Source organism: Gracilinanus agilis, chromosome 4 (assembly GCF_016433145.1).
Source record: "Gracilinanus agilis isolate LMUSP501 chromosome 4, AgileGrace, whole genome shotgun sequence".
NCBI lineage: Eukaryota > Metazoa > Chordata > Mammalia > Didelphimorphia > Didelphidae > Gracilinanus > Gracilinanus agilis.
Genome location: NC_058133.1, coordinates 67,672,359 through 67,809,738, shown reverse-complemented (window position 1 = coordinate 67,809,738; position 137,380 = coordinate 67,672,359). Strand labels below are relative to the sequence as shown.

General features: G+C 37.9%; 4 protein-coding genes, 1 long non-coding RNA gene, 11 other non-coding genes and 1 pseudogene across 18 annotated transcripts in view; 13 read left to right on the top strand and 4 right to left on the bottom strand.

Annotated features, from left to right (window-relative positions):
- Positions 1–247: 247 nt before the first annotated feature.
- Positions 248–5,409, top strand: LOC123243651. Of its 3 annotated transcripts, XR_006506051.1 has the most exons (12): positions 248–282; positions 1,113–1,159; positions 1,586–1,618; positions 1,890–1,923; positions 2,126–2,157; positions 2,798–2,839; positions 3,257–3,297; positions 3,896–3,974; positions 4,496–4,528; positions 4,864–4,897; positions 5,084–5,140; positions 5,319–5,409. It is a non-coding gene; the product is annotated as an uncharacterized LOC123243651 (long non-coding RNA). The 3 variants fall into 3 exon arrangements; XR_006506050.1 differs by lacking the exon at positions 2,798–2,839 and having other exon boundaries at positions 249–282; XR_006506052.1 differs by lacking the exons at positions 248–282; positions 2,798–2,839 and adding an exon at positions 371–607.
- LOC123248222 lies at positions 514–593 on the top strand. The gene has a single exon (XR_006506293.1). It is a non-coding gene; the product is annotated as a small nucleolar RNA SNORD74 (small nucleolar RNA).
- Positions 1,455–1,515, top strand: LOC123248266. The gene has a single exon (XR_006506333.1). It is a non-coding gene; the product is annotated as a small nucleolar RNA SNORD75 (small nucleolar RNA).
- Positions 1,981–2,048, top strand: LOC123248258. Its single transcript, XR_006506326.1, has one exon. It is a non-coding gene; the product is annotated as a small nucleolar RNA SNORD77 (small nucleolar RNA).
- LOC123248223 lies at positions 2,663–2,725 on the top strand. Its single transcript, XR_006506294.1, has one exon. It is a non-coding gene; the product is annotated as a small nucleolar RNA SNORD44 (small nucleolar RNA).
- Positions 3,118–3,182, top strand: LOC123248260. Its single transcript, XR_006506328.1, has one exon. It is a non-coding gene; the product is annotated as a small nucleolar RNA SNORD78 (small nucleolar RNA).
- Positions 3,731–3,811, top strand: LOC123248194. The gene has a single exon (XR_006506269.1). It is a non-coding gene; the product is annotated as a small nucleolar RNA SNORD79 (small nucleolar RNA).
- Positions 4,032–4,116, top strand: LOC123248226. The gene has a single exon (XR_006506297.1). It is a non-coding gene; the product is annotated as a small nucleolar RNA snR60/Z15/Z230/Z193/J17 (small nucleolar RNA).
- On the top strand, positions 4,587–4,665 carry LOC123248219. The gene has a single exon (XR_006506291.1). It is a non-coding gene; the product is annotated as a small nucleolar RNA SNORD47 (small nucleolar RNA).
- On the top strand, positions 4,940–5,018 carry LOC123248218. The gene has a single exon (XR_006506290.1). It is a non-coding gene; the product is annotated as a small nucleolar RNA SNORD47 (small nucleolar RNA).
- Positions 5,177–5,253, top strand: LOC123248189. The gene has a single exon (XR_006506264.1). It is a non-coding gene; the product is annotated as a small nucleolar RNA SNORD81 (small nucleolar RNA).
- Positions 5,410–5,488: 79 nt separating the features above from the next.
- Positions 5,489–8,439, bottom strand: LOC123243650 (heme-binding protein 2-like). The gene is made up of 5 exons (XM_044671674.1): positions 8,000–8,439; positions 7,326–7,461; positions 6,471–6,636; positions 6,134–6,326; positions 5,489–5,832 (listed from the first exon to the last, which is right to left on the bottom strand). The coding sequence occupies exons 1-5, from the start codon at positions 8,072–8,074 to the stop codon at positions 5,788–5,790; spliced, it is 615 nt and encodes a 204-aa protein (XP_044527609.1). The 5' UTR covers positions 8,075–8,439; the 3' UTR covers positions 5,489–5,787.
- Positions 8,440–17,186: 8,747 nt separating this feature from the next.
- Positions 17,187–51,774, bottom strand: DARS2 (aspartyl-tRNA synthetase 2, mitochondrial). Its single transcript, XM_044671907.1, has 17 exons — positions 51,453–51,774; positions 49,355–49,454; positions 47,627–47,693; positions 46,908–47,009; positions 45,182–45,277; positions 41,108–41,231; positions 40,090–40,136; positions 38,127–38,233; positions 35,804–35,873; positions 34,839–35,018; positions 33,182–33,289; positions 24,993–25,055; positions 23,548–23,700; positions 20,071–20,289; positions 19,704–19,814; positions 19,016–19,091; positions 17,187–18,513 (listed from the first exon to the last, which is right to left on the bottom strand). Exons 1-17 carry the CDS (start codon positions 51,580–51,582, stop codon positions 18,182–18,184), a joined length of 2,085 nt encoding a protein of 694 aa, XP_044527842.1. The 5' UTR covers positions 51,583–51,774; the 3' UTR covers positions 17,187–18,181.
- Positions 41,876–41,983, top strand: LOC123248094. Its single transcript, XR_006506199.1, has one exon. It is a non-coding gene; the product is annotated as a U6 spliceosomal RNA (small nuclear RNA).
- Positions 51,775–52,821: 1,047 nt separating the features above from the next.
- Positions 52,822–84,075, top strand: CENPL (centromere protein L). The gene is made up of 5 exons (XM_044674477.1): positions 52,822–52,894; positions 61,230–61,405; positions 64,440–64,691; positions 76,068–76,610; positions 84,004–84,075. Exons 2-5 carry the CDS (start codon positions 61,232–61,234, stop codon positions 84,073–84,075), a joined length of 1,041 nt encoding a protein of 346 aa, XP_044530412.1. The 5' UTR covers positions 52,822–52,894; positions 61,230–61,231.
- Positions 84,076–96,929: 12,854 nt separating this feature from the next.
- The window catches only part of KLHL20 (kelch like family member 20), a 62,861-nt gene continuing 22,410 nt past the window's right edge, over positions 96,930–137,380 (bottom strand). The window contains exons 3-11 of the mRNA XM_044677051.1: positions 126,493–126,651; positions 125,316–125,410; positions 121,949–122,064; positions 113,807–113,990; positions 108,078–108,221; positions 107,048–107,181; positions 105,556–105,764; positions 102,612–102,718; positions 96,930–98,750 (exon numbers count right to left, since the gene is read on the bottom strand). Coding sequence (XP_044532986.1) covers positions 98,666–98,750; positions 102,612–102,718; positions 105,556–105,764; positions 107,048–107,181; positions 108,078–108,221; positions 113,807–113,990; positions 121,949–122,064; positions 125,316–125,410; positions 126,493–126,651 — 1,233 coding nt within the window. The 3' untranslated portion in view covers positions 96,930–98,665. The remainder of the gene's footprint in view (positions 98,751–102,611; positions 102,719–105,555; positions 105,765–107,047; positions 107,182–108,077; positions 108,222–113,806; positions 113,991–121,948; positions 122,065–125,315; positions 125,411–126,492; positions 126,652–137,380) is intronic.
- The window catches only part of LOC123244497, an 11,261-nt pseudogene continuing 3,923 nt past the window's right edge, over positions 130,043–137,380 (bottom strand).

Genomic DNA, 137,380 nt, shown 5'->3' with positions numbered 1-137,380 from the left:
GCCGCTGCCTAACGTCACGTGCTCCCCGCGAGTCCAACCCCCCGCCGCAGGCGGTAGGAGGGGCCACCGACTAGGGGACGAACCGAAGCTGGGGGAGGGAGGAGCTGGTGGAGAATACCAGAGGGAAGACGAAGAAGAGTCTGGGCCTCCAGTTCCCGCTCTTTGGCAGGGGCGGGGCGGGACAGACGCTGGCGGGGCGTCATGACGTCACGCCGCCTTTATATAAAGGGCTTCGCTGCGGCTCTTTCGTTCTCTTTGAGGAAGAAACGCTCCTTATCTTAGGTAAGTTTTTCCCCTCGACGCGGCTCCGGCTCTGTATCTTCCCGGGATGCGTGGTGGTAGGCCCGCCATTCTCTCTCCGGGAGTAGAGCACATTCTCATCCGCACCTTGAACAGTCGTCGGATGGCATTGGATTCTGTTTGGGACTTCCCTAGGGAGGGAGACCAGGTCCTTGAGGCCTCCGACTTAAGCCTGTATCCTGGACCCGCCGCGGGGTGGGAATATGGTTTTCAGGCCATGCTGTGTGATGAAAGTAACGTTGGTAGGGACATCTGAGATTGCTGATGAATGCCAACGTCTCTGATGCGGGGCCTGAGCCGAGCAAAGGTGGGTGGCGGTGTGAGGGTGAGGGATTGCAGAGGGCCTTAGAAAGGAACGTGGCATCCCACAGTTCCAGCGAGGGCGGCCATTCCCTACCTGTGCCCACGGGATCTTAAAAACATCCCAAAATGAACAAATAACCCTAGGGCCCCTGCGGGGGGGGGGGGAACGGAGCGATCCACGTGCTGACTCTGCACGTGTTTGGGCCCCAAAACCGGGCCTTTGATTTGGAGTCCAGAGGGAGCTTGGCTCCCATGCATAATTATAATCCCCCTTAACCCCCCCCCTTTCCCGTCTGCAACATTTGGAGGTTAGATTGTAAAGACGAATAAGGCTGGGCACAAGAAAAAGTTTTGATTTAATGCATGGGGGGCGGAATAAAACAAATGAGTTATTAGCGTTTCATAGTGTGCTAATCTCAAATGGCAACCAGTAGAGTTTCATAGTAACATGAGGTTTAGAATATTTGCATCCCTTGGTTTCCACAAAACTTGGCTTTTGTTTTTATTAGATATGGAACTCGAGAAAGCAGGAGCATGTTATTGGCTGACCTTAAAGGTAAGCTATATTTGAAAGACAGGGCTTTTAAGGGGTAGAGTTGGGACTCATCAAGAGCCTGTTAGTTGTGACCCTGGGCAAATTGTTTCCTCATCTATAAGATGGAAGACCTCCCAAGGTTATTGTTGAAAGCTAACTATAAATATTAGCTATTACGATTATGTTTTAAGGTTTTTGGCATATCTAACAAATAACTCAAAATGTTTTACAATAAACTCAAACTATTACATGATTTGATCTAGCTACTAAAGCAGTAGTGTTAAATAATGGGATTTGGTATTTTTCCTAGCTGTTCAGCCTATGATGTTCTAAGAGTAGTGGACAGAAATGATTTCTGACAATAATTTGCTGAGGCTTTGATAGTGAGAGAGAGTCTCATTCAACTTGGCTTTTTAGAATGTTGAATCTGTTTTCTGTACTTTTCAGTTATACATCATGGATGAAGTTGCTGTTTCTGAGGTAAGTTGAATATATCTGAGTGAAAATGCAGCTTTGGAAGGTAAGCAGTGCCTTGCCACTTAGCATGCTTAGGATCTGGCCCAACCTCAAAGCTGTATTTAAAGAATTGAACAATTGTGCTTTAATGATGAACTTTTATTTGCTACTCTTGATCATGGGTATGATGAGAAATATTACCACCTTTCTCTTAAACTGAAGCACTCAAATGGTACTGTTTAGAGATAAACACAAGAAGATAAGTTACTTAGTGCTGTGTGTTTTCTCTCTTTAGGCTCCAAGGAATTGCAAGCATTACAGGCAAACAGGTAATATACTTTTTTCCCCCAATGGTCATGTCCCACTTAATGATAATAGTAAAACAGATACTATGATGGTTGCATAGTTCAGCAGATATTAATGAAGAATACTTACCTTATTGTCTGATGTATCTGACTTGTAAGAAAACAATTTGCTTAAATTTCTGCGATAAAAGAGAATAAATAAATTTTTTTCCTTCCCCTTTTTTAGCTCTAGGGACTTGACAACTGGAAGTAGAAATGGTAAGTGAGGCCTTAACATTTGAAGTAGAACATGGAGGAACTGGGCAACCAAAAATATCTTTAGGAATCTGTCAGATTACAGTTATTTGCCAGGTGCCTTGAAAAAGTAAAAACTATTTAGGTTTTGTTAGATATAAAACTTAGGGCCATATTAACACTGGAAGCATCAAGAGTACCTAGTTTTTAAAATTAGAAGTAAACTTGGATTTTCAAAGTTAAATAAGGATATGATAAACATGAAATTGGTTGTACCCCTTTTTGTCAGAAGTTTTATGTAGTTGAGTTTGTAAAAGTAACTGAGAAGCAAGAAGTGGTGATACTTGTTTTGCTGTTGATTGGGAGGTTTTTATTGTGTCAAAGGTTAGTTCAATAGTCTGGGAACAACTATTTTGCTGATATTGCTCTGCTTAATTACAATGAAAAAATGTCTGCACTTTGGTTTCCTTTGTCTAGGAAATGATTATCCTAGTTGAGTTCTCATAGGAGAGTTGTCTGGTAATCTCAGCCTGAATGATGAAAAGCCAATAGACTGACTTAATCATGGAGGTCTAATTAGCTCTACCTGATTTCAGGCGTTGCTTTTAAACTTTTGATAATTACTACTAGTAGGCTTATTTAACCTAAAGTTGGTCTCTTTTAGGCTATAGCTGAGATCTTGAAGTTGTTGCAGTTGGATTATTTTGTAAGTGAATATTTATCATTTTAGGCATTTGAATTGATACCAAGTGCTAGCTAGTTCAGGAAGAGTAGGTTTTGAATTTAACTTGATTAACTTTGAGTCACTGAATAACCCTGCTCAGGGATTTATTTGTAAAATGGGAATAATAGCTGCTACTACTGTGGATCAGTTGCCATATGAAGAATGGTGTTTGTTTGTTTTTTCTAAAGCAATATATTCATTTTGGATTTGGCAAGGATCTTTGGAAATGAATATTGTTTCCTAAAGCTATTTAACAGGGTTTATAATGATGTCTTCAAATGTCTGACCTGAAATCAGCATGTAGATAAATCATAGCACTGAAGTGCCCTGTAACAAATTGAGTGCAACTTTGGTTTCTCTGTGACTAAGTTACATTTCATGTAAACTGTATCTGTATAGGTTTCTCAAGTCCAGATGCCGTGGTGATCACTTAAAATTGGGTAAGGAGACCAAATGCTGCTTGTGTTATCTGGGGGACTTGGAGGAAATATATCCAGGGTTTGATCATATCCAGATTCTTCTGACAGCTTTTGTTTCTCAATGTGGGGGGGGGAATAAAACTTTTTAAGAAATACTTTGCTTTGATTTAGCCTTTTCCTTGGTGTGCAATCTAATCTAAGCTGTGGTTAACCTATTTGTAAAATAGGGTACCTAGAGTTTGTTTATTTGACAGGGAGGAAATACTTTTTGTATATGTAAAATTCTGGATAACTTCAAAGATTTCTAGAAAGCAAGTAGAGAAGACTTGAAATGTATAAATGGCCAAGACTAGTCTAAGCAATTGGCTTGTCAGTTGTATATAAATGTTAAAGGAAAAGAATATAAAGATTAAGCCAATATGTAAATATTAAAGGGCTGTAAAGTTGTCTCATGTACTGTTGGTGATGATTTATACATTAAAACAATGGGAATCTCTCTGAAAGAGAATGAGGATTTTCTTTTTCTGAAACAGTACAATTTTCTGAAAATGGAAAAATGGACAATCTGGCAAGAAAAGTTAACTCTCCTCCCCCCTCCCCCCCCCTTTTTTTCTACCAGATTAAAATGCATTGATCTATGGTTACTACTGAATAATGCCATCTATGCTGAGCCAAAGATGAATGAAGAAGCTGAAAAGGTGACTATAATTACATTTTGAGAAATTTGCAAGCAGGTCACAAAGGGAGTCTCAAAGCTTATACAATGATGATAACATAGTTCAGCAGATGTATGGTGGTGAACAACACTATTTTGTCTTTCGCTCCTATCTGATGTATCTGCTATTGGAGACTCCAGGATTATATGTATAAGTATATTAACTATATCATTTTTTAAAACCCTTACCTTTCATCTTAAAATCAATACTGTGTACTGTGTGAAGTATAGGCAATGAGATTTAAAAGTGACTTGCTCAGGGTCACACAGCTAGGAAGTCTGAGGCCAGATTGGAACTTGGGACCTTCCACTCTAGGCCTGACTCAATCTACTGAGCTACCTACTTCTCTTTTCCCCCTCCCCCTGTAATTTGTAAGTTTATGGGGTTTTTTTATCTTGGCAATTGTTCCTTTTGCACCCTCTGATAAATGTTAGATTAAGTTAAAGGTTCTTTTGCTGTTTTTTTCTAACCTTTCCCTGATGGCAATGTTTTTTATTTTTCAGCATAAAATGTCAAAGGGATTGGAGAAAAGACAAGTAAGTGAAATAATTCCATTTTAGTTAACCCATTTTGAACATTTGAGTATTTAATTGTAACCAGTGATGTAAAAGATTCTGCCAAATGAAAGAACATGATTTTACTCCTAAACCGTTCCATATTTTACCCTGAGGTTACAATTGGAAACTTGAATACAATGACATCTTATTAAATTACATGGGATTATGGGTAGAATATGGCCAAGGTAATGGAAATGATCAAATGGGTTATAGCAAGGCATGTATAAGAGAAATTACAAAATTGGGAGTGTTTTGTAAGATCAGGCCAAATGTTCAAGTTGTAACTTTTCTAAAGTTTTATTATCCTTTCATAGATTGAACAAAAATCTGAGGAACCTACCATGGAAGGTAAGACCCAGATTTTTGTTGATCTTTTGAGTGGGAATTTCTAACCAGTGATGTTAATGATTCTGCCAAATGAAATGGCAATGATTTCACCCATATACCGTTCCACTTTTATTCTGAGGTTATCATCAAAAATGAATGTTGTTGCAAGCTTTCAAAATACTTGGCTAATTTTACTGTTTGTTCTAGGAACACTTTGGATGAATCATCCGAAATGAAAGTGCCTGGCTTAATATTCCCAGTAAGGTAAGGGGGGAAGCAAAAGAAATCCCTACCCTACCCTTCAGAACATGATGACATCATCCTTTACTTGAACTCTCTCACTGATAAGTGATGAGAAACTAAGGTCTGATTTTGACAAATTTGGGGGAGAAAGTATTTTACTGATTTTCTTTGTAACTAAAGGTAATGTTTTGCATTGCAGGTTAGGAACTTCTGGAATCTGAGAAGCTTGAAACAAATGACCAATATGCTGTTAAGGTGTTCCCAACAGAATTTTAATAAAGTGATATACATTAATTGGTTGTGATGAGCTATCTTTCAACAAAACTGAATTTCAGATAGGCCTTATGTTTTCATTTGTATAAAGCTTGGCTCACTTAGCACCATTAAAGGGAAGGATGATATGGCATCCCTTCAGAAGATTATGAGGTATATTTTAAAAAGGAAAGAATATTTAAGTGACATTAGTCAATTTGAGTAACTGGAAAAATTTTAACTACAAAACTTTTAATAAGGAAAAGTACAGTTTTAAAGTTTGCAAACCATTGTACATAATTCATTTGACAAGAAAATAAAGAAAAAAAGAAATGGCAGGTACATACAGATATTCACAAACTGCAAGCCAGTGGCAGTTGAGATAGTTGCCCAGGTTTCCTTCACTATAGTGTCCATTAGATCAGAAGTTTGCCAATTTTTCCAAGGAAGTTCTTTGCCATCTGTAACTCATAAAAATATTTTCCACAAAATGACTAATCTGGGCTTTTAACTTGTCCTCCCCATTTCCCATGACTAATTGTACCATTGTACTAGATGTTCCTACATTTGAAAGATGAGTTCATATGGAACTGGATAATCTAGAACTTCATCATTGCTTAAACTAGTGGATCTAGCTCTAGTAAACAAGCCATTAATGGCTTCCTCCCCCCAAAAGTGTATAAACTGGTCTGTTATTAAAAGGAGTGATTACCTATGGATTTAAGGCTATGATTTAAATTGTCAGAAAGATTAAGCCCTTACCCACAACCCTTCCACCTCTTCCTTCTTGAAGTACCATACTTCATTATGTCTGTTGAAGAGTGTAAAAGGTCTATTATAGCCAGCAGTATAGTAGAAATCAGAATGAAAGGATTGACCCTCCTTTTCCAAAGTATCTGCCAGAGCTTTTGCCTCTTTGCTGAATTTTTCCACAGAAGCAAATCCTCCAAATGACCTGTAATAAGATGAAAAGAATTTTATTATCCTGGTTGTAGCACCTTAAGTTGAAGGTCTATAGAGAAACAATGTAGTACTGTTCACACATTGTACTTCTATGCCAAGGGTTCCTCTCCTCACTGAAGTGGAAGCAAATAGCTACCTGACAAAAATGGCTGCTCCTTTCCTCTGCTCAAGGAACACATCCGGGTCTGTGGGCTCTGGTGGAGAATTCTGATGCTTAGTTGGTACAAAGAAGGAAACCTTGTATTCAGTGGTGCCAGGCTGTACCAAGCAGGTCACTGGCACTGTCATCTCAATCTTAGTCTCTGGTAAGAAAAAACTTGATAGTGACCTACATGTATCCTAAAACCACCAAAGGATGATAGTTGAGATGTTTGATCAATGACCTACATTGATGGTCCTCACAAGAAAGTGGGGGGAGGTGAGTCATCCTATATTTGGATAATCTCTTGTAAATTGCAGTTATGTTAGTGTTCATTCAAGAAATTAGCCCAAGCCAGTTACTAACTTATGTAATATAAACTTTTACTCACTAACAAAATTTTCATGGAAAATTGCAGAAGCACCATCCTCAACTATCTGGGTCAGTTATCAGAAGCTCAAGTTTGGTGTGTAGACTAGAGAGTGAGCCAACAAAGCTTAGTACAATACAAAGGCTAGTCACTGAAGGCCTAAAGGAAATGATCATAATGGCTCACCCTCTACTTGGGATTTAACTCCGGTCTCGCACAGGGCTGTCTGCAGCTCTAGCTCCTTGTGAGCAGGAAAAGTAGAAGAACCAAACTAGGATGAGACTAAGGAGCAGCTACCTGCAATCACCTGGCCTGCAAGGCCTCCCCTCTGGTAGCTGGAGCAAGAAAGTCAAAACCTAAGGTGATGCCACTTGGTTCTGTAATCCAAATGGAGACCCACTCAGCCGTGGAACCCAACCCTTGGCTTAATGCCTACAGAGTGGAGAAAGGTTATTCTGGGCAGAGGTTGAAGGGCTGGATACCTGGCTCATTCTCCCCCTGCATGTAGTGGAAGAGTTTCCTGAACCCTTGACGAAGTGCCTCCTTCTGCCCGCCACCTTTGATCACGGTGCTGGCCCATATGCCAGCCTCATAATGCCGGAGTTCACATCCGGGCACCTGGGAATACAACCGTCTCTCAGCATGTGCTCTGCTTACAACTAATTTGTTAGAAGCATCCTTGTCCCTCCTGACTATCCACTGCAGGTTCTCAAAGCTGGAACTTAGCTGTCAAACCTAGACCTAATGCATCCCCATGGACAACACCCTCAAAGCCACCTGAGCCCACACACGCTGGCTAACCCTTTGTTGGGGGCTCCTGTTTCTCCTTTTGTTGCCCATAAATCCCGTCTTCAGAAGCGGGTGGTGGTGAGGTAGAGCATTTCTGCTCTGGCCAAGACTGAGGGACAGGACTGGAGAATACATCCCATCCCAGATCTTTAGACCTCAGCCATCACTTCGCCAAAGAGGGTGCCTACCATGGTGGTGCGCTCAGTATAAATACCCACAAGGATCACAACCCAAGGAAAACCTTGAGGCGGCAAGCCCAGGGTCCTTTCTCAGTTGGCTCCATTTCTCCAGAAACCCCCTGGGGTAGCTCCATTTCACTTTTTCCACTTCCACAATTATCTCTACCCAGAATTCTGGCAGTATTTACCAAAACCTCCGCGGAGCTCCATTTTGGTGACTCCAAGTTCTGGGACAGCAAAGTCTGTTTTAGGGATCTGATCATGGCGTCCACACTGAGTCAGCTGGAAGAACAGGCACAGGAAAAGGTCTGACATCCAGGAACTGGCAAAGGGGCACCTTTCCTAGAATTCTGCTTTTCCCATTTCTATCTACTTTAATCATTTAAACTGGACCAAAGAGAGCATCAAGAGAGAAAAGAGCTCCCATTTAAATGAGTCTCCAGACAGACCCACAGGAGCTGCAGTCCAGGGCACTGAAAGCACTGGTAGTTGTGGTCATGGAACTACTCTTGGTAGTCTAAGAAAGCATAAGAAAAAGGTCTTTAAAAAGTTATGGAGGCAGGAAGTCCTAGGTTCAAATCTGACCTCAGACACTTCACAGCTGTGTGACCCTGGGCAAGTCACTTAACCCCTGTTGCCTAGCCCTTACCTCTCTTCTGCCTTGGAGACAATACACAGTATTGACTCCAAGATGGAAGGTAAGGGTTTAAAATAAAATAAAATAAAAATTAAAAATAAAAAGTTATGGAGGGGGCAGCTGGGCAGCTCAGTGGAATAAGAGTCAGGCCTAGAGACGGGAGGTCCCTAGGCTCAAATCTGGCCTCCAACACTTCTCAGCTGTGTGACCCTGGGCAAGTCACTTGACCCCCATTGTCCACCCTTACCACTCTTCTGCCTTGGAGCCAATAAACAGTATTGACTCCAAGATGGAAGGTAAGGGTTTAAAAAAAAAAAGTTATGGAGGTGGGGGCAGTTGGGTGGCTCAGTAGATTGAGAGCCAGGCCTAGAGACAGGAGGTCCTATGTTCAAATCTGGCTTCAGACACTTCTCAGCTGTGCGTGACCCTGGGCAAGTCACTTGACCCCCATTGCCTAGCCCTTACCAGACAGAAGGTAAGGGTTCAAAAAAAAAAAGAATTAAAAAAAGTTATGGAGGGGTAGCTGGGTAGCTCAGTGGATTGAAAGCCAGGCCTAGAGACAAGAGGTCCTAGGTTCAAATCTGGCCTCAGACACTTCCCAGCTGTGTGACCCTGGGCAAGTCACTTGACCCCCATTGCTTACCCTTAGCACTCTTCTGTCTAGGAGCCAATACACAGTACTGACTCCAAAATGGAAGGTAAGGGTTTAAAAAAAAAGAAAAAGTTATGGAGATGGTGGCAGCTAGTTAGCCTAGTGGATAGAGCACCTGGTCTTGGAGTCGAGGGGACCTGGCTCCAGTTTTGGCCTCATTCACTTCCTGTCTGTGTGACCCTGGGCAAGTCATTGAAATGCCAACTGCTTAGTCCTTGCCACTCTTTGATTTGATACTAAGACAGAAGGGTTTAAAAAAATTAAAACAATAGAGATGAATGGAAGTCAGATTTTTGCCATGAGAAAATGTGGATTCTAGAAACTAGAGGTTGGGAGATCTCATAGAAATCTTCGGCAAAATTCTAAAGTGGATTATTAAACATGATTTCTGATCACCTGGAAAAGAATGGTGACTGCTAGGAGCCAGAATGTGTTTAAGAAAAATCATCCCCAATGTATTCACATTTAATAACTGCTGTATTTCTAGGTAGACATTTGACAATACATTTGGAAACCCTTCAAGATTTCCTTGAACGAGATGAAGAAGTGTTTGAAGGATAATAGTGGTGAGTAGATCAGTAAAAGTCATCGAAGACCTCTGACATTTAGAAGCCATATGGCCAGGCAAATCTCTTAATCTGTCTCAGTTTCCTCATCTCCAAAATGGGGATAACAACACCTCCTCCCAGGATTGTGGTGAGGATAAAATGAGATGTTTGTAAAGCATATAATAAATGCTATAAATAAATATAATATTATTAACTAGTCAAATGATTTTAGGCTGACAATAAATAGCCCCGGGTAGAAAGGTATGTTAATAAGTCACTGTGTCTTTTCAATAGAGCTTGAGTTTTTAGGTTTAAAAAAAAATTGTTGAGGCTGTTTCCTGTTTTAGAGGCAAGGCAACAGCTGCAGAAGTGATTTGACAGCCATAAACTACCACTACTAGTACTATTACTACCACCATACTAGCATTTATACATCACTTTAAGATTTGCAAAGCACTTTGCCAATATCTCATTTGATTTGATCACAACCATCCTGAAAGGTAGGTATGATCCTCCTCATTTTATTTATAAGGAAAAGGAGACAGGCACAAGTTAAATAACTTGCCCAGAGTCCCCCTCAGTTTCCTGACTCCAAGGCCAGTTTCCTTTCTGTTACACTTCATTGATTGCCACAATATCTGGAATTAGGTGAGGTTTAGCAGGTATGTTTATCAAATTTGCAGACATACCAAAGCTTGGAGAAGCAGCAAAATTTTGGGCAATTAAATTTTTTGAATAGGTTAGGCCTGTGGGCTAAAACTAATAGATTATAAATCCACTAAGTCTTTTGGTACTATCTGTAAAATGTCAGATCTGCATCTCAAAGAGGTTTGCTAAATGAAGAGCATAAATGCAGGACAGAAAAATTAAGCCTGGTAGAGTTCATGTGAAAAAGACACAAGAAAGGTCTATGAGGATGGACTGTGGCATATAATAGATGGGTCACTAGCCTGATGGTTTGACTCAACTTTTTCTTTTTTACAATGGAGGGTTCAGCTATAAGATGACATGGGGGGAGGGAGAGCTTTGTGTCCAGAAATGATGTATAAGTGAAAAGAATCTATTAAAAAAAATTTAAACTAAAGACTCATACTCATAGTTAGAAAAAACCTTAGAGATACTGATTATTTTAGCCAGCCATGAGATCAGTACTAGCCAGAAGTGTGATGCAGCTGCTGCAGAAAGGAAACTGCTTAAAACAATCAACAAAACCTTATTTTGTAAGAACCTGCCTCCCTGCTCTTGCATATGTACATTCGTGTTCTAATCTGCACATAGAAATACTGAGTCAAGTCCTGCTTGGCAGCCAGTGTTCCTGGTTCATGAATTCCAATAGACTGGAGAATTCTGAAAAGTTTCACTTCTGGTTGAATATCTCAGGGACAATAGGTAGAAAGACTTTTTGATTGCTCCTCCAATAGAAGCTTATTGTCTTGATGACAGCCAGTTTAAAGGAGAAGAGACAGAGGAATCACCAACACTGGAGAGAAGATGATGTAGGAGTTCTGGAAAGATTTCCACCAGTATGTCTTTCCCAGTACTCTAGATTTGATGAGATCTAGTATCAAGTATCACAAAGCTATTGTGAAAATCAAAGGACAAAGTAAAAGAGGTGAAAATTCATGGGATAAAAGGTCTAGGGACAGAAAAGGGTCCTTAGAGGTCATCTAGTCCAATTTCTTTTTATAAATGAAAAACTCTAGCTCACATAAAAGTTGAAAATGATACTAGACACAAGTTTATTGCTATTATTTTTAACCTATAGCCAAAAGGTCACTGCTCTTCAGAAATGAACAAGATAGCTGATTAGGCAATAAACTTTTCATTCTTACAGTCCCAAAACTATTACTTCTTTCAAATAACTTTCCACAGCTATTAGGACAGATGGAAAATGATTGGCAGTTTAATTGATTTGGGCAGTTTTATAATATTTGACTTACTAACCAACAGTTTGGTAACTGTTTTAAAATAATTTCTGGAAGAAATCTTTCTAAAATTAAAAAAAAAAGTCTTCTATTGTACCATGATTATATGAGGTCTTTTCTTTCCTCCCCCACCCGTACTTTTCCCCAATTTCTAGACCTGGAATGAGATTAAAGAATTGTAAATACTTACATCTGAAAACAGAAGCTGTCCCGGCCCCGGTTCCCAAAGTGCAAACACATACCCAGATGTATGTGTTTGAGTATGGGTAAGAACATTTATGTCACTGTTCTAAGCCTAGGACACTCCTTCCATTTTTCTATTGGTGCAAAATGTTATAAGAACCACAGCATTTCAAGCACCAACACCCACATATGGCCACTCTGGGCTGGTATGCCATCTGTTTAATTAATGGAGCTTGAAACAAAGCCTATTGCCATGGACATTAAGAAGAGCACAAAGAGAGGATTTATGTGTTGCTGTTCTCAAGCATCAAGATTCAGAATGCTAACATTACATGATAAGACACCTTCTATTTGCCTCCAAGTAATATTTTCTCTTTAGGATATAGGACAAGGCCTTTAAAAAGGACCAACCATTTGTTTTCATCTTTTCACGGTGCCCCAGGCTTCTAAGACTAAATTTCAGAATAGTTGGTGTTTCCCCCCTAGGTGTTCCCATACCAATGCAATCACAGATCTGGATTAATAAGGGCTTACTTTAGGTTAACCTAAAAAATAAAAATAAGTAAAAAAAAGATGAGACAGGAATCTTGATTAAGAATTCTTCAGCCCAATTGGCTCTTTGGGAGCCACTTTACTTTAAAAGGGGAAAAGAGGGGAAAGGCATAAACATTTATATTGTCCCAACTAAATGCCAGGCTCTGGGTTAAGTGTCATTCAGTAGTTTCAGTAATTTGTCCAACTCTTAAAGACCCCATTTTGGGCTTTATTGGAAAAGATATTGGAGTGGTTTGCCATTTCCTTCTCCAGTTCATTTTACAGATGAGAAACTGAGGCAAAGGAGGAAGTGTCTTGACCAGGGTCATACAGCTAATAAGTGTGTAAGGCAGGATTTGAATAATCTCTACTTATTAAGACTCAGCTGAAGATGAAGAATAAGTTATCACAGAGTAAAAGACCAGCACAGTCAGATTATAATATAAGAGAATTTAGCTTTGCTTGAGAGGAAGAGATTTTGATGCCATGGTTTAGGAAATCTGAGAAGACGAATAAATTCGGAGGGAAGTGGACAAAACCAAGAAAACAATTTATATGACAATTACAATAATGAAAATAACTTCAGGACTGACCAATGCAATTAACTATGATTTAAGAAAACTAATGATGTAGCACACTCCCCTCTTGGCAGAGAGCTAATGGCTATTAGTGCAGAAAGCTGCATAACTTTAAAAACCTAGCCAGTTTGTGGATCATTTGGCTTTTATACTTGTACTGGTGAAGGGGAAGGCTTCTGTTTGGGGAAGAAGAGTGGCAAAAGTGATGCCAAAAAATAGCAGAGAAATTGAAAAGATATGTAGAAGAGGGCAAAAGGAGAGTGTTGTTAAAGTCATGTCATATTTTATAATCACTTAAACAAAAGCTTAGTTTCCTATGCAATCCTCTCATTTTGTTCTTAGGCTGAAATATCTGTTATATTCACATAGTAATAAAAAATTCAGAGGAAAATTCCAAGGGTTACGATTGGCATGGGAGAGAAAGGTTACTGGCTGTGTTTTATTGAAACTAAAGATGTTAAATATATAGTAAACCTATTTTGAAGATGGTTGTTAGGGGGTTAAACTATTGTGCAGCCGGTTGATAAAAGGCAAGAAGCAGATTGATACAACCCTTATTTATTATCAGGAGAGGTGGGATAGGAACAGGAGTTAGGAATAGGATAGGAAATCTCTTAACCCTATACTAAAATATCTAAATAAAACCCACCAAATCTAACTGCTTTCTTTGCAGCTTCTTCTTGCCTGCAAGTAGGCCTCCTTAAACTATTCTCACTAAACTAAGATTAAATTCTACCTAACTATACCTATGCTAAATGATGAACCTTAAATTGATAATTAACTTCTTACAGTAACATATAAATCAAACTGTCAAATATAACTGTCAGAATCTCTTGGCAGAGGGACTCTGGCACAGGCCCTGCTCTCAAGTCAGAGAGAGTGGACAGAGCTCCTCTGACAGTTCCTTCCCCCTTGAGAAGAAAAGTTCTCCAGAATCAGACTTTAACTCTACTTTGTAGGTGTATCTCCAACTCTCAAAAGTAATTCTCTCAAAAGTCACTAGCTGATCTTCTTTGTCTGAGAGAATGATCCAGCAACTCTGCTCCTAAGGAAGTCAGAGCAATATGGAACCTAGAACTAACTCTTTTTCTCTTTTATGAAGGTCCTCTTAAAGAGACGGAGGACGAGCGCTATCTGCTCTGTCTCTTAAAGCAAAAGAGCAAGATGAACTTCCTCTAAACCTAGAAATTCTGCTTCTAAGGAGACAGAGCAAACATTAAATAGATTCCTTATAACAGCTATTTATATTGTAATAATTTGAGCGCTGCCTAGAAAAAAATCCTGGCATTTGTGTCTGAGAACAACAGGAGAACCAGCAGTGTAGGTGACATTAAGGAGAGCTCACCTCGTTCAAATCCTGTTTCTGACACTGTGTGACTGTTGGGAAGTCACTTAACTCCTCTCAGCCCATTTCCTAATCTGTAAAATGTGGTTTTACAAATACTTTTAGTATCTGCACTTTATAGGGTTGTTGTAAGGCTCATGTGAGATGAAATTTAAAGTGCTATATAAATATCATTAATATAAACTATTATTATAGGTATTAATAGCTAGACTGCCTCTAGCTAGAGGAAGTGATAAGTTCTCTTTTTAGCTCTGCAAGTCTTCATGGAGGATACAGGTTTTCTGCTCATCTACTCTAACTGTCTGTTACATATGACATTCAGTTTCTATAGAGAAATATCAAATACCACATATTTATGGTCACAAGTGTTAATCCCTTTCCTTGGAGTAAGGAAAATGTATAGGTTCAACCTTAAAATGACCCATACTTTTAAAAGGTAGGTAGAAAAGACTCTTATTATTAACTAGAATAGAAAGACCTAAACATTTAAAAGAAGGGAAGGGAAATTCTTGTAGTAAACAAACCAGTTGCATAGGACCATTGTTTCTAAAGCAGAAAATGAATCTATCAGACATGGGAATAGAAGTATCAGATGACAACAAGGAGAAATTGTTCAACAGGACAAGAATCACTGCAGGACAATGGCTACTACTGTTCTCCCAAGATGTAGTGGGCAATCCCTCACCATCCCTCCTAACCCCCCTTTTTAGCATGTATGTTACACAGTTATTTCTCAGGATGTGTATGGGCTTGAATTGAAATTTTTGGCTTCTAATTGGAAATTAATATAAGAATCCTCAAATTGCTTGGAACTATGTCCCCCAAACTATTAAATTGTGCATGCCCTTGACCCAGGGATACTGCTGTTAGATTTATGCTCTAAAGAGGTTAAAAAAAAAAAGAGCAAAATAAGGACCCATATATTCAAAAATATTTATGGCAGCTCTTTTTTTGTGGTGGCCAAGAATTGGAAACTGAGAGTCCATCAACAGGGGGAAAAGCTAAACAAGGTATGGGCATCTGAATATGATGGAATACTATTTATTGTGCATGATGAAGGGGTTGGTTTCTAAAAAACCTGGGAAGAATTGATGCAAAGTGAAGTGCGCAGAACCAGAAAACTAATTCACATGATAACAATGACACTGGAAAAGTAATCAACTTTGAAAGATTCTGTAACTCTAATCAACACAGTGACCAACCACCTCCAGATAGAAAATTGATGGAGCGAGAATGGCAACTGAGGTATATTTTCTTCTCTCTTTTTTGGACATGGCTAATACAGGAATGTGTTATATTTGTAATGGGTTTTATTTTTCTTGCCTTCTCAATGGGTAAGGAGGAAATGAAAGAATCTAAAACGAATAACCAAATAAAACTGGAATTTAAAAAATTCTTCAAACTGAGCTATTCCTAAATTATCCTAGGATATCTCAAAAGTTAAATTGTAAGTGGATATTTAGCTTTAAACTAATAAAGAGAGACAGCTTAGTGGGATAGGTAAAAAGACAGAAAGAGTTGCTGGGATAAAGTCTTGTCTTTATAACTTTGGACAAGTTATATCACTTTTCACTACTTCCAGGCAAACTGTCTTCTGGGCTAAGTTTTGGAGCAGCCCAGCTGTGTGTGTGTGCGCGCGCGCGCGTGTGTGTGTGCGTGCATACGTGTGCGTGTGCGTGTGCGTGTGTGTGTGTGTGTGTGTGTGTTAGGGCAGGGGGAGGGCAGGGCAGGGCAGCTGGGGGTGGGGCGGGGTTTGAAGGATTTTCCATTTCTGCAGAATCACAGTTCTAGTTTAAAAAAAAAAAACCCTGAGGAAATTAAGATTGATTTTACATCCATTTCTTATTGATCTTATTTACAAATTGAATTTGTCCTGTAACTGCTTAAGATATGGTTCCTTATCTCTGAACTTAGTTCAGAATTCAGCTGTTTTGTAATGGGTTAAGTTAAAAAATCCAGCTCTCCTGCCTCAAGGAATTTAACTGAGCTTGGTGAATGCATGTGAATGAAAAAGGAATTTCAACTTGATATCTTTGTACTGCCAAGCTATCCTTTGAGGATGTCTGGTTAGCGGTCCAAAAGTCTGGGCTGCTGTCTTGCACCTGGCTCCAACAGTGAGCACTTCTTAATCTCATGAGGAGGGAGGATCCCTGCTAGCTCCCATTAACCAAACTGTCAACCAATCATGTTGTTCCCTGTGCCTCAGCTTTATAGCTATGTATTTTGTATTCAATCCCTAGGGGGTTACCTACCCTATTTTGCTCTTTGTTCTGTACATCCCTAAAATGTACATGAGGGGAAATATTCTTTTGTTTGGAGTCCTTGGCATAATTTGAGGCAAGCTACTGATTCATTTATTGACAGGTAGGATGCCCCTGCTAATAAATGTTATCTTGCTCAGAGATCTACCTCAGTTTAACCTTTTATTCAAATTCAGTTAAAATACAACATTTAAAAAGTGGTAGAAGTTTACTGAGTTTCAGAATAAGTATTTTTGGTAGGTGTGAAAACAATTTAGGTAATGTAACTAAATTCTCTGAAATCTAATGTTGAACTCTGAGATTTTGAGCCTCTAGTAGCATAAGGATTTTTTTATGGTGCCAAGAAGAATTCTTGGTCGGGTTTGAGTATTATGTCAGTGTGTAGCAGGGACAGTGAATATATTTAACAATATTATGAAAGGGTGACTAGATGTTGATGAAAGTGAGGTAGCTGAAAAAATGGGACTGCTTTGCCTAATGGAGGTATTCAGTTCACTTCAAAAAAACTTTCAGTTGGTACAGAACAGGAAAATGCAAGTACCTTTCATCAAAGTCCTCCCATTAAACATTTTCTGGCCATTAAATGTCCACCAAAGTAAGGTGAGACACTTATTGCAAGATAAAGTTGAGGGAAAAGCACCATCTACTGGTTAGCTAGTTTTTTTATAGTGTATATCCCCATCCATGTTACATGAAGAACTCAAAACAGGATTGAAGACAACTTTTATTTACAAAAAAAATTTTTTTGCTCACTAGATCATAGGGCCCAGAATTTATTTATCTCACCTGTAACCTAAGGAACAGCCAGCTACATCAAACTATTTTAAAATTCTGGATCAAATATATATAACCCATTATAAATCAGGGAAGTATAATTAATCAGATTCCTGTTTGTATGTCTATTGTCAACTCTCATCATTGACTAATTGAACTAACCTTCTGTTTCACTAGTATCATTTATATAGTTCTTTATAGGTCATAAGATATTCCTTCCAACATTCTGCTGAAATGGGTAATTGAGGAATTATAACTGAGTGTCAGAGGGGTTAAATGATTTACTCAAGATCACACAGGCAATGTGGCAGTCAGAATTTGAAACTCATGCTCTTTTCACTATGCCAAACATATCTTAGTTAGTATTATCATATACTAGTGCTTCTAATGAGGGAAAAGGGTCACCTTTATGTATTAAATTATTCTTTAAAATCATGTAAATAGCTCATTTCTAAAACACTTGACATTAGTCTTTGCTTGGGCTTTCGCCATAATACACAACTTATTAGCTGCCTCTCTGTTTATGGTTTGTAGTTAATAAAAGCACCTAACAGATGCATAGCCAATGAAGCCAAGGCTGGGACTTAGAGCTGGCATTCAGTCTCCTTCCAGACAACGGAAGTTAAAGAGCTACAATTTAGTTGGTTCTCCCCCGGTGATAAGAAGACTAAACTGTTCTGACCCTATAATCACACAGGATGTTTGCAGACTAGCACTCCCCCTGACACAATTTTGATCATTTCTACTCCAAGAGACGCACTAGTGGACAGTCCCTGGTGCCCTGGTGAGTGTGAAGCGATGCTCGATCTCAGAGAAGAGCCTGTCTCACCCATCCTTGCCATCCAAGAAGCTCGGGATCTTTCAGTCTGTGATATCAGATGTGTTCTGTTACGGAGAGAAAATGAGATGCCTTCCCTCTGTTCCATTTCTTCATCATTTGTTCTCTGGGTTTTTGCTAGATTTCCTTCTATCCAAAAGCTCAGGAGTTTGGTCTAAGGCCAGGTTCTCGAAGGGATTCTCAGTCTTTGTGAGGCTTGGAAGGATCAATCGTTGTGAAGACTGGGCTTCACAAACGACAGATTGGACATCTGTTCTGCCTGTGTCTTCTGCCCTCTTGACCTGGATATGGTAGGGCTCTATGTCTTCAGGAGACAAGTAATCTGGGGCATTGCTCATAAGGTCATGTCCCCGGAAGGTCTTTGGAAAAGCAATGACATCTCTTATACTTGGAGACCCAGTGATGAGGCACACAAGCCTGTCTAGTCCTGTAAGTGAAACCTCAAGTTACTTAATAAAAAGTACTAATGATAGTCAGCTTTCTATCTGAATACTAGATAATTTTCTATGAGGAGTCTTGAAGGAGTCAAATATAATTTATTGGATACTTTAAGGGTTTTATCTGATTCATGAATCCAATTTCTAGAAATATTTTTTTTCTTTCTGAGAATATATACTCTGCCAAAAAATTTTTACATGTACTTGGGAGAAAATAAAAAATAAATGTTAGTATAATGAATAGCAACATCCAAACAAGGTTTTGCTGAGAATTTACTGATGGTTCATTGCAAACTGGGTAATAGATATTATTTCAAAACATATGAGTAAAGGAAAACAGAAGTCTTGTTGGGATATTTACAATTTGGCTGGGCTGCCTGAAATTCATTCCAATTCTTGCTTGATAAAGTAAGAGGGACAAGTAGCCATTGCAAAGAGAAGGTAACTAGCATATTGTTTTTTAGGTGAAATGAATGATTTTTATGCACTTACCTAAAGCAATTCCTCCATGGGGGGGTGCTCCAAAATCTAAAGCTTGGAGTAGGTGAGAAAGCAGTTTAACATCCTCCTATAATGCCAAAAAGACAACAATCTTAAAGCTACACAGACTTCCCCTTTCTATTCCTGGGGAATCTAGTATCAGAAATTCCACTCATCTTATATTCACATCTCCCTCAACCATTGATAAAATTCACCTTTTTCCAGGATATAATTCTAGATCTCTTCAAATCTTTCTTCCTTAAACCTACCCTAGATCTTTTAATAAGTCTAATTTCTAGGATACTAGGCCTGTATTTTGGATACCAGGTTGGATTTTTATTTCGTATGTTTTAAATACTAGAAAATGAATAATGTCTCTTCTTTCACCAAGGTTTACCATATTTCAAATTCAAATTAAAGCTATATAATGAATGATATTAAAATCCTTTTGATTTTTCTCCTTTCTAGGTCTTTTCACATTTTCAGATTCACATTCTAAATGCTCTGCATCAATGTCTCAAGCTCATATAGACTATAAAAGCAGAGTGCTACTATAACAGCAGACTCTAAAACTAACTTTGTGATGCAAAATGACATTGGTTTATTTAGATTATAAAACATCCTTGATTAAAATAAAAAATTCATTAAATGCCAGAGCATTGCATGGAAGGTAGCAGAGGAACCCATGAGGGTAGGTTACCTTTAACACTGCCTCCAGGACATACTGCTGCTGCTCTGCCTTGTGAATTCGGATAGAGCCACCTCCTATCTCACTGCCATTCAGCACCAAGTCATAGTGCTGGCTTCGAACCTGAGAAGGAAGTGAGATTTTCATATAATAAAAGATTGTTGCCCTGCTTTAATTCAGTTCTATAAGGAGAAAGTATTCTAAGGACTGAATGAGCACCAGTTTGCTAATTACTGATTCAAAACAGGCAATGTTTGGAACAGTTTAATATATTTCTCGGATTGCTAACAGTGAAAATCAGTACTGAAGACTGATGCAGAATTTTAACATTTTTGCCTTGACTTCTGTTTCCCTCTTTATTTGGAAGGACTGATGGTACCTTTTCTGGCTCAGTGTAGAGGAGGTGGACATCGCTGGGGTGAGGAGCAGTAAATGGATGGTGGGCTGACTCTAGTTCTCTGGGGTCCTCCTCCTTAGGAAGGAAGAGTGGAAATTCCACCACCCAAAGGAAGTGGAATGCAGCTGGGTCACGAAGCACTACTCCTCTGGCTTCTAGAAGGTCAGCACATTCCAGGCGTAATTTTCCCAATACAGAACACTGTGAATGACAGACAGAATAAGGAGGGGGAAATCCAGCTACCTGGCACTCAGATTAAATGCAGGGGCTCAGCACGTAGTGATGATCTGCCGATCACTAACGTCCTTTGGATTTGTAGAGCATTGTCTGACAAATTACAGGCTATTAGTTAATGAGTGTTGTTTTCTTGGATGAAAAGTATGTGAAGGGAGGCAATAAGCTGGTAATACCTATTTTCCCACTAATCTCCAGGGTTGAGCTAGCTGTGTTCTTTCCTGAGGCTTTATGCTCAGATGAAACAACAATATTTCCCAGTGGAGAAAGTTAAAGGTATTAGATAAATTCTTTTGTTCTGCAAGGGACTGATGCTGGCATTACATGTTCACTCCTTTCCCCTCAACTGATATGTTTTGATGTTGCTGTCACCACATTATTCTAAATATACCTGCTGCCAAGGGCTTGAGAGATCTGAAATCGCTAATAGGTGATAAGCACTCAGTGACATTTTGGCAGATGAGAGCTACATCAAAGGCTATGTATCATTACAGCCTGACATGGCACTGTGAAGCAGTGTCAGGCCCTTCACTTGACTTATCCCATGTTCTCTATTGGTGAACCACATTAAACCTTATAAGGAATAAAAAGCAAACTTGCCAGGAGTTAACAAGGCTTTGAGCAAGTATGGTTCTACTAATGTGGAAAGTACCCCAGTAAAAGGAGGTCCAGATAGGAAAGATGACACTGATTCTCTTTGGATGTGATAAAGGGAAAAGTGAGGAAGTAAATATACCAAGAAAAAGAACTTCAGAGTACAAATCAAAGAAAATTTAAAAGCCAAAAATTGTTGCTAGGTTTTCCATTTTACTGGAGGTAAAATCTTAGGGTGATGAGACCAATATGGCAAATGAGAAGAGACTATTTGGTGACCTTCTCAACAAGTTTCAGGGTGATATAATATTCAGGAACTTCATATATTTGGTGCAGATGAAGACAATCACATCGGAATGGATATATACAAGGAAAGAATGAAAAAAGCATGTATCTTAATACATACCCTGTGCTAGGAGGTACAAAATAAGCACACAAGCCACATCAAGTCCTCAGGAAGCTTACACTCTTAACAGGGGGAAGCTGTTCAGGATGGAGTGTTTTAGGCAAGGAGGTTGGAGGAAATGATATTAAATGACTTGCCCAGGAACTGTGGTGTTGCTCTGGTTGTGGTTCCCAGAGCTAGTGTTGGAAGGGAAGGAGAGGATGGGAGCCAGAAGCCTGCTATGTGAATGCATAGTGAGGTGAGCATGGGACCAGGCAAGATGGTGAATGCTCGCCCCCAAGCTCAGAGTTCTGGGGTTCCCATGCTGAGTCAACTGAAGAATAGGCAGGGTGGCAGGGAGATGGCTGGCTGAGCCTGGGCAATAGGAGGTGAAGGCTCACTAATCGGAGCCTAGGATCATAGGAGTGGGAGGCTTTTACTTTTTTTTTTTTTTTAAACCCTTCCCTTCCATCTTAGAATCAATACTGTATATTGGTTCCAGGGCAGAAGAGTGGTGAGAACTAAGCAATGGGGATTAAATGACCTGCCCAGGGTCATACAGTCAGGAAGTATCTGAGGCCTGGCTCTTAATCCCCCGAGATGCTTAGTTGCTCCCAAGGCTCTTACTTTCAATAAGGTCTCACACCTACTATCGTTATGCAGTACCAGATCACGGGAGGGAGGATGGTTGGTTTTGAGTTTTAAAGAGCTGATGTCTAAGAGAGATCAGATTTAGTTTGGTCTTTGTATCTGACCTCAGCAGGCAAGAGCTAAGAACAATGGATAGAAATTATAGGAGGGCAGATTCATGGATGAACTAAGGAAAAAATTCCTAGCAATATGAGGTATAAAAAAAATTGAATGACCACTCACTGCAGAGCTAAATAGCAGTTCTTGGCAATCCACAGTCTGTGTGCCATGCCGAAAGCACTGCCAGCTTTTGTATGGTTAGACTAGCTAGCTGGTTGTATATTTTAAAATAAAGTTGTTATATTTAAAAATATCAAAACCATTCTTAGCTTTCTCCTTCTCCTACCCCTTCCCTGAGAGCAAGAAATTAGAAAGAGATCATGGGGCAGCTGGGTAGCTCAGTGGATTGAGAGTCAGGCCTAGAAGCGAGAGGTCCTAGGTTCAAATCCAGCCTCAGACACTTCTCAGCTGTGTGACCCTGGGCAAGTCACTTGACCCCCATTGCCCATCCTTACCACTATTCCACCTAGGAGCCAATACACAGAAGTTAAAAAAAAAGGTTAAAAAAAAAAAAAAAAGAAAAGAAAGAAAGAGATCATACATGTGCAGTCATGCAAAACGTAAATCCATATTAAGGTATCCTATTTAAGTAGGATTTTTATACTGAAAACAAAGCAAATCTTCTAAATGAATTCACTAGCAATAAAATCTATAGTTGTTCAGTCTTTTACCCATTATTGTTATTACAGGAAAAAGAGAGTTTATGGGTTACATTTGGCTTTCAAGATGTACTTCAGAACCTCTGGTAAGAGACAATTAAAAGCAAAACCACCACAAATTGGGAGAATAAACATAAAAGTGTTGACAATTACTATAAAAGAGAGCTCTTACATATTAGCAAGAGAAATCATGTAACTAACCCCCTTTTCTCCTGCCCTTCTAGAAGCTCCCTCTCAGCTTTGTTTTCCCCTTTGCCTCTGCTCTATTTGTGGAGATCAAAGCCTGGTCATCTCCAGCTGACACAACTGTAAACCCAAGGGCCTCTGGGCCTTGCTACCTACTCTGAGGAGCTCTGGGTCTTCCTCTCTGTACTGCAGCAGAGCTTTCTTTACGTCTTTAAAACAAGGGTGGTTTTATTTTTTATAAATGTATCCTGGGTGCTTAGCACAGTTCTGTGCACATAGTAAGTTCTTAAAACTTTTTTTTATTCTTTTCATTCATTGATATTGAACCAAACAGATTTACTTTATGTGCAAAATTACAAGAGAAGGCAAAGGGTTATCTTTTGCTGATAAAGAGAATCTGAGGGAGATTTTTTATTCAGATACATTATGAAACACTTTAAAATTTGGAATGAATATATACTTCCATAGAGATGTTGGGATTAACAAAACATAGAAGAACTCACTCACAGGGTCACCACTTTGTGGAATACTACATAATTTCTAAAGTGTGCTACACAGAATGGAAGCGTAAGCCTCTGTCACAACCATATATCCTGCCATGGACCAGCTTTTGCTGGGAGCTGGTAATGCAACATGTGTATTCTTCCTTACCGCCTTGTGGTGCTCTCCAGCAGTTAACAGGACCACGTCTTCCTCCTGGACCCTCAGCAGACTGATTAGGGCTGATTTCTCCTCTTCTTTTAAGAGCTTAGTAAGTGGACACTTTCTGCTTCCACTGGTCTTCAGAAATAAGGGTGAAACTTCCTATGGTGAAGAAAAAGTTATGCTTATCTGCTAAAAATCATTCAACAAATTTGGCAAAGGGCTTTTGTTGAGCAAGAGGTAATTTTCTGTTTAATTTATGTGGGTTTTTAAATTTATTTTTTATCTTTTTTAAACCCTTAACTTCTGTGTATTGGCTCATGGGTGGAAGAGTGGTAAGGGTGAGCAATGAGAGTCAAGTGACTTGCCCAGGGTCACACAGCTGGGAAGTGTCTGAGGCCGCATTTGAACCTAGGATCTCCCATCTCTAGGCCTGACTCTCAATCCACTGAGCTACCCAGCTACCCCTATGTGGGTTTTTTAAAACCATTTTATAAATCAAATCTTTGGAGATCCTTTGCTAGGGAGGAGCTATCAAAGATGTATTGTGTTTTATTGAGTCAAAAGCTCTGAAAAAAAACCCAACAAACTATTAACAGAGCTGGATTGCTTCTCTTTATCTTTAGGTCAACTCTATGACTGTAAAGATGTGGTCTGCTAGAGAAAATGATCTTTGAAAAACACCTGTTCCAAAAAAAAAAAGAATGAAAAACACCTGTTCCCTATTCATACTCTTAATGCAGGCACAGACTAACAGAGATGAGAAAAATAGGCATAAAGGTTGGTAATTAGTGATATCTTTTCTGTGAGAAAATGTGTTCAGAATATCAATTTGGGAAAGGAAGTTGTTTGTTAAATCAAATAATTAATAGGAGCTAACACTTAAATAGTATTTTAAGTTTGCAAAAGCCTCACCAAAATACTATTCTCTTTTTAAAAATGAGGAAATTGAAGCAAACAAGGTTAAGTGGCTTATCTAAGGTCACACCGAAAGTGTCTGAGACAGGATTTCAACTCAAGCTTTGACTTTAAAGAATACACATTTTGATTTTTAAACCATTAAAAACTAAGAATGATGCAAAGGCATGAATAGCATTATACAGCAAGGTAAAAAAACCAGAAGGCTCCATTAAATAGCAAAACTTTTTAGACTAGATATGGTTTAATAATTTAAATGAATTTTAGTGATGTAATAATAAAGGCTTAGACAAATAGGCCTTATTATAAGGCAGATAGTCCAAAGAAGGGTATCCTCATCTTAGAGACATGGTGGCTTGGAGAGACTGAATGACTTGGAGCTCAAAAGCGGTAGGGCTGGCATTTGGGCCCAGCTCTGCAAATTCCAAGTTTAATGCTTCTTCCATGAGAGTTAAGATGAAACTAATTAAAATTCCCTATCATAAAAAAGAAGTTTAAAAAAAGTCTCTAATATTACAAACACATTTCCTTTTTACCTGATTAAAATGATTAACAGCAAATTCCTTAATGGTCTCAAAGTCTTTATTCTTTAAATATTTCTGAAGAAAGAAAAACATAAGAGGAGTTTTCACAAACTTATAGTTTCACAAACTTATAGCCATATATAAGATATATTAAATGGGACATGAATTCGTTGCCATTTTACAATATGGAGGAACTCTATAAAACTAGTTTCTGCTGCTGAATGATAATTATTCAGAACTTTGTTACTGTACTATTTGTTATTTCAGTTATGTATCTCACATTTGTTGATGGTTTCTCTTTGGGATGTAAGGACTCAGTAGGAAGTGCTAACTTTTTCATTTGATCTCTGTAATAATCACTAATAACATACTCTGAAAAACAGATAATAGCTCCTCAAGAACAGAATATTCATATTTTGATGATTTGGAACTTTAAAAATATTTCTCATATATATGGTGCTGTTGAATATCAAGTTTGAAGTATTCCACAAAAAGTAGAAAATGAAGAAAAGATAAAATCTGTGTCTTTGAAAAAAATATTTCTCATGTCTTCAGTTAACTGAACTTATGTTCATCTGATTAGTTTTTTCTATTAGAATCATCATAATTATCATTAAACATTTACTCAGTACCTATTGTGTCTATTTTACTAGTAGAGATACCTCCTCTTTCCCCATACTGTCACACTATGAAGGGCTTCCTCAGGGGCTGGAAATGGAGCATAATGATTAAATAACAGTTTATTAACCTTTCAGATGAGCATAAGTCTGAAGTATATATTAGCTGTGGCAGATCTAAACTTCATAAGTACAACTACTTTCCAATTTTTTAAAGTTACTTCCATATAGTGATGTACTGATAAATGTTTAACAATTGGCTTTCTGGAAAAAAAAAGTATACAAAGCATCCTTTTTCTTCCAGCTTATTATTTATTTTTTTGAACATTCATTAAAAAGATATTCAATATTTTTCCCTAATTGCCTATAAAAACACTTCATAACATGTTTTTTTTAATTATAAATTTCAAATTCTCTCCCTTCCTTGCTACCCTCTCCCTGAGAAGGCTATTTGGTATAGATTATACATGTGCAATCATGTGCAATATCTACCTTAGTCATGTCATGAAAGAAAATACAAACAAGAAAACCACAAGAAAAATAAAGTTTAAAAAGTATGCTTTCATTTGCATTCAGACTTTGTCAGTTCTTTTTCTGGAGGCAGATGGCATTTTTCATCATCACTGTATAACTGAGAAGAGAATCCCAGTTAATGATCATACAATATTGCAGTCACTGTGTACTGCAATGTTCTGCTCACTTCACTTTGCATCAGTTCATATAAGTCTCTACCTGTTTTTCTGAGAGCATCCTGTCATTTTTTTTATAGAACAATAGTATTCTATCACTATCACATAACAAAACTTGTTCAGCCATTCCCCAATTGACGAGCATCTCAATGTCTGTTTTTGCCTCTACAAAAAGAGTTGCTATAAATGTTATATTAATGAAGAATTTTCATTTCATCTATTATATTTATTTCAGTAATTTATTTAAAATAATTTTATTAATAAACAAATGTTTTTTTTTTAAACCCTTGTACTTTGGTGTATTGTCTCATAGGTGGAAGATTGGTAAGGGTGGGCAATGGGGGTCAAGTGACTTGCCCAGGGTCACACAGCTGGGAAGTGGCTGAGGCTAGGTTTGAACCTAGGACCTCCTGTCTCTAGGCCTGACTCTCACTCCACTGAGCTACCCAGCTGCCCCTATAAACAAATGTTTTTGTACAGTACTACTATATCACATTAAATCAATCCTATTATGTGTTGGGCGCTGTATTAAGTGCTGGGGATACAAAAAGAGGCAAAAGGCAGTTTCTGCCACAAGAAAAGCTTATAGTTCTGATGGTGGAGACAACATGTAAACAAATAGAGTAGGGTCCCTGTGTCTGCAGAGGATAGATCCCAAAACCTAACTTGAATGGCTGAAACTTTGGATATCCAAGTGAACTGCTGACCCCATATACATGATTTTCTCATACACACATTTAATAAAGCTTAATTGATAAATTAAACATAGTAAGCCATTATCAACATTAAAAATAGTAATAATAGAACATATTGCACATTATTCTACAATCCTGTTTTCTTGGTGTATGGGTGTTCAGCTATAGACAGCATAAAAGGAAATAACAGAGGGAAGGTGCTGGAATTAAGAGGGGTTGAGGAAGGCTTCCTGTGGAAGATAGGCTTTTAGTTGGGACTTAAAGAACTTCAGAGAAGGCAGTTGGTAGAGTTGAGGAGGGAGAATTTTCCAGGCATGGGAGACAGCCAGAGAAAATTATCTGAGATGAAGTATCTTGATTGTAGAACAGTCAAGAGGCCAGTGTTGCTGGTTTGAAGAATAAATGTCAGGGGGTAAGGTGCAAGAAGACTAGGCTATAGGCAGCTAAAGTTATTTATGAAGAGTTATGAATGTCAATCAAAGCATTTTGTCTTTGATCTTGGAGGTGATAGGGAGCCACTGCAGTTTAAGGAAGGGATGTGTGTGTGTGTGTGTGTGTGTGTGTGTGTGTGTGTGTGTGTGTGTGTGAGAGAGAGAGAGAGAGAGAGAGAGAGAGATATGATGATGATGATGATGATGATGATGATGGATCTGTACTTTAGGAAATTAACTTTGGGGTCTGAATGGAGGGGGGATTGGAGTGGCTGACCCACCCGCAGGCTATTGTAATAATCTAGGTGATTAATGATGAGAGCCTGTACTAGAGTGGTGGTGGTATCAGAGGAGAAAAGGAAGAGCATTTGAGAGATGCTTCAAAGGTGAAAGCGACAGGTCTTAGCAACAAAGTGGATACAGGAGGTGAGAAATAGCTAGGAATCCAGGATGATTCCTAGGTTGGGAGCCTGAGGGACATGGGGGATGGTGTTGTCCTCTGTAGTAATAGGGAAGGGAGGGAGAAGAGGGTCTATGGAGAAGATAATGACTTCTGTTTTGCATATATCATGTCTCCTGGACATCCAGTTTGAGATATCTGAAAGACAGATGCAAGGCTGAACATCATCAGCATAGAGATAGTAATTAAATCCATAGGAGCAGATGAGATCACCAGTGAAGCAGTATAGAGGAAGATAAGAGGCCCCAGGACAGACAGATCTCTGATGGGCATGGTCTGGAAGAGGATCCAGGAGAGGAGGCTGGGAAGGAACAATAAGACAGGCAGGAGGAAAACCAAGAGATGATGCTCTAAAAACCTAAAGGGAATAGTATTGAGGAGAGTGAGCAACAGCATCAAAGGCTATAGAAGTCAAGAGACTGACGGATGGAGAAGAGTTATTAGATTAGGCAACTAGGAGGTTCCTGGTAACTTTGGAGGGAGGGATTTTGGTGGGATAAGGCAGAAGCTGGACTGTGAGGAGGTAAGAAGAATGAGAAGGGAGAAAGTTGAGACTAATTGTAGATGGTCGCTTCAAGGAGTTCACAAAAGACAGAAGAGATATAAGACTAGAATTTACAGGCATGGAAGGATCAAATGAGGGTTTTTTCAGAATATGGGAGATGTGAGAATGTTTGTAGGCAGTAGGGAATGAGCCAGCAGGCTAGAAGAGATTGAAGATAAGTGAAAGAGTAGGAATGACAGAGTGGGTAAGCTATTGGGAGGAGACAGATTGCTGTGTGTTTCTCTTCCTGTCTCTTTCCATTCTTTTTTTTTTTTTTTTTAAGATTATTAGGATATAACAAAACCGCTCTTAGGCCACTCTGACAGAGTTCAGGAGAGCACACAGACCATCTCCTCCTATTAGAATATAACAGTTAATGCCTTTACGTAGTCTCTTATCATTTGCTCATGTTTACCTTTCTATGCTCTTTTGACTGATGTGTTTGTGAATCAAAGAATCTATGATTGCTTAGAATTCCTCTATTTGATTAAAATTTCCTTTTCCCCCTTGTAGGATTGTAGTCAAGTTGTGTTGGGTAAATGTTTCTTGGCTTTGGGCCCATATCCTTTGCTTTTCTGGATTATCATGTTTCAAGTTTTCCATTCCTTCATAGAGGTGGCTGCTGAATCATGTGTACTTCTTGTGTATTTGAATTTTAACTACTTGCATTTTTTTTTATTTGATTGGGAAGCTCTCAATTTTGGCTATGATGTTCCTGGAAGTTTTTATTTGAGAGTTTCCTTAAGGAGGTAACCAGTGGGTTTCTTCTATTTCTACTTTGTCCTCTGGTTCAGAGAGATCTGAGAAGTTTTCTTTTAAGATTCCTTGAAATAGCATGTCTAGGCTCTTGTTTTGGTCATAGTGTTCAGATAGTCTGATGATTCTTAAATTTTTTCTCCTTGATTTGTTTTCCAGGTTATTTCTTTTTGCTATAGAGACGTCATATATTTTCTTCTGTTTTTTTTTCTAGTATTTTAACTTTTGTTTTTAATATTTCTTCTTGTTTCATGGAATCACTTTTATTTGATCCATTCTAATTTTCAAAGTTTGCTGTTTGGGCAAAGTTCTATACCTCTTTTTATAAGCTAATCCCCTTTACATTCCTTTCATCCACAGCTCTTAACTTCCCTTCCCATTATTTTCCTCTGGCGATTACAATTCATTTATAAAAACATTTTAAAGTGTAAAAAATATAAACAACTTTTGCTTCCTTTCATCAAGGAATTCTACTTTAATTTTTGCATAAGCTACTTTCTTTTGAACTTGTTCCTTGCTTCATATATAATCTAGGACCTATGACTTCTTATTCTGGAATACCAACCTAGGCACATATCCCTTCCTCAGTCTGCCCTGGATCTGTGACCTGAAACTGGGTAGTGAGTGGCAGAGATGCCTGCTGGCACTTATTCCTGCACCTACACAAGTTTAAGTCCCTCCTCTGTGCTGCAGCTGGGATTTCTTTTTGCCCTAGCACACAGCTTCTTCATATGTTGGAATGGTTCACTCAGCAGACTCCTGAATAGACCCCAAACCCAATGTCTGGGGATGCTTCTCTGTTTCCTTGTGTTGTCCCAAGACAGAAAAATGACTCATTATGATTTTTTCTTGGGTTTCCTAATCAGGATTCAGTCTGATGCATTCTGTAAATTTGTCTAGAGGAATTGCTCATGGAAAAATGCATGCATGTCTCTGTGTGTATATGTGCATGTGTGTGCATACGTTGAGGGGTGAAGTGGAGCACCAGGAATTCTCTGTACTTCTTACTGCTACTCTGGCCCAAGCCCCAGTACTTGTGAGCCAGGAAATCTGAGGCCTCTTGGAGAGAAATGGGGGTGAGGTAGAATTAAGCCAAGTTGAAGAGGAGAAAAAGGAAAGAAATGAGAATCATCTGTGATTCAAGAAAAATGAATCATTTTATTCTGTGCTTAGTTACTATTTCTGAAGGTGATTCTAAAAAGAAAAGTTCCATGCCCAAAGGACGCTAAAAGACTGCCTGCCCTTTGATCCAGCCATACCACTGCTGGGTTTATACACCAAAGAGATAATAGGAAAAAGACTTGTACAAAAACATCTATATAGGCTGCGCTCTTTGTGGTGGCAAAAAATTGGAAAATGAGGGGATGTCCTTTGATTGGGGAATGGCTGAACAAATTGTGGTATCTGCTGGTAATGGAATATTATTGTACTGAAAGGAATAATGAACTGGAGGAATTCTGTGTGACCTGGAACAACCTCCAGGAATTGATGCAGAATGAAAGGAGCAGAACCAGGAGAACATTGTACACAGAGACTGATACACTGTGGTACAATCAAACATAATGGATTTCTCTACTAGCAGCAATGCAATGATCCAGATCAATTCTGAGGGGCTTATGAGAAAGAAAACTAGCCACATTCAGAGGAAGAACTGTGGGAGGAGAAACACAGAATAAAAATCTCGAGATCTATCTATCATCTCCAGATAATCTGATAAAGACAGTTTAGTTGATGGGAGATCTTTCTGTTAGCTCATAGCTGCTTCTCTGCTCTCTTACAGCATGGAGTTTATTATGTATACTTCAAGACTCATTTCACACAAAAGAACCCCCCTGAAACTTCACGTTTTTCAGAACACAAATTATGTCATATCAAAGCACAATAAAGTTATAATTTTACAAAGAATTTTCTTATGAAGATAATGCCAGATGAGAAAAAGTCTCAAGGTTAAAAATGAGCCTCACTTTATCTAAAAGTTATTTTGCCTGAGCTTGCCACTCTGTGACCTTGGGACACCTGGAGCAGTTAGAGAGATATACCCACAGCTGCAGCTTTATTCTGATGAGTGAAAAAAGGCTGTTAACTCATTAAGTGCTGGTTTACTAAGAACTTAAAGTTTTCCTAGAAGGCTACAGTAGACTCTATTTCTCTTATTGGTCTCCCACATAAAAACAATTGCCTGATCCCATGGGTTGTTGGGGATATGGTTGGGGATACTGACTCTAAATGAGCACCCTAGTGCAAATATCAAAAATATAGAAATAGGTCTTGCTCAATGACACATGTAAAACCCAGTGGAATTGCATGTCAGCTACAGAAAGGGGTTGGGGGGAGGGGAGGGAAAGAACATAAATCATGTAACCATGGAAAAATATTCTAAATTAATGAATTAAATTAAAATTTCCAAATTAAAAAAAGCAAAAATAAAAAAAAAAGAAGCATTCCCAGCTATTTTAAGCAATACAAACACAATCTATTCTCTCAAAGGGGAATATCCTGATAATTTTATAATGTTGGTTAACACAATTTTCCACAATTATTTTATAATCATGCCTAATATCTAAACTTTCAAAATGGCTGATTAAAAACAAAAGCAGTGTTCTAGTGATATAATCCGTTATTATAATGTAACATGAAAAACTTATGATTTGGAGAAAAAGATATGATTTTGTGGTTTCAGGACCAAACTCACTCACTTTGTATCTTTGGGCTTTGCCACTATATGATTCCATTTAAGCCAAAGTATCAAGGCTTTTTGCTATCGTAAAAATAATGGGATTTGGAAGGATAAAAAATACTTATCACAAATAAGCATTGCTTCAGGAGTTTTAAGGGGAGGTATGACTTGGATAGCCCCAGGATATGAAGTGAAATGTTTAACACAAATGAGAAGGCTCTAATGTAGTTTACAAATCTGCAAACAGGACCAGGATAAGGGCAGAACTCGATTTAGTGCTTAATAAACATTCAAGTTAATTTAAAAGAGCTTAAATTGGGTTCAAAATAGTGAATTTGTTTTTGAACAGTGTTATTTTCAGAAAATAAACATTCTTATTTTTTTTTTAAACCCTTACCTTCCGTCTTGGAGTCAATACTGTGTATTGGCTCCAAGGCAGAAGAGTGGTAAGGGTAGGCAATGGGGGTCAAGTGACTTGCCCAGGGTCACACAGCTGAGAAGTGTCTGAGGCCAGATTTGAACCTAGGACCTCCCATCTCTAGGCCTGACTCTCAATCCACTGAGCTACCCAGCTGCCCCCTAAACATTCTTATTTTTAAAACTCTCATATCCTGTATACTTGGTTAGTTAGGTTTTACCTATGGTCTATGACTGATTTTGTCCTTCTCATATGAGCGTTTTCTGTCTAATATACAGATGTGTACAAATAGGGGCAAAAATCAGGCATTCTGATGTTCCACAATTAAAATACTTTTGTTGGTATTCATTCATCCAAGAAACATGACTTTTTTGAGCTAGGATTTTGATAAAGTAAAGCAGCTCTACTGCTAATGTAGAGCAAATGTATACTATCAACTGAATAACAAATGTAGTTTATTATATCTAAAATAAATTTAAAATGCTCCTTAGGGGCCTTTAGCATATCAAAAAAATTCCCAACAATCAATCTTGAAAATAAAAGAATAAATTACCTTATGTTACTTTGTAAGATTTAAAAAATACTATTTTGATGTTAAAAGACTGAAAATGAAATCAGCTAAAAATACTTCAATCTCTAGTCAGCCCAGAGTGGTCAAACCTTGTTGATGGAGAATACCAGGACAGATCCTAGATTTGTAACTTTTGAGTGGTTAAAAGAACTCAATGTTTCTAACAACTGTATCAACATAAGAAGATTTTCTAGGTGCCTAATGAAGCCATGACATTTATAGATATTATTTAAATTCCAAATTAAAAGTTTTTTGATGAAATTTGTTTTTGAACCAACTTACTTATATGGCACATGTCTGTTTCCTGAATGGATTGTTTCATTAGTAGCAAAATATTACTTACTGCTCCTCCAGGAATACAGACGGTTTTGATGGCACCTTGGGGCTCCTTAAGCATATCTTGAAGAAATTCAATCTTTGTATTCCTAAATATGTCACTGACATCAACAATCTGGCAGATGAATACAAAAATGGGCAACAAAATAACACATGAGTCATAGCAAAGTTTATATTTTGTATTTTAATAATTTTGCTAATGTAATTATTGTATTTATGCTGACAATTCTCAATTCCACCTTTCCTACCCCTACCTCTTTGTTGACTTCAATCTCCAAATGCCTTTTAGACATCTTGAACTCTATACGTGAGCTCCTTGAGGACAGAAATTATCTTTTGCTCCTTTCTGAATCCCAAATGGTTAGCATCACATATAGTTGGTGGTTAAAAATATCTGCTGACTGACTGACTAAAAGTACAAACAAGGTAATTCAAATAGTCTACCAAGGCACAGAATAGCAGTATTAGATAAATTAGACTCTATGAGGAAACACTGATGACATTTAGAATAGATGTTCTACTTTAAGGATTATATTCTTTCCAATCAATTAAATTCACATTGAATTTAAATAATTTAGTGAAGATAAAAATTAGGTATTTTTCTAACAATGTGAAAATAATAACAATAATAATAATAAATAAAATTTGCACACATTTATCTTCCAAAGTATGTCTCTAGTCAAAAATTTGTGGTCAGAAAAATATTCTTAATCTCTGTGTTAATGCTAAGAATAGGATTTTTCCTTTGAAATGATGAGTACCCATTCTATTACAATTATACTAAGATTATTTTAATTAGAGGATTTAGAAAAAACAGCTATATTTGGCATCAGAATTCACTAACATCCTGCTTGAGATATCCTCAGAGTAGTGAAATAAGAAGTATATATAAGACCCCCAAAAAATTACTATTTCCCAGATTATCAGAATCCATCCATCACTAATGTTTATTACTTTCTATTTTCATATCATCAATTCTGCTGTTAAGATTGTCATTTGTATCTATGTCTGAAGTTGGAGGGGAAGGAAAGGGAATAAGCATCTATATAGCACCTACTATGTGCCAGGTACTATGCTAAGCACATTACAAATATCTCATTTGATCTTCACATCAACCCTGGGAAGCAGGTGCAAAGATTTCATTTTACAGCTGATGAAACTGTGGCAGAAAGAGGCTAAAAGACTTGCCCAGGCTGATTGTACAGGCTCAGCATTCTATCCATGGTACCACTTAGCTGTCTCTAAGCTGTCTAAGTTCCGTTTACTAAAATCACTGCCTTAAAATGTAGTACTAGAGTGAAGAGAAGGACCCAGCAGTAGTATCACAGAGTTCTAAGTCAGAGATATCAAATTCATGTGGGCCCCTTCAGACCCACAAAACTCCCATGTGCAACCCAAAGCAGATTGAAATGTAACTGGGAAATGTTTAACAAAATAAAGAAAAATAAAATGCAACATAAATAATGTGAATTTGTGGTTTGTTTTTTTAGGTAAATATGTGGCCCACAGAGATGTTTCTATTTGAATATGACACCTCTGCTCATTTCTCATTTTGGTTGGTTAGAAAGCAGTGCCACAGCACACAACTGACTGCCAACTCCAAAATGAGTTTAAGATGAAGATTGCAGGAATGCTTCAAAATACTCCACAGGAGAAAGAATTACCTTCATTCCAAAGCGAGTATCTGGTTTATCAGTCCCATAGAAGTCCAAAGCTTCAGTGTAAGTCATAGATGGGAAAGGAATAGTAAGAGGATTTTTGTCCTTAGGCCATGAATACTGAAGCAAACCTTCGACTAATTTCTGGATGCCAGCCTGGTCTACAAAAGACATCTCTATGTCAATCTGAAATCAAGATAACATCATCTGGATATTAGTTTCATTCATTCATTTATTTCATTAGTTTCATTCATTCATTCATTCATTCATTCATAATATTTAAAACCAAATTTTGTTTTTTAGAAACCAAAGGATTTTGTACACACACGGTACATAAATGACAAAAATTAGTGGACTTCTACACAGATACCATATCTCGATTGTTGTTTTTTTTATTTCCAAAACCCTTATCTTCTGTCTTTGAATCAATATGAACTATTATTTCCAAGGCAGAAGAGTAATAAGGGCTAGGCAATTGGGATTAAATGACTTGTCACACAGCTAGCTAGGAAGTGTCTGAGGCCATATTTAAACCTAGGACTTCCTGTTTCTAAGCCTGGTCATCAATCCACTGAGCCTCCTAGCTGCCCCCAAATTCATGTTTTGATAACTAAATTAAGTTGAAATAGAAGGGATTTTTCAGTATTTTATCAATAAATATGGGCATCATTAAAAGGTAAAAGAAAACTTCGATACTCCGTTGGTAACTTGGTTCAATAACAAGTTACAGTCCACCAACTGGATGGGTCAAAGATGGACAAATCTGAACTATGACTGAAATGAAGTTAGGTTGGACATATGATTAAAATTAAAGAAGAAATAAGATAAAACATAAAAGCCAGTATGGTCTTAGAAATATTTCTCACAGCACATATTAGAGTGATGATAACTTGTGCTTAATAGTACTTAACACAAATACAACATCAGTCTGGCCTGAATCTATAAAATTCAGATGAATAAACTGGTAATACCTGGGTAAATTCAGGTTGCCTTTCTGGCTTAGAACCTTCATCTCGATAACAACGGGCAACTTGGAAGTATCTGCAATTATAAGAACACCATTAATTTAAACTCTGCAAGAAAGACTTGCTCATTTCTCACCAAAGAACCATGCTATCACACCAGAAAAATACAAATGAGAATGAATGTGACATCAGGAAGATGCATTCTTCCATTCTTGCTGTTGTTCCAATCTAATCACTTAGCCTATCTGAAGCTATTCCAAACCTTCTCTTTCCTCCTCAACCTTCCCATTCCTCTCTTTTAAACTATCCACCCTCACTTTTCTGCCTTACTTTACTAAGAAAAATAAACTGAGGTCATTTGAGGTGAGTTCTCTCTCCCCATCTTAAAAAATTCCTTGACATAATCTTCCATTCTCTCTTCCTTCTCCCCAGTCTCTGACAGACAAGTGGCCCTTCTCTTTGCCAAGGCCTTTCACTTGATACTATGTGCTCCCATTTCTACAGCAGATTTCATCCTCTATCCTTTCTACTTTCAATATCTTGAACCTTTCTCTATCAGACAGATCCTTCCTTACTGCCTCAAACATGACCAACTCTCCTCTATCCTTGAAAAACTGTCCCTTGCTATTACCTTCAGCGTAAACTATTGACTGTTATCTCTCCATTCTTGCCATGATGGCACTCCTTGGAAAAGCTGTTTCCTTTTACGGCTTCATTTGTCTCCTTTCACTTATTCCTCAGCACTTTACAACTGGGCTTCTATATACTTCATATCACTCAACTGAAAATGTTCTCCTGAAAGTTACCATGGATCTCATAATTACCATATCTGGTAGTTTTTTTTTCCTCAGGCCTATCCTTCTCAACTCATCTCCTGTATTTGACACTGCTGACCATCCTTTCTCCTTCCAGACATTCTTCTATCTGGGGTTTTGTGACACAATTCTCCCCAGGTTTGCCGCCTGTCTCACACTCCTTCTCAGTCTCCTTTATTAGCTCACCATCTCTACCAAATCCTCTAACTGTAGTTTGAAACTTACTGATTATGACTTCCTACCTTTTGTATTTGCTCCCGCTCATAAAACCACCATCCAAAGTTCTGTCTTTGGTCCTTTTTTCTTCTCCCTCTAAGTAACCTTGTCAGCTCCCATGGGTTTATTCATCATCTCCTGGCAGATAACTCAGACATCTCTACTGACTAGTCCTATTCTTTCCCCCAAGCAATGATCCTATCACCACTTTTTTATTGTGCATTTTAAAATGGATGATTCAGAGAAATCTCAAACTCACTATGTATGTCTAAAACTTAACTCATCTTTTCCTGTAAATCTTTATAATTTCTGCCAAAGGCACCATTATTCTTCCAGTCTCCAAGGTTTATCATCTTGACATTGCTTTGGACTTTTCCACATACTCAAACAATTGCCAAATCTTGCCATTTTTGAACTTTACAATACCTCTGAAATCCACTTCCCACTCACATAGCTACCATTTTAGTTCAGGCCCTCCTAATCTCTCACCTAGATTATTGCAAAGGCCTCCTACTTGACCTTCCTTAAGTTTCTCCCTACTCCTATCTTCCACGCTTCTGTCAAAGTATTTTTCCTTAAGTCCAGATCTGACCATGTGATTTTTGCCATTCAATCAACTCTGGGGGCTTCTTACTGCCTATAAAATAAAATATCACCTTGCTCCTCCAACCTTTATTTCCAGCTTAGATGAACATTATTTCCCTGCCTGCCCTTTCAAATTCAGTCTTCTCTCTGTTCTGCACAGACACTGACACTATGTGGATTTCTGGGGTTGTAGTAAACATACTGTATGGCAGAAATTTAATTCCCTTCTTATTTCTGACTCTGAGAAGTCCCAAGCAAGCATCAATTTTTTGTATTAAGCCTTTCCAGATCCCTGCAACTACTTATCCCTCTGATACTACTTTGTATTTAACTACTTTGCCTTTACTAACTTTGCATTTATGCTCTATGTATTTTACATATACTTGTAATCTTCTCCATTAGAATGTAAATTCCTTGGGAAAGGAGATATTATTTCTTTATATTTGTATCTCTAGAACTTAACACTGTTTCTGGCACATAAGCAGTCTCTGAATAAATACTTCTTAATTCATTAAACCTATTTTTTACTTCTGTCCCTCACATAAAGAGTTCTTAAATCTGTAGTGGAATATTTTGGTAATCAATCTATCAGTACAGAATCTCAATTTAGTTTACAGGTTTTTGCCAAATACCTGTAAATATCCTGCCCTTCTCAGAAATCTGAATTTCTAAAATTCCTATTTTTGGTTATAATTAGATTAAAGAAATCTTACCGGTCAAAACCTCCAACCATCAAAAGCTGCTTGAATTGCTGAGGACTCTGAGGAAGAGAATAAAACTTTCCAGGTTCCCTTGATGGCACCACAAATTCTTTTGCACCCTGATATCAAAGCCAGGAAAAGAATGTGGACATTGTTGAAAATTAAATACAAAGTATAATTCTGTGGATATTACTCTTCTATATTACTAAGATCAAGCAAGTTGCAGTTAAAAAGAAATTCTGGTCTATCAGCTGGACAATCAAGATTATTTTGTATATTACTTTCTATTCATATAAACTTATTTCCTATATTTAAATGTATACTTCATGGAAATGATAAACTAATTAAAAACAGAGACTATTTTTATTTATCTTTTTTATGCCTTCTCTACTTCACTGTATTTCTTGTAAGCAGTATACACTCAATTAATGCTTTTTGAATTGCTGCTTAAATTATAGTTACTAAGCCAATAAAATTTTGTGCAAGAAATACTAAAGCTAGGTAATTCGGTACTCTTCCTAGATCTTTTGGATGAAAGATAACCAAATGTAGAGTACAAGGATTCAACGTGTACCTTTCCTAAGCCTTTATCAACTAATATCAGTTAAGTGTCTAAGAAACAGGAAAATACAACAAAAAAGTTGGACCCAGCTTGCTCTCATCTGCTGGGTATTTATCTATAAATCTATATATCTACCCATCTCTCTCTATATATATGTGTACCTGCTCTTTGCCAGGCATTGTTCCGGGCCCTGGAGCTTGAAAGAAAAAACAAAATAGTCCTTGTCCTTAGGGAGTTTACTTTCTCCTGGGGTAGTACCATATGTACTCAGATGAGTCCATATGAGGTAACTCAAGGAAGTAATGAGCACCAACAACCTGGAGACTGAAGAAAGACTTCACCAACAAAGGTGATACGTGAGCTGAACCTTGAAGGACATGAGGCTTCTGAGGAAAGAGTGCAATCCAGGCATTGGAGATGTATACAGGAGATTTACAGATCTAGTCTAATCTTTCTTGTACTTCAGTTGCATATCGCCAACTGTCTGCTACATCACCACCTCCTTTTCATAGATACTTCAAACTAAGCATGTTCTAGTGTTCTGCTCCAAATGTCTCCATTTCTGTTCAGGGCATCATATATTGACTGCTATACTGGCTGACAACCCTGGCTTCACTGACTCTTCCCTCTCCCTATCCTCTTGATACTATCAATTATTAAGCCTTATTGATTCTAGCTTAAATACCTTTTAAGATACCGCTTGCATTTTTTCCCATCACGAAGCTACCACCCTGGTTCACTATCAATTCTCACCTGCACTACTTCCTACTTTACCCTCTTTGCTTCCAGGCTTTCCCTTCTTCAGTCCATTCCCCTCACATTTGCCAAAATTACCTTCCTAATGCACAGGTCTGACGTTACTCTCAGGCTCAAAAATAATTTCCTCTGGGCACAGAAACAATTTCAGAGGTGGGCATTTAAAGCAGTTTATATTCTTGCTCCTACCCATTTTCCCTGATTTTTTCATGACAACCGACTTTTTGTTGTAGTTCAACTAGCATTCTAGCTATTCCCTGAACCTGACATACCACTTCCTGTCTCTGATGCCTGGATTACCCTTTCTTCTCAGAAGCCTTATGTCCTTTAAGGCTCAGCTCATGTGTAATCTTTGGAGGTGAAGCCTTTCTTCATTACTAAGTTGATGGTGCTCATTATCTTGCTGAGTTACCCTCTATGGACTTATCTGTGTACATGTGGTACCACTCCAGGAAAAGGTAAACTCCTTAAGAGCAAGGGCTATTTTACCTTTTTGTCTTTCAAACTCCAGGGCCTGGAAGAGCACTTGGCAAAGAGCAAGAGCTTAACCAATACTTGTTGAGTCAAACTGAAGTCAAGAGAATAACAAAATGACAGTCTTTTAGAAACAGATATTAAGGAGAAAATATTAGAAAGATGAATAAGTTTTATACACACCCCTGGAGTTTTCTTAAATAATGTTGGTGTTTCTATATCCACAAATCCTAAAAGAAGAGAAACATCATATTTATAATCAAGTCACCTAAAGAAGACCAGAATGTAGTATCTCATCTCTGAGACTGCCCTTAGAAAAGGAATTATGGCTAGCGGACACCACCTAATTTATTAATTTGTTTCCACAAATACAACCAAGAAGCAGATTTTAGGGATTTGGTAAATCCTATCTTTCTATCAAGCCTTCATCTTTGGCATTAAACAATTTATAAGCTATTTATGATTCCTTATCTCCTGTTGCTGTCTAGGTTTTCTGAATGTTATATGAGAATACCAAAGATAACAAAAAGTTTAAATGAAAACCAGAAGGCAGCCACCCAATAGTAAGCACAAAAGAATGGTCAAAGAAAATGAACCCTATATCCTACTTAGAATAGTTGAGAGGAATGATTAGCTAGGAGGGCTAGGAATTGCCTCTTTAAGATAGAGATACTCCTTCACTTGCCCAAGGTCACATAGGGAGTAAGTGGCAGAGATGGCATTCAAACTGATGGTACTCTGATGCCAAATCTGTGCCATTTTCACTGTACTATGCTGCTTTTCTGAAGGCAGCATTTTTAGTCTTGAAGCCTTAGTTTCCTCAGTTATAAAACAGGGGCAATAGTTAGCTTATAAAATTGTGATGAAAGCCTCAAAGATATTATTATCTATCATATATCATATATCATATATATCATAAACTGCCCAAGCTTGTGTCAACAGAAAATACAATAAGTATTTCTTCTGCCTCTATCATTTCACTTCAATAACTATTAATCACTTTCAAAAAAAGAAGACATTTTTGATCCTCTGACTAGACTTCTAGTTTATTTTTCTAGTAAAATTTTTCTTTAAAATAACCCATAATTGGACTGAAACTACTGTATACATTGAATGAATCATAGGTACTAGGGAGATAAGTACATTTAAGGAAACAGAAAATGCTGGAATACTTAGGGGAACACTCAGACATTGGCCTTACCATGCAGATTACAGAGGTATTCCCGCATTTTCATGACCATCTGGGATCTCAGTCTTAGATTATACTGCATTTGGGAACTACGTAAGTCTAAGTAGCGAAACTTCATTCGAAGAGCTTCTGTTTTCTAAAAAAATTTTAAAAAATGTGATGTGCATACAGTCTTAAAAAATTCCTATGTCTATAAAATATGCTTTAAACCAATATTAAAAGATACCATTTCCAGACACAAATATTTTCCTAAAATGCTTGCAGTGTCTTTCATTTTGATCATATAACTTATTAGTATATATCTAGCTCTAATATATAATTTGAGTTCTTCGTTATCCAGCAATAGTACACGGTTGCTATTAACTTTTTCATATTTATCAGCTGACAGAAGGTACAACATTAGTTCTAAAGATTTCCACTTATCAGTTTCTGATTTAAACTTCAAGTTTTTCACTCTTAAATAGAACTATTTGACTCTCATAAATGCTATTTACCATGTCACTTCTGTTTATTTAATCATGGGTCTTTAGTTTTGAAATTGTTTTAGCTCACGAACACGTCAACTAAGAATTTATTCCTTAGCAAAAGATTCTCTGAAAGGGATAAAATGTTGGGGAAGAGAATAGGAAGAGAAGAGCTATTGTGCAAACCTTCATAGAAATAAAAATAATTGATAATCAGGGGTACATCAATTATTACACTATACCACCAATGGTATGGGAGCAAGGAAGTTAATTACAAGATTATTGCAATAGTTTAGACAAGAAGTAATGAGGTCTTGTGCTTGCTTTGGCAGCACATATACTAAGATTGGAATGATCCAGAGAAAGATTAGCATGGCCCCTGTGCAAGGATGACACACAAATTCGTGAAGTGTTCCATATTTTTTATTTTTTGCCATATAAGGGTATTCTTTTGTGTATGTCTTTGTTATGTAGGCTGAGTGAAGTGAGTGGATAGGGGCAAATTCTCATTATATTAAAAATGATTTATGCAAAATGGTCCCCTTACACAAAGCAAGAACTGTTTATACTTCAATCATATTCAAAAGATTTTATAGCATGAAGTTGAAGAAGCCTTCCTATATGCTACCAAGCTCATCACAAGCCCTTGAAAGGGCTGGCTTTTGTATATACTGTTTAGGTCTACATCACTGGCATGCAAATTAATTAAAATATCAGTGAATAGATTTACAAGTTGGTGAACACAAGTAAACATATGCCATTTTAAAAATTAAGTATGAAAGGGCAGCTGGGTAGCTCAGTGGAGTGAGAGTCAGGCCTAGAGACGGGAGGTCCTAGGTTCAAACCCGGCCTCAGCCACTGCCCAGCTGTGTGACCCTGGGCAAGTCACTTGACTCCCATTGCCCACCCTTACCACTCTTCCATCTATGAGACAATACACCAAAGTTAAGGATTTAAAAAAAAAATTAAGTATGAGTAATAAAATACTTTAGAATGTCTGTTTTCCCTTAATATCGGGTAATTTCTAATTGAATAAGTGATAGGTAACTGTTTTTGTGATTTCATTAAATCTTTGATTTATGAAATAAATAATTGCCAAGAAAAATGACTGTTTCATTTTAATGTAATAGTATTAGAATCTGAATATGTAAGTTTTAGTTGTGTAAATAACAGTTTAAAATTTACATTGCAGAATTGGTACAGCTTCAGAATTAATTTAGCAGCTAGTATGATGTCAGTGTTGAACTCCATGTTTTGGATATATTGACTATGGGAGATGAACTGTCACGTGTATCCATTTTTTGAAGTGCAATAAAGCCTAAGGATTCAAATTAAAAAAAAAAAAAAAAAAAAAAAAGAACCCACCCTTACCACTCTTCCACCAAGAGCCAATACACAGAAGTTAAGGGTTAAAAAAAAAAAAAAAGTAATGAGGTCTTGAACCAGGATAATGGTTATATATATATATTTTTATTTTTATTTTTAACCCTTAACTTCTGTGTATTGGCTCCTAGGTAGAAGAGTGGTAAGGGTGGGCAATGGGGGTCACACAGCTGGGAAGTGTCTGAGGTCGGATTTGAACCTAGGACGTCCTGTCTCTAGGCCAAACTCTCAATCCACTGAGCTACCCAGCTGCCTCCTATAATGGTTATATAAATAAAGGCAAAGGGACAGATGAAAGAGAGATTGTGAGGGTATAACCGGTAAGATTAAACAATGGGGGGCAGCTGGGTAGCTCAATGGATTGAGAGCCAGGCCTAGAGATGGGAGGCCCTAGGTTCAAATTTGACCTCAGACACTTCCCAGCTATGTGATCCTGGGCAAGTCACTTGACCCCCATTGCCTACCCTTATCATTCTTCTGCCTTGGAGCCAATACACAGTATTGACTCCAAGCAGGAAGGTAAAGGTTTAAAAGAAAAAAAAAGATTAAACAATGATTAGCTATGTGGGAGGAAGAAGAATGGGAGAGGTAACTCCAAAGTTGCAAAACTAGAGGACTGAAAAAATGATGGTGACCACAAAAGAAATATGGAAGTCTAGAGGAGGGGAGGATGTAGAAGGAAGATAATGAGTTCTATTTTGAAGTAGAGGTTCTTACATCATTCCCAGAGAGTTGATAATGCCATTCAGGACTCCATGAAAGAGATAAGAATTTTATATACAGATCTAGAAGTCATCTGACCCCATAGGAGCTAATGAAATGAAAGTACACAGAGAAGAGTGGTCAGGACAGGGGTTTGGGGGATACTTGTACTTATTGGAAAGACAGATGACAGGAAACTAAGGATGATCAGATAGAAGGAAAACCAGCAGAGAGTGATATTATGAAAGTCAAGAGAACAGTGATTGCAGAAGGAAGAAGTGATCAACAACGAAAACATTATAGAAGAGTCAAGCAGGATGACTAAGAAAAAAACCCCATCAGATTCAACACTTGGGAAACCACTGGTAATTATGAAAAAAGCAGTTTCAGTTGAGTGGTATAACAGAAGGCAGATAACAAGGGAATGGCTGGTAAAGGAAAAGAGAGATAAGGCAATGGGAAAATAACTTTTTCCAAGGTGTTTGACTGTAAAAAGATTTTAGACATAATATTTTGTGTGTATATATATGCATATATATATATATATATACACAGGACTGTATGTGTGTACATATATATGACATATATATGATATGTATTATATATATGTGCACATACCCATCCACAAAGACATAGATGACTATATAAAGGATGTTGAATCAAATAAAAAATCTTGAATATGAAGGAAACCTAAGTGTACCTGTTGGTGATAAGAGAGGAACTATAATCTAAAAAAAGGTCCTGAAGACAAAAGGGGGAGGAATGAGTGAAGAGGAGAAACCCTAAAGGAGAGGGCACAAAATGAAATCAACGTAAGGTTACTTCTTCAACACAGACTGGATTAGAAGATAAGAGAATGGGTGAGGATGTATGGGAGTTTTAAGGTGTGGAACAGGAAGACGAGGATATGAGAACAGATATGTCAAGTGTCTAGAATGCATGATGGGGCAATGCTTACCTACCTGATAGCACAATAAGTAATTTTTGGAGCTATTTATTTTTCTGTTAGCAGAAAGCATCCTAAATTATGGTGATCATGCCTAGCCTCCTTGTGAAGCTAAAGATGGCTCTAATCACATGGAGGGCTTCAACAGTGTTCTACACTTGAAAAAGTACAGGGCCCATTTTTGCTCTGAAGAGGTCCCAAACACCACTTCCATGCCAGACAGATTTGCTCCCAAGATTAAAGACAACCTAGGATCACAGGAAGATGGCACAGACTGGAGATGACAGACTAGTCCACCCAAAGTTACAAACTACTCCCACAGCACAGATACCTAAAATATGCGATGATGAAATAGTAAGCTACTTCACAGCACAATAAATGTTTTTTGGCTATGAAAAGAACCACAGCTATTTAAGAATAGTTCATACAGAAGTTGTGACATGGGAAAATTTAAGCTATCTTTATCATCAAGTGCTTCTATTTCATTGTATGGAAATCAATATTTTTTTTAATAGTCCCTATCAATATTTTACTTCTCTTTGATAACATCAATATTTTCTGTAAATTATATGAAAAAAAGACAGTAGTGACCTTCATAAAGTCCTTAATTTCAAAGGGCAGCTTCTTGCAGGAATTCAAAAGTTCAGCTGTTTTCACTTTGATTTCAATCTCACCTGTTGGCATTTTCTAAAAAGGAGGGAAAAATACCTATTTTTAAAATTACACATTAGGACACAGGATCTTGAATCTCTCAAAACATTCTAAGTGGTTTTTAAGAGTCCTTCTTAGAATATACTGTAGAGTATTAATCCAGTGTTAAAAGGCAAATTGAATTCAACAATTTAAGATATATTTTTTGCTCTTGCACCTATGTTCAGTGAAAATGATTCTGACTTTTGTTGCCTTTCCTTGATGTAAGCAGGATATAAGACTAAACTTAATTTCAGTATTTATGTTCCAGATGAATATACATCTTACTTTCCTATACCATCTACATGAAAGTACATGTTTTTGTGGGCACTAGCATTTATTATATGCATGAAGTTAAAAATATTTATCATATACTAAAGGACAAATGTATGTATTTAATTTAATTCAATAAATGTTTACTAAACACCTACTATGTGTCATGCACTGTGTTAAATGGTGGGGATACAAAAAGAAGCAAAAAAAGTGCTTGCCATCCAGTAGTTCACAATCTAATGGGGGAAAAACATGCAAATAAATACATGCAAAGCAAATTATATCATTTTTGTGTAGAGTTCCTCAAAGGATTCTGCCAATAGCTATCTGTTTATATACTATATTTTCCCAGGATATGAACTCTTTGAGAGAAGGAACTATTTTTAATTTTGTCCTTGTATCTCTAGCACCCAGCACAGTGTCTTGCACAAAAGAAGTTTTCAATAACTACATATTGGTGCCCTATAATTATTATTGTTGTTGCTCAGTTGTTTTAGTTGAGTCTGATTCTATGACCCTATTTGGGGTTTTCTTGGCAAAAATACTGGAATAGTTTACTATTTCCCTCTCCAGTGTACCCCCATTTTACACATGAGGAAACTGAGGCAAATAGAATTAAATGACTTGCTGAGGTCACATAGCCAGTAAGTGTTTGAGATTACATTTGAACTCAAGTCTTCTTGATGCCAGGCCTGATGCAACTCCACCTGAAAATTATGGGAAGCTATATAAACAAACATAGAAAAGGGTTGCTTTTTGGCCTGATTCTACAATTTCATCAGTTTTTAGCACTGCCAATGAGGAATTCTTGTTAAGTCCCTTGTCCAGAGTCACAAAACCAAGTTATGCTCAAGGTGGGAAATGAACCAAGGCCTTCCTGACTCCAGCCAGTCCTCTATCCCCGTGTTGTCAAAGGCATGGCATGGGTGCCGGGGCAGCAGGGGAGGGCTGCTCTCCTCCCCGCAACTGCACCTGAGGACAATGTTCACATGCCGCCCCTCTGCCCAGCTGCCCAATGCCCACTTCCTCCCTCCACTGTCTGGGGTAATGTGGGGGCTCACAGGAAGCTTAAAGGTGTAGTTTGGGCCCCCGATCTCTAAAAGGTTTGCCAATGCTGCTCCATCCCTTATGCAGAGCTCCCTCTGAGAGATAGGCATGACAAAACTGTCCATTTTTAGTGTTCCTCTAGTAAATGTCATTATACATAACCACCTGTGCTCACATATACAAACACATGTACATGGTGTCCAAAGAAAAAGTATATACATCTAGACGTGAACATATAAAATAATGTGACACATAGTTCAAATCCCTCTTCCATGAGATTTACATAGATAATTTTTGAAATACTAACTGGATTTTCTTGCCCTGGAGGCCGAGAGATAACAGTTCCAGTCAGCTGGACAACAGATTCTATGGGAGCTTCACATAAGAGCTTCTTCACGGAGGCAGCTGACTAGAGGAAGGAAAGAGACAGTTACCTGAAACATAGCAACTTGGAAGGTGTTTTCAGGGTCACCAAAATGTGAGTCTTAGAAAAGGATCAGGTGACAGAGTGTCTCAAACAATGTTGTTACCATTAATCTTAAAGCTGTCATTAAATACTAAAAAGCTCTTTTTCATTAAAGTGTGATATAATAAGGAAAGCCAAAATCTCAGTCAAGAGCTTGCTAAGTCTTCCTTTTGGGAAAGAAGGTGAAAAGCAATAGATTGACTCTTTGAAACCCAAATCCATGTATTTAGTAGGAAATTGCCTCCAGGATTAGTGCTAAGGAGAACTCAATCCAACAGCAATAATGTGATTGATGGAGCACAAGCTGATGTCACTAAGATCTCTGGAGAGTTTATTTCATATTACAGAAGCACTAAGATTTAAACAAATACTATAATTCCCTCAGGAGTATAAACAATAATAAAAACCTGTATGTAAAGTAGAAATCAGTGGCATCCTATTGGCTTGCCAATTCTTATTATCCACAAAAAATAATCTGAGATCAAAACATCAGATATATTTGACTAACTTTACTCTCTGGCATCAGAGAGACTTTTCAAATAAAAATATTCTTCTATTACCTCATCTTGGGGAATGACGACTTGAATGAGCCCGTGGAAATCTCTCAGAATCAGGAAAAGGCTTTGCCTAATTCATAAAGAACAAACACTTTCAGAAAAAAATGAACTGTTAAAGGAAAAAATCTTTAAACAGTAGTTTTTAAAATGAAAGTAGTCATGAGGATTCTCAAGTATATTTTCCAAAGAAATTGTGCATTTTCCTCTAGCCTTCCCACGACATTTAACTATGGTGTTAAAAATAGAGCTAGGACTAGACCTATGATTTCACTAATAAAATGAACTCCCAGGCAAGTTGGCACCTTTTCTATAATTTAATTGAAAATTGTGTCTTAGGGCACTCTCTTAGGTTAAGTGAATTGCTAATTCCCATAGCTAATATGTATCAAAGTCAGGACTTTGATCCCAGGACCTTCTGGCTTCAAGTTTTCTCTAGGGTCTGTTAAAATTAAGTCAGAAAATTTCTTTTCTGAGTCTAAGGAAAATATTTTATAATAGAAATGAATCTAATTAGTAACATTTTGAATATGGTTACATAGATAATTTTCCTTTACTAACAAACAGTCCCAAATGTACTGTTTTCTCAGGACTAATATTCCTTTTTCCTCAGTTATTGTCTTTATCAGTCAAGCTAGAAGATCATTACTCTATAGCTGTAAGGGCATTCGGAAACCATCTACTTCAATCCCTCACTTGACCAATAAGAAGGCTAAGGCAGAGGGAATTTAAGCGACTTGTTCCAGGGCCCATGAGTCAGAAACACCACAGGCAGAACCCCTGACTCTAAAGTAGCCTTTCCTTTCCATCATACTATGTTTTATAACTTTTCAGTGCAAATTATGTAGTCAAAGTTAGGATAACTCTTAGAACTGCATAAATACAGTATTTGGGATAAATGTCTTAATCATAAAAAAAATCTTAAATATATGGTATTTGTGTAAATCAATTTTACCAGGATTCTAACATTTATGTTGCTACTGAATAAATGTGGGTACACTTGCCAATTTCCAGGTCAGTTTTAAATAGAATGTTTTCACAGTTTTTAATCTTGCCTTAATAATGGTTTTATGTGAAGACAAGACTCCCATAAACTAAATTTAGAATGTGGTAAACTCCTTCTAAATGCCTCTTCTTGTATGGATTTTGGTAATGGGGGCCAGAAAAGAAGAGTTCAAGAACAGGTCTCAGACCTTCTTCAATTCTAATACTATCAGAAGGTGAAGATTTACTACTAAAGGGATGCCACTGGTACCAATGCTTCAGTTACATAGCAATTACTTACAGAAATTCAACAGTAGACTATAATCAAGCAGGACTAACATTTTAAAAAATTATGATCTTTACCTTCAACTAAATGCTACAATAAGGTAAAGGCTGTGAAATCTCCAAAGATCTCTTTAGATCTTAAGACATAAAGAAATGATAAAAAAAAAAAAACACAACACACTTTGGGGGTGTTTTCACTCTGGGAGTGATACCAACTCTTTTTATTTTTTCAGTTGTGTGAGTCCTCAGACTGTGAGATGAGAGGGAGCTGAGTGATCACCTAATCCCACCCCTCAATGTCCTTGATGATGTGACTGAGAATTGAAGGACTTGTTGGAGGCCCAGGGGGTTCTGGTAATTGGGTCTAAGACTTAAATTTAGGATTTAGGATTACAAATTCAGTGCCCTGCTACTTTACCACACTCAAAAACCTCAAGTGTCCTTAAAAGTTCCAATTTATTTTACCTTCTGTACTGAATCCATCCACACAAAGTAACCTCTTGTCCCAAGTGAGAGGAACGCAATTCTCCACAAGTGTTAGTCCGGACAGCAAAGCTATTGAAATCTATTAAATGAAAAATACTAATGAAGTTACATGAGATATTAATTTTAAGAAATGCAAATCTGGGGGGCATCTGAGTGGCTCAGTGAATTGAGAGTCAGGCCTTGAGATGGGAGGTCTTTAGTTTGAATTTGACCTTAGACACCGCCTAGCTGTGTGACCCTGGACAAGTCACGTAACCCCCATTGCCTAGCCCTTACCGCTTTTTTGCCTTGGAACCAATACACTGTATTGATTCTAAGATGGAAGGTAAGGGTTTAAAAAAAAAGAGAGAAATGCAAATCTGTTTCTTAGAAGAATTTATATTTATATTCCACGGGCTTTAAACAAAGGATCTCAAACCACAATAGTCTTCATATTCTGTTCTAGTATATAAAGCTTATAGAATGTTTCAAGTCAGCCACTACTTCGGAGATCTGCAATTTCATCAGTGTGGGTCTTCTCAACAAAGGTGGCAACCTTTCTATGACTTAGTAGACAATTTTTGAGACTTGATGTGGAAAGTTACCACCTGGGGCAGCTAGATGGCTCAGTGGATAGGGAACCAGATATAGAGACAGGAGATCCTAAATTCAAATTTGGCCTCAGTCACTTCCTGGCTGTGTGACCCTGGGCATGTCACTCAACCCCAATTGCCTAGCCCTATCATTTTTCTGCCTTGGAACTAATACTTAGTATTGATTTTAAGACAGAAGGAAAGGGTTAAAAAAAAAAAGTTCCCTTCTTGTGACCAACCTATTGGTGAGCTTCTCTATACCTGGCTGGTTTTCAAGACTACAAATTTATTTATTTTTTGGCCAGGCCTGCACTGAAGGGCTTTCTAGTGTCTCCAGTTTATCCTCTGTTGGCAAGTCAACTCCACACCACTGGGAATATAATTATGTTTAATAGCAATAATGTCTGAGAGGCAGCATGATCTAGCAGATAATTCCTTCTGAATCAGGAAGACTCAGGTATAAATTCCATCTCAGAGACATACTGGCTGGGTGTCTCTGGCCCAGTCATTTATTACCTAAGTGCCCAACTCTCTAAGACTATGTAGGAGTCTTGCAAAAGAATTACTGGTTTGTATTGGTAATTGAGTATCTGTTATAAAAGCTTCCTATACCAATAGTATCACTGGTGCTGGTTCAAAAAAGAGATTACTTAATTTCTATAATTAAAAATGTTGATGAGAAGAAAGGATCTTTTAACAACAATGCTTAAGATTCGTGTAATGCTTTTAAAGGTTTGCAAAGCACCATATATTTAGGTGACCTCATTTTATCTTCCAAAGATTATCACAGCCAATGGTAGGTAGCAGGAATTTTAACATAGGCTTGTTAATGGACCACAATCCTGTGAGGTAGATTCCATTACTGCCCACCCCCTCACCTCCATTTTATAAATGAAGAAACCAAACTAAAAAGAGGATAAGTGACTTACCCATGGTCACATAGTCAGGAAATAGCTGAGGCTAGATTCAAACCCAGATCCTCCTGACTCCAGGTTTGGGGCTTTATGGGTTATACCAACCAGCTGCCCCAAGAGTAGGAGCTTACATAAAGCACAGGATAATAAAAGTGGAAAAGGCCCTTATGGATTATCTAATCCAATTTAAAAGAGTAGTCGATTACTCTTTCCAGCTCATTACTTTTTAATGGTCTTCTGACATATTGCTTGACAAAACTTTTCAGGAGCTAGAAACAACTGTGAAAAATAAATGTATGTATAAACACACATATGCCTCTACACAAGGAATCTTTAAAAAGTTTTAGTATAAAGTCACAATTAAAGCATAAAATTGGGTCCCAAAAGTCTTAGTACAGAGCTTTAAATGAGCTTTTTAAGCTTTTAATATTAGCTTAAAATGGAACCAAGACTTTTGGGACACTCTAGATAGAAATGACAGAGACATCAGCCTAGTCTACTGAGATCAACTTAAACTTTGGCCCTGCAACGTTTGCTGCTTGAGGACCCTGGCCACTAAGCAGACACAATAGAAATCCACCAAAATTTCACCTGAAGTTCTCTTCTGTGCGCTGAGCATCAGATATCGGGTGGAAGAGCCCAATAACGGCAGCAGGATTTTCTTTCTGATGGGTCCTGCCCAATTCTTGTACACCAGGCACAGTCCCCAGGGGAAAGGCATGTTGGAAGCCACAGGCACAGGGCAGCTACTAGAGAGGGATTTCCACTGTCAGTCTTGGAAGAACAAAATAGACTGGAAGAAAAAATCTAACCCCACTCAAAAAAAAAAAAAAAAAAGATAGCACTTTTTTGGGCTATCATTAAACTTCCTTTCTCTGGACATAACTGGGTCCAGGGGCTAAGAGATAGATGACTTAAGTCCTGCTGAACCTCCTTTCCCTGGACTGCTTCAAGTTCACAACCTAGATGAGTGTGTTGAGGGGGGGCAGGTAGGGGAGAATCAATTCCGCTGTAGACATCAAAGGACCAAAGAAAAGGACGTTTACCCATACAAGAGTGGTTGTAACACAGTCTTTACCCTTGAAGGGCTTAAATTCAGGCCTGCACCAACTTCAAGGAAAAACCCAGGGGCTAGGTTCAAAAGCCGCACCTTTTCTGGTTCTCCCTCCTCCCACCAGAGAGAAAAGGTGCATTTATTGAGCACCTCCTGCATACGAGGCGCTGGAGACACAAAAACCCACCCCGGCCCTCAAGGAGCTTACATTATAGAGTCTATAATGATGAGGCTCGTTGGGCTGTAGACCTGGAAGAGAGCACTGAGACCCTCGGTTCATTCTGCCGGGGAGGGAAACCTAAGGGTTCGGAGAAGGAAAGCTACATGTCTAAGATCACACAGCCAATTAGTGGCTGAGGAAACCAGAAGTGGAACCTTTTGTTTCCAAACCCAAAACTCCTTCTAGAGGAGGAGACGAAATCATCACCTCGCCCAGGTTCGAGACACTAGGTCGACTCCGCCCCCACTTATATTTTTGCTCCTACTACAGCTCCCACCTCTAAAGTGGCCCAGCATAAGCCTCTCCGCGCCTCTAGCTCTAACGTCGCCGTGCACATGGGCCCTGTGCCCGCCTGCGTCTTGCGTCATACTCTGCGCGCCGGACGACGCCACAGCCGCCATATTTTCTATGGGCGGATGCCGTGGGGCTGGCAAAAGTCTCACGGTTTCCGGGGTAAAGCCAACAGCTTCCACAACTTCAGATTAGTGAGGAAAGCTGGCAGGATCTGAATTGAAGTGGGAGGGGTAGCTCATGTCAACCCTGATTCCGGCGCTCGCCTTTGCCCGTAGTAAAGATGATGGACGGCCGGGTGCCCCGATGTTGGCGTCACTGGGCCAGCCGCACAGCCAGTCGGGAAGCAATTTCAAACTGGGGCGGGGTCTCGCCTGAAAGATGCCGAGGACCGGCTGGACCTGAGTTGCTCGGCTACGTGGACCAGCCGGTACTGAGGCCGCCCTGCCTGTTCGTGGAGGGCGGAAAGTAAGACGCTGGAAGGGAACCCCGGCGGCAGTGGGGGCTGGGGCGAGCGGGCGAGCGGGCGAGACCTGGCGGGCTGGCGCTCCGGCCTCTCTCGCTCCCGCGCTCTTTCGGAACCAGGGCTGGGGGCGGCTGAGAGGGCCGTGCCCGGGGGCCCAGCTCTCCGCAGCTCTGACATGGTGACAGCCCACGGAGTTGGGGCGGCGGGGGAGGTGATACTGGAGTCCGAGAGTCGGTTGTGACATTTTCCGCGTGAATATTCCCACCTCTGAAATCGGCAACTGTTGCAGATCAGTGTCTGGGTTGCTTAGCGGATGGTCTGCGGTAGAATGTGTGTATATTGCTGGCCCAACTTAAAAGCCTGCCAAACCGGTTGTTAATCCTTTTATTCGCATTCCCCTGAAGGCGCCGAATGACAGCTGGCAGTAATTGTTCCTGGGCTCCGCCCTCGCTTCTGTGTTTTGTTTTGTTTTTCTTCATTGTATCCTCCGAATTTACCTAGGTGTCAGTAACTTAATAAGTGCTTATGAACTGACTGATAAGCAAACAATAAATGCTTGTTTGCCAAATTACTTCCTTTGTAGCCTTACCCAGCGCTATAGACTTGAGAAGGGTTTCATCTTTGGTTTAGGGATCAAATTGAGTGTGACAGTCCCCACCAATGCCCGACCACGACATATATGCGTGGTCACAACTCGGTTTTCACAAATGCCCTGAAATTATTTCACCTCCAAGATCCTGAAACGGAAGAATTCTAAGCCCTAGTCTCATCTCTCGAGTCTTTATTAAGTGTCTGCTATGTGCAAAGCCCCACTTTGCTACATTCCTTGTCATTATCTCTCATATTCTCTTCTTTAGCTCCTGTCTCAGCAAAGGAGGCATCTCTTACCTTTTTACCATGAGATCTTTCATCTCCTCCATCCCCAACTGCTAGTTCTATGTATTGTATGTATGGATATGAGTGTATCTTCCTTTTTCCTTTGATAGAAAGTATATTCCTTGAGAATGCAGATTATTTTACATTTTTGTATTTGTATCCCTTGTACCTGGGAAAGTGTCTGTCATTAAAAACTTCTGCCAACTGGATGTCAGTCTACCTTTTCACCCTCAATTTTCCTTATGCTTGGTGTACTCTATATTTCAGTCAAATTAGCCTAATTACTTTTCTCTGTGCCATTTCTCCCTATGAGTAGTAAAGCATTTATTAAGTGCATACAATGTACAAAGCACTGTGGTAATAATGGAAGATACAAATAGAAAAATATAAACTAATTTCTGCTATCAAGGAACTCTCATTCTTAAAAGGAAGACAACAATCAGTTGTAAATCAGATGCGAAAATCCTATGATCCTTAGAGTGAAGCAGTAAAGCAGATGTTGCTACTTCTTTATTTCCTTCCATAAAAGCATGTCAGTTTTTGATGTTGAACTATTTGACTGTGCCAAGGACTTTGGTGGCAAGAATGTTCTTTTCTGGGTCTTAAGTAGCAGTTCTTAGAGTACCTGAAGGAATTAGTTGCCAGACTACATTTACATAAGTGATACGTGGAATGTCATTCTTTCCTCCATATTCACCCATTAAATTCTTACCCATCCTTTAAACCCTATCTCAACTCAAATTTTATCTTTTCTGTGCCCCTCTAGTTATTAATACCCTTTCCTGTTTTCTGGACCCCATATAGCTCTTTAATGTACATTTTTATATTGAAAAAAATTTTATTTTCAACTTGATGAACAGCAACAAATATGAACATTTTCATATACAAAGAACAGAAAGAGGATTGTCTATGAAACATATCTATTATTTATAGCTTGTTTTTATTTTTTTAAGTATGTACTACATTCAGTGCTGTCTTGTCAATATTTCTAAATCTTTCTGTTTACTTTTGTGCATTTAAAAATGTTTTATTAATGTTCTTTTTTTTTCTTTTCACATTGCTAATACTTTCCCCTTCTCCTTATAGTTTCTTCTCTCCACAAAAAGGAAATTAAAAAAAAAACACTTTTCCTTGAAACAAGTTAGCCTATTGAAGCAAAACAAATCTCTACATCAACTATATCCAAAATATGGAATTGTCAACATTCAATTTGATCTGAGGAACATATGTAAAATGTTTTCTATGTGCCTGGAATTTTATTGGCTTGGGTTATAAAGGTTAAATAAGTCTACAAACCCTTCCTCCCTCTTTTCCTTCTTCCTTCCTTTCTAAATTTTGAGTTCAAATTTGAAATCCTCTCCAACCCATTGAGAAGGCAAGCAATGTGGTGTCAATAATGCATGTAAAGTAATGCTAAACATTTCCATATTAGCCATATTACCAAAAAAAAAAAAAAGAAAGAAATGCAAGAAATATAAAGAAAATTAAAAAATACTTCAATCTGTACTCAGAATTCCTCTGAAGTTAGATAGAATTTTTCATTATTGGTGTTTTGGAATTGTCTTGATTGGAGTAGTTAAGTCTTTCACTTGATCATTGTTACAATGTTGCTCTTATTGTATACAAGGGTCTTCTGTTTCTCTTCACTTTGTTTCAATCAATTCGTATAAGTCTTTCCAAGTTTTTCTTAAAGCATCCTGCTCATCTTTCTCATCCTTTTTTAAACATACTATCAGTCCAAAGCAAAAAAAAAAAAAAAAAAAGAAAAAGTGGTAAGGTGATTGACAAATGGTAAAAGGATATGAACAAGCAGTTTTGAGATGAAATCAAAGCTATCAATAGTCATGAATATGTTTGAAATTCCACTTGATTATAGAAATGCAAATTAAAACAACTATGAGGTACCACCTCACCACAGATTGGCCAATATGACAGTAACGAAGAAGGATAAATGTTGGAGGGGATGTGACAAAATTGGGACATCAATGCATTGTTGGTGGAGTTGTGAACTGATCCAACCATTCTGGAGGACAATTTGGAACTATGCCCAAAAAGCTATAGAAATATGCATATGCTTTGATCCTGTAATACCACTACTGGTCTGTTTCAAAGATGTCATAAAAAAAAAACGGGAGAGGATTACTTGTACAAAAATATTTATTGCAGCTTTTTTTTTTTTTTTGTGGTGGCAAAGAATTGGAAATTCAGGGATGTCCATCAGTTGGGGAAAGGCTGAAGAGATTGTGGTAAATGGTGATGGAATACTATTGTGCTATGAGAAATAATGAGCAGGATAATTTCAGAAAAAAACTGGAAATATATATGTGAACTGATGCAGAACAAAATAAGCAGAATCAGGAGAACATTGTACACAGTAATAGCAATATTGTGGAATGATCAACTGTGATAGACTTAGCTACTTTCAGCAATAGAGTGATCCAGGACAGTTCTGAAGGACTTATGACAAAGAATGCTATCCACCTCCAGAGAAAGAAAGGGGTTGGAATGCAGATCAAAGCATGCTATTTTTCATGTTAGTTTACGGTTTTATTTTGGGGATTTGGTTTTATATGAGCATTGTCTTAAACAATGACCAATGTGGAAGTATATTTTGCATGACGATAATGTGGATCAAATTGCTTACCATCTCTGGAAGTGGGGCAGGAAGGGAGGGAGATAATTTGGATCTTATAATTTCAGAAAACATATTTTGAAAACTGTCATTATTGGCAATTGGGAAAATAAAATATCTTTAAAAAAGAAGAGTAAGAAGTAGGCGATTGGGATTAAATGATTTGTCCGGTCACACAGCTAGGAAGTATCTGACATCAGATTTGAACCCAGGACCTCCTGTCTCCAGGCCTGCTTCCCACCCCCACCCCCCACCTTTCACTCAGCCACCTGCCTGCCTCCTGCTTATCATTTCTTTTTTTTTTTTCTTCCTTTTTTTATTTAGGACATTTTCCCATACTTACATGATTCATGATTCCCTCCTTCCCCTCTTTTTCCTCCATCCTCCCAGAGCAGACAAGCAGTTCCACTGGGTTATACATATATCATTGTTCAAAACCCATTTCCATGTTATTTGTGTTTGCAGTAGAGTGATCTTTTAACATCAAAACCCTAATCATATCCCCATCTAACCATGTGATGGATTATATGTTTTCCTTTTGCATTTATTTTCCCATAGTTTTTTCTGGATGTGGATGGCATTACTTCTCATAAATTCCTCTGAATTGTCCTGGACCATTGCATTGCTGCTAGTAGAGAAGTCTATTACAATCGATTGTACCACAATATTTCAGTCTCTGTGTATAACGTCCTTTTGGTTCTGCTCCTTTCACTCTGCATCAATTTCTGGAGGTTGTTCCAGTTCACATGGAATTCCTCCAGTTCATTCCTTTCAGCACAATAATATTCCATCACCATCAGATACCATAATTTATTCAGCCATTCTTCAATTGATGGATACCCCCTCATTTTCCAATTTTTTGCCACCACAAAGCTGGTCATCATTTCTTAAGACATTTTAAAAGAAAAATTAAATTCAGCAGACATTAATTGAGCACATACACTATTCTAGCCACTGGGATTATAAAGACTTAAATAGTTTTTGCCTTTAATAAAAAAAAGATGGTGATTGAATATAGGTAATGAAAGAAATGGAAGAGTGATGATTAAATTTGTCAAAACATAGAGAATGATGATGCAACTGATGGTGGACAGCTGATAGAGTTAGCTTGGGAATTGGAGGAGATAAAATTAGTTTTTAAGATGTTAAGTTTCCAATATATCCAAGGTTACTCATTAAATTTTTTTTTCTTTTGCTAATTTAAACACTAAAACAAACAGACATATTATAAACAGTAGAAAACAGAATTCTTCTTGAAACCACGAATCTAATTCATACTATTTGATTTTTTTAAAAAGTATAAAATAAATTCCACACCTTAAAACTATTCTCCTTTTCTATACTTCCTTCTGTTCTCTTCACATTTTGATGTTTCGGAGGCTGTTTGTTTCCTCCCACCCCCCACTTTTGTCATCAGTTCTCTGAAATCACCTCTTTTGTTGTTTCTTACAGCATAATAATTTTCTGTTATATTCACATACCACAATTTGTTAAGATAGCCTCCCATTGCTTAGAAGTAGTGTAAGGGGGAGCAGCTGGGTGGCTCAGTGGATTAAGAGCCAGGCCTAGAAGACAGGAGATCCTAGGTTCAAATCTGACCATAAACACTTCCTAGCTCTGTGACCCTGGGCAAGTCACTTAACCCCCCACTGCCTAGCCTTTACTGCTCTTTTGCCTCAGAACCAATACATTTTATTGATTCTAAGACAGAAGGTAAGGGTTTAAAAAAAAAAGGAAGAAGTAATAATGTAAGGTTTTTCCTTAGATTCTAGTTCTTTTTCCCTTCATCTCCCCCTTTTTAGTTTTCCCTTCTCCTTCAGGATCAGGAAATTGTTTAGCCTTGCAGCTGTTCCCTTTCAGGTATTAACCTTCCCATGGCCCTCACCTGTTTGTTTCACTGTTTAGTTTGTTATATTTGTGTGAGAGCGTGTGTGTGTTCAACCCTATTTTATTTCAGAAAAAGCCCCACTCTTCCATTCCTTCTTTTTTTTTAAGAAATAGAAATTTCTACTCCTTCCTCTTATTTACATTGGTGTATTCTTTTACCCTCCATTTGAGGCAAATAGTGCAGCAGAAAGAGTTTCAGGCCTGCAATCAGGAAGAGATGAGTTCAAATCTAATCTCAGATATACACTAGGGCAAGTCATTTAACCTTTATTTGCCTATTTTCATCAACTATAAAGTAGGAATAATAATATCACCTATCTCAGAAGATTGTTTTGATCAATAGATATAAAAGTTTTCGTCACAGTGCCTGACACATATTACGTACTATATAAATTCTTATTCCTTTCTCCATTCTCTTTTCTCTCTAAAAACCCTTAGAATAGAACCTATTAAACCCCAGGACTTATGTTTTTTTCTTATTTTATCATTCAGTACCCTTTGAAGTCCTTAAATTCTGTAGGAACATTTGTTTCTTCTCCTCAATAGAGATTTTTCCCTAATACATCATGCAGCCCCTTCCATTTTCTCTAGGCCTGACCCCCCATCCATGGAGCCACCTAACTGTTTCCAGTCCCTATTTTTTTTTTTTTGTTCCTCATGTTCCCCATTTTTAAGATTCATTCTTGATTATATGTATCTTTTTGTCTTTTCCAATATTGTATTCCATTATTGCCTTCCATGTTTAGTAGAAACTGTCATGTCTTGTAGGATCCTCCCTATAGTACTTTAGTATTTGAACTACTTCTTTCTGGATGCTCAGAGTGTTTTTCCTTCAAAAATGAGAGCCCTGGATTTTGTCTCTAACATTCTTAGGGTCAAACTTTTGGAGTTTTTTTCAGGAGATGGATTAGTAGATTGTCTTTCTTTGCCTTCTGGTTCCAATTCATTTATATTTTTAATTATGATTTCTTGATATATAGTATCCCTTAATTTTTTTAATAATGGCTTCCAGGTAGTGTAGTTATTCTTTTTTTTTTTTTTTAAGTTTAGTTATTTTAAAATTCTTTTACATTAACTGTCTGTTTGATATTCTCCGAGGAGACTTCCAAATCCCAGGGTTAGTGCCCCATCCCATCTCCTTCTTGGAGGTACTGAGTTGTGGGTCTTTAGGCCCTCTCTGATATTTCAGGGCACTGGCACTAGGGATCTCAGGGACCCTGAGTTTTTACTTGTCCTAGTGTGAGTGCTTATTCTGGTTGCTGTCTTTTACTGGCTCCTGACCATCCTGATAGCATTTGAAGATTGGGTTTGGCTGTGCTGGATCTTGTTCTGCTGGTGGCCCAATTTGCTCTGTTCAAGGGCTTCTGGCTAACTTTTTGTGCAGTTTTGGAGTGGAAGAAATCTGTATTTTCATATTGGTTTTTTTTTTTTAATTAAAAAAAATTTTAAACCCTAATATTTTTTATATATATCCTTCTATATTAATTTTATTTATTACATGGCTAGGCAGTGGGGGTTAAGTAACTTGCCCAGGGTCACACAGCTAGGAAGTGTCTGAGGCCAGATTTGAACCTAGGACCTCCTGTCTCTGGCCTGGCTCTCAATCCACTGAGCCATCCAGCTGCTCCCCCTTTTTTTTTAAATTTAAAAAAAATTTTTAACCCCTTACCTTCCATCTTGGAGTCAATATTGTGTATTGGTTCCAAGGCAGAAGAGTGGTAAGGACTAGGCAAGGGGGGGTTAAGTGACTTGCCCAGAGTCACACAGCTGGGAAGTGTCTAAGGCCAGATTTGAACCCAGGACCTCTCATCTCTAGGTCTGGCTCTCAATCTACCCAGCTGCCCCCTCACATTGGTTTTCTGGATTATCAGTCAGTTTTGCTTGAATTTCAGGTTTTTGTTGAAGTAGGTATATGGGACCTATATGGTCTTGGCTGAAATTCTATCTAGATTGCATGTTGGAGGCACTGTGGAAGAATTTTATTATTCAGGTAGGGTTTGTTACTAAGGTATCCGTTATCTCCAAGGTTCTGATTTTAAGTATATAATAGGAAATTGCTAGTAGATATATATATATANCCTTACCTTCCATCTTGGAGTCAATATTGTGTATTGGTTCCAAGGCAGAAGAGTGGTAAGGACTAGGCAAGGGGGGGTTAAATGACTTGCCCAGAGTCACACAGCTGGGAAATGTCTAAGGCCAGATTTGAACCCAGGACCTCTCATCTCTAGGTCTGGCTCTCAATCTACCCAGCTGCCCCCTCACATTGGTTTTCTGGATTATCAGTCAGTTTTGCTTGAATTTCAGGTTTTTGTTGAAGTAGGTATATGGGACCTATATGGTCTTGGCTGAAATTCTATCTAGATTGCATGTTGGAGGCACTGTGGAAGAATTTTATTATTCAGGTAGGGTTTGTTACTAAGGTATCCGTTATCTCCAAGGTTCTGATTTTAAGTATATAATAGGAAATTGCTAGTATATATATATATATATAGGTGCTGTATCTATGAGGGATATATTCCAAGACTTATCTTAGATGAATGAAACCAAGGCTTTAAGAAAATGCCTGCTTTTCCCCATATATATGTGCTCTCTGTCCCCTTTCCTGCCCCTTAGCTTGGCTTTCGGAAACCTTTTCCCACCCTCTAACCCCTCAAAAAAAAACCCTAAAAAAGGAAAAGTGGAAGCAGAAGAGACTACTGCCATAGGTGGACTTCTAGTGCTTAGGGTTGACTTTGGCTAATTGAAAACACAGAAACTGAAGCTACAGATAAGGGGTCCTTATTGTACTTAGATTCTTATATGTGTGAGTGTATATATGTACATACATACTCACACATAGTTACACACACACACATATATATATTAGTAGTTACTGATTTTGTATAAATGCATTGCTGTTTTAATGTCTAAAATCTTAATTTTTTTTTCATTTTGTATAGTTATGGACTCATCGGATGTGCCAGAATTCACTCCAAATCACAGGGTACCTCCAAGACTTAGGGATTATTTTACAGATGCCAGCCCTTTCCACAGACATCTAGAATCAGTCAGAAAGCATACTTCATTTGGTCAGACACCGTTTCGGAGGAAAATTCCTGAGTGTTCACCATTGCAAGTAAGCTTTATGTGGCTGCCTTTATTTCTTACTTCAGGGGATCCATGGTTTTCATATCAGCTTGGTTTCTTTAGACCATTGTATATTGTAACTTCTTCAGGTCTTAATAGTTTCATGGCTTTCTGTGCACAAAAATAGGTAATCTGCTGGCAATAGCTCACATTTATATAGTGCTTTAAAGTTTACAAAATAGTTCATTCACAGCAACTCAGAGATGTTGTCTTCTGTCTTAGGATGAATACTTTATATTGGTTCTAAGGCAGAAGGGTAGTAAGGACTAGGCAACGGGGGTTAAGTGACTTGCCCAGAGTCATACAACTAGGAAGTAACTGAGACTAGATTTGAATCCAGGACCTCCCATCTCTAGGCCTGGCTATGAATGCATTTTACCTTCTAACAGTCCCTGGTACTGTCATCATTTGAAGAACCTTTCATTGTCAGGGCCTACTATCTTTTTCCAGCAGGTTCTTTCTACTCTAGGCCCTACTGATCATCTGCCTGGTAACCCAGTCCAAGGTGTTCTAGTCTTGAACTTGAATAATTGACCAGAAACATCAGTGAACCCACAAACACTTTTTTTAAAAAATTATTTTAAACCCATAACTTCTCCGTATTGACTTATAGGTGAAAGAGTGGTAAGGGTAGGCAATGGGGGTCAAGTGATTTGCCCAGGGTCACACAGCTGGGAAGTGTCTAAGGCCGGATTTGAATCTAGGACCTCCCGTCTCTAGGCCTGGCTCTCAATCCACTGAGCTACCCAGCTGCCCCCCCCACAAACACTTTTTAAGCATTTATTTTGTACAAAGCACCGTGTAAGACCGAACATCCAAAGATAAAAGGGAAAAAATATTCCCTGCCCTTAGGAGACTTACAGTGTGACCAGACTAAGTGAGGAAATAGAGAATGGAAAAAGGTGATTTTTGTGGGAAGGGCACTAGCACCTGGGAGCATCGGGAAAGGCTTCGTGAAAGAGATGCCTCCAGGACTGAATTCTGAAGAAAACCAAGGATTCTAAGGGATGGAGGTAAGGGGCAAATGCAGTCTAAGAATGGTCAGGAGGCGGGTGTTGGAGTTTCATGTCTAAGGAACAGTGAGGAGGCCAGTTTGGCCGAACCCCACAGTGTATAGCAATCATGGTCATTTGAGTAGAAGTGTATGTTGGAGATAGGTTGCAAAAGGCTTAAAATGCACAACAGAACAGTTCATATTTTATTGAAGAAGTTATTAGAATATGGTTAGACTTATACTTAAATTCATCTTTGGTCCCTGTGCAGAGGACAAAGTAGGACATAGGAACAAGGCAAGGAACCATTGTGAAGGCAGCATTGTAGTAGGTCTAGGTAAAGGCCTGAATTAGAGTGGAGAGTGAGAGAAGGGGACAGATTTAAGAAATATTTGGAGGAATACACAACACAATTTGCCAATAATTAGATAGATGAGGTGAGGAAGAATTAGGAGTCTAGGACAACACTGAGATTGTGTCCTTACTTACTGGAAGGATGGTAATGTCCTTGACAATAAAAAAAAAAGGAAAATTTGAGAGAGTTGTAAGTTTGAAGCAAAAGTATTGAATGATGTGTTACTGGAGCTCAGGAGAAAGGCAAGAAATAAATATCATTAGTATAGTCACAATAATTAGACATAGGTAATCTAATAAGATCACCAAAGAGCACAGAGGGACAAGAGGAGATGGCCCAGGACAGAGCTTTGGGTCATACTCACAGTTAGAGGACATGACACGGATAATAAAGGGATCCTGAGAAGAAATGACCGGGTAGGAGAATTAAGAAAGAAGCAGCGTTATGAAAACCCAGAGAGGAAAGAACGTTCAGTAGAGGAGAATAATAAACTGCCCTATGCTGGGCATAGGGAGATCAGAAGGATAAAGACTTGAGAAAAGACTATCATGTTGGCAGTTGGGAGATCATGAGAGACTTTGGAAAGGGCAGGTTCACTTGAATGATGAAAGCTGGTTGGTAAAGAGCTGAGAAGAGTGAGAGCAGATGACATAGAGGCAGTGAATGTAGACAGCTTTTTCTAGTAGTTCATCTGAGAAAGGAGAGATAGAGTAGGTTAGCTTAGGGAAGTGGGAACAAGGTGTACATTTTTGTTTTTAAGAGTGGGAGAGACTCGGGCATGTTTGTAGGCAAATGGTAAAGAGTCAGTGAGACCCCAATTGAAATTAAATAACATAAATTTAAACCCACCAGTACATTTGTATGATTTCCTGCAGCTTTGTTCAGCTATATGTAAGTAGTGGGTGAGGAGCTGAATAATGGGAATAATCTGAGTTGGAGTTTATAGCAAGGCACAATTGGTGAGAATAAAGGAACAAAGGATTTTAGCAAAGGCTGGCATACAGTTGGCTTTGTTAAACGAAGGGTCTGAGTTATTATAAGATAGGAAAGGGAAGCTACTTATAGTCTGAACAGTGAGATCAAAAAACAGTAATTGAAGAATGACTTGTGTATGTCTACCTCCAGAGAAAGGACTGATAAATAGAAACAAGCAAGGCATAGTTTTATACATAGTATATCTTTTTGTCAAATGATGATTTCTTTAGATGCCTGGGAATTTTAACAAATAAGACAGAAATGTAAGGATTAAAAAAAAGTTCAAGCTGGTGGTTAGTTACAAAATTTATCCTACATATGACACAATTGAGAACCAAGAATTTGGTTGCATACATCTTTCTTATTAATCGTCTCTAAGTATAGCTAAGAATTAGCCCTATTGATACCAAGTTGGATTTGTGGGTATAAAAGGATAGAGCTAGGGTATAAACAGAGGAGAATACCATTCTCTGATGAGCATCTACTCTGTACTAATGAGGAAAACAGGGAACAGTGGGAAAGGTAAAAGAAAGGAGAATGAGAAGATAGAAAAGAGGTACCCATGATAGGGAGTGCTAAAATGCCATCTGTATTCTTCAGAAACCACAGGCTATCCTTGGATTAGAATACATAGAGTCTTAAATACTGAGGTTAAATTTCTACTTAAATTCTTTAAAACTTGATGTCTATCTTGGTTTTAGGAAAACGTTGACCCACAAAGGATTGCATTTCTTCTGCATAAACAGTGGACCTTATATACGCTGACTCCCATGTATAAGTTCTCCTACACTAATCTTAACGAGTACTCTTGTCTTCTGAAGTCTTTCATTGCTGCTGAAAAGCAAAAAGGACTGGCTGTGGAAGTGGGAGAAGATTTCAATTTCAAAGTGATTTTCTCCACTCTCTCAGGAATGAAAGGAACACAACGAGATCCTGCAGCATTTCTTGTACAGGTATGAGACATAATTGTATATACTTTTTTCACATATATAGCATTAATGACTAAATAGAATGGGTAGATAGCTGAGTGGTTTTAATTTTCCACTTAATTTGTAAATTTTTAGTTGTGTGCCTTCCAGTTCTCGATCTATACTACAATCTATTTTTTATGTTTTTAATCTTGTGATTTACAAAAATTTGATATTTTCATTTTGACAAGTATAGTTAACTTATTTCTCAGTATACTTTTTTATGCTTTATTCAATTTCATTTTTTTTAGTTTAAATTCATTTATTTGTTACATTAAAGTTCTTTTGTATCTTACTCCTCCCTGCACTTGAGAAGGCATCATTTGACCTTCCCCATCCCTAAATATATATGTATATACAATATATCATGCACGTTTCTATATATCAGTTTTCTTTGGAGGTAGACATTCACAATTATTCTTCAAACAAAATGCTGTGTATAATGTTCTCTTGGTTCTACTCATTTTGCTTTTTATAATTTCAGGCCTCTCCATTTAAAAAAAATTAACCTCATCATTTCACCATGCAGTAGTATTTAATCAAAATTATATGCTACAACTTGTTCAACCATTCCCCAATTGATGAGTATCCCCTTGATTTCCAGTTCTTTGCCACCACAAAGCAAGCTGCATAAAATATTTTAGAATATATGAGTTCTTTTTCTTTTTCTGTGATCATTTTAGGAAATAGACCTAACAGTGGTGTTGCTGGGTCAAAGGGTATATATTCGATTTTATAACTCTTTGGGCATAATTCCAAATTGATCCCCAAAATGGTTGGATCAGTTCATAGTTCCAGCAACAGTGTATTAGTGTCCCCATTTTTCCACATTCACTCCAACATCTGGCATTTTGCCATTTTATCATTTTTGCCAGTCTGAGATGATATCTCAGAGTTGTTTTGATTTGTATTTAATCAGTAATGATCTAGAGCATTTTTTGATATGGCTATATATATATATATATTATATATATATATATATATATAGCTTTGATCTTCATCCAATAATTGTTCTTATCTTTTGAACATTTACACTTGGGAAATGGTTCATATTCTTAAAAAATCTGGCAAAAGTTCTTTATATATTTGAGATATGAGACCTCTATCCAACAAACTATAAGTTTCCCCCCAATTTTCTGCTTTCCTTCTCAATTTTGCTTTTTAATTTAATGTGTTCAAAATTATCCATTTTACATCTTACAAGTGCTCTTTATCTCTTTATTCACAACTTCTTCTACTACCATATAGTAGGTAATATGTTTCATGTTCTTCTAAACTGCTTATGACATCTCCCTTTATATCTAGGTCATGTATTCATTTTGATCTTATATTGGTCAATGATGTAAGATATTGGTTTATACCTTGCCAGACTGCTTTCCAGTGTTCCTAACAATTTTTACCAAATAGTGAATTCTTATCCCCAAAACCTGGATTTTTACTTTTGTCAAAAACAAGGTTACTGTAATCTTTACTATTGTTTGTTGTATGTCTATTCTGTTCCACTGTTCTACCTTTCTATTTCTTTGCCAGTACCAGATAGTTGTTTGTTTTTTTTTTAAGCCCTTACCTTGAGTGGCTAGGTGGCTCAGTGGATAGAGAGGCAGACTCAAATAAGTCAGTTTTATGTAACTTAAGACACTTCTGATATTTAGTATCCATTCTAAGACATTATGGGTCATTTTAAAAAATTAAAAAAAAAAATCTTTACCTTCAGTCTTAGTATCAATTCTAAATCAGAAGAGCAGCAAGGGCTAGACAGTTGGGGTTAAGAGACTTACCCAGAGTCATACAGCTAGGAAGTATCTGGACCAAATTTGAACCCAGGTCCTCTGGACTCCAGGCCTGGCTCTCTATCCACTCTGCTACCTAGCAAACCCCACCCCTTCCCCCACCCTTCCCCCCAGTTAGTTTTGATAATTACTGCTTTAAAAATACAGTTTAGGGCAGCTGGGTAGCTCAGTGGAGTGAGAGTCAGGCCTAGAGACAGGAGGTCCTAGGTTCAAACCCGGCCTCAGCCACTTCCCAGCTGTGTGACCCTGGGCAAGTCACTTGACCCCCATTGCCCACCCTTACCAATCTTCCACCTATGAGACAATACACCAAAGTACAAGGGTTTAAAAAAAAACAATAACTAAAAAATACAGTTTAAAATCTGGTACTGCTAGACCTCTTTCCTTTATTTTTTCTAACTAAATTAAATAATTTTTTGGTAATTGGGATAGCGATAGCGTTGAATACATTAGGTAGGATTATCATTTTAATTATATTGACTCTGCCCACCTATGAAGGATTAATATTTTTCCAACTATTTAAATCTGACTTTTTTATTCCTGGGTTTTGGCAGGTACTCACAGGTATTTTAGTCTATTTTTGTTTTTTTTTTAATGATGTATCACCATTTTTTATTGAAGGACTTTGTTAGTGATTTGTAGAAATGCTGATGATTTATGCATGTTTATTTTATATACTGCTACTTTGCTAAAATTGATTGTTTCAACTAATTTTTAGTTGAATATCTAGAATTTTCCATGTATGCTATCATATTCCTAAGAAAACATAGTTTTATTACCTCTTTGCCCATTCTGATTCCTTCCATTTCTTTTTCTTATTGTTATTACTTGTGTTTCTAATACAATATTGAATGATGTTGGTGATAATAGAAATTTTTGTTTCACTCCTAATCTCATTGGGAAGGTTTCTAACTAATTCCCATTACAAATGATTGCTGATGGTTTTAGGTAGATGCTTCTTTAACATTCTGAGAAAAAATTCATTTATTATCTCTGCTTTCAAATGTTTTTTAATAGGAATATGAATGTTGTATTTTGTCCAAAAAATTTGCATCTGATATAGTCTGATATTGATTTAAAATTTATCATCTATCTGTGACTTCACTTGCACATTTTAATGCTCTCCACAATAATACATGTAACAAAGTGACTCTTGTCCTTGTCATTGAGATAGTATTTGAGTTAAATCTAGTTGCTGTGTGCTAGGGATGAAAAAAAAAAGCAAAAAAATAATCCTTGTAATAATTACTGGAGACCAGAAGAAGTGGGGGATGCCTCCTACAAAAGGTGTCATTTGAACTTAAGTCTTCAGGGAAGTCAAGAATTCTATTGTGGAGCTGAAGAGTGAGAATTTTCCCAGAAGTGAGGGACAGCCAGTGTAAAAGCATAGAGACAGAGAGAGGGACAAGGGATGTAGCAGTCTCTTGTGAAGAACAGCAAGTTACTGTGACTGAACTGTGCGTGTGAAGAAGGGAGTGATGTATAAGGAAGCTGGAAAAATAGGAAGGGTTCCAGTGAAGAAGAGCTTTAAATATCAAAAATTTGTATTTGGCCCTAGAGGTAATAGGAAATAATTAAGGTTTATTGAGTAGGTAATGACTTAGGCCTGTGCTTTGGGAAAAATCACTTTGGCAGCTGTGTGGACAGTGGGAGAGGCTTGAGTCGTTGAAAACAGTTGGAAGGCTAATGCAGTAATCTAGGTGAGAGCTGAAGAGAGCTTGAAATAGAGTATTGGTTATGTCAGTAAAGAGAAGGGAATGGATAAAAAAGATGTTGTGGAAGTCTACATGGTAAGATTTGGCAACTCATTAGATATTTGAAGTTAGGCGGAATAAGGAGGTGAGGATAACACTGAAGTTTATAAACTGGTTGACTTGGAGGATAGTCTTGTCTTCAACAATAATAAGGAAGTTCAGGAGAGGAGGGGGTTTTGGAGGAAGGATAAAGAGTTCTATTTTAGGCTTATTGTTGTCTAAGGAACATCCGGTTTGAAATAGGCAGTTAGTTGGTACAGGACTGGAGTTTAGGAGAGAGACTAGGGCCAGGCATATAGGCATATTTAGGAGTGGTTTGCACAGAGCTGTTAATTGGACCCTAGGGAGCTGGTGACAATAGGAGAGGAGTTTGTATATTATTTTAGAGGCAATAGGAAGCACTTTTGAGTAGAGGGATTAGCATAATTAGACCCATATCTTTGGAATGTTACTCTGGTACGTGAACTGCAGACACAGGGGAGAGGCTGCGAAAGACCTGCTTTTGTAGGACAGGAAACTTGGGGGTGCGGCGGCATCGCTGTGGTTGAATGAGCACTGCCAGAGATTCAGATGGTATTCACAGAGGCTGTCCTAGTGCCATCTGCTGACTTCTTTATTTATATTTTTTCTTATGGTTATATACAGTGTTGGCAGGGATATTCCATGATCAACACTGAATCACAATATTTGTTTGACATTCTATAATTATTAAACAAAAGATGCAAAGCTTTGACAAGAAAATTTCATCAAGGAGTAATTCATCCGCAAGGTTCGAGGCGTGCGTTCCAGCTAGGTCAAGCCAATCATGGGCATGATCTGTAAATGATTCTTTAGCTAGTTGATTACACAGTTACACAATTAATTTCAGATTTCTAAGATATAAAGATATAATAACTCTAAGCCCGATTCAAATATATTTCAATATTTTTCAAGGTTAGGTTTGCAGAGAGGTGGACAGAGGGGTAGCTAAGTGATTCTTTATATTATGGGGTTAATGAGTATAGTCTAGTGTTGTAGGAAGGTAACTATGCTGTAATATTTCATTCCCTGTCTTCCTTCTGCTAACGTTCCACTTCAAGGATCAGGGGGAGCTTGTTTCCAAGCATTTTATTTATAGAGATTGTGCAATCCAGGTATAGCCTTGCTGGGTAATTTAGAATCTCTCATGTTAACTCATTTTTTGCTGGTTTATTATAGGGTGATTTTAGGGGGATTTCTGTATCAGTACATATAAAGGTGGGGTTTTCCTATAGGTTTATGGGGGATCTGTACGGGTTCTAATAATAGCGTATAGTGTTCATCTGTATTATCCTGGGGCTTAAGTGGGAATATTGATAGCTAATTAGGGAGTGTTAATAAGAAAAGAGTCACACAGGGAGGCCTAGGTGGAAATCCATCCTCCTGTAAATCTTGCCCTGCAGATTTCAGGGTCCACGTGTGACCTTGTCATCGATGGGAACTCAATGGCCTCCGCCAAGACTAGAAAAAGAGCAATTAGGATTCTATTGGAATAGTCTTGGCAAGAAGTGATGACCTGAAAGATATCCTGGAGGAAGAATTGACAAGATTTGCCAACTGATTAGATATGGGGAGCCTGAGAGAGAGGAAAGAGTCCAAGACTGAGGCTGGGATACAGGGAACTGTCATATACAGTAGTGCCTTCAACAGAAACAGGAAATTTTAGAGCAGGGATCAGTATAGGTTGGAGAATAATATGTTCTGTTTTTGATATGTTGAGATTGAGATGTCTTGGGAACATGCAGGTGGAGATATCTTGCAGGTATCTAGTCGTATTGGACTATAAATCAGAAGGCAGATAAGGTTGGTGATAAAGATTTTGGAATCATTTATATGGAGATGATAAATGAACCCATAGGACCTCATTTAGAGAAGAGGAGAGGACCAGAGCGGCACTTTGGGTAAAACCCACTTAAAGTGAAATGGATATGGATAGTGATCCACCAAAGGAAACGGAAAAGAGCAATGAGATCAGAAGAAAATCAGGATTAAGTGGTATCATAGAAGCCAAGGGATTCAGAAGTATCCAGGAGAGGAAATGTTTCAAAAGCAACAGAATGGTAAAGTAAAGAGCCATTGGATTCAGCAGTAAAGAGAATATTGGAAATTTGGGAGAGAGCAGTTTCAATTAATTAAATGGTATAGTCAGAAGCTATTTGCAAGGGTAAGGAAACTAGTAAGATGTGGGAAATTGGAAACAACAAATAGAGGCAATTTTTTATAGGAGTCTGGTTGTGAAAGAGAAATGAGAAAGATAAGAGATTAAGGTAGATGGCAGAATCAAATGAGTAATTTTGTGACTGGTGAAAATATGGTCATGGTGGAGGAAGCTAGGAAGGAGCTAGTGTGCAAGGAGGGATTGCAGATGGGAGAAGGGGTAAACTACCAGAGAAGACAGAGTAGTATAGAATCAGAAAACTGAGTACTGGGTTGATGGGCAAGAAAATGGGCCACCCTTTCCTCAGAGACTGGAGTAAAGGAGGGGAATGATGAAGAGAAGGTTACAAGTAGCTATTGTGGATAGTGTATTAGTCAATCAGGGAGGAATCTAAGAATATAAAAATGAGAGCTAAGTTGAGATTAGTTAATACATTTTTAATGTACCTAATTGATGGAATTGTATGACTTTCTCCAAAGATGTTCAGCTACATATTAGTAGGATTATAGAGATCTCAGGTTTCTCCCCAATTTAGTCCACCCTCCACTCGATTCAAATTAATCTTTCTAAAGCAAAGATTTTACTATGTCAGCCTGTCTATTCAATAAACTTTAATGATTCCCTATGACCTTTAGATCAAATATAAAATCCTCTTTTGGCATTCAAAAGCTCTTTATAACCTGGGTTCAAATTCTTCTTGGTCTACATCATCCTTGGGCTTGTCACCTAAACCTTCCTGTGTCATTTTCCTCATCTGTAAAATGAGGAAGGTGTTGCATGAGAGGGATGCTGAGGTTCCTTTGAGATCAAATTTTTTTGGTCTTGTGCCTCTGGATATTGGTATCCTGTATTAAATAGGTAAAGTCTGTTTACTAGGCTTTAGTACTCATGGCTTTTAATGGTTTTACAATGATAAATGTGTGATCATAAAAATGGGAGGAAGGCTATGCTTAAACTTTAATTGGAAAAATTCTGTGTCAGGAGATGGTTCATTGGAATGGGAAAGGAGAGGAATATGTGTAGAAATTTGAATGATTAAAAAAACAAAAGATAGGGGTGAAGTCAGAGAAGAGACTTGTCTGAAGGCTCCCAAATTCTCCTCCAAACAGCTTTAAAATAATGCCTCAAAATGAATTCTGGGGCAACAGAACTCACAAAAGGACAAGGTGAAAAAAATGTTCCTGTCCAAAATAACCTAGAAGGTCGGTAGAACCGAGGTGAGAAACATAGTCTAGCACAGGCAATGCCCCAACAGTAGGCCATGGGATAACTGAATCAGAAGTGGTGGCTTCTTGAGCTGTCAGCCCACGGAGAGTAAGAGGGATGGACAACTGGTTAGGATATTACAGGGATCCTTTTGTTGGCACTGGGTACAGGACTTTGTCGCATTGCCCATATGTGGATCTGGATCACAGTTCTGGATGGCAGGCCCTAGACAAAGAGGAACACTAGAACCCTAGAGCATTCAGCTATAGGAGATAAAGGGTCACAAATCTAGGGGACAAAAGAGTGTTTGTGGTCACTAATAGACCAGAGCACAGGACATACCTTTCCTTAGATCATACCACCTTGGAAGAACTGAAATCTTATAGAACCCTAGAACTAGCTCTGAAAACAGCTGCACAAAAAATCAGAAGCTTGGTACAATGCCCCTTCCACTCCAGAGGCAGAATCCAACTTTAACATAAAGTTAAAAGTCAAGAAATAGGCTAGAAAATGAACAAACAACAACAAAAGAACCTGAACATAGAAAGTTCTTATGGTGGCAGGGGAGATCAAAATACAAATTCAGAAGAAGATGACATAGTCAAAATTGTTATATCCAAACCTCAAAGAAAAATGTAAATTTATCTCAGAACCAAAGAAGAATTCCTAAAAGAGCTTAAAAATGATTTTAAAAATTAAATAAGAGAGGTAGAGGAAAAATTGGGAAAAGAAATGAGTGATGCCAAAAAATCATGAAAAAAGTTAATAGCTTGGTAAAGGAAACAAAGACAGAGAAGGCCAAATGGAAAAAGAGTACAAAAATTCTCTGGAGAGAACTCTCTAAAAAGCAGAACTGGCCACATAGGAAAAAAATGTATAAAAATTCAATGAAGAAAAGAATTCATTAAAAAGTAGAATTGTCCAAATGGAAAAAGGAGGTACAATAACTCCCTGAAAAAAATAATTTCTTAATTATTGGGCAGATGGAAGCTAATGATTTCATGAGACATCAAAAAACACTAAAATTGAATCAAAAGTATGAAAAAATAGAAGAAAATGTGAAATATGTCATTGGAAAAACAACTGACCTGGAAAATAGGTCAAAGGGAGCTAATTTAGGAATTATTGGACTTCCCGAAAGCCATGATTTAAAAAAAAAATCTAGATATCATCTTTCAAGAAATTATCAAGAAAAACTTCTGTGATATTGTAGGACTAGATGGTCAAATTGAAATGGAAAGAATCTGATTACCTCCTGACAGAGATCCTAGAATGGAAACTCAGGAATATTATAGCTAAATTCCAGAACTCCCAGGTCAAGGAGAAAATACTACAAGTGGCCAGAAAGAAACAATTAAAATATTATAGAGCCATAGTCAGGATAACACAAAATTTAGAGCTTCTAAGTTAAAGGACCAGAGAACTTAGAATATAATCTTCTGGAGGACAAAGGAGCTAGTATTACAATTGAGAGTTACCTACTCAGCCAAACTGAGTATAATCTTTCTGTGTGTGGGGTGGGGGGATTGTGTGTGAGGAGAGGAATGGATATTCAATAAAATAGAAGACTTTCAAACATTTCTGATGAAAAGACCAGAGCTAAATGGAAAAGTTTCTTTCAATATAAGGCTCAAGAGAAGCATAAAAAGGGAAATAGAGAGGTTGGAAGGAATTCAATAAGGTCAAACTGCTTACATTCCTCCATAGGAAGATGATACTTGTAATTCCAAAGAATTTTATCATTATTAGGGCAGTTTAGAAAGAATACAAGTAGACAAAGGGCATGGGTATGAGTTGAATGTGATTGAATGATATGTAAAAATATAAAATTAAAGGATGAAAAAGAGAAATTTCCTGGGAGAAGGAAGAAGAGAGAGGTGAAATGAGGTAAATTATCTCACATAAGTGAGACGTGGAGCTTTTACAATGGAGAGGAAGATAAAAGAATTGATGGGAGGGGAAGCACTTGAGCCATACCATCATCAGAACTGGCTTAGAAAGGGAATGATAAATATATTTCCTTGTGCATAAAAATCTATTTTAACTTATAGCAAAGTAGGAGGGGGAAAGAATTGGGGGAGGCAATGACAGAAGGGAAGGTAAATTGGGGGAGGTGTGGTCAGAAGTAAAACACTTTTGAGGATGAATAGGATAAAATGAGGGAAGAGAGTAGGATAAGTAGGGGGGAAATAGGATGAGAGAAATACAAAGTAATCATAATTGTGAAAACTTTACAGTAATTCAAATGTATCAGAATACAAGTTTTTCCCCAATTGATAAATAGCAAAGAATACAAACAGGCAGTTTTCAGAAGAAGTCAAAATTATGTATTGTCAATAGGAAAATATACTCTCAATCATTTGTGATTAGAGAAATACAAATGAAAACAACTCTGAGATACCACCTCTATCAGATACCATACCTATCAGATTGTATAATGTTACAGAAAAGAAAAATTACAAATGTTGGAGGGAATGTGGGAAAATTGAGACATGACTGCACTGTTGGTGGAGTTGTGAACTAGTTCAACCATTCTGGAGAAGAATCTGGCACTATACCCAAAAGGTTATAAAACCCTTTGACCCAGCAATACCACTACTAGGTCTGAATCCCAAAGAGATAAAAAACAAAAAGGAAAAGGACCTAAATGTAAAACAATATTTATAGCAGTTCTTTTTGTGGGGACATAGAAATTGAAATTGAGAGGATGCCCATCAATTGCAGAATGGCTGAACAAGTTACAAGTTATATGATTGTGATAGAATACTATTGTGGTATTGGAAATGATGAGCAGTATGGCCTTAGAAAAACCTGGAAAGACTTAAAAGAATTGATGCAAAATGAACATTGTACATAGAATTATCAGTATTGTGCAATGATCATTCTTAAATAACTTAGCTGTTCTCAGCAATACAGTGTTCCAGGACAGTTCCAAAGGACTTATGAAAAATGCTATCCACCTTCAAGAGAAAGAATTAAATAGAGTCTGAGCACAGATCAAAATACTTTTTTTAAATTGTCATACAAAACACACTTCCATATTGGTCATTGTTGTAAGAGCAAATTCATACATAACCAAAATCATAAATACACTGATGTGAAAGAGGACCCCAACATTTCTTTCTCTGGAGGTGCATAGCATTCTCCATCACAAGTCTTTCAGGATTGTCCCAATCATTGCATGGCTGAGAGTAGCCAAGTTTTCACAGATAATTATTATACAATATTGCTGTTATTGTGTACAATGCTCTATTAGTTCTGCTTATTTTGTTCTGCATCAATTTCTGCAGATCTTTCTAGCTTCTTCTGAAATTATCTTGCTTATCATTTCCTATAGTACAAAAGTATTCCATCACCAACATGTACTACAATTTGTTTAGTCATTCTCCAATTGATGGACATCCCCTGAATTTCCAATTCTTTGCTACTACAAAAAAAGATAACATACACTTAAAAAAATTTTTTTCCCATGTTTACATGATTCATTTTCTTCCCCCCCCCTTCCCTTCCAGAGCCAACAAGCAATTCCACTGGGTTATATAAGTATTATCACTTGATACCTATTTCCATATTATTCATTTTTACAATAGAGTGATCTTTTGAAACCAAAAAACCCAAGTCATATATACCCATATAAAGAAGTGATAAGTCATATGTTTTTCTTCTGCATTTATACCCCCACAGTTCTTTTCTCTTGATGTGGATAGCATTCTTTCTCATAAGTCCCTCGGGATTGTCCTGGATCATTGCATTGCTGCTGGTAGTAAAGTCCATTACATTGAATTATTCCACAACTAATTCCACAACTAATATACACTTTTTTAAAACTTTATTTTTCTTAGGGTGTGTGTTAATGTTTTCTTTTACAACATGAGTAATATGAAAATATGTTTTGTATCATTGCACATATATAATTTATATTAAATTGCATGCCTTCTTAAGGAGTGGGGAAGGGAAGAGAGGGAGAGAATTTGGAACTCAAAATTTAAAGAGATTAAAGATTGTTTTTTAAATGTAATTGGGAAAAACTAAAATATTAAATTTAAAAAGAAAAAACATCAGAAAAAAACTTTTAAAAATCAGTAAGGCATTTTTTTAAAAGTCTCTTAATTGGAAAGACTTCTTTCCTTTTTTTTTTTTTTTAAACCCTTACCTTCTGAAGGCAGAAGAGTGGTAAGGGCTATGGAATGGGGGTTAAGTGACTTGTCCAGGGTCACACAGCTAGGAAGTGTCTGAGGTCAGATTTGAATCTAGGACCTCCTGTCTCTATGCCTGGCTCTCAATCCACTGAGCCACCCACCTGCCCCTGAAAGACTTATTTCTTAAGTTTCTGATGGAATATTTTGGTTGTTATAATAAAAGCAAGTTAGAGGAAATAGAAATTTGTAATTAGATGGCTGAATTTTAATACCTTTATGTATTTTTTCTCTTTTAGATTATATCCAAATCCCAAAAGTCATCAAAGAATGCAGAAGAAAAAGTGGTGTGGACAGGTTGGTTTTGCTGTGTTTATGGAGATAGTCTTCTGGAGAATGTGCCAGATGATTTTACCTGCCTACCTTTGTTCCTTGCCAATGGGGCAGAGTCTAATACGGCTTTAATTGGAACTTGGTTTCAGCAAACCTTTGACTGTCGTTTTACTCGATTAACAATTAGTGCATTCAATCTTTCCTGGATGGCTGCTATGTGGACTGCATGTAATCTGGAACATTATGTGGCTGCTACAGAATTGCTTTGGTCTGTACCCTGTAGCCCTCAGAGTTTGGACATTTCTTATGCAATACATCCTGAAGATGCAAAAGCTTTGTGGGACAGTGTCCACCAGTCACCTGAGGAGATAACGCAGGAGGAAGTTGACCTATTCATAGACTGCCTTTGTTCACATTTTCACAGACATTTCAAAATCAATTTGGCAGCTACAAGATTGGTCTGTGTGTCAACATCTGTAGCTTCTGCACATACTGATGGGAAAATAAAGGTTAGTTTGAGCAGTTAAACTAGAATCGATTAGTTTTGGTTTTTATAACATAGCTTGTAAAATAAATGATTAGATTTTTCCAATTAAGATAAGGAAAGTGATAAAATCATTTAAGTGTAAACATGACATAATATGTACAATTTATTTTTAAGCAAATTTATTTACAAAGAGGACTTCATTATACCATTGTACATAATATACTTTTATTTCACTAATCAGTCCTGCCTGAGGCTTAACTTTCACACTGAAATTTTATGCTGCTTTAAGGTTTGCAAAGTGCTTTACATATATTATCTCCTTTGATGATTCTTACAACAGCCCTGTGGAATAGGTGCACTATTATCATCACCGCCATTTTACAGATGAGGAAACTGAGGCTAAGAGAGGTTTTGGGACTTGCTTAGGGTCACACAGCTAGGGAGTATCTGAGGCTGCCTATGAATTCACTATCCACAGTATCCACAGTGCCGCTCATTTGCCTATGGACAAATCATTTAGCCTGTCTGAGCCTCTGTTTCCTTCTACATAAAACAGGGCACTGGGTAAGAAGCCAGAAGTTCTGATTCTGATGCTTTCTATGCAGCTCTCTGGTTTGGGGCAAGTCATTTCATATATCTGGGCCTCGGTTTTGCCTTCTATAAAATGAAGGGGTTGGATTAGATGAGGGGTTCTTAATCTTTTTTTGTGACTTGGATACACTTTGGTGAAGTCTGTGGGCTCCTTCTTAGAATAAAGTTTGTAAATGCCTGAAATAAAATTCATGAGACTTCAAGGGAAGCCAATGCTATTGAAATACAGTTACTAAAATATTCGACAAAAACTGCAAGTTTTCAGACCTCAGATTAAGAACTCCAGACTAGGTGATCCCAAAAGTCTGTCAGTAGTGAGCCCCATGATTCTATTTCCTATGATCCTATATGGGAAAAGACTTACAACAGGTAAAAAGATCCTATGTATTGAAATCCATAGCCTCTATGAGAAGAAAATTTGTCTATTCAAATTGTTTCTATTATGAAATTATAAGACATAACAATTATATAGCTAGCATTTATATAGTGCTTTAAGATTTGCAAAGTGCTTTACAAATATCTTATTTTTTCCTCACCACAACCCTGAGGTTGTGAAGGAGATGCTATTATGATCCCCATTTTACAGATGAGGAAACTGAGGCAGACAGAGGTTTAAGTGACTTGCTCAGGGTCCCACAGCTAGTAAGTGTCTGAGGCCATATTTGAACTCAGGTCTTCCTGACTCCAAGTTCAGCACTCTATCCACTGAGCCATCTAGCTACCTCAACCAGCAAGGTAAGTTTTTAAGGCTTAAAAAAACTATATTAGGAACTTAATCATAAGCTTAAGTTTGGACATTAGCCATAATATATAAGTTATAGAATCCAAGTGAGCTTAAATGCTTTTATTGTGTGATATCAATTTTAGTTGCTAAAATCTTCCACTTTTTGTCTTTTAACAAATTTCTTAGAAGTGTTTTTTTGGAGGGGGTGAGGAGTGAGGAGACTGAGTCTAGCAGTTCAGGGGCAACTCAAGGGCAGATCTCAATGCTCATTGATATAGAACCTTAGTCCATCCTAGATCATTTCACCCTTCTGTAATAATAATAGTAGCATTTATTTATTGACTACCATGTCTAAGTGCTGTATAAATATCTCATTTGACTCTTCTCACAATAGCCTTTTGAGATAGATGCTGTTATTTCTGTTTTAGATGGGGAAACTCAGGCCAGTGAAGTGACTTGCCCAAGGTCACACAACCAATAAGGGTCTGAGGCTGGATTTGAAGTCAGGTTTCCCAACCCCAGACCTGAAGCTCTGTCTGCTCTGTCCGCTCTGCCCTGTAGCTGCCCGCTGTAGGACCTTTGCTCCTTGGGGCTCCCCATATTAATGCTGGATTTAGTATAGGCACATGATCAGCATTGGCCTTCCTGCAGCTCAGAAGGCTTTTAGGCATTGGCTACTACACCTGATAGCTGAAGTTGCTGGACAAATGATTTATGGATAGATGAGGTGTTTCTGTAGATTTAAAAGAATCTGACCAAAAAGTAGCCTAGGATAGAAACTTTCTAACACTAGAGATCCTACCAAGCGCCTTTAACCTTAAAGTATCATGGAATCTCAGAAATGGAAGTGGCCTCAGGGATCCTATAGTCTAAACTGAAGAGGAATCCTTCCTATAACTCTCCATTTGAAAGTCTTTCATGAGGGAGAACCTACCATATCCCAAGGCAGTTTATTTCACTTTGAGACAGTTATAATTGTTAGGAAATCTTTATGTTGTACTAAACATCCCTTTAGCAGTGAGCAGAGTTGGGCAAGAGAAGCTTCTGTTTGACTAGAGCACCTTCGGTCATTTTCCTCCTTCCCCTCCTACCAGTCTGAATCTTTTCCAGTTTCTTGAACCCATCCTCTTCTAGCGCAGTCTACACTTGCCTCAACATTGTGATTACCACACTGGCTACATTCCAGGTGATCAGTGTCTCCTAAATGTAGTTCTCAGAAATGGAGACAGTATTTCAGATGGAGGTCTGTGCAGAGTAGAGGATGTTGGGATTATCGTCTTCTCCTTGTGGACCGACCCTGCTTCTCTCTTAATGCAGTCTGGAATCTTTTATTAGCTTTCTGGGTTACTAGGCTGTGCTGCTTACTCGTACTGAGGTAAAATCATTCATGAAAATCTTGGTCTTTTTCAGAACTGATGTCTAGCCATGACTTCCCAATTCCATACATGTGAGGATGATTTTTTGGAAACCCATTTAATCCTGCTAATGACCTCCTTTTACTTATTTTGAGCCTTGATTTTAAGGATACTCGAGTATTCCCAGAGGTTCATGTGAGGAGGACATAGCATACATTCTGGGGATGGAAGCAGGAAATGTAAGGCTGAATTCAGGGAACAGTAAGTTGGCTGACTTCTAGGCTAAATGTCAAGTGCATAAAGGGGAAGTAGCAGGAATGAGTCTAGAAAGGTAGGCTGGACTCATTTGCAAAGGGTTTTAAGTGGCAAACTGAGGATTTTGTATTTTATCCTGGAAGCAATAGGCAGCCACTGAAGATTCTTATTCAGGGTGTGATATTGTGAGATTTTTACTTCTTACAGTTTGTGGACCATTAATTGAAGAGGAAACACAAGGGCTTATTTATGATTTGTGGACCTTTCGCAAAAATTTAGTCATACCTAGGGATTGTCTGGCCAAAAGATTGAGGATTCTTTATTTAGCCCATATTTGATACACCTCGGAAAGCATGAGAGACCATTAAATTTTTTGCTGAAATCTAGGTATATTGTTTCTACAGCATTCTCCTAATAAGGCAAAGTGGTGCAGTGGATAGAACACCGGGCTTGGCATTAGCAGGATCTGAGTTTGATACTTGTAACTGTAATCCTGGGCCCTTAACCTCTCCCAGACTCAGTTTCCTTATATGTAAGATGGGGATAATAAACTTTAGAAATGTTAGCCATTATAGCCATTCTGTCAGGAATTGACTTATTCACAGGACACAGGAATTAAGTGTCTACTGTGCATTAGGTATTAAAGAAACAAAGACAAAAATAGTCCAGCATTTTTCCAAGAATAAACTCAAACTCACTGGTCTTTCTTTGCAGCATCCATGCTTTTCACTTGTTTTGATAATTGGGAAATTTAGTCTTGTAAGATTTTCCGCCATCCTTTAAATAAGATTTTCCACCATCCTTTAAATAAGATTTTCCACCATCCTTTAAATAACACCAACAGTGGTTTATTAATCACATAATTAGGATGATGATAGTTATAGATTTAGAGCTGAGCAAGACCTTAGAGGTCATCTAGTCTATTTCTTTTTTTTATTAATGAGGGAAAGAGAGCCCTAAGATGTTAAGTCACTTGCCTAAAGTCACTCAGACATTAAGGGTCAGAACCAGGATTCAAACTCAGATCCTCATTTTAAATACATTTTAAATTTTACTGTATAATAATAGTGATAGCTTTTAGGTTTGCAAGCTTTCATATGCACACACACATATATACATACATATACATGTATATACTCTGATCACACATTATCCTATGTGTTATAAAGTTATGTGTGTGTGCAGAGGGCAAAGGCATGGGAAAGCAGAGTAAGAAATTCTAGCATTCTACTGGAGAGTCAGTCAGCTGATGCTGGAGATTTCATTCTCTCTTTACCTGAAGAGAGGAGAGGATACCTTCCTGTGCTAGCTGTGGACTTCTCTATCCTACCTGTTTCCCTGTTACCTGATTGAACCCTCTATTGAGCTTCCTGTGTGATCCTGTACAGCTGAGCCATCTGTCTGTGAGAGAATCTGGTTGGGATCTTTTTGGATTCAAAATCTCTTCTTGGGTCCTGTCCTGCCTATCTGCCTAACTACCTCCATTACCACCCAAACGGGGGTTGTTTTGGGTTAGTGTCAGATATTTGCATTAGGGTCGGGGGCTCTAGATAGATAGGTGAGCTCAGTGTAGGGAAAAATCCATGAAGACTCCTGGCAACAGGACATTTAGATCTTGTGGGTTTTAGATAGAAACAGTTAGTTTAAGTTATCCAATTCCCTTTCCTTGTTAAATGAAACACCTTTTATATATAATCTCAGGGGGTTTGAGTTTCATCTCAGAGTCTGGCTCTGCCAGCCCTGTGCTTGGGTGGCCTTCCCAGAACCCAGGTTACTCTTCTGATACTGGCCTAAGTAACATCCTATCCCATCCCTCAAACCCACCTTATTATTTCATATGATGATTAAATGCAAGATGTCCCAAAAGTCGTAGTGTAGTTTTCTATTACTAAAAGCTTAAATCTGTACTGTCTTTTGGAATATTTTGCCATGAATGGATGGGAAGATGACAAGTGACAACAGATAAAAGACAGAGGCACTTGATTATTTTGCTTGTTTTCTGTGCCAAGAGAATGAGCCAACACGGCTTCATCAAGAACATGCTGTCTCACTCTAACCTCATTTTCCTGTCAAATAATTGAATGCCTCTGTCTTTTATCTGTTGCCACTTGTCGCCTCCCCATCCATCCATGGCAAAGTTCCGATCCCATCACCGATCTTCCTTTTTCTTCCGATACAGCTTTACACAGACACAGGCACACAAAGACATGTGTGCATGCATACACACACACACATACACAAGAAGAAAAAACTAAAGCTTCCCTCTTGAAGGGAAGAGACTTTCCTTTGGTCACACATTAAGTGGTTGAGCTGGGGTTTGAACTGAAGCATCTGAATTCAGATTCAGTGGGTTTTTTCACTCTGCCACGCTGCCTTCTTACTCCAGTTCGGCTCCAGCCCTGTTTGTGAAATAGAACACTTTACCCCCCCTATCTGTTTTGATAATTTTTAAGATTAACAAACTCATTTTAGTTGTATTATTATACAAATTAATCTTAATTACTTTCCAAATTCAGAATTGTGTTGTTGTTAAGACCTGTAGTCATGAGTGTGGGACACTCCTAGTGTGAAAGTTCCTTCCTCCACTAGTATGGATGGGCATCTCATTTTTTAACATAAGCATCTTAAGAGTTGTCTGGGGCATGGAGAGCTTAAATGGTCCAGCTTCTGGTCACAGAGCCAGTAGGTCAGAGGCAGGTCTTGAATTCAAGTCTTCTTGACTCCAGGACCTGCCTTCCACTATTTTTTGCCATCTCTGAAATACAGGTGTGCACTATAGTAGAAATCTAGAATTGCCTACTGTTTTAAAATGATAATTCTTTGTTTTTTAAGTCCATTAGAGAATTCTTTTAAACAATTAAAATATGGGAAGCATTTTTAATTATAAACATGTTTGTTGCTTAGATTGAGGTATATACCTCTAAATCACTTGAAGAAAACCCAGAATTTTACTTCTTATTGAATACTGAATATTGAGAGGGTGGAAAATTTTTTCATTTATATCCTTAGTCAATTTTCTTATTGTTTTCTTCTTTATTCCCCTTTCTCTAGATAATTATATATCTTGACTATATGAGTGTTCATATTGTTACTGATTTTTTTATTGAAAAACAAGAAAAAATTTTGAGAAGCTTCATCATGTGTATCCTGTGTGTTTAGGAGTATGCTGATTTCATTTATATTCTGCCCAATTTATTTTGCTTGTATCTTCCCTAACTTTATGTTTTAGAAGAAATATATGGCACGTTGAAAAGTGTAGATTCTTTTTGTGTCTTATAACAATAAGCTTTATTTAGTAAGTGTGGTTGTTAAGACTTCTTGGTATGACGAATGAATTGAATGGCTCTGTTATAAATATATTTCATCTGTTATGCTTGATCAAAAGAGTGTGAAAGTGATCAATACTTTGGTATATTTGTTGTACATCTGCTCCAGGCAATCAATCACTGGAGTTGAATTATAAATGAATTTACTTGTTTCCAGCTAGCTAGACATAATATTATAATGCCAATATTTTTCTACCTTACTAGGAAGTTTGTATATGTTAAGGTAAGATTATTAGAAGGAAGTCTTCTTTACCTTAATTATTTTTATCAAAGTTAAATATCTTAGTCTTTTAAAAGCTTTCATTTATTAATCTAGTCCAGTGATTCCCAAAGTGGTGCTGCAGCGATCCAGGGGGGCAGTGATGGCCACAGGTGCATTTGGGGGCGGTGAATAACTGTAAGGGGCAGTGATAGTATGTGACAGGGGGTGCTAAGTAATATTTTTTCTGGAAAGGGGGCGGTAGGCCAAAAAAGGTTGGGAACCACCGGTCTAGTCTTTTCAGAAGTCATGTCATGATCTTTTTATAAGTATACAAAATATAAACTGATGCTTTAAATAATTTATGCAAACTTGAAAGTATTCTATATTAGTTTATATATTGTTATTTATTATGATAGTTATATAATGATAGTTTACTTCTTTGAAACTAAAACTCATTGAGATGATTTGTATCAGATGAGCCACATTCTATGATAGGATGTTTTACTATTGAAGAGAAAGACTTTTATGTCTTTTTTTTAAACTTTAGAATTACAGATTCTGTTGCAAAGAAATACAAGAACTTAATTTTAATGTAAAATTTTAATTTTATTATCAGTTAGATTTTGGTAATTTTTTTTACATAAGAATTTTTATTAAAATGACTTAAAGCAGAAATGATTTGTGCACATGGTAATATAACTTGAATAAGGATACAGATGTAGAACTTTGAAAATGAACATAGAGTAGTCATTAATTTTTGGATGGTCATTTTTATAAAATGGAATGTGTTGCAGGAGGAATCAAGTATAAAAAGTAATGCTTAGCTCTAATTTATTTAGTAATAATAACATTCTAGCAATTAGTGTGTTATAAAATTGGTATTATAATTTTAATTTAAATAGACTGCTTTTTTGCCTTTGTTTTGGCTATAGTTTAACCTCAAACATTTCTTTCTTTTGCAGATTCTTTGTAGCAAATATCTGATTGGAGTATTGGCATTTCTGACAGAACTGGCAATTTTTCAAATTGAGTGACTTTATATGGACTATACCTTGTGGATTGATTATATGCCATTTTTACCAGTAAACTGTCTGGCTGAAATGGTCCAAGTGTGTGAGCTATGCTATTGCCTGAAGTGGCCATAGCTTTTCACATCCATCATGGTGCCCAAGAAGTGGTCCCGGTGGGGATGTCTAACAAGGAGCCAGAGAAATGGAGAATATAGCAGTGGCAGTTACAGGCAGGTGCTGGTTTGTTAGACTAGATGGCTTTTGATGCCAGGTTCCAGCACCCTGGAGATTGCTGGTTTTTGTTTTACATCACCCTTTTAAATTTCATGCAACATACTCTTAAAATTGGTTTGGGACACTAAAGCAAGTCTATCTAATTACATATTAAAGCCTAAGCCCAATCGGCATCTTAGTCTCATCTACTTAGTTTTGCCCATTAAAAAACTTTCCCCTAGATTTTAAAATTCATTTTCCTGGAGTGCAACAAAAGCATTTGCAGAGGAAAAGCAAGAAAGGCTGGATTAATGTGCAAACTTTAGCTGCTAATTTGCTTCTGTTTTGTATGACATGGATTATTTTGCACTGTGGAATTAAATATGCATATTTTAATATGATATAAAGTGTTTAATTTTAAAATGATAGATCTCTTGTAGATTTCCTTTAAGGGTTTCAGGGATCATTGTTTAAATGGAGAGAGAGAGATGGCATGGGTACATTTCAATTTAGAGTCAGAAGATCGTTTTGTTCAAATTCTGGTTTTATTATTTTTATGCCTGCATGAGCTAGAGTAAGTTGCTTTTCTTCTATGAGCCTCAGTTTCTTCATCCATAAAATAAAAAGATTGAACTAAGAGGTGCTTAGCACAGTGCCTTGCACAGAGTAGCCCCTAAATAAATTCTTTTTTTCCTGCCATTTTCCCTTGATCATCTTAGAGGGCGTTCTAGCTCTAAATCTTATTTTTTGTAGAAAGTAGGAAGGTAAGCTTTCTAGTACATCAGCATTTATATGCTATTTAGAGAAGATCATTTAGTGCCAACCTAGGCTCATGAAATGATGTAATTTTTAGTGTAGGATTAAAACTTTTGTCCTCTGACTACAAATTCAAGTCTCTTTTTGTTGTACCACTCTATATCTCTAGGACTTGGATCTGGAAGAGATCTTAGAGATCACTTAATCAAGCTCCTTATTTTACAGAAGAGACTAGAGCTTAATATCATTGAGCCTGATCTACTTTTCTTTCTGATTGAGCCTCAAAACCTTTCTAGAAGAGCTTTCTATTTTATTAGTAGAGAGGCTCTGTCTGGTTAAAGAATTGTTGTTCCTTTGAATGTGTCTGATCCTATGAAAGAAAAACCTTGATTTCTTACAGGGTGTTTGTGAAATATACTACACAAGATTATGTTAATACTAGAACCTTGACAGGATTAACTCCTGAAGATTGGAAAGGGGTGAATGGTAAAGCTCTGGGCTTTAACAAAGAAGATAAAGGCCAGCCTTGGTAAAGGACAATACCCATGCCCTAATCTTAGCTTTGCCTTCTTTAGCTGGATATTTACACATGACTTCTCTCATGGGGTTGTTGGAAGGAAATGTAGGAGTTATAGTACTTAGTTACTTACTTGTACTATAATTGTTTCGTGTCTGTCTCATCTAGGCTTATAAATTCTTTGACATCCTAAGTTGCCATTATTTTTTTCACTTTATATCTTCTTGGTATAGTACCTTCCAAATAAGCATTTAATGTTGCTTGAGTAAATTAATTGGGGTTAATTAAGCAGCCAATTTGCCTTCCACTAGAACAAAAAAAAATCATGAGAGAAAAATTCTCATCTCACTTCATCTTTTCTGCCTTCCTTTGTTCAAGGCTGCCTTTGTTCAGAATGTATTCTCTCTGTTCTTTAAGGTTCAGCTCAAGTCAAGATGCTTTTGAGGACTTCTTGGGGCCTTGATTCTTCATTTTGTAAACTATGATATTATTGCATTTGTATAAGGCTTTAGATTCCTTTTTCACATATTCTCATTTGATCCTCACAACATCTCCCTAAAATAGGCAGTGCAGAGCCTGAGATTCTCATTTTCTAGGTGAACTTCAGTCAGAATGGATCTGAGACTAGAACTGAGGTCTTTCAGAAGATGTACTTTCTCTGATGCAATTGCTGCTTCTTTTATGCCACTTATTTTGGCACTTAAACTCTTTTACATTATGTATAAGTAGGGCTAAAGCCATTCTCTGAGGTCTTATTGTGGTGTGGTGGTTACCCTTAGTTCTCCAAGGCTATGCTTGGGGAGAGCCAGTTCTGGTGCTTCTTACAAAGCTGAAAAGGCTTTGTAGATCCTTTTTTTGACAGAGTAGACCCCTTTGGCAGATTATATGACTCTTGTTTGGGACCAGCCTAACTAAATTAGGAAAGGCTGCAGAATGATGAAATTTATTGGCCACAGTATCCCTGGAAAACTAACAAAGTACCCACACCGAGGAAATCCTAGAAGTACGTAAGTATTCTTGGTGATCTCATCTCCTCACCTCCCCAGGCTCCCCAGAAAAGAGCTTCAGAAGAGGTAACCCCCTTTAGACTTTTGGATTTCAAAGTGGCATGAGCCTCTGACATAGGCACTTAAAATTTTACTGGACTGAAAAGAATTCGGATAAACACAGAAGCGAATGCCTGGAAAAGAAAAGAACTTTCTCTCTCTCTCTCTCTCTCTCTCTCTCTCTCTCTCTCTCTCTCTCTCTCTCTTTCTTTTAAACTCTACTTAATATTGAGAATTTGGGCTCTTTTTTAAATTTTTATTTTTTTTTTATTTGGGCTCTTTTTGTAAGCTTTCTTTTTAGGAATTTCTAATGTTTGTTGTCTATAATACTTTCCAAATTTTGCTAGTGACAGGTAGTAGCCATTTGGCATGTAAGCACTATGCTTTCTTTCAGTGAAGGTAATTGGGTCCAGAGTGAAGTGCCTCCTATAAGAGCCCACTAAAAAGTGGACACTTTGTAGGCTGTGCCCAACTAAGGCATTGTAAAGCGAATCAGGTCTTTTTGCTAAGGAGCAAGCATCAGTGCAAGCAGACCTCTGAGTCTAGTTCCCTCAGTTAGTATTTATTTAGATTCTTTTATGGCCAAAGAGCTATTCTAACACGAAAGGGCTGGGTCTTTAAAAAACCCCACTAAATTCTCTAAAAGTTTAAAACTTATTTTGTTACGTTTAGCATAACATTTAGGTTAAAGCTAAAAGATTACAACTTCTAATCACATAGAATAAGATATTTACTATCTTTTAAAAAAAAGTTTTTTAAACTGGATAATACTAGCCTATACACAAATTCTCCAGCTCAATTTCATATTGGCATCAGAGCAAATATTTAATTGCTCAAGAAAAATTGGCTGTGATATGGTCCACAGTGCCAATTATAATACATTTTAGATCAGTTGACAAGCAATTTTTTGAGATTTTTATTTTAAAAGTCAGAGTAGTTCAGAACATACATTAAAGCATGTTTTATTTTTTTTGATAAGGCTAATATGGGAATTTGTTTTGTATGACTATACATATTTGTGATGAGTTTTGCTTGTCTTATCTTTTATCTTATGTGAGGGAGAAGTACAGAGAGAAATTGAAAATGAAAACAAAATTTAAAAATACAAGTTATAATAGTGAACTGGAGGTTTTAAAAATACTTGGATTCATCAAAGACTCTAAATTGTAATGCAAATTTGTTAACTACTTCTGTTTTACAAAGATCTGCTATTTCATCCTGATTTTGGATGTAGATTCCAAAGGATCTGCCAGCAGAGCACAAAGTCTGGCAAACTTCACTATGCTAGAAATAAACTTTGGAGTATTGTAATGTGTTGTTTGAGGACCAACCCGGGGGAAGGCTTATTATCATCCCATAAAATTTGACCATTCTGTGATGATTGCTTTGACCATGCCAAACCTATTAAACAAAGAACTATAATAACTAGTCCTCTGTTCTGTGTATCCCCACTTCAGCTTTCATAATGACGGTACTAGAGTAGCAGAAAAAAGTAGGGAAGGGGTTGCTAAAAATTACACAGTTAATAACTATTGACTTTAAGTACTCTAAATGTGAAATCTTCCTAATGACCAATGAACTAATTTACTATTGGAAGGATTTAAGTTCTTTGAGGGCAGGGATTGTTATATTTTTGCCTTTTTATCTTTATCACCTATTTGTATCCTGAGCGCTTGGTAGGATGCCTGGTACATAGAAAAGCCCTTGATAAATATTTAATGACTCATCAGCTCCCATGGATTCAATAATCATCTTTATGCAGATGATTCTCAGATCAGCCGCCCTAAGTCCTCTCTTGACTGTCCCTAGTCCAGAACATTCTCCTTCATTGTCTACCTCCTGGCTTCCTTCTAGTTTCAGCTAAAATCATACCTATTGCAAAAAAACTTTTCTGGTCTTCCTAATGTTGGTGCCTTCTCTCTGAGATGATTTCCTCTTCATTCTGTATATACAATCAATTCTCAGCTTTTGCAGGAGAAAGATTCCTAGAAAATTCACTAAAAAGTGCAAATGTTGATGCATTGAGTCCATTGGAAATAGGGATTAGGGTTCTGAGAGACAACCCCCCCCCCAACTGTAATCTTTCATTAGGGATTGCTGAAAATACACTCTTCTACATACAATTCCTTATAACAAAATGTTAATTCTGTTAATAGGCACTCTTCCTAACACAGTATCCATGAAATAATCCATAAAGTATGCACCAAATAAAACTGGTAATGACAAAAACCTTTTTCCTCACTAGTCATTGTCTCAAATTCTGTGACCTTATGCCAACATCAATTTTTAAAAATTGTTTTAGACAATATTTACTTTTCTTAACATGAATTCTACAGTAGGTTATACTACTGTATAGCAAATACAGTTTTAAAAACTAAAACTTTTTAAACCTGAACCTTAGCTTCCATTGTGTCAGACGGCTGTGTGAGGGCACCCAACTGCATAACCCACCAAACTTGCAGCCATCATTTATCTGACATCTGTGATTTCTTAAAGCTGGTTCACTGATTTTGCCTTAATGCCCAGAGGACATGCACTGCGCTTTGGGGGCATCATTGTCACCCAGAACTGGAGTTTTAAAGGCAAACAACAGAAAATGTGCATGACTGCATGGGGAGCTCTTTATTAGGTCAGGAAATCAGACCAGTGAAGCACTCAGTAGGAAAAAAACCACTCTACAAACTATCATGTCTCATTTGTTTCTCTGCTCTGTGTGGCGGGGAACGTGTGCCGTTGCCAATACAAAAACAAAAATGAAGTTACTAATAAAATCGTGGGAATGCTTGAAGTCAGGAAAGGCAACGACCCAGATGTCAAAGAGGAACCAGGTCTGGTTTGCACAGTTGTTTGCATGTTGATTCTCTTCTTAAGGGAAGACACACTTTGCCTCAGTGGGTAGAGAAATCCCACCTTAGACACTTAGCAGGTGTGCGAGTCATTAACCTTTGCTCCTCATCTATAAATTGGGGATGATAATAATAGTCCTAGGGTTGTGGGCATCAACTGAGATGTCTGTAAAGCACTTTGCAGACCTTGGAGTGCTGTATGAATGCTGTTGCCCACCACATTGGTGATGAATATAGAGGCTTCTTGGCTTGGTTTTGATAAATTATAAAATAAAGTCTTCCCCCTCAAGATTCAAGTCTCTCTGCAAGCAGCCCTTCCTGATCTTGGACCTTTGAGTGGCTGCTCGTCATCCCTGGAACTCTTCTTTATCTCGTCTTCCCGGCTTCTCTGGCTTCCTTCAGGTCTCCCCTAAAGTCCTGCCTTCTGCAGTAAGCATTTCCAGCCTTAATCTTAGTGTCTCTCCTCTGTGGATTATGTCCAGTTTATCCTGGCTTGTGTGTACAAAGTAGTTTTCTTATCGCCTCCCCCTGTGCCACAGTGAGCTTCTGGGGAGGAGGGCTTCGTATCCCCAGTTTTTAGTGCAGAGCTTGGCACGTAGTAAGTGCTTGTTGACTAACTGAAGAAATCTATTTAAAGAAAACTAACTAAATCCCTAGTTTAATCATGAGGTCTTTGGAAACTAGTAGCTTAAAACTGCTCCAAGACTTTTGTATGTGTTACTTTTTTTTTTTTTAAATGAAACTCGGGAGCAGCTAGATTCTTCGGTGGATGGAGAGCCAGGCCTAGAGATGGGGAAGTCCTGGGTTCAACTCTAGCCTCAGACACTTCCTAGTTTATGACCCTGGCCAAGTCCCTCAACTCCCATTACTAGCCCTTACCACTCCAGTCTTGGAACTGATCCACGGTATCGATTCTAAAAAGGAAGGGAAGAAATAAAAAAAATAAAACCAACTTGGGTCTAGGGAAAGGTAATGGAAATGAATGTCCATCTTTCTGACTTGTGATTTAAATTATTGTCTTTAGGGGGAATATAGAAAGAGGCACATCTTGTGTACAGGTTAGGTTCTAGATTGAGCAAAGAAGGTAAAAATTAGGTATCGGCAGCAAAATCCCTGTAAAGAACAACTTAATGGTACCTAGAATTTACCTCAAGGTCTCATTTTTCTCAGGAGATGATGCATTTTCTTTTCTCTTTTTTAAATTCTCTTGCCTTCTGGCTTACTTTCGGTTCTATGGCAGAGGAGTGGCAAGAGCTGGGCAGATGGGTAAAGTGACTTGCCCAGTTAGGCAGTGTCTGAGGCCAGGGTCCTTTGGATTCCAGGCCCAGTGCTCTATCCACTGGGCAACCCAGCTCCCTCATTCTTTTTTTACTAAATAAAGTAACAGACAGGTTTCTGGAGGGGAAGATCCGCTTAACATGGGTGGATGATTTTGTGTCTACAGCCTATAATGGTACATGTGCCAAATTCGAATGTTAAATGGCCACGTAATTTGACTCTACCATAAAACCTTAAATTGGCCCTTTGTTGCTTGGAATTTCTTGGGCCCTGATCAAGAGTTCCATCGTTGTTGAAGGGCAAAAAAGCTGACTCAACGGGCTTCATTCAGTTCAGCAAATACTTATTAGAAGGCTGCCAACAAAAAGTGCCTCCTGGAGGAGTTTCAGTGAGGGTAGTTCTCTGTGTTTGGGAGGGAGAGTCCCAGGCTAGTGGAGGGGGCATCAGGGAAGCTGCACAGAGGTAGGAGGTGGCACCCAAATTGTAGGAAAGGAGGCGTAGGAGATCTGAAGCATTCGTTGTGGAAGGGCTAGTGGAACCTCGATTATATTTAGAAGGGGTGGGATGGATGAATCAGCTAAATGATGCCATTAAAGCAAATCTAAAATTGTGAGCTATTTAGAGTATAACTTTCAACAGCTTCCAAAGCAATCCATTATGTAATAATTAGTCAGAAACGTGACACTTTTTGGTCTCTACATTTTAAAATGAATATGGGGACACTTCACAGGGCCTAGAGGAGCATAAAAAGAAAATAGATTCTATAAGGAAAAGCTGAAGGAGTTAACTCAAGTGGAGTTTGCTCAAACATTTTCTGACATATTGGCCATAGTAAAGTAATTCAAAGACACTTCACAGAATTAAGAGGGGCCCTAGTCCCCCTGTACCTGACCAGCACTCCCAATGAATGGTCATCCACCCTTCATTGGACCTTCACCAAAAATAACTTAATGACTTGCCGGTCCTCAAGATAGCCGAGGAATCTGGGGAAGGAGTAGCAGAGCTGACCTCCTAGTGTATGCTCTGCAGCTCTGTCTCCTCAGGGCTTCTGAGAGTTTGTCCATTGGGTGGGGGTCATCCTTGAGCCCTGCTGTCTCTCTGCTGGGTCCTGAAGGGGGGATTTGAGAGACTTATGTGGGTCAGAAATGTGTAGCATGAGAAGGCAGAGAGGGCTCGTGAGCCACATGTCCGTGGCATCCTGGATCCTTGGGCACGTGCAGGCGGGAGAGCACCTAGAGGACCTGGGCTACTACAGGACAGTCAGCAACCCTCCTTGGAGGCTGCCGGGACTCCGTGACCTCTCCGGGGTCCTTGTCCCCTAGATCTAAAGTTGAGAAGATCCCTAGCAGATGTGTACGCTTTACCTGCAAAACTAGAAAAAGCCATGACTTCCTGGCTTCAGTTTAAAGGACATTTTTTAAGCCTGGAAGGTATATCAAAGAAGTGTGTGAAGGTTGGGGGGGTGGGAGGGAGAGGAAGAGTCAATTCACAGGTGACAGCCAGGAATTTTAACTTCATCAGCACTAAAATACCTCCCCGGCCTAGGTCAAATCTGAATCTGTAAATTATACATTATTTGTCTCAATAAAACCACTTTCTTAAAAATATCTCTTGTATTTGCTTTTGAACACATAAAGGCTTCTTCATTTTGTGAGAATTATTTTTTTCATCTACTGTATATTTTCATCTACATCTTATACCAGGGCCCTGGAGTAGAAAGGTACCCCCACCCCCCACCCCCTCCAAGGGAGAATGACTGTGTATTCCCCTGTCTGGGATCTGGGTCCCGAGATTTCTTCTAGTCTACTTTTTGCATTTTCTTTGTTCTTCTAAGTTCCAAATGATGCCTTCCCTTTTAATAAAGAATTTGGTTAAGAATTGAAGGAGACAAGGATTCTTTTCCCATGTAAATGTTCCCTTGACTTGGGGAAGGATGGGGAGGGGTGGATAGTTAGGGATTCACCTAGGAAAGAAGTCCTGGGGTAGTCTAGGAAGGGGCTCAATAAGGAGCTCCTAAAATTCTATTTATTGAGTTGCTTGACCCAGATTTAGGGTCTCTGGTCATTTGAGAGGGCCCTTGGCCTATAAGCCACCTTATCAGTTATGTTGGCCTAACCAATAAAAGGATATAATCAATAGGCTGATATTCTTGCCCTCCAGATAATTTTGATTATAACAATTTGAAGGAGGAAGAACTGGGACCGCAGAACTGTTGGATAAATGAAACAAGGATATCCTTTTGACTTGAAGATGATTGAGCACTTCCAGAAACAACCAGAATCTTTTGTGCTGGGGGAGGAGGGAAGCCTGAAGAGCTTAACCAAGTCTGATTCCCAGAACAGTTAGTCATCCCGCTGGTTAGGCTTTTTCAGGGTTAGTATCCTGCCTCAGGCAACATTGTGTAAATTGAATTTTCCTTTATAATCCTTACATATCGGCTATAGCCATTGGATGGAGCAAGTAACCGTTGCTAATAGTTTGAACAGTTAGATGGGGCAGTGGAGAGAGTGCCAGGCTTAAAAGTCAGGAAAACTCAACTTCCCCAGTTCGAATCCAGCCTCAGACACTTTCTAGCTGTGTGACCCTGGGCAAGTCCCATCACCTTGATTGCCTCCGTTTTCTCATCTGTAAAATGAACTGGAGAAGGAAATGGCCAACCCCTTTGCCAAGAAAACTCCGAATGGGGTTCACGATGGAAGACTGCAAGGTTGGCATCTCTCAGGGGTTCTTAAGTCCTCCGGAGAGAGACATATTAAGTCCATTTCACAGGAAAGAAAACGGGAAGTCGAGTCCTTCGATCTTACAGCTATGAAGCGGAGGGAGGATTTGATTCCGGCCTCTTGGTTTCAAGCCCAACACCTTCAGCCATAACGTAGTGCCTTTTGTAATTTCTCTTAACGTGAAAATCTACTTCCCGATTTTAAGACTAGAAGTTCTTATCCATCACATTCTCTAAGCACTTCACATTCAGCAATGAACATAACCCAGCCATAGGGCAAAGTCTGGCAAATCACACCAGAAGTTGTCTTGGCATTTTGAAAACTCAGCAGCTCCCTCAGCAGTGTTAACAAGTTTTATTTATTTTTTTAATAATCCTTAATTTCTGTCTTAGAATCAGTACTGTGTATTGGCTCCAAGGCAGAAGAGCAGTAAAGGCTGGGTCATGGGGGTTAAGTGACCTGTCCAGAGTCATACAGCTAGGAAGTGTCTGAGTTCAGATCTGAATCCAGACCTCCCATCTCTGGGTCTGATTCTCAATCCACTGCCCCTAGACGTTACATATTTTATTTTATTTTATTTTATTTATTTTTATTAAAACCCTTACCTTCAGTCTTGGTCTTGGAGTCAATACTGTGTATTGGCTCCTAGGCAGAAGAGTAAGGGCTAGGCAATGGGGGTCAAGTGACTTGCCCAGGGTCACACAGCTGGGAAGTGTCTGAGGTCTGATTCAAACCTAGGACCTCCCATCCCTGGCTCTCAATCCACTGAGCTACACCAACTTTACATATTTTAAATGGTTAGAGGATCTGGCTTCTGATCCTAGTTCTGCCACTTACTCCCTGAGTAACCCAGGCAAGTCTCTTCGTTGTCAAGTCCCAGGATTGGACTCAAAGTGCTCAATCTGTGTTCTAAGAAAGCCATGAGATCAGTACAGGGTTAATCTTTGAAAAAAGCATGATGGGGGGGGCAGCGAGGTGGCTCCGTGGATTGAGTGCCAAACCTGGAGTCGGGAGGACCTAGGTTCAAATCTAGCTGGACACTGCCTGGCTGTGCAAGTCACTTCCCTCTTATTTGTCCAGCCCTTTGCCCTTCTCAGATCCGCTAGAAAGGGTTAAAGCAAAAAGCACACTCGAGGTCACTGTCCTAAAGGGCGTCTCCTGGTGTCGTGGCGCTCCCGAGCAGAGGAAGTGATCCTCCTCTGGAGGTTGGGCATCCGCAGCAGGGGCTGGCACAAGGCAGGATGGGCGAGCGCCGACGCCCAAGGAAGGGACACAAGAGAGCTCTACAGACTGAGGGGTTCACAAAACGCTCCTCTTTTTTTCCTCCGGAGGAAGCTGAGTCCCAGAGAATACCCGCTCAGTCACGCACCTCCAGCTCTTTCCCGATACTCCCGCCCTTCCTTTCCAGGAAGTCGTCGTGCGTCATGCCCCGGGGTAGGCGAGCTGGCGCCAGACAGTGGAATGAAAGGTTTACAAAACGAGGTTTGGGGGTGTCTTGTTTTCCTAGGCACCTACAGCTCTTTAAACCGCTAAAAAAACCCTTCCATGGCTCCCGTATCTGTGCTTCGAACGCAGGCTTTCTGCAAAGCTACGGGAAGCATTCTTAACCTTAGGTGTGTCCCGGGCTTCTTGGACCCTTCGGTGAAGGAAGTGGACAGACCCGTTATCGTGTTAAGTAAATAATAAAAAACCTAAAATGAATAGCATATAAAATTGGATATGAATAAAAGACAAAAAGAAGCACGCAAAAAGGAAAATGAAGGTATGATTTTTTTTCTCATCCAAATCCAAAGAGCCTCGGAAAGCTATCAGGAGAGATCCCAGGCGAGGACTCGCCCTGCTTTCCACGCCTTCCGGCTGCCTCTTTTCTGAGGTGCCAAAGATGACTGAAAAAAAATGGGAGGGGCCGCCTGGTCGAGGACTGAACAGCTTGCCAAAGGTTGCTTTTACTAGTACGGGCTGGCGTTTATACAGCACGCGGAGGTTTGAAAGGCGAGCTGCCTCTGCCAAGGGGTAGACCCTCACCAGGGCCCGCTGAGGCAGGGGCTCTTGTTATCCCTTTTTTAGCCAAGAGTCAAAACCGGAACTAGTAACACCCTCTTCTTCCACACTTGAGTCTCAATTCCTACCTTCAAGCCTCCCAAGCCGTCCTGGGGTCCCCCTCGTTCTCTGGGGTCCTGCCACATCCGGGCCGTTCCAGCACAGAGTGGCGGAGGAGCGGCCTCAGCCTTTCTTCTGCCTCCTCCACGTCTCTCTTACACCTCCTTCTGTTCCATTTTTTTTCTCCCTTAGTCCAATGGACCTTTCAAAGTTCCCACTCTTTCCCTTTATCCGCAGCCTCCTTCAGTAGTATCACAACTAACCCCAGCCCTTTCACAGCCTTCGGCTTTCAGCAAGCTTTGTGGGGGCAGACTAAAGGTAAAAAGCCTTGGCTGCCAGCCAGGGGGCTTTCCTTCTTTTAAAGTCCATTTCCTATTACACATCTTAGGATCAATACTGTCTATCAGTTTCAAGGCAGAAGAGCGGTAAGGGCTGGGCCATGGGGGTTAAGTGACTTGCCCAGGGTCACACAGCTAGTGTCTGAGGTCATATTTGAACCCAGGACCTCCCGTATCTAGGCTTGGCTCTCAATCCACCCAGTCATCTAGCTGCCCCTGAAATTTCATCTTTTTGGAGAGGCAACTTTTGTCTTTTTGCCAGATTCCCATCATAACTGGGAATAAACAAAAACCAAACCAAACCATGCTGGATTTGGGGTATGGTTTGCACATACACGGTAGCCATTGGGTTGTTGAATGATGTATATTAAAAAAGACGACTGTAAAACAAATTTCAAAACAAACAACTACCATAATTAAAAAAAAAAAAGGAAATGCACTTCCACAGACACAACCTATGGGGGGGGGGAGGCTGAAGACTGGGTGAGTTAGTCTGAAATGTGAGGGGGTGCTGTTTCATTGCTCCCATGGCTGTGTGGCACTTTCCTGGTTCTGGATTCTGTGACACGTTTCTCCCTGAATCTGGAGGGCTCTTTCCTAGGCCTGGGGAAGCCCTACTTCGAACAGCTCTGGGATCTCGCTCCTCTCCTGCTAGGTGCACTATCAAGAGGGCTGGACAGTTTGAAGTTCCAGGAAAACATTTCCTGCTAATCAACACTCTATATAGTTTAATTAAAACAAGGGGTACATACATTCTCCTGTGGTATCCGGCTCCCAACAAAGTTTCAAGTTACAATGTTTTTCTGAACTTCTACATTGGGAAGAAGCTTACAGAGGGAGGGTGTTAATGCTTTCTCTAAACTTACGTTAAACCATATGAGGAAACTTCCTAATTTTGGCTGGCAACTTAATGACTTCTTTAAAGTTAAAATTATTCCTATTCAAACTGTAAAGACACTAAGGCTTTACTTCCATTAGGTATTTATTCAGTTCTGTAAAATCCATAATCAAGTAATCCTGGGCCAGTTGTAGCGTTCATTAAACAAAAAAGAACAAACACTAAACAGCATTAAAGAAATTTATTAAGGTAAACACTAATTTTTCTGTAACAAGTTACTCATGCTAGAAAAAGCATAAATGATACATGTAAACAACTGTTTACCAAATACTTTTTTTCTTGTAAAGGTGCAAATGATTTTCGAATGTAAACACAAGAATTGCCAACCATTTTTGTTGAGGGAAAAAGGGATGGTCATTCAGTTTTGTTGTCATCATGGAAGTCTTTTCCCAAGACTTTTGGATCAAGCACATGAATAAGGAAACAAGGAAAAAACCCAGAAGAACTGAGGATTTTTCATCATTGTTTTTCCTTTTCAGTAACCTTACATGCTTAGCTCTTCACCAGCGAGGATGAAGACAACGGAGTGTAGCTTTACACAACAAACAACATACTGTTAGTCAGAAGCCTCAAATGGTTTTTGCTCACTAACATGTATTTTGATACATGAACTGCAGAATCCCGTCTCTTTGCAGGCAGGCCTCAGCCTCTCCAGGCCTGCGCACCAAGGGTAAGGACTTGCATAAGTGTTCGCTGATGGGGAGACACCAACTCTCCCTGCTGGTCCGTGGTAGCGATAAGGAAACAGAAAGCAAAGTTGCTTCGGTCTGCAATGCTTTTGAGCAAGAACTCTTGCAGAGTTGCAGATGATTCTGCGGGGGTTCTCCAGGCAGTATGGGAGGGTCCCTTACTGGCTTTTTAGAGGCACTGAGCAGAGCTCTAGTTCTAGCAGAAAAACCTAGGAGGAACATTATTTTAAAAAGACTGTAATAAAAGCAGTCAATGAACACGTTCACATAGGAAAATAAGAATCAAATTGTCACTGAAGAAAACTGCAGCATTTGAGAGTCTAGACTTCTTTTATTGACTTAGCATTCCTTTTTGACTTCTAGTGTTTAAAAATGAGATAAGAGTTCTGCTTTTTTTTTTTTAAGACTTTTAAGTCACGTGGAGCTTTAGATCAGAAAGGCTGACCACTTAATGTATTTTGGATAACAATTTTTTAAACTGGTAATCCTTAGGAGCTGATCTGTCATATACAGTTTTGGAACAGTAATACCCAGAAAAAAAATAGGTTATATGTAGCCTTACCCCCCAAATGAGCATTTTTCAAGGTCAATCATTTTAAAATAACAAATACGGGTTTTGATGTCCAAATCCCTCCCTGCCCCGGTGGTAAGTACAAATAAAACTATGTAACAAATGAAAAAAAAAATTCTTCTGCATATTGTCAAAAACTTTTGTGCAAAGGTGGCAAATCTTGTAGGCCAAGCACTTTTTTTTCTGAAGTTTTCTGTAAATAAGGCAAAAAGCAATGTTTTCAGTATCACTTGCCACTTTTGCCTACTCCACACTAGAATTTCATCTATGTGGGAAATCATTTCATTTCATCTTGGAAGAGGCAACTTGTTCCCTTTGCCAGACTCCCAAGACACCTTTTGGTTCTGGGGTCTGCTTACTGGAGTGCTCTGAAGGTTTTTTGCTCAAAAAGCATATAGATATTTAAAAAATTAAAACATAAGCGAAGCTTCAACATGTTGGGAAGAGTCCAGCCAATGTAGTTTCCAACAGCTGCTCTTTCAGAAAAGTCACTGGATTTCTATTTCCATATTGAGGCACCGGCAAAAGAATAAAATTTGATCTGTTTTCAAGAACCTCACATAGTTCCAAAGTCAAAGAGTCTTTCCACTAGACACATAGGCATATATGTGAATGAGAACCACGGGGCTTCCTCACAGACGCTTACCATATATGAGACTCACAATGTGTCATTTTAATCACACCTACACCACCCCCTAGTCGACGATAATTCATACCACCATACAACCTGCAAAGAAAGAAATAAGAGTCAGATTTTCTAATAGTTCAGTCTCTGTTCACAAACTAGCCACTGTAAAATGAACACAAGATAACAAATCAATTAAAAAAAAATATATATATAGAATCCATATAAACTTCTCTGGTGTGGAGCACCTTAAAGTTAAAAATATAAAACAAAATATGGCAAGGTACAGCTTTGGGGCTATCTCTATTCAAATTCCATTTTAAAAAATCATTAATCTATTACTTGGCCAATGAGGAAAATTAATGTTGGACTATATTATTGATGGCCAATACTTCTGTGTGAATCCATCCATTCCTCCAAACTCTAGCCTCTGAAGGTATGGTAATTACTCCCAGATCCCATTTTGGTTTCCCCTCCCTGAGGCATTTACCTGGGCAGGGAACCCAACTCTTAGTTTATGCAAAAACAAAACGCTATCTCTTTAGTGCTAGACAGGGAACCTAGCTCTAGAGAAGGGGAAGATGACATAATGGGGGAGAAGCTGAGATTTAAGTCCACTTTCTCATTAAAATATCCACCTGTCCATCAGAAGAAAGATACATTTCAGTATAAAACTCAGCTTCCTATTCCTTGAAGAAATGGCCTCATTTTATTTATTGGTTAAAATCCAGGTGCTGCAGTCAACATGCAGTCTACCATATACCAGGCACTCTGCTAGGCAATGAGGATTTAAAACCAAAAGTGAAACAGAACAATGACCTCTAAATGATTTAAAAAAAAAAAAAAAAAAAAGCCAAGCCTGAGGTGCACTTTATTTATTGCTAGGAGTGTTCAAGTAAAATCAATACGACAGAACCATTTGGAGTTTATAAAGGAATCTGATTCCTGAGACAGAATGCGGCAATCAAAAATCAAATGGTATCCTGGCTGCCCTGAGAAAGGCTGGTCCAGAATACCAGAATTGACAGCGATTCATCTGTCAAGGCCACACAACCTAAGGAATGGATGGACAGTGAAGGGGCCAAGCTATACAAAGACCAACTCAGGAAACAAGCTATTTAATTTGGAGGAGAAAATTCTCCAGGGAATATGGACTCAATCTTCAGGCACCTGAGGGGATGTCATATATTAAAGGAAGAGTTATTAAAAATGTCTTTAGAAACAGGAGAGTCAAAGGGTGAAAACTGGGAGGCAAAGGAACTAGCTTTGATCTAATAAAAACAGAGCTGTTCAACAGAAAAAAGGACTGTTTCACCAGGGATCATTAAGGGAAGGCTAGGTGACCGTTGGTTGGAAGATGCTGTGGAGAGCATCACATAGGTATCCCGTTTGGGCAAGATAGATAACCTTTGAGATCCTCCCCATCTCTAAATTTCTGTGACAGACTAAATCACTATTAGTCATTTAGGTTTGCTGGACATCTAGCAACTCAACCCAAGGAGGAGAGGACCAACAAACCATATTTTAGGTTTGTGAGATTAAAATTGAAAGTGTAATGTATGCAAATATGCAAAGTATGCAATATTGCAAGTATGCCAAATTCCAAGCACTTTCTTTTTCCCTCTTAATCTGAAATATGAAAATGGATGTTTTTAACATTTACAATTTAGGGAAGAAATATGGCCTCCATCAGGTGTCCTTTTCCATCTTCCAAACTGACATCTATTTCTTCTTTTTTGAAGAGATTTTGAGTGATGAAAAAAGGAAGCAGTAGTGGAGAGAACTGGGAGAATTACAAGAATGATAAGGGCAAAATTCTCCTGGGTTCAGTGTAGAAAGGCTGAATCTAGGAACATCAGCAGAAACACAGTTCTGTTCTAGGAAGAACTTCTGAAGATTTGGTAAGACCAGTCAACTTAGTAGCAAAAAGTATATCTTTCAGCAGTTTTTCTTTTTCTCATTTTCTTCAACCAGATCCTATATATAGCCAACACAGTACCTGGCACATGGAGGGTTCTCAATAAGTTTGCTGAGTGAATGAATTCCTGCCTCTTTAAATGTTATAACCAAAAAATTATTAAGATGTGTGTGTGTGTACTTTGAATCTCATGGCTCAGTAATAAGCAGGCTAAATTAAACCAAATCCCTACCAAAGAAACACACTTTGGAAGTTCTTCCCAAAATAGTTTAGCCTAGTGTTAAAAGAATGGGAGGAAGTATTCAATATAAATAAACTCTAGAAAACAAATGGTAATTATAAAAATCTATTCCAGGCCTATACATATGGCACTATTTTTCTACTTGATTTTCTAAATAAATAAGTTTCCTACAAATATTAAAACAACCTGCCAATTAATACAGTACTCAAGCAGCCAGTCTAACGCAGCTTCAGTTGAAAGAATGTTATTTTCCATAAATAACTCTCCAAACTTGCTCAGTTTTCAAGTGATTCGGAAAGAAGAGTGCAGATGACTTCTAAGGTTCCTTCAAGCATTAAATTCTATGATCCACTGATATCTATATTTGCTATTACAGAGAGGACAGTGTCTAAAACAGATGGATAGTTATCTGCAAAAAGAAGCATTTCCCTGGAACAGAATGCAGTTCTTTAGAGACTACAAAGTAAGTTTGTGATAAGTATTTACAAAAATCAGATAGGACCTCTCAGATGATCCTCAAGTCTTTCATAAGCCTTACTTGGAATTGTGTAGGGGAAGCTAGTTATGGCAGAAAAGAACACTCTTTATGTCAACAAGACAGATTCAAATACTAGCTCTGAGACTTACTAGGTACTCATCTTGGGCAAGTCACTTTCCCTAAACCTCAGTTTTCTCATTTAAAAAATGGAGTGGTATTTAACTTATACTGACCTCATGGATTTAAAGTGCTTTAGAAACATTCAAGGGTTCCTTTTTTACATATGTAGAAACTCAGCTGCACAAAAGGTAACGGAATTAAATGGTAGAATGAATGGAAAAATTTGGCTGACTTCCCAAATAGTCCTTTATCTATTATTTCCTTCAAGAAACCTCAAAGCCATAAATGAAAAGAAATATCTCACAGTAAGGGAAAGCAAATCACTTAACCTTATGTCTTCATTTTCCTATCTTTAAAAACAGAGTACTAGACAGGAGATTCAGGAGATTTGATTTCTATATTCCCAAATCTATTATTTATTTTTATCAGAAGTAATTTAATCTCTCTGCATTTAATTTCTTCATCTATAAAATAAGCAAGTTGGATTAGAGGGTTTCATAGCTCTAAAATAATAATTCTATGAATATACAGTAAAATGGTTATCAAAATTAATTTGATTATATGTAAAATTTGTCTGAATTCTTCAGTAAAATGACATCATATCGATTCAAAGAAATGTTAATATTGCAATGAACAACTCTGGATTATCCTTAAAGTCCTTTCTGAGACCAGTTACATTACAAGGGAGCAAATACCTGAAGATCCAATGACCAGAATTTCATTACTCTATCAAACATTTTCCTATTTGGGAGGGAGGATCTATAAAATTAAGAAATAGCTGCCCCAAATGATACAAAGATATGAGTAATTTTAGAGTTGAATTAAATACAAACGATGAAAGCTGATCACTTAACTATTTCATTTAAATAGGAATTCAAGTCAAATCAAATTGCTACATTACTAGTCTCTTTCCAATTTAAGATTATTCTGAATCTCATGTTCTCTCTTGCCGGGAGCCATCAAACTGTATGATCATATGTGTAATCTTAAAATACAAAAAATAAACTCAGCCCAAGCAGATCAGAGCAGTCTCCGTGATGCCTGGCAGAAACTCTGACTGTTCTCACTTTTGTTTTCACCGATGCCACCCCACCTCTAAGACATATCTGGACCAGCAGAAGCAGGACTTCCGTACTCTCTCTTTCATATAAAGGCCAAATTTGCTATAAATGAAAGAGGTGATCTTTCAGTTCAGCTTAAGATTACCTCCATGTGTTGGCATCAGGATCAAAGACTTCAATTGTCTTCAAATACGTTGTACCATCAAAACCTCCTACAGCCATAAGCTGTCCATTCACTACTGCAAGGCCAACCTAGAAGGCAAAAACATAAAACCTATTCAGGAGATAGGAAGCTACAGCAAATTTTAGATTGGTCTCTTTAATTAAAAGGACAACTCCCCAATCCTCAAAAAACTCAAACTACTTAGATCATGATAAAATGAGATAATATAAGAAAAAGTACTTTGAAGGGGTTATATAAAGATCAGCTATTATATTTATCATTGTTAGTGTTCAAATAAGAGGCAGCAGGAGAAAGTAGCTTGGCCTCTATATCAGTAAGTCCTAGGTTCAAGTCTTGACTCTGATATGTATGTACTCTCAGGCGACCACTGTTAAATCATTTAATCTCACCATCACGAAATTCTGAAAAACTATAAATTGTAGTATAGTTGTATTCGTATAGGGAATTTCTTGGACTAAAAAAATATTGCTTAAATTCATTTGCTTGGGAATACCAATACACTATTGGTGGAAATGTGAACTGATCCAACCATTTTAGAGAGCTATTTGGAATTATGCCCAGAGAGTTAAAAAATTATATATATATACCCTTATATCCAGTATTGCAGGGTCTGTTTCCCAAGATCAGGGAAAAAGGAAAATAGCTTTTATGTTCCAAGATATTTATAGCAGCTCTCTTTGTATTGGCAAAGAACTGGAAATCGAGGGGATGTCCCCATAGGGAATGGCTGGATAAACTGAGTTATGTGATTGTGATGGAATACTCCTGCACTGTAGGAAGATGAGCAGGTTAAGTTTTTAAAAACTTGGGAAGAGCAACATGAATTAATGAAGATTGAAATGAGTAGAACCAAGAGAACATTAGATTAGATATAGCTACAGAATTAATATCTTAAGAATAACCTGTGAGTGTTCACCTCCAGAGAATGAACTGAAAAATGGAAACACGAAGGATACAAACTATATAAAAAAAATATCTTTTTGTTGGGTGATACCTTCTCTGGTACAGGGGAAGGTGGGGCAAAGAGATACCTAGAAATAAATTATTTTAGATAATATTTTTAAGAAAGAAAAAAAAATTTGAATCCTTCTACCCACATGCATTCATTTTTTTTTAAATTATATATAAATAGAAAAGGAAATGGGCAAGTCAGCATAAATCCGTTAAATGACTAAATTTACAAAATTAGATTAATTTTTAAAAAATAGATCCCCAAACATTCATTAATATTCAGATAGAAAAGAATTTAATATGACTATTTAGGAAACTCATTCATAGATATCAAAAGGAGCATCTGGAGAATTCTGGTAATTAGGATGGTAAAAGACTTGAGTTTATGGCCTGGCTAAGGAAATTGGGAACATTTAGTCTGTAGCAGAGAAGAGTGGGGTAGGAGGCTGTAAGTTATCTTTAAGTATTTGATGGGCTGAATATGGAAGAAGGATTTGATTTGTCCTGGAAATTTCAATAAGGCCAATTTAGATTTGAGTAAAGAAAAATTCAGCAATCCAAAATGAAATCAGTTGACTCAGTAGGCTCGCCATCGTCGGTGCTGCTCAACAGTGACTTCTTGTTAGGTAAGCTATAGGAAAGAATTCTTTTTTGGGCATGGGTTGGATTAGATGATCATTGAGAATAGTTTCAATTCTGAAATTCTGTGGATTTAACCTAAAAGACTGTTCCCCAGTTATAGGGAATATGAGTCGGTATCTCTGCTCTAATAACACTATGTTTTGCAGTTATTCCTGAAGCATGTTCATACATACTACTACACCACATGATTATAATGTTACAGTGGATAGAGTGCGGGGCCTAGAGAATGGAGGGCTTGAGTTCGAATCTAGCCGCAGATACTTATGAGCTCTTTAACCCTGGGCAAGACATTTAATTACTTCCTTCAACTGTGAAACAGGATAATTATAGTATTGGCTTCAGAGGGTTGTTGTGTGGATTGAATGAGATAATATTTATAAAGTGCTGAATTCAGTGTCTGGAACATAGCAGGAACAGAATAAATGCTTAGTTCCTTTCCCTTCTCTTTGAAGTAAGTATTGGGATTCAAAAATGTTTTAAAAATACAGTAGAACGAATGCATCCTGCACTTCAACTTTAAAAGTCACCTTTGTCCAGAGCTATGACTTGCTCAACAAATCTCCCAAGTCAACCTAGTCCAGTCCTATTCCCCTGGGATGGACTAGAACGAAACTGACGCCTAGAGATGGGGGTGCCTTATTGCAATCGCCTTTTGATGGTGTGGTCACAGAACGACAGGGTATTTTGCTATAATGATTAAAGACAGAGTTAGGGTGAGAGAAAAAGCTGAAGATTACTTACACAGTGGGAAAAAATTACAAAAACATTAAAAATAAAATAAAATTTCTAACTGGATATGACAATACTAGAAATTTGAGCTGATGATGAAAAGTACAGAAAAGTTTCATTTTTACAGCTGATACATTTAAAAAAGCCTTTCTCTAGGCCCAAGGGTAGCCTTTACAAACAGAACCTGTAGTAAACTAAATAGTTAGTTAATGGCAGCCCATATGCTCCATTTCTACCTCAATATACTTTTTTTTTTTTTTTTTTTTTTTTGTTTTTTTGTTTTTTTTAATTTTAAACCCTTTACTTCTGGGTATTGATCCATAAGTGGAAGATTGGTAAGGGTGGGCAATGGGGGTCAAGTGACTTGCCCAGGGTCACACATCTGGGAAGTGTCTGAGGCCGGATTTGAACCTAGGACCTCCTGTCTCTAGGCCTGGCTCTCAATCCACTGAGCTACCCAGCTGCCCCCATCAGATACACTTTTAAAGGAGATCAAATTTCTCCAACAGAATGAATGCTCCTCTACTAATTCCTTTTAATTAGCTCCCAATAAAAAGAAGCCAGCCGAGTCCCCGATACTTACTCCACTTCGCCGGGATGTCATGGCCACCACTGGAGACCACTGGTTGGTTCTGGGGTTGTATCTCTCAGCACTGCTGAGCTCAGTGGTGTCATCTCTGCCTCCTACAGCATAGATCATGTCCTGGTACACTGCACAGCCAAGGTGTTTCCGCCGGGTTCCCATAGGGGCTATTGTGTGCCAGCGGTTTTCCTGAGGGTTGTAGCGCTCCACTGCAGGGAAAACAAAATCATTAAAGGATTCTTAGACTATTTCCACATCTTCAGAATTTGTTGCCAGGGGAACTCTGTAAGCCCAAATCACTGTAACTTCAATGACTCAGTTTTACATAAAATCTTAATAGGCAGCCAGGGTATTAGCCTCCTTCCATATCACACTTTTAAATATACCAGCTACTTACTTTAAGACAGCTAGAGAAAAGTCACCTCTAACAATGTGGAACTTCCTATCACATATTTTCCCATCTGAGGCATCTTTTTTATTCATTCTAATATCAGTTATCTGTTATTATATTCAAAATGTTCCAGTCATATCTTGTTGGTAGAAGTCTTACTCCTCATGTCAGGGAAGACAAATAGAAAACAGTAACAGCTTCAGGTAAAAATGTTTATTGAATCTAGGACTGGTGATGATTTAAAAAAGCACCAGCTGGAGGCAGCTGGGTGGCTCAGTGGATTGAGAGTCAGGCCTAGAGATGGAAGGTCCTAGGTTCAAATCCGGCCTCAGACACTTCCCAGCTGGGTGACCCTGGGCAAGTCACTTGACCCCCATTGCCTAGCCCTTACCAATCTTCTGCCTTTGAGCCAAAACACAGAAGTTAAGGGTTTAAAAAAAAGAAAAAAAGAAAAAGCACTAGCTTCCACCAATAGTGGGGATATGTTTTCTTAGACAGTGACATGGAGAATGGATTAATTCAAGGCATTTCTTTGGGAAAGTGACCAAGTTAAAGAAATTATTCTTATTTTCCATAGCTGTCTCATAGCTTGGAAAGTAAAGAAGAAGGAAATACTTTTGGTATATTTTAGAAGGCTAAAGCCATAGAACAATTTAGAGAAAAGGCAAAATTTTGAATACGCCAGGGGATAAATAAGTATCTGTGCAGTGTCTACAGGATAATCTTTACTTTTTAAAATTTTAGAACAAGGGGAAAAAGCTATAGTAACCTGCACAAAAGATCTGCCAAGGGAAGCTGGGTGGTGCAGTGGGCTTGGAGTTAGGAAGATGAATTAAATTCAGACTCAGACACTTAGTAGCAACCTTAAGCAAGTCACTGAACCTTATTTAAGACTCAGTTTAGTCATATGTAAGATAGGAATAATAATAGCATCTGCCTCCCAGGGTAGCTAGAATGATCAAATGAGACAAGCATAAAGCCCTTTGGCACAGTGCCTAGCACACAGTAAACATTGTTATATTACTAATATTAGTGGTTTGACACACTGGGAATTTTTTCATTCTGTCTTAGGGAAGCAGTCGAATCTTAGAAAGGACTAACCTGTATTGAGAGGAGATGTTCCATCAGAGCCACCTACAGCATATAAAAACCCTCCTAACACAGCCACTGCCACTCCAAGCCTTCTAGTACTCATGGAAGCTACTCGAGTCCACTTATTCTCCTTTGGATCATATCTGTAGAAAGAAAATGAAAAGCTTGGGTGCATGTTCTGATAAAGAAGAATTCTACTTTGTAGGACTCATGTTACACCAGAGATCTTTGAAGATATATTTTTGCTAACTGTCAAATGCAGTGAAATTGTTAACATCTTAATTAACTGTTGGGGGAAAATGCCCAACATGATTGTGAACATGCAACACTAAAGTCTTTGAACTACTGAAAGTAAGAATCATTCTATGTACAATGGAGAGGGGTATGGGCAGAGTGTAACACATTAAAAACAAGGAATTACAAAAAAGTGGTACAAATGATGTCAGAAAAGAAATGTATGAATGAAAAGAAAGATGGACTGATCAGATGGTGAGAATAAAGAGTAACCATTGGATACCTAATTGCCTTCAATAGTAGTAGAGTTTCTGATTAAGTGAATATTTTTCCTGTTAGTCCTTTGAAAAATGCACTTAACATTTCCCTGATTATTTCAAATCTAAATGTAATAGCATCTTTTAAAAGATTTCTACATTTCTTTTCATTAAAAAACTTATTTTAGAATTTGAGATTCCTGAATGAGACAGCTTTGCTTTTTCTTTTTTCTTTCTTTTCTTTTTTTTTTTTTTTTTTTAATAAATCTTTACCTTCCATCTTGGAGTCAATACTGTGTGTTGGCTCCAAGGCAGAAGAGTGGTAAGGGCTAGGCAATGGGGGTTAAGTGACTTGCCCAGGGCCACACAGCTAGGAAGTGTCTGAGACCAGATTTGAACGTAGGACCTCCCGACTCTAGGCCCTGACTCTCAATCTACTGAGCCACCCAGCTGCCCCCTTTTTCTTTTTATAAAAAGGCCAAGGGCATTGTACACAGTAAACACTTAATAAATGCTTGATTGATTTTAAAAGATTTTTAAAAAATCACCTCTCAACAATATTGAGACAAGAGACTCCATCTTGTCCACCCACAGCATATAGATAACCTCCAAGAACAGCTACTCCAACACTGGTCCTGCAAGTGCTGGTAGGGGCCACGTCACTGCTCCACTGATTTGTTTTAGGGTCATACCTGTTAAGAATAAAGCAACAAGTGAGGTTTGTTTACCAGGCATGTATAGGAGACTTCAGTTTAATTAGCAAAATCTTGTCAAAGATTTTGTTATGACATATTATGCCTAAATAATGTCCACTGGGAAGTCCAGTTTTATTAATGATTTCTGGAAACCTAGTATAATTCAGAGTTAATATTTCTAAACCTGGATAATAACAGATAATATTTATACCGTACTTTAAGTACAGAAGAGTGTTTTTATCTCATTGGATATTTGAGATTGTTTTATAGTAGAATGTAGGTGGGAACTGAATGATGCAGTGAACAGAATGCTGGACTTAGAGGCAGGAAAACCTGTTTTCAAATTATTCTAGGACACTTATTAGCTATGTGACCTTGGGCAAGGCATTTATTCTGTTAGTCTCAGTTTCCACTTTTGTAAAATTGGGGATAATAAAAGCACTTACCTTACTGGGTTGTTGTGAAAACCAAATGAGATAATAAACTGAGTTAACTCAAATTTTAAAATGCTATATATACATATATATATCTACACATATATTATTATTAGGAAAGGCTAAGATCCATTATAAATTATAGACTGCACAGATGATGAGAAATGTGAGCGATGATAATCAAAGGAGTTTGATGTAAATCTAAAATGAAATTCTTGGCAACTGACTTGGCTATTGGGAAGTAAGGGGTTAAAAAAGATAAAAAAAAGAATCAAAAATTGCTCTTGAAGTTTTAGGCATGGAAAACTAGCAAAATAATGATGTAGTTTACAGAAGCAAGAAAAGCAAGAAGAGGTGCTGGCTTCAGGGAAAAGTGATGAGTTTTAGATATGAATTTAAGGTGCTGGCAAATCATTTAGATAGAAATGTCTAGTAGATAGCTGAAAATGTGGGATTGAAGCTCAGGACAGTAAAAACTGTAGACATAAGATATGCAGAAGATATACATAGAGAGTTGAAGGAAGTCATGGGAATGGACAAAATGGACCAAATATAAGAAGAGAATGAGATTGAGAGTAATAGGAAGAAGATCCAGCAAGGGAGACAGATGAAGTATATTTGGCAGAAAGTTATAATTAAAGAGAAACTTCTTATAAATAAGGTAGTGCTTCAGATCTTTGTTTTTGTGGATGACATTCTTCTGATTACATTGAGTCATGGAGATAATACATAATCTCCTAAAAAGACCATGAAGAGCATGAAAAAAGCCTATTGTCCAGACTACAAAATGTGGTACAGACAATGTATTCAGCAGGCCTACCAGAAAACAGAGATCCAGTACAACACAAATGGACAATAAGTGGGGCTTACAAATGAACAGGAATATAACAGGCTTAATTGCCTGTAGGATACTGCAGAATCCTTTTCATGTCCCCCAAACTCTTCTCTGAAATTAAGGACCATGTTTTTTAATACCAACTTTTTTTCTGGTGGTGGTATATGGTCGTGAGTAATGGAACACTAGACTCTGAAAAATTGAAATTAATCACCCAAAGGGAGGATGAAGAGGCAAATAGTATGCACAAACACTGTAATACATTACAAACAAGGAATTTGTGATCCTTGGAATTGCAAAGGAAAACTATAAAAAGAAATCAGTGAAAAGGCTATTATAGGTGAATGACTGAAAAAAAAAATTGGCTAGCTGTGAGATCAAGGTAAGGGATCACCAATGGACAGCTTGTATCCTTAGGATTATAGGCAAAATTGAAAAAGGAACCTAGCACACTTTATGGATTTGGTAACCATGACAAAGTTATAGGAGGAATTGGAGAAATTCACAGAAGATGCGTAGGCATGGATGGTTATAATTGGTATTATTGGAAGAAATGCCCACATTGATAACAGATCATTTGAATACAACAGCACAGAAATCCATGTTTTTTTAAAAAATGTAAATTTGTTCCAAAGAGACTGATATTTAAGGAACACTTTTGAACAAAATATGAATTTCTAATTTGCTTCTGCACCTATTTCATGGAAAACTGCACTACTTCCCAGTAATTCACAAATTACCATCCTTCTGGTACTTACTTCCACAAGCAAATTTCAGGGCTTTGTCAAGATAAAGTGCCATCCATATTTACTATGTATCATTTGATGCAGAAGGAGGCAGATCAGGACTGTTTTTGGACCTCTCCCTCCTTTCAGAGGCCTGTAGTCATGTTCTATTCAATTCATGCAGTACTTTTCCTCCAGTCTAGATTCTGTGGGAACAGGGGCCTGTGCCAAGAAACAGCCTAAGGCTAGGTAGATGCCACCAGCACTTGTTGTTGTGTTTATTTCTAAACCATTCAACATGTATGAAATTGTACTACCATTTTTATCAGGTTCCTTTCATTTTCTTTGTGTCATTAAGTTTTGTCATTAAGTGTTGGATCCCAAATACATTTTTTCAATAAGTCTCTCAGTTTTTACTGTGATTTTGGATAGTGAGGTGCTTTTTAAGGACAAATATGCTATGTTATAGTGGAACAGATTGTACACTCAAGAAGCTTATAATTTGTCAAATGTAAAGAAAAAGGACCTACTTATACAAACATTCATAACTGTTCTTTTTTTATGGTGGCAAAGAACTAGAAATGGAACGGATATCCATCAGTTGGAGAATGGCTATACAAGTTGTGGTATGATTGTAATGAAATACTATTGTGCCATAAGAAATGACAAATGGGATGATCACAAAAAAAACCCCCCATAGACTTATATGGAGTGATACAAAGTCAAATAAACAGAACCAAGAGAATACTGTACACAGTAGCAGCAATATATCAAATGTGAATGACTTAACTATCATCTGCAATGCAAGGATCCAGGGCAACCCCAAGAAACTTAAGAAAAAGTCTATCCAATGCTATAGAAGGAACTGATGGAGTTTGAATGCAGATTAAAGCACAACACCTAAAAAACTACTAATTATCCATTTATTTTTCAACTTGCATGAAGAAACACTTTTTGACAACTTTTTTTTTTTAAACCCTTGTATTTCGGTGTATTGTCTCATAGGTGGAAGATTGGTAAGGGTGGGCAATGGGGGTCAAGTGACTTGCCCAGGGTCACACAGCTGGGAAGTGGCTGAGGCTGGGTTTGAACCTAGGACCTCCTGTCTCTAGGCCTGACTCTCACTCCACTGAGCTACCCAGCTGCCCCTTTGACAACTTTTTAAACATTTTAAAATTCAAAATTTTCTCCCTCCACACCATTTTTACCCTCCTTGGGGTAGTAAATAGTCTGATGTAGGTTGTACCTATTCTTTCATGTAAAATATATTTCCATATTGTATAATCAGAATCTAATCCCTAAAACTTCAATCCCCAGCATCCCACTTTCCTTCTCACATTACATGTTGAGGTAGGGAGGATATAAGTTTGGTGTAGCCCTGCTTCTTGCTCTCTTACTGTGATCTCAGCTATGTAAAGGTGGTGTGAGATGAGAGCCTGGAGAGAACTTACTCATGTGGTTTTAATTTTGTTAGATAATTAGGTTTTTATACTTCTATTTCCTTTTTAATCCTTTTGCTTCAAGTGATTATTAATAAACTTTATAAAAATAACACTTGGAGTTATTGATATTAATTTAAATCTTACACTCATGTGATGATAGAAGACACATATAATACATACAATGGAAAGCTCATGAAGGAAATATAGTGGAAGATGCCATATTTTGATCGACACTCAAATTTCAACAGTTCCTACTTTGGCTGTGGATCCCATTTTCATCATGAGTCTCTTATGGTTACCTGGGAGACTTGCTTTGCTGATAATGTTTAGTCCTTCACAGTTGATCATGGTATAATATTTCTGTTACTAATACGCTGCTCTCCTAGTTCTGCTCACTTCACTTTTTTCAGTTTATATAAGTCACTCCAGGTTTTCCTGAACTCATTCCATTCAGCGTTGCTTATGATGCAATAGTATTCCGTTACTGCCATATACCACAGCTTGTTATCTGTTCCCTAAGTGAGACACATACCACTTTTCACTTTATTTCCTTCATGAGTTTTTTCCTTGTATAAGCAACACATTCTTCTTTCACAACATGACAAATATGGAAATGTGTATTCATAACAGCACATGTATAACTTGTATTATCTGACATCTCAAGGAGGGGGTAAGGAAGGTTGGAGAGAGAGAACATGGATCGCAAAATGTCAGAAAAAAATTATTACTGAATATTTTATCTATGTATGATCTGAAGGAAAAAATATAACAATAAAAAAGAAGCCTACAATTCAGAGAGCACCCTTTTTTTTAAACCCTTACCTTCTGTCTTAGAACTGTTGGTTCTAAGGCAGAAGAGTGATAAGGGTGGGCAATGGGGGTCAACTGACTTGCCCAGGGTCACACAGTTGGGAAGTGTCTGAGACCAGATTTGAACCTAAGACCTCCCATCTCTAGGCTGGCTCACAATCCACTATGCCCCCCAGAGAGCACTCTTTTTGATAGGATTATCAATGTGGAGGAGACAGAGAGGACTCAGTAACTTGAAAAAGACTGAGGAAGTTTTTTTAGGACATGGAAAATTGAGCTGGTTTGTAGGTAGAGGGAAAAGAAATGAGAAAGAAAGGTAGGAGATAGGGAATCCTGGGTTCCAATCTGACCTCAGACACCTCCTAGCTGTGTGACTCAGGATAAGCCATTTAAGTCCCACTGTCCAGCCCTTACTGCTCTTCTGCCTCAGAGTGTCCGTTCTATGACACGGAAGGAAGGTAAGGGGTAAAAAGGATGGAGTGAACAGTCGCAAGAAAGACTGCAAAAAAAGGGTGGGAGGGACGGGCACAGGGGTGGCAGTGGAGAGCTAACAGCTCAAGAGAAGAGCCTGCTCTGGGGCTTGGCCAGGGACAGCTCCATTTTCCCATGAGCATGGAGCCTGTGCTAGCTGGACTGAAACAGAAGGGAGACTCAATCAAGTCAGCCTCCTGATTTCAGGCTTGGTTTCATTTGGGCAGTCTGTGTCCTCCAGGGGTGGAGACCCACAGGAAGCAGAAGGGACAAAAGCCTTTCAATGACTAAAAGAAGCTGCTAGAAGAGGGCGCAGAGGCTGAAGGAGGAGAACAACAAGGAGAACAAAGAGGCAGAAAGGTCAAGAGGTGGCTCATGGCATGGACTCAGAGTCCTTACCAAAGGGGTGGTCAGGAAGGGGAATCCAGAGCCCAAGATCGTGGAAACCAATCAGAAGGCTGTTCCTGGTGATCTTACTATGGCAGGAACAATGCTGAAGGTGGAACTGTTCTTTGGTTGCTTAAATTGATGCTAAAAGGAGGCTTAGAGCTCAAATATGTTTGATTAGCTACAAGGGGTCTCAGTGAATAAAACATCGGGTCTGGAGTCAGGAGGACCCACATTCAAGCCTGGCCTCAGATGCTTGGCAGCTATGGGTCCCTGGGCAAGTTACCTCCCCTCTGTGTGCCTCAGTTTTCTCTAATATAAAATGGGAATAAGTAGAGCACTTCTTTCCCAGAGAGGCTGTGAGGTTCAAATGAGATGGCTGCACAGCACCTGGTGCAGACCAAGTGCCAGACAAACATAAGTTATGTTTATTAGTATTAGTAGGAGAAGGTAAAGATAACCACAGGCTTCCCCTTACCTTTCAACACTGTTGAGATAAGAAGATCCATCATGGCCTCCAACTGCATACAAAAGGTCATCAAGAACACTGACCCCTACCCCACAGCGCCGTTTGCTCATGGACGCCACCATTCTCCACTCGTTGGTCTGGGGGTCATAGCGCTCCACACTAGAAATGGCATCTCCACTACACCAGCCACCCACTGAAGGAGATGAAAGGAAAGGGGGGTCCAAAATATAGACCATCTGTAACAAAGAAGTCTTTAAAGGCTTTTTACAATTTAAGAAATATCTTCTAAAAGGAATATCAAATTATGGCCTTAAACAAAGCTTGGCAAACTTATCTGGGACTTTATTATTCCCCCCCCCCCCCCATCTTACATATTCAGAAGGAGAAAATAATTTCCCTCCCTTTATTTCTATATGTAAATCAGTAGTTCCCAAGCTTCTTTCCAAAAAAAATATTACTTAGTGCCCCCTGGAAATTATAAAACTATTTATTGAACTCAGAATAGAATGTAATACAAAAAAAGTGTGGCCTTCACCACCCCCCTGGATCGCTGCAGCACCCACCAGGGGGCGGTGGCGCCCATTTTGGGAATCACTGCTTTAAGGTCTATAGTTCAGTCCAAAACAGGTACGCGTGATACTTAAGTTCTCAAGCGGCAGGGGTAAACTTAAAATTGCAGAAAACCCAGCTGACAGGGTAGGAATCAAATGAGATAACATAAGTAATGGAGATAACATAAGTAATGTTTTATAAATATAAAATGTCACATAAATACAAATTATTGGTATTACCATTACTTTACTTCATTGTCAAAGAGTAAACAGGAAATCAAAGACACTAAAAAGACTTCAAAAAATCTTCAGAACAGGCTGATAAATATTCATCCCTGAATAGTATTTTGAGATTTATGTATAAAGTTCCTACATCCAAAATCTAAAAGTAAATTGGTTGCCAACATTATGATAAGTAACAATAGAGGAATTCTGCTTGCTTACCAGGCAAAGCTTCAAAAAAGTAAATTTGACAGTTACTAAATTGTAACTATATAAGTAACTATTAAAATCTGTTTTCAATAGGAAGAAATAGTTCACAATCATGTTTAAACCATGTATAAACCATGTTTCTAACTACTGTATAAACTGTATAAACCATGTTTCTAACTACTAAAGAAAAAAACTGGAAGCTTAAAAAAGGAGATTACTCTTCTATGGCCTAAGGAGACAAAACAAAAAATGCTAAGTATTCTGTTATGACAGGAGGGGGTTAAGATTGTATTTAGAATAACTCAAGAGAAATCCAATAGCACAGCTTGATATGAGAATAAGATTTGTTCCCCTCACCAGCTGGGCTAAGCTTCCTTTAAGAGTGAAAATTCTCTAACTAACCACAAGGCCTTAGAAACCAGTTTCTGGCTGACAGTTGGCTAGAAGGTAACCAGGAAGTTGAATGCTGATTACCTGAAACCTTTGGTTATATTTATAAGGTTAGCACTAGCTAACTAGGATCTGACTACACAATTACAGATATTGTCATCAAAGTAAGTTGTTCACTTTAAAGATCACTATAGGTTTAGAGATTAAACTGGGTTTATTAGGTAAATTGATGGGCAGGTAAATTGGGTGTAAGAGAGTAGATGAAGGAAACCTTGAGTAATCTTGCATATTGTAAGTCTAAATAAATATTTAAAATGAAAATGTTCCCTAAGGTGCAGAGATCAAAGGGACCTTGACCCTCTGACTCTGAAGCTGTTTGATGCTGAGTCCAGGGCTATGAAGGGTAAGATGCTGTTGTAATTCTTGTTATCTGTTGAATAATCTTGATTTGAAATAAAGTTTATTGGCTATGCCAATAAAAGGTGTTTGATATGGCTAGCAATAAGGGTTGACCGTGCCTGCCTATACCAAAACTCCCACCTCCTAGGGCCTAGACTGTCACCTCCTGCCTCCCTAACCCAAGGAGAAACCGAGTCCCTGAGGGGTCTGTGCACTTCAATTTATATCCTTGTCCCTAACTGTCACCTTGCCACATGTCCAGGGCTGCTTTGCTAGGTTCTGAGTTCCAAAGTGGCAAACTGCTTTTTTGTACCTACAGAAAATGGCTGCCCATTTCTGTACATCACAATTCCTACTGCTTTATAGTGACTGTGGTCTCCAAAACAATAGATGATAATGGAATAACTGGGAATAGGGATAATCAACTTATTATTATTGCTGTGGATAGTGTTGGCTGAATCTTGACAGCATACCTGGCACAGCAAAGTACATCCAAAGTCACTGAATTCCTCATCTAAATATATGTGGAATACAATTTTGGAAAAATATTTCAGGGAAGGTGGTAGGGGAGTCTCAAAAATGTACAATGCTATCTTATAAAAAACAATGCCAAATATAGCTTTAGACAATTTCTCAAATAATAGGATCACAGACTTGGGACAAGAAGGGACCTTAGAGGCCTAGAAGTAAAAAAATGAACTAGACCAAGGTCACCCAGGCAGTAAGGGACAGAACTGTGCTTTATACTCAAGTGCTGTCTCTAAATCCCAAGCTCTTCTTTTTTCATTAGTGAATTAACAAGCATTTGATGAGAACCTTTTATGTGCCAGACACTGTTCTAGGGATTGGGGCTAAAAAAGTAAGCCAATCAATACCTTTGGAGAGCTTACCTTTTGTAATAGGAGAAACAACATGGACACAGATAAGGACATAAAAAATAGGTACAAAATGAAAACAAGATAGTTTTGTGACTAGTCTCCCAAATGATCATAGGGGGATTGTGAAGATGGGATTAACTCTCCCCTGCCCATTTTTAGATTTAATCACCAGAAGCGGTATACACCCCACTTATCCTTAAGTATGGAGACATCTGTGACTCATGTGTGCTATAGGGAGTGATGAATCAGGCCTAAGCAAAGCTATAGCTGCAATTAGTCCATGTAAAGTGGAAGGAAGGTACAAGGAAGTGAGGAAAGGAATGAAAAAGTGGCAAGATCAGCTCTTGGGCCTTCAAACTTGACCTTGAAGGAGCTCTGGCTTGGGACCTTGGACTGTTCTTTGATTTTTCCCTTAGAACTACCACGTAGGTGAGTGAAAAAGGCTGATTTCCTTTTCCTGGTTTTCCTGGAGGTACTAGCCTCCAGAAAGACCCCTCATCTTAGAGGAGGCCTTGTGGTTAGAACCCTTGTTTAATTTACCTCTGGCCCAATTTTCTGGGGCCTCTGAAGCCCCACCTGGTTTGGAAGGGGCTGGAGCAATTATTTACTCTCTCTCATCTCCTTATTTTCACTCTTTCTCCTTTTGTAGATAAACTACCATAAAAAGTCATTTTGACTTGAGTAATAATTTCAGCAACCACATTTTTATATATTTAGTCCAACCCTTTAATTTTTAACCCTTACAGTGGGCACCAGCAGTGGGGCTGGGGAGAATCCAGAAAGATATATATAATGTAGAAGGGGTAGTTGGACTTAGTCTTAAGGGAATCCAGGGCCTCTAAAAAGGAATTTGAAGGGAATGTTGAGTTTTGTTTTGGGCACATTGTATTAGATGTCTATGGGACATTCAGTTAAAAAAGACCAAAGGGTCATACATTATAAAATACTAGAGAGCTCAGGAGGGAGTCTTTTTATGATGGAGAATTTTTCAGTCAAAAATGAAGCAATCACTAGATTAGAATATCTAACTGATGATTAGAGAGAGAAGGAATTATGGTGGGGACAAATTGCTGGATGACAGAGGATCAAGAGCCCACATAAAGGGAGCTGGCCTTAGCCAGAAAGAGTCAACTCTTTATCATTTTATTGGAGACTGAAGTGAAGGAGGAGGTGATGGTATCAGGAGATCTTGAGATGTAGCAAAGAGAAGATGGAGCTCCTGGCTTATAGGAGGTAAGCCAATTTGGATAGAAAATTGAGTGTGAGAAGGGAACTAGAAAGACTGGTTAGAATCAGACCCTGAGAGGTTATAAACATCAAGATGAATAATTTTTATATTATATTAGAGGCAATAGGGAGCCTGAAGTTTTTATAGCAGGAGAATGACATAGTCAGACTCACTTAGGAAAGATGATTTTGATAGCTGCATGGAAGATAGAGTAATCAGAAAGCTGGGGGTCCATGTTGGGGGTATAGGTGGGAGGACCTAAAAGCCTGAACTATATTATACAGTGCTGGTTATGTGAGTGGAGAGAGGACACAGACACAAGATATGCCAAAGAGGTAGAATGAATGAAAAAAGCATTTTATTATGTACCTACTATGTAACATTCATTATTCTAGGTGCTGGTGATACAAACAAAAAAGTCAGACAGTCTTTGTCCTCAAGGTGCTAGTATCCAAATGAGGAGGACACCACCTATATGGAGTGATGGCAACATAGGGTAACCTTGCTCTAGGAAGTCACAGGAATGGACAGAAGTCATGGCCATCAAATGTTATCTTTTCTCGAAGCAAGACTGGTGTTAATTTATTATTGCTTACAGAGAAAAGTTGACAAGATATCTGGGATTATGAATAGGTATTAAGCATGCTCATGTTAAGTGTGGTCAGATATATTGGGTGAGGTGAATTTTCATTCACTCATCAATCAGGAAACATTAGCCCCAAGGCAGCATGAAAACTTTGCAGATTAACTCCTCTATTGGTATAGGGCAAGGAAATCCTCTTGAAATCAGTTTTAAAGGTGATTGGATATAGGGGTGAGGAGGAAAGGGATAGTGCATAGTCTAGTAAGACTCTGAGGTTTTGAATATGGATAACCATAAGTATAGTGGTACCTCAGGAGAAACTGAAATGAGAAAAAGGAAAGAGTGGGATTATCAAGGAGCAAATAGAGTTTTGTTTTGGACATGTTGAATTTTATATGCCTATAGGACAGTAGTTAATGATGTGGGACTGGGGTTTGGAAAAGAAATTATGGCTAAATCAAGAGTCATCTGTAGTTTGATAATAACCACAAGATCTGATAAAACATCAGAACACTGGGAGGCTGGGAAATTCAGTAGAAGAAAAGTTGATGGCTAACAATTTAGCATCTGAAATAGGAGTAATAACATCATTAAAAGGAGAATGGAATATATACTCTAAGGAGAGTAGAGGAGGGGCAGAGGGAGAGAATTTAATATCAATTGTCTTCCCTAAGAAATGTTGAAGTGTGTATGAAAGGTGAGAAGGAAAGAGAAAAAATTAAGGAGTCATGACAAAAGAGTATCATCCATTTTTTCCTTTGAGGAAATCTATTCCCAGTGTGCCAGGAGATAGAGAGAGGGAGAGGATGGCATTATAGCAAGATAGCAAGAGGATGGCATTATAGCAAGAAAAAAACTTAGGTGGTCAGAGCATACAGAAGGAAAGAAATGGTATTACAAGAAGCATCCTATCTCAAGAGAATTTTTAAAAGAACTAAAGAAATTTCAACCTTGTATAAAAAACAAAGTATTGTAGGCAGCTTCTATTAAGAAACTATTAGGCAAGGGGGCAGCCAGGTGGCTCAGTGGAAGATAGCCAGGTCTAGAAATAGGAAGTCATGGGTTCAAATCTGCCCTCAGATACTTCCTAGCTTTGTAACTCTGGGCAATTCACTTAACCACCATTGGCTAGTCCTTACCACTCTTGTGCCTTGGAACTAATACATAGTATTGATTTTAAGACAGCAGAAAAGGGTTTAAAAAAAAGAAGCTATGGATCAATAGTTTCATAAGAGAAGGCACTCATTATGTTCTTCAGAGGAGAAGATACAACAAATAGGAAAATGGAAAAAAAAGTTTTTCTAAGAGAATCAGGGAACCAGTGATAACTGGGGGCTTAAAAACACAAAGGGTTATTTCTAAGGTTCTCTCTAGCTTTAAATCTATGATCACATGATTATACCAGATCCTAGCTTTTTATACATAGAATTTGGTTTGAGTGATTTGAGATGAATTGTTTTATTAAACACCTGAGAGCTGCTATTCAGAAAAACAAGTGAGGGGACAAAAATCAAAAGTTAAAGGTTTGAAGTGAACAAATAAACCTTCTAACTATAATTGAAAAAGTATTATAGTCCAAGTAATTGGCAAAGTGCAAGAGCAGATCATACTGGATAAAATTTGAAAAATTATGGAAGTGAAGTTTTGCTTAATCTATTCAACAAGCATGTATTAAATGCCCACTCTTTATAATACTTTTTTAATGTGGGCAAATAAGATATTTTGTGATGCTGCAGAGTGGTACAGTAGAGAAAGCACTAGAGTTGGAATCAGTAAGACCAAATTTAGAATTTTGCCTTAAATCCTTATTACTTATGTGATCCTGAATAAGGTATCTAACCTTTCATTTGCAAAACGGTAATCATATCTGCAGCACTTACTTCATAGCATAACTGTGAGAATCATATGAGGCAATGTAATAATTGATGGCTCTGCAAATGGTATATAAATGTCAATTGTTATGTAGTTAAAAGACATGGATTTCTATGGTCTCTGAACAACTGAAAATAGAAAGTATCACTCTTTAGGAAAGGTGGGGATGAGTAGACTAACAACAACAAAAAAACTCCAAGGATTTCAGAGAAGCAATGTCATCAAAGAAATGCTTAAGCAAAAAAAATGGGATGGTAACTTGGTAAGAATAAGGTCTAACAATATACCAGTTCTCTTTCCCTATGGTATCCTCATAATGTTAAGAAAAAATGGGGAGGGTATGACCTTAGCATGTTAGGTGGATTTCTTATGGCAAACTTCCATGGATAAGAGTCATATTGGTTATTGTCTGCATTGCTGGATGGTGTACCCATGGGCTCAAAAGATCCACAAATACCTGTTATGTGGCAAATATCTCTAGCACATTCCTCTTAACCTAATTCCTCACTCATCTTCTCTTGGTTCTTTTCAATCTCAAAGGATAAGACCCGTTTCCTTAGGACTAACTCTGGAGCCTTAGCATTCCATCTCTCCTATCTCTTCTATTGCCTTGTTTCCTCAGCCATTCCTTTCTCAAATGCATCAAGTATTTCTGTCTTTTGACTCTTTTCCTTAAACTTATGAATATGTTAAAAAGCAACAATCTTTCTTTTAATTCTGCTACTGTTTAGCAATTCTCTTTATTGCTTACCTTCTATAAAGAGTAGTCTATCTGTGTTACCTCTCCTTTACCAATCATATAACAAATATTTATTAGGTGCCTACTACTGGCCAGGCACTGCACCCAGGGTCAGATACAGACAAAAAGGGGGGAAAAAATCTCTGCTCAAGGAGTTTTATTGTATTGTGGATGACAACATTTCATATATAAGCATATGCAGAATCCATAAAGATCAAATATGAAATAAACATAAGGTAGCTAAATAGAAAGTAGTTAGGAAGTGACGGCACTAGAAGTTGGAAAGGATGAAGAAAGACATCATGGAGACAGTGGTGCTTGAGCTACATCTTGAAAAGAGTAAAGGATTCTATGAGATGCAGGTGAGAAGGAAGTCCATTCTGGAGATGGAAGATTGCCAGTGCAAAGGGAAAGGAGATGAAAAATATGTCAGTAAAAAAATTTATATTTTTTCATAGTGATAGATATGGGAACCAATCATTACTAAGTAAGGGAATGATATGGCCTCACTTGTGCTTAAGGACAATTCAGTTTTTGAGCATGAAAGAATAGGACAGCTAACAAATAAACAAATTGATGTTTATTCTGCATCTAAAAGAAAGTACACAAATTTCTTTGTTTGGGCAGAAATAGTCCTACAATAGATTAGGGTATTTCACTAATTACTTAATAAAAATATACCTCAAGATTATCCATATCCTTTCATTCTTAATTCTCTACTCACCAAAGCTGTTAAGTAAACATCCACTAGAAGGTAGAAAACCACTTATTAAGCCAGGTAAAGCTTCTATAAATGCAATGGCATTCTAGGTTATGAACAATCTCTTCTGAATTTTTATAGTGTCAATTCATTATCCAGAACTTGATCCTCCCTACATTTCTGACATTCCAAACAATAAGATCAGCTTATTAAAATGAAGGCAAGACCGTGCTTGAATACTTAGCCAGGTGGTCTTTTTCTGTCTAGTACTATCTTCAAATCATAGTTTCCATAATAATTGGTACCACAGGAAAACATGCAAATACATACAATAAATATTTCAAGGTGGATCACACAGCCACAGGCATTGGACACAAACCTGCAAACAGTACCTCTCCGCATCGAATAGGCTTTCGTGGACGTGTTCTTGGTCCTTGCATCAGGGGTCGTTCTTGTGGCAGTAAAAGGTAATTTTTAGCTTCATCCACTAGGTCTCTGGGAGAAGAAAGATAACTTTATTTTAAAGGTCTGAGTAACCCTATCAAGCTTTAACATGATTTAGGAATATAATTTGATGACAAGCATCAAGTATCTATCAAAATCACAAATGTTAGTAAATATAAAGAATTTAAGAACAATAGTGCAAATCATATAGCTGGGAATTAGTTATCATGTTCATTATGAACTTATCTTCTCAGGTCAGAATTAGCTGGAATAAGTATAGAAACCTTTCTAAAATACAAAGGTTTAGTTTGGGTCAAAAAATGCCATAAAAGAAACTAAAAGTGGTTGTGCTATATGTGTACTATTAGTTGACATGATAGTTAATTTTCTTTTATTTAAACATATTTTGTTTTGATTAGCCAAGAGGACAGTAAAACTCACTAGAATTAATAAGACTTCAAGGAAGTATATATATAGAAAAGGCCTAGGAGGAGAGTTTGTGGGGAACTCAGGCTTGTGGGTGGGAAATGAATGACAATCAAGGAAAGGAGAATACTGTAATGATTAATCATGACTTAAGAAGACCTATGATGAAACAAATTTTCTACTTCTTGGCAGAGATAATGAATTAGAGGTGGAGAATAAAACATCAATTTCTAACACAGACAATGTATTGATTTGTTTTGCCTGACTATATCTAGTTGTTACAAAGATGAGTTTCTATGTAGGTAAGAATAGTTGATGGGCAGTGATAATGTTGCAAAAAAAAGAAAAGAAAGCATCAAGAGAACATTAAAAATCAGAAGAAAGCAGAAAAGACTTAAAAAGGTATCACGAACAGGGAAGTTTTATTACTACTGTGTTAAATTTAAAATTTACTTAAAATCCCCCGAAATTATGGAAATTCAGTCTCATTTATAATCTTTTCTATTTTTCTTTTGTACTGAAATGTTGTCTGCCAAGTTTATAATAAAGAAAATTTTTAAAAATGAAAGAAGATAGGGGTGGCTCAGTAGACTGAGAATCAAGCCTGGATGGTAGGTCCTAGGTTCGGACACTTCCTAGCTGTGTGACCCTAGGCAAGTCACATAAGGTAAAGGTTTAAAAAAAAGAAAGAAAAATTATAACTCTTACCTTCCATCTTAGAATCAATACTGTGTATTGGTTCTAAGGCAGAAGTGTGATAAGGGCTAGGCCCAGGGTCACACAGCTAGGAAGTTTCTGAGGCCAGATTTGAACTTAGGACTTCTTGTCTCTACGCCTGGCTCTCAATTCACTGAGCCACCTAGCTGGCCCCTGAAGGTAAGAGTTAAAAAAAAAAAAATGAAAAAAGACAAAGGAAGAGTCAAACAGGTAGGTAATAAGAGTACATGTAGAGAGGGGAAAATGAGAAGCCCCCTCTGGCACATGTGCCATTGGTTCACCAACATGGATATAGATGGACTGAACCTCAAAAAAGTTGATGAGTTCTGTTAAAAGTAGCAAACCAATGATGTGTAAGAGTGAAATTTGGGAGATGCCATCTTTAAGTATATATATGTATTTTCTATGGACACGTGGAAATTATCAAACTACATTTCCCATGGTCCAACGGGTTTCTGGTTCCAGTTCTTTGGGCGTGGGGACGCCTACGTCTCCACGCAGAGAACAGTTTAAATCTCCTGGGTTAGGAGGGAGTGGCCTCTTGGCCAGCAGACTCAGGAAGAGAGGTAACAATAATGGCTGGGGCGGCAGTTTTGAATTCTTACAAGTGCGTGGTCTAATAACTTTATCTATCAACATGGCTTTAATCAAAATACTAATTTATATTATGATATCAGCCTTTATTATTTTTCATCTTTATAGATGTGAAGTAGCAATGAGCTTGCCTACTCTTCTTGGTTATGTAAGGAGTTGTGAGAGAAGGAACACTGAGTTTAGGACAGGGATTCAGGTGTTCCATTATCAACAGAAAATGTGTGAAGAGAAGAAAATAAAGATGATGAGGAGGAGTTTGTTAATTCCCTTAAGAGCAAGAATTTCAAAAGGCAATATGGATCTGAACTGAGGAAGAGAACTGATGAAAGTGATGAAGGGATGAAAGTGCAATGATAAATGTCTGATAGAAAGGATTTTTGTGTTAATGGCTGAATCAGTGACTGACTCACAGGCATAAAGGCAACAGAAAAAGGAAGTCTGCTTGCCAGAGAATCGGAAAAGATTAGTTTGATTGTAGCCCCTGCCCTTGAGAATCTTGTGATGACACATGATGGGAAGGCAACCCCAACATCATGGCTGGTCCTTAGAAAACTCAGAAGCAGGATATACAGGTTATAGGTGGCTATGTCAGAGAGTTCTAAGAGTCAATGAATAATTGGTATTGGTTCTTTCAGGTTGGATTGACACTATTCATTCCAAGATAATGGAGAATGAGACCCAAAGAAAATACTCTGAATGTAGAACAAGGACTTGATCCCCATAATCTCTGATTCTTCTAGTAAGCCTTCTACATTCAGGGTATGGCTAAATGGGGCTCACACTTTCTTATAGAATTGCATCTCCTTCAGGGCAACTCTAGCTCCATAATCATATTCTAAGAAGGCAAAAAATAATAAACACTCAGAAGACATTCTTGTTTCCTATCAGTTTACCTATCCTCAAGTTCTTACCAGCATGGACCATTTAATAAATATGGCACCTTAAGTTTCTGGATCTCTAATAGATTTAAGTCTATTTTAGTGTAGGCTCTAGTGCTTCTGGTACTTTGAAGTCTGAGCTCTCTAATGAATATGAATTTCCTTTGGAACACTGTTTATGGTTCCTTGAAATCTCTTATGGTACTAAATGTTGTAAAAGATGAATGGATGCAGGAAGTCTGGACTCAAAATATAGCATCAGCTACATAGCTTCATCCTAGGTCAGCTTCATAAGTGTTTACCCAATGAACAAAAAGTTTGAATCAATAGTAATTTTCCTAAGAAAACTATATTTATCGTATTTTAGCAGAAAATTATCTCTTCAAATCCTAAATTGGCTTAAAATCTTCGAGTCATTCAATAAGCATTTATTATTAAAATTATAGAAATCAACTTTAGATTTCATTGTCACTTCTACATCAATAAACACCATTCCCCAAAACTAACAGAATGGAATAATGTAAGTTCAGTCCTCCCCTTCTGAGCCTTCTTTTCTTGACTCTATCCTAGAAGAAAAACCTATTAAAAATGACTTGGATTCAAGGAAGAAGTAAAAGTAAATATGACAAAGAGGAAAAAATGTAAATGCCCATCTCTTCGTTACTTCCTGACAGAGGATATTCTTACCTGCATTCTTCATCACTTTTGATGAGGGGGTCAGAGCCTACTGTACCCACCAGGAACTTGGGACTAAGCAATGGTAGGCGAACATGCTGCAGCACCTATGAGATAATAAACACTACTAAAGGTACCAGTCTATAATCTGTAAGACATCCAATTGAGTGCATGACTCAGGAATAACTTTGTTTTCCAATTTTGCTTTCAATTATTTTGTGATCTAATTGGAAATAGTGAGATAAAAAAAGAAAAGGCAATGCTGCCCTGTAATAAAAAATTTTGGAAGGACAGTGCAAGAATCACAGAAATTGAGAAAACATGAAGGGGTTATAATTTATTTCAGAGGAGGGCCTATCCAAATTGGTAAAACCACAAATTAGAAATACATTTTAAAAACTTCCCAACAACCAATATAGTTATATGGATATAGTAAGATAATTGATTCTAGTTCTTTACTTCAAATATCTTATGTCATTTAAGAAGGCTATTTTGATCTTTCAGCAGAGCTTATGCAATTAGACACAAACAAAATTAGCAGCCCCAGATAAAATCTAGTTATCCCATTAAAAATTACACTAATAATGGTGGTTATCAAATGTTTCCCATCCTGCAATTACTTGAGTTCCATATAATCCCTTTAGTTCCTCTTTCTTCTTTCCCATCCCACCACTACTAAAGAATGTAAAGGTTTCCAAGTTGTTGAAAAGAAATAATGTATTTATGGTTATCTTTATATTACCGATTTCAGACTATTTAGATTATAACTTACATTATGTTCTAAAATCTATAGTTGCCACAAAAGAGTGAAGATTTTCAAGCAAGCAACACTTTTTTAAAAAAACTCTTACCTTCTGTTTTAGAATCCATACTAAGTATCAGTTCCAAGGCAGAAGAGTGGTAGGGGCTGGGCAATGGGGGGGTTAAATGACTTGCCCAGGATTGCATAGTTAGGAAGCATCTGAGGACCTCCTGGGGTCTCTAGGCTTGGCTCTCTATTCACTAAGCCACCTACCTGCCCCTTAGGACAAGACAGTTAAGCACAAATCATTCTAAATATTCTTTGGCCCAACCAGTGCTAATCTTATAGTACTGGATAAATTTAAAATTTCTTTCATGTTTCTGGTTCAAAATCAAACTATTTCCTCTAGTGTAGAGAAGATACTTACATGAGCTTTCTGATTTTTACCTGTGGAAGTTGGGGTCGTCTCTCTTGAATACTGTATTTAACCCAGGCCATTACAGCATTGAACACCTGTTCTTCACTTCGAACATTTAGTTCATCACTGGATATAATATCAATAAGCTGGTTGGCTGGAAGCAACATAAACTCCTCACTTTCCATCACCTGTTTAAAAGTAGGTAGAGATAAAGGGGAAACATTTGCAGTCACAAGTAACTGTGATGAAATCAACATTCTAATAAAAAAAAATTATCAACTTGTTCCAGTTTGAATCAACATCAAACAGTGGGGCACCAAAAAGAACAAAATTAGAATTATGGAATCTTAGTTAACAGTGACTTATACAAAGAAGGGTTAGAGAACAGACCTTTGATTTCAATAGCAAAGGGAAATTCCTGAGGTGAAAAATTTCCTCTAACAAAGAAGGCTGGTACCTTCTCTGAAACATAGTTTTAGGACATTGAGAGATTAAGTAAGCTCAGGGTTACTCAGCCAGTATCATTAAAGAGGAAGGACTTCAAAACCCAGGAATTCCTAACTCTAGAGCCAGTCTAGTATCCACTAGACCTAATTACTTCATGGCAGGTACTTAATAAATGTTTGATGAATTAAGTTGTACCCCTTACCTGAATCCCCTCTACAATATCCCTGCACCAAAACTCATTTTGTCCCTCTGAATGCTTCAAAATAATGGAAAACTTTTTATTTAATAAGTGACAGCTAACATTTTAATGATACTTTAGAATGAGCAAAGTCCTAATGTATATCAACTCATCTGAAGTAGCCTAATCTATACATGAACAATTTTAATTATTAGGAAATAATTCAGAGTTCTAAAATCAGCTAAAATTTTTCTAATTTTGACACACTGGTTATAGTGTTACCCTCTAGAACTACAAAGAAACAAATCTAGTCCTTTATCCATTGATGATCTGTCAAATATTTGAAGATTGTTACTATGTCCATTCTAAGTTTTCCCTTCTCTAGGCAAAAAAAATGCTCAAGTTTCTTCAAGTGTTCTTCATAGTGTGACTTAAAGTCTCCTCTGCAGACTTAATTTGCAATATACAGGAAGAAAGGTCAAATGCAGCAGAAAGGTAAGGAACAAGAAAAGACCATCCCATTTGTCAATTAAGAAATCACTGGTAACTTTGAGAAAACACTTTTTGTTGAATCATGACATTGGAAGCTACACCACAACTGGTTTAAAAAAGGTAAGAAGAGAGAAAATACAGGTACCATTTGTAGACAACTTTTTCTAAGAATTTGGTTGAGAAAGGGAGGAGAGAAGAAGCATGATACCTTGAAGGAATGGTAGGACCTAGTGAAAAAATACATTTTTTTTAAAGATGAGAAAGACCTAGGCATGTATGAAAACCTTAAAAGAAGGAACCAGGGAGAGAGAGGTTATTTTTAAAAATTGAATTTAGTTCAATTGAGAACAAGAGGAAAATTAAAGGAAGATCACTACCCATGACAAAAAATAATAACAGATGACAATGAGAATGAAGAATTACTCAGTTCTTACTTTGTTCTAGTTTTCTTTGTCACTCTGAGAAGGATTAAGGAGAATCCTGTGAAAAACCCAAGGTAAAGGCAGATATGATAAGAAAGTATTACATTCAAAATGAATTCAAGGAATTAGGCTTACTAAAAACTACATATAAGATAATTACTGAACTATCAGTTAGTGATCTTCATTTGAAAGGCCATGAAGAAACAGGTCTTTTGTTGCAGAGGTATCTACATATAGAGGAAATATTTACCCAACATTTGAAAAGGAAAAAAAGTAGTTACAAGCTCTATAATGGTAAGAATATCAACCAATTGTCATGTCAACTCTAAAGGAAGCCACTAGTGGATAATACCAAATTATTCCTTGGTCCTATATTGTTCAAAATTTTTATTAATGGTTTGAATGAATGCATAGGTAGCTGACTTACTAAATTTGTAGAGATAGAGAGGAAATTAGGGATCTAACACATTAGATGAGAAATAGTATTGACAAAGAAAGGCAGCAGGGTGTATAGTGTGGACAGAGTTGGCTTTGGAATCAGGAAAATGAAGTCCCAGGTTAAAGCCTCATCTACAACCTTAGTGTCCCATGAAAGAATCTAAGTTGTGTAACAGTTGCTGAATAGCTCTTAGGATAGTGCCTATGACACATAGGTAAACACTATATAAATGTTAACCATGACTATTACTATTATTATCTGCCAGGAATGGGTCATCTCAATAGGAAATGCATTTTCCATCACTGGATGCCTTTAAGCAGAAGTTTTATGGCAAGTTTAAAGTATCAAAAATCATGGATTAGAGCTGGAAGGAACCTAAAGTTCAAATTCTTTATTTTACTGATAGGGGTACTGAGGCCTCAGAAAGGATAAGTGACTTATTCAAGGTAACACAACTAGTAATTGTTAGGACTTCTAATTTCAATTCAGTGACCTATACTACCTTGCTAGGAAGAATTTTGTAGTTTTTGCAATCTATACCTTTATCTGGTATGGATTGGAGTAGGAAAACTTTGAGATCCTTTTCACTCCAAAATTAGGAATTTTGAAATTATGGTCTGACCACAAAATATATTATTTTTGATTATCCATCATTGTGGCATATCATCCATTAAGGCTATTTTATGATTTTTTTTGAAAAGAATGAGAAGTTATGTAGAGCCAAAGGGGTATATAAGTGAAATAATCCTTTTCTGACAAAACTTAAGTGTGTTTGTCAAGTCTTTTTTTTTTCTTTATGTGGTCCTGAAGGCAATTCCTATGTGTTCTGAAGAATAGCAGCATCACTGGGATTGATTTATACTCCCCCATGTAATATGTGAACATTTGAAGAAGCTAATATCCAACTAAATACATACTTTTTCATATGTTTGTTTAAAAAAACTATCTTACTGTATAGTCATCTTCTATAACAGCTATGGTTGTATGTGCTTAAGCTCATTTCTGTCTTAGGCTGCTGGGCTCATTTAAAGCTAATGAGGCATAGGATCAACAGTCAACAGAGAGGGCTTCCAAGTTACATAAGCAACAAGATAGTAGGATAGATATTTTGCCTGATCCCCAAGATCTCTTGAATGTCTTCTAAATACAAATTATATGCCAAAGATAAAGCAACTTCAGTTGTTTCCATGGTCTTAGGGCAGTGATGGGCAAACTTTTTAAAGAGGGGGCCAAAGGAAAGGAAATGCTCATCTGTCAGTCTGTTTCTAAGGCAGCTCTTTTGAAGTTTCATTGTACTGTATCCTACTCATTGTATTCATCAGATTAGGAATAATGCTGAGCAGCTGGATAGAATATTTCAGGCCTTCCCCCCACCCCCAATCTGGCCCTCAGGCAGGCCATAGTTTGCCCAGCATTGGTCTAGGGCATCAAGAATCCAAAAGGTTAAAAAAAACAAAAACTGTAAACTCCAGACACAGATGCTCACTCAGTAATCTCTCCCCCACCTCTCAATTCCCTCTCCCTCTTTTCTATGCTATAGTGACCCTTGCTCTAGGCTGTGGTCATTTTCTCAGGTCTTAATAGCTAACTTGGCCAGTCTTTCAGTAGCAAAATTCTGCTGAGGGTTGCAACCTGGAAACACCAATGCTGCAAAGCTCTGAACTAAGATCAGCAATGATTACAGCGAAAGCAGGCTCTGACATGTCAGTCCTGAGCCAGAGGACTAAAAAACAGAGGGAGTGGGATGAGTCACCAGGACAAGGTATTGTGTGGGTGGAGAGCTATGCAGCATTCCACCAAGCCTGAGGAAAGAGTATAGCTTCTAACTAGAGCCATTTCAGATCACCCAAAACTCATTTGTAGTAGAGACCTAGGCTGGTGAACCAGGAATTGTCCAGTGTGGGAGGGGACTGAGATACTTTAAGCTACATCCCCAAAGAAACCACAATTAGAAAGGAGGGAGTCAAAAGTGAGCTCTAAGGAAAATAAGAGGTGGGTAGGGTGGGCAAGACTGAAAGTACCAAAGATTCAAGGATGAAGAAATCTCAAAGACAGATAAATAAACAGAAAAATAGTAATTAGAGGAAAATGAGTTCAGGCATCTATGAATTCTTTAAAATGAAGGATTTGAAGTGAAAGAAAACTTTATGGAATTTGAGAACATGCAACCACAATCTTTTGTTCCTGAGCAGTTTAAAAGAGAAATGAGAATTATGAGAGCAGAGCGTATGTACTGCACAGTAAAAATAATAAGCAGAATAGAAAAATGTGAACCTACAATGGAAAACCTCACCAAAGAAACAAAAGAGAGAACAATACATTGGGAATCTAATTACAAAGAAGTAAAAGGCAATTTAGAAGAGAAGCAAAAAACAAGAACATTAAAAGAAATTATGCTTACCATGTAAGCAAAACATTTGAACCTTGAAGACAGGATATGTAGAGAAAATCTAAGGAGAGATAGATATATTCCTCTAGAACAGGGGTTGGCAACGTATGGGTCTCGAGCCACATCTGGCTCTTTTGAGGGCCAGATATGGCTCTTTCTGCAGGAGCCATAAAGTCAATTTTTTTTTCAGGCGCTGTTACAGGAGCGCGCACTGTGAGTGCTGTACGGCTCTCACGAAATTACATTTAAAAAAATGTGGCGTTTATGGCTTCACAGCCAAAAAGGTTGCCAACCCCTGCTCTAGAAGAACATGACAGGACAAAAAAACCATATAATAATAAAGGAAATAATAAAAAAGGAACTAACTAATCAGAACTTCTGAACACAGAAAATGAAATTCCAATTGAAAGTATTCACAGACTGCCTCCAGAAACAAAACCAAACAATACAATGCTGGAAACTCCAAGACACATAGTGGTAAATTTAATTCAGACACAATTCAGTCTAATTCAGAAATAAGTTCTGCAAGCCATCAGAAGTAATTCAGGATGCAAGCCAGGATAACAACCTATACAGAAAATCTGAGACTAACCATGCAAGAAAAAAGGTGGACATTCAATAATAAAGAAAAGTTTGAAACATTTTTAGAAAGAAAACCAGAATTAAAGGGATTTCAGAAACGAAGATATTTGCCTCTTGAACATAATGAATAAATGCAGAAGGCAAGGACAGAATCAGCAATAGAATGACAACAGAGAAACCAGGAAAAGATTTCTTTCTAAATGTACAGAAAGAGACAGGGGTAAAGGCAGAAATCTGATGGAAAACAGTTGTTATGGAAAGAACTTGACTAAAAGTGAATGCTTCCTTTGTGGGACTTGTTACCACTTGAATCCTTTGTATTTTGCTTTGCACCAAAGTCCATTAGGCTCTTTACCACCTGAGAGTGTCCCTTCTGGCAGGCAAGATGAAGTGGGGCAGCCCAATTAACATTCTTGGCATCCACATTGGCACCATGCTTCAAAAGGAAGGAGATGATGTGGGAGGCCAATAAGAGAAACAGAGTCTTAAATAGATGAACATCTGAGACTCCCCTTTTGACTCCTTTTCAAGATCCACACCTTTTCTTAATAACATTATATGTCCCATTGAAAAGCTTTAAACAAACCAGCAGTTACTAGGTTAACAATTCCTCTACAAGAAAATTAAGATCCATAAACTCTAAGAATATTCCTAAGTCAGCCAAGGTCAGAGCTAGACAAAACTTCATCCATCCAGGTGCAGTCCTCCCTATAAAAAATACAAGACTCAATTCATTTATGATATCTATAGAATATAGTTATGATTCTCAGAATTTGCTTGCTGATATCCAGGCGGCTAGAATTCGGCCTTGGACCCTGTTCTATCTTTACTTTGAAGCCTCCAAGGATTTTCTTTTGTGTGATTTGTAACCATGAGCTGTAAGTTTTTCTTTGTGTTCTTTGTGTGAAAATATATATATAAAAAACTCCATGCTCCTGGAGCCAGAGCTGGAAGCATGAAGTAAAAGACATTTCCCTTGTCCTGTCCTTATTTCCTTATCAACTAAACTGCCATCAGATTATCAGAGATGATAAAGAGATCTCCACAAGGTGAGATCAGTACGACCATGCAGCATAGTCACGTGCAGTGCAGTGAAGCCATCCTGATTGGTAACATTCACTCCAAGGCCATTGGCAGGAATTCTTTCAAGCTTCTTTTGTCGTGGAGCACACTTTGGACACTGGCATAAGGGGTGACAAAATTCAAGATTTGCTGTTCTGGCAGTATCCTCTCCATCTTCCTAGTCTTCATCCATCCACTCAAGAGGTATCGTACCATTTCTAGATCTCCATCAGCAACAGCTCTTAAAAGTTTTTTCCCCCTCTTTATAATTATTTTTTACTTCTTGTTTTAAGTCTGCACAAACTGAAGACAAACTTGAGATCAAGGAGGCTTGACTGATGGAGTCCACTGAACATTGAGGAGAACAAACAGGGGACTCAGAAGATCTTTTCCCCTTTCAAAGGGAAGGTGACTGGCTTCCATGACAGATACAATCTTAGAGTTTAATGCACATTTCAGTGGTGTTTCTTTCATTTGGTTCTGAAGCTCAGTGCTGGCTCCATTTTGCAACAATACTTCTATGATGCCCTGATAGCGGGCATCTATGTGAAGAGCAATGTCTCCTTTTCCATTACCAATATTTAGTCTGCAAGAATGCACATCATAATAGACTAAAGCCTTCATAAAATCTTCATGACCATAAGTACAGGCTAAATGCAGGGCTGTGTTGCCATTATTGTCTTGAACATCTGTACCTGCCTTGTAGTGCAATAATAGAAGTGTAACACTCTGATAGTCCTTCTGACAAGCCAAATGAAGAGGTGTTGACCCATGGTAATCAGTTGCATTCACTACAGCCCCTTTGGAAACCAGCAGATAATGCTTGCCCACAAACAACAGCTACATGCAATGGCGTGTTGTCACTCTGGAAAATGGAGTGACAACTGAAGGATCATTCAGCCTCCCAGAGACCAATTTCTCACAGTTGTCACAGAAGCAAAGAGGACGGCACAATTTTTGAATGGTGTCTTTATCATGGTCATCCTGACACGAAAGTTTTTCTATTTCTTCCTGGAAGTACTGTGCTTAAACAAACAGTCAATAGGAGTTGAACTCATCTGGGATAGTAAATTCATTCTCTGTCCAAGAGACAATTTGTCACTAAATCCCTCAGATTCAGGAGGCTTTTCAGAGAGATTTCCTTGTTGAATATACTCTATCACAGCCTCTATAGAAGTCAGACAGTAGCCCAATTCATCTTTTGCTGAACTACTAAACCTGAAGTTTTTGATGTAAATCAAACTTGCCATCCAATTTGGTATCTCTGTCTTCACAAGTAAATACAGCAGGACAGATAGTAGATCATTAGTATACATAGTCTCCATGTTAACTCTTTGGCTAGGAGATCGCATAATTAGTTGTACCACTTTTCAAAGACAAACAAACTTCTGTTGTGGAGAGGTACATTTATTCAGTTGACCCAGTTCTCTCTTTGCACTGGGTATGTTGAAGATAAATTCTGGTTTAACACCAATATCCTTCTGTTGAAGGTCTTGAAGGCTTCTTGTAATTTTATTAAAGGCAGCATCCTCACTTGCTTCAATAGTTCCCACATATTTAAATATCAGATCATAAATATCATGATGAATATACATTTCAACTGCTTGTTTCATCAAATTGATCTGAAGTTCCTGTTTGGCAAGCATTTTCAAATGAGAATCTCTTAACAACTGCTGGAGGCATTTAGTATAAAGTGCATTCACTGAATCTATGTAATGACAGAGGCTCTTTCTTTCATAATCTTTGAATGTTTGGTGGAAAGATGCAATATTTTTATCAAATCTCTCTGAATATCTTCCCCAAAATTCTCTTATATCTTCAATTGTTTTCAGCAGAAAATAATTTGAAGAGGTTAGAGAATTTTTGGGAAGATATTCAGAGAAATTTGATAAAAATATTGCATCTCGCCATAAACTGTGTGGGGGTGAAAGTGAAGGGAGGAAGGTAGGATGGATGAATGGGAGAAAGGAGAGAGGAAGGGAAAGGAAGGTAGGTCCCTACTCCCCACCCCCAAATTGACCAGAGCCCCTAATAAATGATCAGAGAACAACTTTAGGGTTTAGAATAGCTAGGTTTTATTTAGATTAGAAAGGGAAAGGTCTAGGGAAAACTAGAAGGTAGGAAGAAAGGGAAAAAAGGCACCAAGAGAGATCTGGGTTCAGCCTCAAGCTGGGGAGAGCAGAGCATTCCATGGTCAAGAGAGCTAGCCCACCTCCAGGGTCAGAGAGAGCGATAAGGTGTCAAACTTTCCCTTTTATACTTTCTCTGACACCTCCCACAAAGGAAGTGGGAGGTGTCAGGGGAAGTTGTAGCAGAGAGAGTCCTAGAAGTTGTAGTCTTCCAGGGCTATAACGATTTCAAATGACATAAACTACATTAAAACATGAGAAGGTACATGAAAGGAGGTGAGGGGAGCAGAGGGACAGAAGAGGAATAAGCAATATGCTGGCATTAAATAGGGCTACCAATATGGAGAAAGTTAGTTCTGTGGTCTCAGCAAGAGCCTATAGGGGAGAGAGTAAGGAGGAGGGAGCCAAGACTGAAAAGGGGAAGAATGGAAAGAAGCCTTACTTTGGAGTTAGGAAGTTCTACTGATGAATGAATGCTCCTATGGGTGAAAATAGATGAGGACCTTACATTGGATGAAGTCTGAGAAATGTGTTTTGTGGAAAGTCTACTTGTTCTAGAAGGTGGGGGGTGGGGTGGGGAAGAGAGGTTCAAACTCCTTTGAAAGAGGCATTACTGGCACTGTGGCATTGAGGCAATTGGCACCTGAGAAAGAACATGGACTTCTAGGCAAAGATAGGGAAGAAAAGGTCAAGAGAGGATGTAGATTAGTAGAAAAGTGGGAAGATTCCTACAATGGGGTAGCATCCTTTCTGACAGCTAAAATAACTGGCATTCTTCTGAGAGAAAGGCAAATGGAAAAGAACTGATGAGGCATGTCCTCTAAGACACTGGCAGAGTGTGTTGAGAGGGCAGAATCTAGAATGGATACCTTGGAAGCTTTGACTGTATGAAGAATATAGAGAAAAGAGAAAGTCCAGATGAGTACCAGGTCACAAATCAGAGAATGAGAGTCTAAAGCTGGGGTCGGCAACCTTTTTGGCCGTGAGAGCCATAAACGCCACATTTTTTAAAATGTGATTTCGTGAGAGCCATACAGTGCTCACAGTGCACTCCTGTAACAGCGCCTGAAAAAAAAATTGACTTTATGGCTCCTGTAGAAAGAGCTATATCTGGTCCTCAAAAGAGCCAGATATGGCTCGAGAGCCATACATTGCCGACCCCTGGTCTAAAGAGAAAAAGAGAAGATGGATAATGAAAGAAATTCTTTTTTTTGAAAAGGGTCCAAAAAATGAAATTAAACTAATGAATAGCACTAGCTGAAGAGAAAAAAGGGGAATCTACTTAAGAGGGAAAAAAGAGGAGGAAAAAATATTACCAGATAAAAGTGGGAGAGAGGAACTAGTAATAAAACCCTAAAGGGAATGGAATTACAAACAAGAAGAGGAGATCAGGGGATGAAGAGTCAGTAGGAGCATAGTTACCTTAAAAAAAAAAAGATTTAGGAGGCAGCTGGGTAGCTCAGTGGATTGAGAACCAGGCCTAGAGACAGGAGATCCTAGGTTCAAATCTGGCCTCAGACACTTCCTAGCTGTGTGACCCTGGGCAAGTCACTTAAATCCCCATTGCCTAGCCCTTACCACTCTTCTGCCTTGGAATTAATATTTGATTCCAAGGCAGAAGATAAGAGTTAAAAAAAAAAAAGATTTAAATTACTATGCTTTAGCAGAAGAGGGAAAATTAAAATTATAAGTAGAACTCCTCCCCATTTTAGAGTTAGATGGAGGAAATATAACCTTAACCCATATAACTTTAAATGTGAATAGTTTAAACAACTTTTAAAAAAGGGAAAAAATGACAGATTTGTATTAAGAAAACAAAACCCTAGGACCCTATAGGCTTAAAAGAAATACACTTAAAAAACAAAGACATACACAAAATAAAACTGAGGGAATGGGGAAAAAAAAACTTTCTAATGAATCAAGTGAATCTACAAATCAGGAGTTGCTAACAGACAAAGCAAAAACAAACATGAAAAATAAAAGGAGATAAACAAGAAAACTATTTTATGCTGAAATGAACCACAAACACTAACCCAATGTCAGTGATAAATTTATACACTCCAAATGCCTTAGCATCCAAATTCATAAAGAAAAGATTATTTGAGCTTCAAGAAGATGTATTATTAAGGAGGCTTCAATATCACTATCAGTTATGGATTAAGTCTTAAGAGAAAGATTAAAAAAAAGAGAAAATATGGAGCTGAACAAATTTCTGGAGAAATAAGTTAAAAGTTATCTAAAAGGGATAGTAAAAATATATAAATATTTCTCTGTGCCATATGGAACTTATAGGAAAACTAAGCATGTATTAGGGCACAGAGATATGGTTAATGAATATTAAAAGACAGAAAATCAATACATCTTTTACAGATCAAAATGCAATAAAAATAGGAATCACTTTAGGAATCACAAACGAAAGATACAGGTCTAAATAGAAACTTAACAACAAAATCTTAAATAATGAGTGGGTCAGAGAACAAATACATAGAAACAACTGAAAACTTGTTATGTAAAAGAAAATGATAATGATGAAACAACATACCAAAATTTCTGGGATACAGCTAAAGCAGTCCTCAGGGGAAAAATCATATCCTTACAATCACACATTAAAAAAAATAGAAAAAAAGAAGATTAATGAACTGAATATGCATTTTTTAAAAAGTAGAGAATCAATAAACAAACCTAAAATAAGCACACAAAAAGAGATATAAAAAATGAGAGAAAAAGGTAAATCTGAAACAAAAAATTCCATAGAAATAAAACTAAAAGCTTGTATT

Coding starts and splice junctions, on each gene's coding strand:
- LOC123243650 (XM_044671674.1), bottom strand. CDS start 8,074: ATGATCAGATCCCTAAAACAGACTTTGCTGTCCCAGAACTTGGAGTCA. Junction 7,462..7,999: donor GGAGCTCCGCGGAGGTTTTG/GTAAATACTGCC, acceptor TTGTATTCCCAG/GTGCCCGGATGTGAACTCCG. Junction 6,637..7,325: donor GCAGGGGGAGAATGAGCCAG/GTATCCAGCCCT, acceptor TTTTCTTACCAG/AGACTAAGATTGAGATGACA.
- DARS2 (XM_044671907.1), bottom strand. CDS start 51,582: ATGCCTTTCCCCTGGGGACTGTGCCTGGTGTACAAGAATTGGGCAGGA. Junction 33,290..34,838: donor ATACTCGCTTTGGAATGAAG/GTAATTCTTTCT, acceptor TTCATCTGCCAG/ATTGTTGATGTCAGTGACAT. Junction 25,056..33,181: donor TCTGTATTCCTGGAGGAGCA/GTAAGTAATATT, acceptor TTCTTTCTTCAG/AAATATTTAAAGAATAAAGA.
- CENPL (XM_044674477.1), top strand. CDS start 61,232: ATGGACTCATCGGATGTGCCAGAATTCACTCCAAATCACAGGGTACCT. Junction 64,692..76,067: donor CTGCAGCATTTCTTGTACAG/GTATGAGACATA, acceptor TTTCTCTTTTAG/ATTATATCCAAATCCCAAAA. Junction 76,611..84,003: donor ATACTGATGGGAAAATAAAG/GTTAGTTTGAGC, acceptor TTTCTTTTGCAG/ATTCTTTGTAGCAAATATCT.